The sequence below is a fragment of the Oncorhynchus gorbuscha genome, linkage group LG11 (genome assembly GCF_021184085.1).
Source record: "Oncorhynchus gorbuscha isolate QuinsamMale2020 ecotype Even-year linkage group LG11, OgorEven_v1.0, whole genome shotgun sequence".
Taxonomy (NCBI): Eukaryota; Metazoa; Chordata; class Actinopteri; order Salmoniformes; family Salmonidae; genus Oncorhynchus; species Oncorhynchus gorbuscha.
Genome location: NC_060183.1, coordinates 14,125,406 through 14,269,584, shown reverse-complemented (window position 1 = coordinate 14,269,584; position 144,179 = coordinate 14,125,406). Strand labels below are relative to the sequence as shown.

The following is a 144,179-nucleotide window of genomic DNA, read 5'->3' as shown; positions in this document are numbered from 1 at the left end:
CCTGTATGGTTCTACAAAGAACCTATGAGATTGAGAATGGTTATTTATAGAACCATTCTCCGTAAAGGTTATATAAAGAACCATGAAAAAGTGTTCCATATAGCACCAAAAAGGGTTTTAAAAAAGGGTTCTTTCCTATTTGACACGCTGTGGATACAAGTCCAACAACCCTTATTTGGTACTATATAGAACCGTTAGATTTGAGTGTGTATGACTGTGAAACATACAGAAGGTTGTAATGGTTATTCCATCAAAGTTAGCCCTATATAATGAAAGACAAGATCCTATCGTCAATGCACCTGTCTGTTACAGATGGCTCTCTCGTTCGCTGTCAAATCACGTAGTGAGAACATCTGTTATAACAGATCCGATGTATAACTGATGGTTGCCCAGCACTCTTAAGAAAGGCATAACAGACAAGGTACATGGAAGGGAAGATCCCTGCCTTGCATCAAAAAGACAAATTGCACATCATTCAGTATAAGCTGATGTCTTCATCAGTCGCTGGTGTATAAAGTAGAAGCGTGACAGGAAGTGTCTGCTCAGAGAGACAGATGTGCACCCAGCTGAGACTGGCTGAGGTAGAGAATGAGCTGAGCCAGTGGTTCTGACATGCAGAGACAGATGTGTCCCCAGCGGAGACTGGCTGAGGTAGAGAATGAGCTGAGCCAGTGGTTCTGACATGCAGAGACAGATGTGTCCCCAGCGGAGACTGGCTGAGGTAGAGAATGAGCTGAGCCAGTGGTTCTGACATGCAGAGACAGATGTGTCCCCAGCGGAGACTGGCTGAGGTAATGAATGAGCTGAGCCAGTGGTTCTGACATGCAGATATGGATCTGCACTTTGTCTCTCTCTCCTCTTTCCCTTCCCACTTTGATCAGCTCAGGTAGAGGGAGAGAGAGATCAAAGAGTGTGTATATCCTTTTATTGTAGTTATTGTTGAATGATTATATTATTTATGGCTGTCCTCAATTGCTGTGTTTTTTTCAGTAGGACTAATTTACTGCCTGGTCTGAGCCAATCATAAACCAGAGATAAGACAGCGTCCAATCAGGATGTGGCCCTCTGACCAACCTGTTTTTCCTTTGCTGGGTCCAGGGTGCACTCTCTTCTGTACCACCACGAGTAGAAGAGATCTACCAGAGTGACAAGACAGTATGAAGGGTAGTTGTCTAACACCTAGCGCTCCCCTCCTCCCGTCCCTGGCAGAGGTCCATTTTGAGACGTGTCCCCTATCTTGTCCACTGATGACCTGCTTTAACAAGACACACACACCGGCAGAAGCTTCTATCTGGTGCTCTGTCCCTGGCAGCTCAACTCTCACTGCTCTGCCCCTGGCAGCTCAACTCTCACTGCTCTGTCCCTGGCAGCTCAACTCTCACTGCTCTGTCCCTGGCAGCTCAACTCTCACTGCTCTCTCCCTGGCAGCTCAACTCTCACTGCTCTCTCTCTGACAGCTCAACTCTCACTGTTCTCTCTCTGGCAGCTCAACTGTCACTGCTCTCTCTCTGGCAGATCAACTCTCACTGCTCTCTCTCTGGCAGCTCAACTCTCACTGCTCTCTCTCTGACAGCTCAACTCTCACTGCCCTCTATCTGGCAGCTCAACTCTCACTGCTCTCTCTCTGGCAGCTCAACTCTCACTGCTCTCTCTCTGGCAGCTCAACTCTCACTGCTCTCACCGTTCCTCACCACTGACCACTCCTGTTCTCTCTTTAAGACAGAGCCTTGTGTCTACACAGTTCCTGACATTCCTGAATAAGCCCTGAAACTGACGAGTCCAGTCCTGCCCATGTTGTTTGAAATTATTTTGTGATTTGATTTGATTATATTGTGTAGGGAAGCTACCATTGAGTGGAAAGTCAATAACTATACTAGAGAGTAGGCCCTTTACTGCAGTCGAATGACCAAACTGCCCTCTAGTGGCCTCACGGGTGGAATGTTATTTATATATTTCATAATTTCATAATTATGACACTTTTTTTTGCCAAAAATCCGGTGTTTCTATGTCAAACGGTTTTGTTAGACTTTAGTCTTCTGTGATGTATATGAAGTGTAATATTTGGATGCAAACTCCAAAATGTAATACATGCCAACTGTATATCTGACATGGTCCAGGTGTCTTCTTTCTTTAAACCCATACCCATGTGTGTGAGGTGTATACTTTTGTTTCAAAGTAGATTTGCTTAAGACTACCAAGAAACACTCTGTGTGAACTATGAAAAGTAGCTTTGAAAAGACAGAAAAACGTAGAGACGCTCCATGTTAAATAGTCCACAAAACTAGATGGACAGTCAGGGAGTAGATTGATCAGATCAAGTTCATACTGGAGTTCAGTTCATTACCTGTGGATAGCATACACACAACTACACACAACTACACACAACTACACACAACCCCACCCGTGGAAATATGAACACCTAGACAGGCTTTTAGGAATTCTGACAATACACACGCATGTGTGCGCACTCATGTATGTATGCGTGTGTGTGTGTGTGTGTGTGTGCGCGTGTGTGCGCGCGTGCGTGTGTGCGTGCGTGTGTGTGTGTGTGTGTATGTGTGTGTGTGTGCGTGCGTGTGTGTGTAGTACATTTGACAAATTCCTAAAAACCTGTCCGAGTGTCGCATATTTCCACTGGGTGTGTAGCTAGCTGTATGTAGTCGTGTGAGGTTGTACGTTGCTCTGTGTAGGAGATCTACAGATATTCAACCAAATTGTGTTGAGTCTGTCTGAATAGAGACCCTGACCCCAGCCTGCACCTATTGGACTCTGAACACCAGATAACATCTGATCATCTGGGTCCTGGTACTGACATTCACGCTTACACAAACACAGCGGGAACATCACATTATTATTTGATTTAAGGTGAGGCCATCGGGGATCACACACACACACACACACACACACACACACACACACACACACACACACACACACACACACACACACACACACACACACACACACACACACACACACACACACACACACACACACACACACACGTCTCAATCAAAGGTTACTCAACACATGAGCGTGGTTCACCTCAACACAGAGACAACACAGGTTCAAACCCAGTCAGTCACACATCACTTCACTATGATGCATCCGTCCTAGAGCTGTGTGTCTCCTGACTACAATCCCTGTCCCATTATAACAGGTGTTCTATTAATACTAATAATGGTTAGCGAGGGATGGACCCTGACCCTTCTCTCTCTCTCTCAACTCTCTCTCAACTCTCTCTCTTAACTCTCTCAACTCTCTCTCTCTCTTAACTCTCACTCTCTCTTTACTCTCTCTCTTAATTAACTCTCTCTCTTTACTCTCTCTCTCAACTCGCTCTCTTAACTCTCTCTCTTTATTCTCTCTCTTAATTAACTCTCTCTCTTTACTCTCTCTCTCAACTCGCTCTCTTAACTCTCTCTCTTTATTCTCTCTCTTAATTAACTCTCTCTCTTTATTCTCTCTCTTAACTCTCTCTCACTCTTAACTCTCTCTTAACTCTCACTCTCTCTTTACTCTCTCTCTTAATTAACTCTCTCTCTTTACTCTCTCTCTCAACTCTCTCTCTTAACTCTCTCTCTTTATTCTCTCTCTTAATTAACTCTCTCTCTTTACTCTCTCTCTCAACTCGCTCTCTTAACTCTCTCTCTTTATTCTCTCTCTCTCTCTCTCTCTCTCTCTCGCTCTCTTAACTCTCTCTTAACTCTCTCTCTCTCTCTCGCTCTCTTAACTCTCTCTTAACTCTCTCTCACTCTTAACTCTCTCTTAACTCTCACTCTCTTTACTCTCTCTCTTAATTAACTCTCTCTCTTTACTCTCCCGGGAAGAGATCAATACTACAATCATGACGGACGGTGAAGGAAAACGACCTGAATGAACTCCACTTAAACCGTGTTCTCTCTCTTAATTAACTCTCTCTCTTTACTCTCTCTCTCAACTCGCTCTCTTAACTCTCTCTCTTTATTCTCTCTCTTAACGCTCTCTCTCTCTCTCTCGCTCTCTTAACTCTCTCTCACTCTTAACTCTCTCACTCTTAACTCTCTCTCACTCTTAACTCTCTCTCACTCTTAACTCTCTCTTAACTCTCTCTCACTCTTAACTCTCTCACTCTTAACTCTCTCTCGCTTTACTCTCTCTCTTAACTGTCTCTTAACTCGCTCTCTTAACTCTCTCTCTTTATTCTCTCTCTTAATTCTCTCTCTCTCTCTCTCGCTCTCTTGACTCTCTCTTAACTCGCTCTCTTAACTCTCTCTCTTTATTCTCTCTCTTAATTCTCTCTCTCGCTCTCTTAACTCTCTCTTAACTCTCTCAACTCTCTCTTACTCTTAACTCTCTCACTCTTTACTCTCTCTCTTAACTCTCTCTTAACTCTCTCGCTTTACTCTCTCTCTCTTAACTCACTCTCTTAACTCTCTCTCTCTTTACTCTCTCTTAACTCACTCTCTTAACTCTCTCTTTACTCTCTCTCTTAAGTCTCTCTTTACTCTCTCTCTTAACTCTCTCTTAACTCACTCTCTTAACTCTCTCGCTTTACTCTCTCTCTCTTAACTCACTCTCTTAACTCTCTCTACTCTCTCTCTTAAGTCTCTCTTAACTCGCTCTCTTAACTCTCTCTCTCTTTACTCTCTCTCTTAACTCTCTCTTAACTCGCTCTCTCAACTCTCTCTGTCTTTACTCTCTCTCTCTTAACTCTCTCTCATAACTCTCTCTCTCTTAACTCGCTCTCTTAACTCTCTCTCTCTTAACTCTCTCTCTTAACTCTCTCTCTTTATTCTCGCTCTCTTAACTCTCTCTCTCTTAACTCTCTCTCTTTTTCTCTCTCTTAACTCTCTCTCTCAACTCTCTCTTATAACTCTCTCTCTCTCTCTTAACTCTTTCTCTATACCCTTTCCTCTCTCTCCTTTTCTTTCTACCCCTTTTCTCTTTCTCTCTCCACATTACATTTTTCGCACTCACCCCCTCCCTCTCTCCTCCTCCCCCTTCTCCTCCCTCTTGTTGTCCGCTCTACGCTGCCAGTCAGTGATTTATCATGGTCATGTGTCAAAGGGTGAATGCTGGCCCGTCATTGGCTGACGACCGGACAACACCCACCGACCACTGGCTGAGGAGGGGGGAGGGGGATGAGGAGGTTGTAAACAGGGGTCTGTTCAGGAGGGCGACAACGTTACCAAATGTTCAGATATAAATACACTGTAGAGCAAACATGTAATTCATGTCACGTAGAATATGATAAAGAAAGCGTTTGTTCTTTTTACGTTTCCAAAGAAAAGAGCTGAGCTTGGAACTGAGAAGAGTCAGAGGAGTGAGATGGAAACTGTTCCAGTCCAAACTCAATTACCAGGAGAATTCTCCCTCTCTCTCTCTCCCTCCTCTCTTTTTCTATCTTGCTCCACTCTCTCATGAGAATGTCTCAATATAGACCTATGTAAAGTCAAAGTGTCCCTCTCCATCTCCCTCTTGTCTCTTCACAGTGAGCGAATTGAAGAGAGAAGAGGGAGGGAACAGAAGCGTTAACTATACAATTATCTTAATCTTTGATTAAATCTCTTACTTTAGTTAAGTCACTCATTTGTCAAAAAGGGCTGTTCACGTCACACAGGGTAACCCCTCACTGACTGACTGTTACACGGTGACACTTCCTGGTTTGGACCCTGCTTATAGTCAAGGTGACCCGGTGGAGTGTGAGAGACCTGGGGCCTGGTGGAGCTCCAGGAGCCTGGCTCTTGCCTGACCAGCATAGCCCAGCCACAGCTGCCTTCCCAGGGTTGAGAGAAATGTGATATGCAGAAGGTTAATGTGCATGTTGACAGAGAGGGGGTGGGGGGGGGGTGTTAGGTTGCCCCCAGCAGATCATTCAGACTACTATGCTGCCTCCATCTGGCCACCATAGTGTATTACACTGCCCTGTAAAAACACAATAGTAACATCTGATAAGAGGAGCATTGACACCTATTAGCCACTAGATGGCTCCAGCAACCCTCCAGCACCTGCTGATGCTCTCAGCGCAGTTTACATTTAGATTTCAGTCATTAAGCAGACACTCTTATCCAGAGCGATTTACAGGAGAAATTACAGTTGAGTGCCTTGCTCAAGGGCACATTCGACACATTTTTAATCTAGGGGATTCAAACCAGCAACCTTTCAGTTACCCGCTGGGATACCTGTCGCCCCGACCCAACAGTCTACAGTGTCTTCCTCTAATCAAATCATATCAAAGCTAACTTTATTTTTCACAGGTGTAAATCTTACTGTGAAATGCTTACTTACAATCCCTTAACCAACAGTGCAGTTCAAGAAGAGTTAAGAAAATATTTACCAAATAAACTAAATAATAAAAAGTAACACAATAAAATAAGAATAGTGAGGCTATATACAGGGGGTACCGGTACCGAGACAGTGTGCGGGGGTGCAGGTTAGAGGTCCATCCCCTCTTCTCCTCATATAACCCATATATCCCATTCATCTGATCTGACAACACATCAGAACTGAGGAAAGTAGCATGACTACAATGTTTCATTTGTCTAGTCCAGTTTTTACACATCAGTGCAGGTTGAGGGAAGTAGATGGAGAAAATAAAATACAGTAGATTATTGAGACTAGGGCTGTCTACCGTAGATTATTGATACCAGGGCTGTCTACAGTAGATTATTGAGACTAGGGCTGCCTACCGTAGATTATTGAGACTAGTGCTGTCTACTGTAGATTATTGATACCAGGGCTGTCTACAGTAGATTATTGAGACTAGGGCTGTCTACAGTAGATTATTGATACCAGGGCTGTCTACAGTAGATTATTGAGACTAGGGCTGTCTACAGTAGATTATTGAGACTAGGGCTGTCTACAGTAGATTATTGATACCAGGGCTGTCTACAGTAGATTATTGAGACCATGGGTGTCTATCGTAGATTATTGATACCAGGGCTGTCTACAGTAGATTATTGATACCAGGGCTGTCTACAGTAGATTATTGAGACCATGGGTGTCTATCGTAGATTATTGATTCCAGGGCTGTCTACAGTAGATTATTGATACCATGGGTGTCTACAGTAGATTATTGATACCAGGGCTGTCTACAGTAGATTATTGAGACTAGGGCTGTCTACAGTAGATTATTGATACCAGGGCTGTCTACAGTAGATTATTGAGACCATGGGTGTCTACAGTAGATTATTGATACCAGGGCTGTCTACCGTAGATTATTGATACCGTGGGTGTCTACAGTAGATTATTGATACCATGGGTGTCTACAGTAGATTATTGATACCAGGGCTGTCTACTGTAGATTATTGATACCAGGGCTGTCTACAGTAGATTATTGATACCAGGGCTGTCTACAGTAGATTATTGAGACTAGGACTGTCTACAGTAGATTATTGATACCAGGGCTGTCTACAGTAGATTATTGATACCATGGGTGTCTAGAGTAGATTATTGATACCAGGGCTGTCTACAGTAGATTATTGAGACTAGGGCTGTCTACAGTAGATTATTGAGACTAGGGCTGTCTACAGTAGATTATTGATACCAGGGCTGTCTACAGTAGATTATTGAGACCAGGGGTGTCTATATAGATTGAGACTAGGGGTGTCTACAGTAGATTTTTGAGACCAGGGTTGTCTAAGGTAGATTATTGAGACCAGAGGTGTCTTTGTAGAGGGAAAATACAATAGATTATTGAGACTAGGGGTGTCTATAGTAGATTATTGAGACTAGGGGTGTCTATGGTAGATTATTGAGACTCGGTGTGTCTATAGTAGATTGAGACGAGGGGTGTCTCTGTAGAGAGACGCCACAATAGATAATTGAGACAAGGGGTCGCTACAGTAGATTATTGAGACTTGGGGTGTCTATGGTAGATTATTGAGACTTGGTGTGTCTATAGTAGATTGAGACTAGGGGTGTCTCTGTAGAGGGATGGGTCTGAAATATAGGAGGTAGAGGGAGTGTTTAATGCATCAGTGTGTGTGTGTGTGTGTGTGTGTGTGTGTGTGTGTGTGTGTGTGTGTGTGTGTGTGTGTGTGTGTGTGTGTGTGTGTGTGTGTGTGTGTGTGTGTGTGTGTGTGTGTGTGTGTGTGTGTGTGTGTGTGTGTGTGTGTGTGTGTGTGTGTGTGTGTGTGTGTGTGGGTGTAGGACGGTTGAGAGGTGAAGAGTTGAAAAGGTTCCCACGAGAACGCCCCAGTTGAATGTCTCTTTGCAGGAAGTTGTGGTTTCGTTTCGTGTCTGTCTGTCTGTTTGTTCACATCTCAGATGGACCTTCACTTGGCCTCAGGTGTGTGTGTGTGTGTGTGTGTGTGTGTGTGTGTGTGTGTGTGTGTGTGTGTGTGTGTGTGTGTGTGTGTGTGTGTGTGTGTGTGTGTGTGTGTGTGTGTGTGTGTGTGTGTGTGTGTGTGTGTGTGTGTGTGTGTGTGTCATGTGACTCAGACGACAACCTCACAGGATGTATAGCCTAGTTGTATGCTTCGTTCACATGATATCCGAGTTATCAGAAGTTCCGACTGGGAAGTTTCTTTTGAACGACCCTCTAAATCGAAAACGTTGTTTCCAGAGTTGCAAAGTTTCACCACTGACCTTTGACCTTTTCAACCAAAAGATGATGACAAATACGTTTTTGACAACTATAATATGGATAATGTAGCTTATCAATATGTTTAATGTAGCTTATCAAGCTAGCAAAAATCGCATTGGTTGAAAAATTGTTTCGACCAAAAAACACATGAATGAAACAAAGTCGCATTTCCCGACAACACAACTAGGAAACAGGAAGCTCTAACGAGCACCTGAACACAGCATAAATTCAGAAAAGCCAGGGAGAGGGAGTGATGATATGAGAAGGGGAAAACTGTTGTATAACAACGTTAGTCTAAACCCAAGACTTCCTGCGTCTTTGATTATAACCTTCGCTCAACAGTTTATCAATCACAAACCACAGGCCAAAGGCAACAAAAGCATTGTACACTGCCTTTGCAGAACTGGATATGATTATTTATTAGCAAACAGTCTTAATCACATTCATATCTTCACAGTGTCTGTTTCACAATATGTAGCTACAGCTATGCTAAATAAAGCTAAGATTTTATGTAGAAAATGCAGAATTGTTATATAGAATGAAAAATGTCCTTCCTGAAAGAGGTCCAGGTAGGGGCTAGAGGTTACTCCCCTCGGTTCATCTGGCCCAGAGACAGAAGCTGAGTTGGCTCTTCAACACCACTGAAACACACACGCACACACACATACACGCTGTCCTTAGACACACACACGCTTTCAGCAACATCACACGTTGTGACATAGTGGCAACAATGCTACAGCTACAATGCTATCTCTTTAAACATTATCTCTACAATGCTATCTCTTTAAACATTATCTCTACAATGCTGTCTCTTTAATATTATCCCTACAATACTATCACTTTAATATTATCTCTACAATGCTATATCTAATATTATCTCTACAATGTTATATCTAATATTATCTCTACAATGTTATCTCTTTAATATTATCTCTACAATACTATCTCTTAAATATTATCTCTACAATGCTATCTCTTTAAATATTATCTCTACAATGCTATCTCTAAAATACTCTTTACAATACTATGGCTACAGCATACATAACGTGAACACTCTGTGGCCCCTCCTACCTGAGGATGTATGTGACACAAGCGACGAAGAGTGGCGGTGAGGGTCTAGATGGGTGTGGCTGCGTTGGGCGAGGTTTGGAGATGACAGCACTGTGAGTCTCTGCCCACATGTACCCTCCCCCTCTAACCAACACCCTGTACACCCCACTCACTGACTGACCCTTAGAACACACTGGATGGGGGGGGGGCATCTTGTTAGTGCCTCTAATACAGGACATACGAGTGTGTGTGTGTGTGTGTGTGTGTGTGTGTGCGTGCGTGCGTGTGTGCGTGCGTGCGTGCGTGCGTGCGTGCGTGCGTGCGTGTGTGCGTGTGTGCATGTGTGTGTGTGTGTGTGTGTGTGTGTGTACTCACGGTTCAGGTGGCTTTTGGTCAGAGTGTGTAAGTCCAGAGTGTGACACAGATCATACATAGAGACACCCAGCAACTCCTCTGGACGATAACTTAACAACCCAGTCACCCTACAACACACACACACACACACACACACATACAGATTATGGTTTTGTGTATATGTTATGTGTGTTTGTGGGAGTGCGTATGTATCTGTATGTTTGTGCATGCGTGTGTTTGTGTGCGAATCTGAGTGTGTGTGTTACCTTTGGTCACAGTAAGTGAACCTCATGTCCATGCTGTGATGGCTGGTGAAGGTGTGTGTGTGTAGGAGTGTGTGTGTGAGGGACAGGGGCTGGCAGGTGAAGAGCACACAAGTAAGAGAGGGTCCTGACACACACACCTTCAAACACCCTCGACACTGCAGCACCTAAACACAACAACAGTAACACACACACACATAAACACACATACACACACACACATAAACACACATACACACACACACATAAACACACACACATACACACACATAAACACACATAAACACACACACACACACACACACATAAACACACACACACACACACATAAACACACACACACACACACATAAACACACACACACACACATAAACACACACACACACACATAAACACACACACACACACACACATAAACACACACACACATAAACACACACACACACACACATAAACACACATACACACACACACATAAACACACACACATACACACACACACACACATAAACACACACACATACACACACACACATAAACACACATACACACACACACACATAAACACACACACATACACACACACACATAAAACACACACACACACACATAAACACACACACACACACACACACACACATAAACACACACACATAAACACACATTTAACTGGAATTTACAAATGGTAAATACACCTTTTTCTAGTCACCAAAAAGATGTTGTTTGTCAACTCTATCCTGATGACAGGGACAATTTGGCACGAAAAGTGTAACTAAAGGTTTATTTGAAGTTAATCTTCACCCTCCAGCTGGCTGATCTGAGGTTGACAGTTCTCCCTCTGTGAGTCACTGTACACTTCATCCTCATCAGAAAGTCTCTCAGTCCTCCACACCTGCTCCGCCCTGGAAGTACAAACACAATACAACCATCACACAACCATTTCATAACTATGACAAAACCCTTTCACAACTATCTCAAAAACATCACACAACCATTTCACAACTCTCAGACAACCATTTCACAACTACCACACAACCATTTCAGAATCAATTATTTTGTAAGGAAATACCATACCTAGTCAGTAAAAGCAGAACACACCACTAACACACATACAGTACCAGTCAAAAGTTTGGACAGACCTACTCATTCAAGGGTTTTATTTTATTTTTACAATTTTCTACATTGTAGAATAATAGTGAAGAAACCAAAACTATGAAATAACACATATAGAATCATGTAGTAACCCAAAATATATTTGATATGTTAGATTCTTCAAAGTAGCCTCCCGTTGCCTTCATGACTGCTTTGCACACTCTTGGCATTCTCCCAACCAGCTTCACCTAGAATGCTTTTCCAACAGTCTTGAAGGAGTTCCCATATATGCTGAGCACTTTTTTATTATTTATTTAACCTTTATTTAATTAAGAAGGAAATAAATTCCACAAATGAACTTGTAACAACGCACACCTGTTAATTAAAATGCATTCCAGGTGACTACCTCAAAAAGCTGGTTGAGAGAATGCCAAGAGTGTGCAAAGTTGTCATCAAGGGAAAGAGTGGCTGCTTTGAAGAATCTAAAATCTAAAATATATTTAGATTTGTTTAACACTTTTTTGGTTACTACATGACTCCATATGTGTTATTTCATAGTTTTGACGTCTTCACTATTATTCTATGATGTAGAAAATTGTAAAAATGTAAGAAAAGCCCTTGAATGAGTAGGTGTGTCCAAACTTCTGACTGGTACTGTATATGTACAGATGTATGATCTTAATTTGAGCCAGTTTGCTACAGAAGGATAAAAATTGTTCATCAACAGGAAGTGTGTATTATTATGTGGATTCTAATTAATGGCCATTATTTGTAGGGGTTGATACATTTTTCGTTAGGTCAAATTAAGTCTGACATTTTAAAATGGAAATGACAAACTTTATAAATGTTTTTACATCTCCAGTACACTGCAGGACAATTATCAGCAACAAAAGATTAATCAAATAATGATTCTACATCTGTTTACACACCTGCAGTGAGGTCAAGGTTGTCTCTGATTTCCTTATGGTCAGAGGGGTGTGTGAAATCATATATGCTATGCCCCATCAACTCCACCTGGAGAAAAACATTCATATATAAATCACGCAGTTTGTGTGTGTGTGTGTGTGTGTGTGTGTGTGTGTGTGTGTGTGTGTGTGTGTGTGTGTGTGTGTGTGTGTGTGTGTGTGTGTGTGTGTGTGTGTGTGTGTGTGTGTGTGTGTGTGTGTGTGTGTGTGTGTGTGTGTGTGTGTGTGTGTGTGTGTGTGTGTGTGTGTGTGTAAGTACCTGAGTTAAACCCATGTATTCTCTGATGTTATCTGACAGGTAGATCATGTCTCCTTCTGTCGTTACCACGACGACAAAGCCACCCAGAATCCTCAGGTATAGATCTGTCTCCCCCATCTCCTTCTTTCGCTCCTCCCTCCTCTCCCCGAGCTCCCTGTTTCCCGCCTCCTTATTTCCCTCCGCCCACCTCTCTCTCGCTCCCTCCTCCCTCGTTTCCCTCTCTCCCTCCTCCCTCGTTTCCCTCTCTCCCTCCTCCCTCGTTTCCCTCTCTCCCTCCTCCCTCGTTTCCCTCTCTCCCTCCTCGTCCCTCCTCTCCCACGTCTGTCGGTCAGCAAAGCCTAGGATAAAGAGACATAAACAACATGACTGTGTGTGTGTGTGTGTGTGTGTGTGTGTGTGTGTGTGTGTGTGTGTGTGTGTGTGTGTGTGTGTGTGTGTGTGTGTGTGTGTGTGTGTGTGTGTGTGTGTGTGTGTGTGTGTGTGTGTGTGTGTGTGTGTGTGTGTGTGTACCAGAGAGCAGTGTGTGTATGCGTAGGTAGCTGATGGTTAGTCGTATGATGGAGGGTTTGTCTAGCTGTGGGCGGAGGGAGGAAGGGAGGGGGAGGAGTTGAGACATGTCAATCAACACCTGAGACTCTGCTCTCCGCCTAGCCCTCGCTGCTTCACAACTCATTATCCTAAGGAAGAGAGACAGAGAGAGAGAAAGATAGAGAGAAATAGTACAATGATAATGACAGTGTGTGTGGTGGGGTGCATGGTGGGTAAACTCTTCATACCCTACATCTAAGGCACACCACAACACCCGCTTTCTATGGAGTCCCATTAATGCCTAAAAAGTGTTGACTAGGCACATGTCGACTGACTGGTTGTCTTGTGGCGTGAAAGACTGAGTCAAAGGTTTCCTTGAAGATTGAATAATAAGGAAACACAGTGGGATTTATTTTCTACAGTATTTTCTGCTCGTCTTTATCAAGGGTGCCAGTAATTTTGGACCTGAGTGTATTCTCAAATGCAGTTACTCGAGCAAATATATGCAGGTGAAATGCACTATGAATAAGATAATGTATCATTTAAAAACATTTACATTTGTGAACTGATTCTCTATTTTTAGTTATGATATTAAACGTGTTTTCTGCACTACGATCTGATGTGAAGCTGGAAATCCTACCTCCTCCTCTCTCTATCCGGGGTCATGCTGTGTAGAGATGGTGCTCTCTGCTCTTCTGCTCCAGATTTCGTAACACAGTTTTCACTCACACCAATCAATGAATGAAAATAAAAGTTTAATCAAATCTACTAAATATATTAGTCCGCTCCGTTCGGCTGGTCTGATGGTAGACAGCAGTCGTTTCCTCCACTATCCACTTGTGACTGGCCCCTACAACCCCAACGCGTGATAGGTCCATTTTCTAGGATCCTGCCCCAAAACACACCTTAACATGGTTCATCCACACACGTGTGGAAACACCCTGTGTGTGTGTGAGAGATAGAAAGAGAAACAGAGCTAGAGACAGAGATCAAAATAACGCTAGAGTTATGCAGTTATGCTGCCCTCTACTGTCAGTACTGATGTGAACCTGCAGCATAACAGGGTGGTTATCAGGAATCTGGACTTCAATCTGGAACATAGAGGTAGACAGAGGGTTCTAGATGGATAGAACCAGTTTCAGCGTGGACATTGCCATCGAGGCCTTCCACCATTTTAAAGTGGTCATCTAGGTGGGGATTCCTATGGGTTGGGAGTGATCAGCCAAAGAGCAGAGCATCGTCTTGGGGATTCCTATGGGTTGGGAGTGATCAGCCAAAGAGCAGAGCATCGTCTTCTTCATCAAATTGGGCTCTCTGGTTTGTAAATGTCTTTAAACTATATCACCGCCACCTACTGGCTACAATAAAATGAATTACACAGAATATTTGTTTCAGGACTCCACCATTGTAGGTGGTGGTGAATCACCAATAGTAACTTAATGCTTTTTTCAAACACAAAATAAAACAACTTTAAAATGGAGATAGCCATAATGGCACAGATATAAAAATGAGTCCTCTTTTTAAACTTTCCCTCGGTTTACAGAAGAAGAAACTCAAGCCCAATTCAGATTCTCCCCCTCTCCTCCTGTATCCCCCTCTCCTCCTGTATCCCCCTCTCCTCCTGTATCACCCTCTCCTCCTGTATTCCCCTCTCCTCCTGTATCCCCATCACCTCCTCCATTCCCTTCTCCTCCTGTATCATCCTCCCCTCCTCTATCCCCCTCTCCTCCTCTATTCCCCTCTCCTCCTCTATTCCCTCTCCTCCTCTATTCCCCTCTTCTCCTCTATCCCCCTCTCCTCCTCTATCCCCTCTCCTCCTCTATCCCCTCTCCTCCTCTATCCCCCTCTCTCCTCTATCACCCTCCCCTCCTCTATCCCCCTCTCCTCCTCTATCCCCCTCTCCTTCTCATCCCTCCTCTATCACCCTTTCCTCCTATCCCCCTCTCCTCCTCTATCCCCCTCTCCTCCTCTATCCCCCTCTCCTCCTCTATTCCCCTCTCCTCCTCTATCCCCCTCTCCTCCTCTATTCCCCTCTCCTCCTCTATTCCCCTTTCCTCCTGTATTCCCCTCTCCTCCTCTATCCCCCTCTCCTCCTCTATCCCCCTCTCCTCCTGTATCACCCTCTACTCCTGTATTCCCCTCTCCTCCTGTATTCCCCTCACCTCCTGTATCCCCCTCACCTCCTCCATTCCATTCTCCTCCTGTATCATCCTCCCCTCCTCTATCCCCCTCTCCTCCTCTATTCCCCTCTCCTCCTCTATTCCCCCTCTCCTCCTCTATCCCCCTCTCCTCCTGTATCACCCTCTCCTCCTCTATTCCCCTCTCCTCCTCTATTCCCCTCTCCTCCTCTATTCCCCTCTCCTCCTCTATCCCCCCTCCCTCCTGTATCACCCTCTACTCCTGTATTCCCCTCTCCTCCTGTATTCCCCTCACCTCCTGTATCCCCCTCACCTCCTCCATTCCATTCTCCTCCTGTATCATCCTCCCCTCCTCTATCCCCCTCTCCTCCTCTATTCCCCTCTCCTCCTCTATTCCCCTCTCCTCCTCCTATCCCCCTCTCCTCCTGTATCACCCTCTCCTCCTCTATTCCCCTCTCCTCCTCTATTCCCCTCTCCTCCTCTATTCCCCTCTCCTCCTCTATTCACCCTCTCCTCCTCTATTCCCCTCTCCTCCTCTATTCCCCTCTCCTCCTCTATCCCCCTCTCCTCCTCTATTCCCCTCTCCTCCTCTATTCCCCTCTCCTCCTCTATCCCCCTTTCCTCCTGTATCCCCTCTCCTCCTCTATCCCCCTCTCCTCCTGTATCACCCTCTACTCCTCTATCCCCCTCTCCTCCTGTATTCCCCTCTCCTCCTGTATCCCCCTCTCCTCCTCCATTCCCTTCTCCTCCTGTATCATCCTCTCCTCCTATATCCCCCTCTCCTCCTCTATTCCCCTCTCCTCCTCTATTCCCCTCTCCTCCTCTATCCCCCTCTCCTCCTCTATTCCCCTCTCCTCCTCTATTCCCCTCTTCTCCTCTATCCCCCTCTCCTCCTCTATCCCCCTCTCCTCCTCTATCCCCCTCTCCTCCTGTATCCCCCTCTCCTCCTCTATCCCCCTCTCCTTCTGTATCACCCTCCCTCCTCTATCCCCCTCTCCTCCTGTATCCCCCTCCCCTCCTATATCCCCCTCTCCTCCTGTATTCCCCTCTCCTCCTCTATTCCCCTCTCCTCCTCTATCCCCCTCTCCTCCTCTATTCCCCTCTCCTCCTCTATTCCCCTCTCCTCCTCTATCCCCCTTTCCTCCTGTATTCCCCTCTCCTCCTCTATCCCCCTCTCCTCCTCTATCCCCCTCTCCTCCTCTATTCCCCTCTCCTCCTCTATTCCCCTCTCCTCCTCTATCCCCCTTTCCTCCTGTATCACCCTCTCCTCCTGTATCCCCTCTCCTCCTCTATTCCCCTCTCCTCCTCTATCCCCCTTTCCTCCTGTATTCCTCTCCTCCTCTATTCCCCTCTCCTCCTCTATCCCCCTCTCCTCCTCTATTCCCCTTCCTCCTGTATTCCCCTCTCCTCCTCTATCCCCCTTTCCTCCTGTATCACCCTCTCCTCCTGTATTCCCCTCTCCTCCTCTATTCCCCTCTCCTCCTCTATCCCCCTTTCCTCCTGTATTCCCCCTCCTCCTCTATCCCCCTCTCCTCCTGTATCCCCCTCCCCTCCTATATCCCCCCTCTCCTCCTGTATTCCCCTCTCCTCCTCTATCCCCTCTCCTCCTCTATCCCCCTCTCCTCCTCTATTCCCCTCTCCTCCTCTATTCCCCTCTCCTCCTGTATTCCCCTCTCCTCCTCTATTCCCCTCTCCTCCTCTATCCCCCTTTCCTCCTGTATTCCCCTCTCCTCCTCTATTCCCCCTCTCCTCCTCTATCCCCTCTCCTCCTCTATTCCCCTCTCCTCCTCTATTCCCCTCTTCTCCTCTATCCCCCTCTCATCCTGTATCACCCTCCCCTCCTCTATCCCCTCTCCTCCTCTATCCCCCTCTCCTTCTGTATCATCCTCCCCTCCTCTATCACCCTTTCCTCCTGTATCCCCCTCTCCTCCTCTATCCCCCTCTCCTCCCCTCCTCTATTCCCCTCTCCTCCTGTATCCCCCTCTCCTCCTCTATCCCCCTCTCCTCCTGTATTCCCCTCTCCTCCTCTATTCCCCTCTCCTCCTCTATTCCCCTCTCCTCCTCTATCCCCTCTCCTCCTCTATTCCCCTCTCCTCCTCTATCCCCCTCTCCTCCTCTATTCCCCTCTCCTCCTGTATTCCCCTCTCCTCCTCTATTCCCCTCTCCTCCTCTATTCCCCTCTCCTCCTCTATTCCCCTCTCCTCCTGTATTCCCCTCTCCTCCTCTATTCCCCTCTCCTCCTGTATTCCCCTCTCCTCCTCTATCCCCTCTCCTCCTCTATATCCCCCTCTCCTCCTGTATCCCCTCTCCTCCTGTATTCCCCTCTCCTCCTGTATTCCCCTCTCCTCCTCTATCCCCTCTCCTCCTCTATTCCCCTCTCCTCCTGTATTCCCCTCTCCTCCTCTATCCCCTCTCCTCCTCTATTCCCCCCTCCTCTATTCCCCTCTCCTCCTCTATTCCCCTCTCCTCCTCTATTCCCCTCTCCTCCTCTATCCCCCTCTCCTCCTGTATCACCCTCTACTCCTGTATTCCCCTCTCCTCCTGTATTCCCCTCACCTCCTGTATCCCCCTCACCTCCTCCATTCCCTTCTCCTCCTGTATCATCCTCCCCTCCTCTATCCCCCTCTCCTCCTCTATTCCCCTCTCCTCCTCTATTCCCCTCTCCTCCTCTATCCCCCTCTCCTCCTGTATCACCCTCTCCTCCTGTATTCCCCTCTCCTCCTGTATTCCCCTATTCTCCTGTATCCCCTCACCACCTCCATTCCCTTCTCCTCCTGTATCATCCTCCTCCTTATCCCCCTCTCCTCCTCTATTCCCCTCTCCTCCTCTATTCCCCTCTCCTCCTCTATCCCCCTCTCCTCCTCTATTCCCCTCTCCTCCTCTATCACCCTCTCCTCCTGTATCACCCTCTCCTCCTCTATTCCCCTCTCCTGCTCTATTCCCCTCTCCTCCTTTATTCCCCTCTCCTCCTCTATTCCCTCTCCTCCTGTATCACCCTCTCCTCCTGTATCCCCTTCTCCTCCTCTATCCCCTCCCTCCTCTATCCCCCTCTCCTCCTGTATCCCCCTCTCCTCCTCTATTCCCCTTTCCTCCTCTATTCCCCTCTCCTCCTGTATCCCCTCTCCTCCTGTATCACCCTCTCCTCCTCTATTCACCCTCTCCTCCTGTATCCCCTTCTCCTCCTCTATCTCCCCTCTCCTCCTCTATCCCCCTCTCCTTCTGTATCATCCTCCCCTCCTCTATCACCCTTTCCTCCTGTATCCCCCTCCCCTCCTATATCCCCCTCTCCTCCTGTATTCCCCTCTCCTCCTCTATTCCCCTCTCCTCCTCTATCCCCCTCTCCTCCTCTATCCCCCTCCTCCTCTATTCCCCTCTCCTCCTCTATCCCCCTCTCCTCCTGTATCACCCTCTCCTCCTGTATCACCCTCTCCTCCTCTATCCCCCTCTCTTTCCTGTATCACCCTCCCCTCCTCTATCCCCCTCTCCTCCTCTATCCCCCTCTCCTCCTCTGTATCATCCTCCCCTCCTCTATCACCCTTTCCTCCTGTATCCCCCTCTCCTCCTCTATCCCCCTCTCCTCCTGTATTCCCCTCTCCTCCTCTATCCCCCTCTCCTCCTGTATCCCCCCCTCCTCTATTCACCCTTTCCTCCTCTATTCCCCTCTCCTCCTCTATCCCCCTCTCCTCCTCTATTCCCCTCTCCTCCTGTATTCCCCTCTCCTCCTCTATCCCCCTCTCCTCCTCTATTCCCCTCTCCTCCTCTATTCCCCTCTCCTCCTCTATCCCCCCTCCTCCTCTATTCCCCTCTCCTCCTCCATTCCCCTCTCCTCCTCTATTCATCCTCCCCTCCTCTATTCCCCTCTCCTCCTCTATTCCCCTCTCCTCCTCTATTCCCCTCTCCTCCTCTATCCCCCTCTCCTCCTGTATCACCCTCTCCTCCTGTATTCCCCTCTCCTCCTGTATTCCCCTATTCTCCTGTATCCCCCTCACCACCTCCATTCCCTTCTCCTCCTGTATCATCCTCCCCTCCTCTATCCCCCTCTCCTCCTCTATTCCCCTCCTCCTCTATTCCCCTCCTCCTCTATTCCCCTCTCCTCCTCTATCCCCCTCTCCTCCTGTATCACCCTCTCCTCCTGTATTCCCCTCTCCTCCTGTATTCCCCTATTCTCCTGTATCCCCCTCACCACCTCCATTCCCTTCTCCTCCTGTATCATCCTCCCCTCCTATATCCCCCTCTCCTCCTCTATTCCCCTCTCCTCCTCTATTCCCCTCTCCTCCTCTATCCCCCTCTCCTCCTCTATTCCCCTCTCCTCCTGTATCACCCTCTCCTCCTGTATCACCCTCTCCTCCTCTATTCCCCTCTCCTGCTCTATTCCCCTCTCCTCCTTTATTCCCCTCTCCTCCTCTATTCCCCTCTCCTCCTGTATCACCCTCTCCTCCTGTATCCCCTTCTCCTCCTCTATCCCCCTCCCCTCCTCTATCACCCTCTCCTCCTGTATCCCCCTCTCCTCCTCTATTCCCCTCTCCTCCTCTATTCCCCTCTCCTCCTGTATCACCCTCTCCTCCTGTATCACCCTCTCCTCCTGTATCACCCTCTCCTCCTGTATCCCCTTCTCCTCCTCTATCTCCTCTCCTCCTCTATCCCCTGTATCACTCTCCTTCCTCTATCCCCTCTCCTCCTGTATCCCCTTCCCCTCCTCTATTCCCCTCTCCTCCTGTATCACCCTCCCCTCCTCTATTCCCCTCTCCTCCTCTATTCCCTTCTCCTCTATCCCCTCTCCTCCTGTATCACCCTCCCCTCCTCTATTCCCCTCTCCTCCTGTATCACCCTCCCCTCCTCTATTCCCCTCTCCTCCTCTATTCCCTTCTCCTCCTGTATCACCCTCCCCTCCTCTATTCCCCTGAACCTCCTGGCCTCAATACTCCTGAATCTCCCCTCTTTGGTCCTTTGACCAATCAGATCAGCTCTTTTAACAATAATTGGCAAAAGATCAAAATTGGGATGCCTGTGTACATTCAGCGAAATACTTTGTTTCACCTGTAAGGGCCTCAGGGCTGCCTCGAGTTCCTCTTGTAAGGGCCTCAGGGCTGCCTCGAGTTCCTCTTGTAAGGGCCTCAGGGCTGCCTCGAGTTCCTCTTGTAAGGGCCTCAGGGCTGCCTCGAGTTCCTCTTGTAAGGGCCTCAGGGCTGCCTCGAGTTCCTCCTGCAATGAGACAATGGTTGAAATCCTGTCCGACTACACCGCAGACACATGTCAGATCTTACAACGCCTGGATAGGTATTTAACATACAGTATCAACTAATACTATTATATGATATAACAATCTGATGCCCGCCTGCAGTCGATGACGTTGCATACAACCATTGGATGATGCAATGCAACGCCTGCACATCTAAAATCGGACAGGAAGTCGAACAATGTGCTTCTTCAACATTTCCAAAAGTATCAGGGAGCCCACTCTGGAAATGTTCTGTACTTGTAGAGCAGGGTGGAGGGCCTAGTGTCTGCACATTTGAGTTTTTTCCCTAGAAACCCTAGAAAACGAGGTATGGCGAGTTTCTTACTAATTACTGATCTTAATTCATTCATCAGGTACAAGGGAGGAGAGGAAACCCACAGGCACTCAGACACTGTAGAGTAGATTGTTAGATTGTATGTTGTCCAAGAACATATCAAATCATAGGGTACTTAAGATATTCACTTTTATATATTCAATTATCCATAAATGAATGTACAGATTTTGTATTCTTCATCTAAACACTAGGTTTCAAATGACAACACGACTGTTTGTAGCGGCATCGACAGACGACTTGTAGAGTCCTAAAGAAGGCCGAGGAAGGACAAAATGTCACATATTTCAGTTATTTCTCTAAACAGTGTTCAACAGTATGCCACACATCCTTTCTATGGATTTCAGTCCCAAAACATCTTAAATATCTTTGGGCCATTCTTGTATGGAATTGCCCCAATATCTGATAACACATTGTTAATTAACAGATAAGAGGATTAGAGCCACGTCACAAAGATATGTAGATATGTTGTATTTTTAATGAAGTGATGATGATTATGGGGGATAACTAATATACTTTTATTCAGATGGAGACAGCCACACTCAGACCCTTCTGTAGGAATGCCAAGGATACAAGCTGAGGCTCCACCAAACACAGCAATGTTAAGAGAACGAAACCAAAAAGAGAAGCATATTCAAATTATTTTAGAATATTATTGACTTATACCAGAAACCTGAACCTGCTTTGACTGAGTAAAGCACTCAAGGATTAGCCGTCTTGGTTTTTAGTTTTTTACTGTCAAACGTCAAACAAAGGTATTGGCTGTAAATATGTTTTGTAAGAAAACGGTACTCCTCACTGCCATGTTCTGCTAACAACACATAAGTAGCATATACACCACACACATATACACCACACACATATACACCTCACACATATACACCTCACACATATACACCTCACACATATACACCTCACACATATACACCACACACATATACACCACACACATATACACCACACACATATACACCTCACACATATACACCTCACACATATACACCTCACACATATACACCACACACATATACACCACACACATATACACCACACACATATACACCACACACATATACACCACACACATATACACCTCACACATATATACACATATACACCAGACACATATACACCTCACACATATACACCTCACACATATACACCTCACACATATACACCTCACACATATACACCTCACACATATACACCTCACACATATACACCTCACACATATACACCACACACATATACACCTCACATATATACACCTCACACATATACACCACACATATACACCTCACACATATACACCTCACACATATACACCTCACACATATACACCTCACACATATATACACATATACACCACACACATATACACACATATACACCTCACACATATACACCTCACACATATACACCTCACACATATACACCTCACACATATACACCTCACACATATATACACATATACACCACACACATATACACACATATACACCTCACACATATACACCTCACACATATACACCTCACACATATATACACATATACACCAGACACATATACACCTCACACATATACACCTCACACATATATACACATATACACCACACACATATACACACATATACACCACACACATATACACATATACACCAGACACATATACACCTCACACATATACACCTCACACATATATACACATATACACCACACACATATACACACATATACACCACACACATATACACATATACACCACACACATATACACCTAACACATATACACCACACACATATACACCACACACATATACACCTCACACATATACACCACACACATATACACACATATACACCACACATATATACACATATACACCACACACATATACACATATATACACCACACACATATACACATATACACCACACACATATACACATATACACCACGCACATATACACATATATATACAAATCAAATCAAATTGATTTATATAGCCCTTCGTACATCAGCTGATATCTCAAAGTGCTGTACAGAAACCCAGCCTAAAACCCCAAACAGCAAACAATGCAGGTGTAAAAGCACGGTGGCTAGGAAAAACTCCCTAGAAAGGCCAAAACCTAGGAAGAAACCTAGAGAGGAACCGGGCTATGTGGGGTGGCCAGTCCTCTTCTGGCTGTGCCGGGTAGAGATTATAACAGAACATGACCAAGATGTTCAAATGTTCATAAATGACCAGCATGGTCAAATAATAATAAGGCAGAACAGTTGAAACTGGAGCAGCAGCACAGTCAGGTGGACTGGGGACAGCAAGGAGCCATCATGTCAGGTACCACACACATATACACCTCACACATACTGTATACACCACACACATGTACACACATATACACATATATACACCACACACATATACACCACACACATATACACAAATACACCACACACATACTGTATACACCTCACACATATACACCTCACACATATACACCACACACATATAAACCTCACACATATACACCTCACACATATACATCTCATATACACATATACACCTCACACATATACACCTCACACATATACACCACACACATATACACCACACATATACACCACACACATATACATACACATATACACACACATATACACACAATATACACCACACACATACACACATATACACACACACATATACACACATATACACCTCACACATATACACACATATACACCACACACATATACACCACACACATATACACCTCACACATATACACCTCACACATATACATCTCACACATATACACCTCACACATATACACCTCACACATATACACATATACACCTCACACATATACACCTCACACATATATCACCACACACATACACATATCCACACACACATATACACCACACACATATACACATATACACCACACACATATACACACATATACACACACATATACACCACACACATATACACCACACATATACACCACACATATACACCTCACACATATACACCACACATATACACCACACACATATACACCACACATATACACCACACACATATACACCTCACACATATACACCACACACATATACACATATACACCTCACACATATACACATATACACCTCACACATATACACCTCACACATATACACCGCACACATATACACCACACACAAATATACACCTCACACATATACACCACACACATATACACCACACACATATACACCACACACATATACACATATACACCTCACACATATACACCTCACACATATACACCACACACATATACACCACAAATCAAATCAAATCAAATGTATTTATATAGCCCTTCGTACATCAGCTGATATCTCAAAGTGCTGTACAGAAACCCAGCCTAAAACCCCAAACAGCAAGCAATGCAGGTGTAGAAGCACGGTGGCTAGGAAAAACTCCCTAGAAAGGCCAAAACCTAGGAAGAAACCTAGAGAGGAACCGGGCTATGTGGGGTGGCCAGTCCTCTTCTGGCTGTGCCGGGTAGAGATTATAACAGAACATGACCAAGATGTTCAAATGTTCATAAATGACCAGCATGGTCAAATAATAATAAGGCAGAACAGTTGAAACTGGAGCAGCAGCACAGTCAGGTGGACTGGGGACAGCAAGGAGCCATCATGTCAGGTACCACACACATATACACCTCACACATACTGTATACACCACACACATGTACACACATATACACATATATACACCACACACATATACACCACACACATATACACAAATACACCACACACATACTGTATACACCTCACACATATACACCTCACACATATACACCACACACATATAAACCTCACACATATACACCTCACACATATACATCTCACACATATACACCTCACACATATACACCTCACACATATACACCACACACATATACACCACACATATACACCTCACACATATACACCTCACACATATACACCACACACATATACACATATACACCTCACACATATACACCACACACATATACACCACACACATATACACCTCACACATATACACCTCACACATATACACCTCACACATATACATATACACACATATACACCACACACATATACACAAATACACCTCACAAATACACACAATACACCACACACATATACACCACACACATATACACCTCACACATATACACCTCACACATATACTCTCACACATATACACCTCACACATATACACCCACAAACACCACACACATATACACCTCACACATATACACCTCACACGGTCACACATATACACCACACACATATACACACATATACACCACACACATATACACACATATACACCTCACACATATACACAATATACACCACACACATATACACCACACACATATACACCTCACACATATACACCTCACACATATACATCTCACACATATACACCTCACACATATACACCAGAACATGACCAACATATACACCACACACATATACACCTCACACATAATCACCACACACATATATACACATATCCACCACACACATATACACCACACACATATACACATATACACCACACACATAAACACATATACACCACACATATACACCACACACATATAGCCACATATACACCACACATATACACCTCACACATATACACCACACATATACACCACACACATATACACACACATATACACCACACACATATACACCTCACACATATACACCACACACATATACACCTATACACCACACACATATACACATATACACCTCACACATATACACATATACACCTCACACATATACACCTCACACATATACACCGCACACATATACACCTCACACATATACACCACACACATATACACACATATACACCACACACATATACACCACACACATATACACCTCACACATATACACCTCACACATATACATCTCACACATATACACCACACACATATACACCTCACACATATACACATATACACCTCACACATATACACCTCACACATAATCACCACACACATATATACACATATCCACCACACACATATACACCACACACATATACACATATACACCACACACATAAACACATATACACCACACATATACACCACACACATATACACCACACATATACACCACACATATACACCTCACACATATACACCACACATATACACCACACACATATACACCACACATATACACCACACACATATACACCTCACACATATACACCACACACATATACACATATACACCTCACACATATACACATATACACCTCACACATATACACCTCACACATATACACCACACACATATACACCACACACATATACACCACACACATATACACCACACACATATACACCACACACATATACACCACACACATATACACATATACACCTCACACATATACACCTCACACATATACACCACACACATATACACCACAAATCAAATCAAATCAAATGTATTTATATAGCCCTTCGTACACATGATATCTCAAAGTGCTGTACAGAAACCCAGCCTAAAACCCCAAACAGCAACAATGCAGGTGTAGAACACGGTGGCTAGGAAAAACTCCCTAGAAAGGCCAAAACCTAGGAAGAAACCTAGAGAGGAACCGGGCTATGTGGGGTGGCCAGTCCTCTTCTGGCTGTGCCGGGTAGAGATTATAACAGAACATGACCAAGATGTTCAAATGTTCATAAATGACCAGCATGGTCAAATAATAATAAGGCAGAACAGTTGAAACTGGAGCAGCAGCACAGTCAGGTGGACTGGGGACAGCAAGGAGCCATCATGTCAGGTACCACACACATATACACCTCACACATACTGTATACACCACACACATGTACACACATATACACATATATACACCACACACATATACACCACACACATATACACAAATACACCACACACATACTGTATACACCTCACACATATACACCTCACACATATACACCACACACATATAAACCTCACACATATACACCTCACACATATACATCTCACACATATACACCTCACACATATACACCTCACACATATACACCACACACATATACACCACACATATACACCTCACACATATACACCTCACACATATACACCACACACATATACACCACACATATACACCTCACACATATACACCACACACATATACACCACACACATATACACCTCACACATATACACCTCACACATATACACCTCACACATATACACCACACACATATACACACATATACACCACACACATATACACACATATACACCTCACACATATACACACATATACACCACACACATATACACCTCACAATATACAAACATAAATCTCAAATGTATTTCACACATATACCACACACATATACACCTCACACATATACACCTCACACATATATCTCACACATATACACCACACACATATACACACATAACCCACACACATATACACACATATACACCTCACACATATACACACATATACACCACACACATATACACCACACACATATACACCTCACACATATACACCTCACACATATACATCTCACACATATACACCTCACACATATACACCTCACACATATACAACACATATACACCACACACATATACACCTCACACATAATCACCACACACATATATACACATATCCACCACACACATATACACCACACACATATACACATATACATACACATAAACACATATGGCCACATATACACCACACACATATACACCACAATATACACCACAATATACACCTCACACATATACACCACACATATACACCACACAATATAGGCAGAACATATACAAACATATACAGCACATATACACCACACACATATACACCTATACACCACACACATATCACATATACATGTCACATATACACATATACACCTCACACATATACACCCTACACATATACACCGCACACATATACACCTCACACATATACACCACACACATATACACACATATACACCACACACATATACACCACACACATATGTGGGGTGGCACATATACACCTCACACATATACATCTCACACATATACACCACACACATATGTGCACGGGTGGAACATTATAACAGAACACACACAGATATTCAAATGTTCATAAATGACCAGCATAAACACATATACACCACACATATACAGGCACAACAGTATGAACACATATACACACACACATATACACCTCACACATATACACATATACACCACACACATATACACACACATATACACCACACACATATACACCTCACACATATACACATATACACATATACACCTCACACACACATATACACCTCACACATATACACCTCACACATATACACCACACACATATACACCACACACAAATATACACCTCACACATATACACCACACACATATACACCACACACATATACACCACACACATATACACATATACACCTCACACATATACACCTCACACATATACACCACACACATATACACCACAAATCAAATCAAATCAAATGTATTTATATAGCCCTTCGTACATCAGCTGATATCTCAAAGTGCTGTACAGAAACCCAGCCTAAAACCCCAAACAGCAAGCAATGCAGGTGTAGAAGCACGGTGGCTAGGAAAAACTCCCTAGAAAGGCCAAAACCTAGGAAGAAACCAGATAGGAACCGGGCACTCACTGTGCCGGGTAGAGATTATAACAGAACATGACCAAGATGTTCAAACATAAATGACCAGCATGGTCAAATAATAATAAGGCAGAACAGTTGAAACACAGCACACATCATGGACTGGGGACACAAGGAGCCATCAAGTCAGGTACCACACACATATACACCTCACACATACTGTATACACCACACACATGTACACACATATACACATATATACACCACACACATATACACCACACACATATACACAAATACACACACACATACACATATACACCTCACACATATACACCTCACACATATACACCACACACATATAAACCTCACACATATACACCTCACACATATACATCTCACACATATACACCTCACACATATACACCTCACACATATACACCACACACATATACACCACACATATACACACACATATACACCTCACACATATACACCTCACACATATACACCACACATATACACCTCACACATATACACATATACACCACACACATATACATCTCACACATATACACCTCACACATATACACCTCACACATATACACACACACACATATACACACACACATATACACACATATACACCTCACACATATACACCTCACACATATACACCACACACATATACACCACACACATATACACCTCACACATATACATCTCACACATATACACCTCACACATATACACCTCACACATATACATCTCACACATATACACCACACACATATACACCTCACACATATACACCACACACATATACACCACACATATACACCACACACATATACACCTCACACATATACACCTCACACATATACACCTCACACATATACACCACACACATATACACACATATACACCACACACATATACACACATATACACCTCACACATATACACACATATACACCACACACATATACACCACACACATATACACCTCACACATATACACCTCACACATATACATCTCACACATATACACCTCACACATATACACCTCACACATATACATCTCACACATATACACCACACACATATACACCTCACACATAATCACCACACACATATATACACATATCCACCACACACATATACACCACACACATATACACATATACACCACACACATAAACACATATACACCACACATATACACCACACACATATACACCACACATATACACCACACATATACACCTCACACATATACACCACACATATACACCACACACATATACACCACACATATACACCACACACATATACACCTCACACATATACACCACACACATATACACCTATACACCACACACATATACACATATACACCTCACACATATACACATATACACCTCACACATATACACCTCACACATATACACCGCACACATATACACCACACACAAATATACACCTCACACATATACACCACACACATATACACCACACACATATACACCACACACATATACACATATACACCTCACACATATACACCTCACACATATACACCACACACATATACACCACAAATCAAATCAAATCAAATGTATTTATATAGCCCTTCGTACATCAGCTGATATCTCAAAGTGCTGTACAGAAACCCAGCCTAAAACCGCAAACAGCAAGCAATGCAGGTGTAGAAGCACGGTGGCTAGGAAAAACTCCATAGAAAGGCCAAACCTAGGAAGAAACCTAGAGAGGAACCAGGCTATGTGGGGTGGCCAGTCCTCTTCTGGCTGTGCCGGGTGGAGATTATAACAGAACATGGCCAAGATGTTCAAATGTTCATAAATGACCAGCATGGTCGAATAATAATAAGGCAGAACAGTTGAAACTGGAGCAGCAGCACAGTCAGGTGGACTGGGGACAGCAAGGAGTCATCATGTCAGGTAGTCCTGATGCACGGTCCTAGGGCTCAGGTCCCCCGAGAGAGAGAAAGAAAGAGAGAATTAGAGAGAGCATATGTGGGGTGGCCAGTCCTTTTCTGGCTGTGCCGGGTGGAAATTATAACAGAACATGGCCAAGATATTCAAATGTTCATAAATGACCAGCATGGTCGAATAATAGTAAGGCAGAACAGTTGAAACTGGAGCACACACATATATACCTCACACATATACACCTCACACATATACACACATATACACCTCACACATATACACCTCACACATATACACCTCACACATATACACCACACACATATACACCTCACACATATACACCTCACACATATACACCACACACATATACACCTCACACATATACACACATATACACCACACACATATACACCTCACACATATACACCGCACACATATACACCACACACATATACACCACACACATATACACCTCACACATATACACATATATACACCTCACACATATATACACATATACACCGCACACATATACACCACAGACATATACACCTCACACATATATACACATATACACCGCACACATATACACCGCACACATATACACCACACACATATACACCACACACATATACACCTCACACATATACACATATATACACCTCACACATATACACCGCACACATATACACCACACACATATACACCTCACACATATACACCACACACATATACACCTCACACATATACACATATATACACCTCACACATATACACCGCACACATATACACCACACAAACATATACACCTCACACATATACACCACACACATATACACCACACACATATACACCTCACACATATACACCACACACATATACACCACACACATATACACTTCACACATATACACCTCACACATATACACATATACACCGCACACATATACACACATATACACCTCACACATATACACATATACACCTCACACATATACACCACACACATATACACTTCACACATATACACCTCACACATATACACATATATACACCTCACACATATACACCGCACACATATACACCACACACATATACACCTCACACATATACACCACACACATATACACTTCACACATATACACCTCACACATATACACATATACACCTCACACATATACACCTCACACATATACACCTCACACATATACACCTCACACATATACACCTCACACATATACACCACACACATATACACCACACACATATACACATATACACCACACACATATACACCACACACATATACACCACACACATATACACCACACACATATACACATATACACCACACACATATACACCTCACACATAATCACCACACACATATACACATATACACCACACACATATACACCACACACATATACACCACACACATATACACCACACACATATACACATATACACCACACAAATATACACCACACACATATACACATATACACCACACACATATACACCTCACACATATACACCTCACACATAATCACCACACACATATACACATATACACCTCACACATATACACCTCACACATAATCACCACACACATATCCACCACACACATAAACACATATACACCACACACATACTGTATACACCACACACATACTGTATACACCACACACATATACACATATACACCTCACACATACTGTATACACCACACACATATACACATTTATACACCTCACACATATACACACATGTACACCACACATATACACATTTATACACCACACACATATACACATATACACCACACACATACTGTATACACCACACACATATACACATATACACCTCACACATATAGACACATGTACACCACACATATACACATTTGTACACCACACACATATACACATATACACCTCACACATATACACCGCACACATATACACCTCACACATATACACCTCACACAAATACACCACACACATATACACCTCACACATATACACCTCACACATATACACCTCACACATATACACCTCACACAAATACACCTCACACATATACACCACACACATATACACCACACACATATACACCTCACACATATACACCACACACATATACACCACACACATATACACCTCACACATACTGTATACACCACACACATACTGTATACACCACACACATACTGTATACACCTCACACATATATACACATATACACCACACACATATACACCTATACACCGCACACATATACACCTATACACCACACACATATACACCACACACATACTGTATACACCACACACATACTGTATACACCACACACATACTGTATACACCTCACACATATATACACATATACACCACACACATATACACCTATACACCACACACATATACACATATACACCACACACATATACACCACACACATATACACCACACACATACTGTATACACCACACACATATACACCACACACATATACACCTATACACCACACACATATACACCTATACACCACACACATATACACCTCACACATATACACCACACACATATACACCACACACATACTGTATACACCACACACATATACACATATACACCTCACATATATACACCACACACATATACACCACACACATACTGTATACACCACACACATATACACACATATACACATTTATACACCACACACATATACACACATATACACATATATACACATATACACCTCACACATATACACCACACACATACTGTATACACCACACACATATGCACACATATACACATTTATACACCACACACATATAAACATTTATACACCGCACACATATACACCTCACACATATACACCACACACATATACACCTCACACATATACACCACACACATATACACCTCACACATATACACCACACACGCAGTCATGCAGCTTTCTTTCATCTATCCCACACAGAGTACAACCTCCCTCCTTAGCTCTCCATACTGTATGCCTTTACACAGCGTTCCTCACTAGAGGGTGGTAAAGACTCTTGAATGCTCTCTCACACAACCAGGATGTGGGCAGGTAGTAGGTCACAGTATTTAGAGCAGAGTGTGGACTATAGATAGTAGCCTAGACTTAGACACACAGTAATGAACTGTCACTTCACTTCACTTCACGCACACACACACACACACACACACACACACACACACACACACACACACACACACACACACACACACACACACACCCACACCCACACCACACACACACACACACACACACACACACACACACACACACACACACACACACACACACACACACCCAGTCCTATTCCCCTCTATGTTGTGTGTGCACGCCTGTGTTGGGGTACTGCACTCCCTGAGCCCCTAGGCTGATTGATCACCATGTCCTAGGAATAAAGAAGGAGGAGGGAGAGAGAATGAGGAGGAAAGTGGGGTAAACTAGGGGCAGAGAACGAGAGAAGGAAAGTGGGGTAAGCTAGTGAGAGTGAGAGAGAGGATGAAAGTGGGGTAAGCTAGGGGGAGGGAGAGAGAGAGGATGAAAGTGGGGTAAGCTAGTGAGAGAGAGAGAGAGAGAGAGAGAGAGAGAGAGAGAGAGAGAGAGAGAGAGAGAGAGAGAGAGAGAGAGAGAGAGAGAGAGAGAGAGAGAGGGGAGGAAAGTGGGGTAAGCTAGGGGAGGGACAGAGAGAGGATGAAAGTTGGGTAAGCTAGTGAGAGAGAGAGAGAGAGAGAGAGAGAGAGAGAGAGAGAGAGAGAGAGAGAGAGAGAGAGAGAGAGAGAGAGAGAGAGAGAGAGAGAGAGAGAGAGAGAGAGAGAGAGAGAGAGAGAGAGAGAGAATGAGAGAAGGAAAGTGGGGTAAGCTAGGGGGGAGGGAGAGAGAGAGAGGAGGAAAGTGGGGTAAACTAGGGGCAGAGAACGAGAGAAGGAAAGTGGGGTAAGCTAGTGAGAGTGAGAGAGAGGATGAAAGTGGGGTAAGCTAGGGGGAGGGACAGAGAGAGGATGAAAGTTGGGTAAGCTAGTGAGAGAGAGAGAGAGAGAGAGAGAGAGAGAGAGAGAGAGAGAGAGAGAGAGAGAGAGAGAGAGAGAGAGAGAGAGAGAGAGAGAGAGAGAGAGAGAGAGAGAGTGAGAGAAGGAAAGTGGGGTAAGCTAGGGGGAGGGAGAGAGAGAGAGGAGGAAAGTGGGGTAAGCTAGGGAGGAAGAGATAGAGAGGAGGAAAGTGGAGTAAGCTATGGAGAGAAAGAGAGGGGGGGAGAGAGGATGAGGAAAGTGGGGTAAGCTATGGAGAGAGAGGAGGAAAGTGGAGTAAGCTATGGAGAGAGAGGAGGAAAGTGGAGTAAGCTATGGAGAGAGAGGAGGAAAGTGGAGTAAGCTATGGAGAGAGAGGAGGAAAGTGGGGTAAGCTATGGAGAGAGAGGAGGAAAGTGGAGTAAGCTATGGAGAGAGAGGAGGAATTGGGGTAAGCTATGGAGAGAGAGGAGGAAAGTGGGGTAAGCTATGGAGAGAGAGGAGGAAAGTGGGGTAAGCTATGGAGAGAGAGGAGGAAAGTGGAGTAAGCTATGGAGAGAGAGGAGGAAAGTGGGGTAAGCTAAGGAGAAAGAGGAGGAAAGTATAGAGGGAGAGAGAGAGAGAGAGAGAGAGAGAGAGAGAGAGAGAGAGAGAGAGAGAGAGAGAGAGAGAGAGAGAGAGAGAGAGAGAGGGAGAGGGGTGGGGTAAGCTAGGAGGAGAAAGAGAGAGGAAAGAACCAGCCCAGCATCCTCCAGCCCCAGTCCAGCATCCTCCAGCCCCAGCCCAGCATCCTCCAGCCCCAGTCCAGCATCCTCCAGACCAGCATCCACCAGTCCAGCATCCTCCAGCCCCAGCCCAGCATCCTCCAGCCCCAGTCCAGCATCCTCCAGACCAGCATCCACCAGTCCAGCATCCTCCAGCCCCAGTCCAGCATCCTCCAGCCCCAGCCCAGCATCCTCCAGCCCCGCATCCTCCAGCCCTAGCCCAGCATCCTCCAGCCCCAGCCCAACATCCTCCAGCCCCAGTCCAGCATCCTCCAGCCCAACATCCTCCAGCCCCCGTCCAGCATCCTCCAGCCCAGCATCCTCCAGCCCCAGTCCAGCATCCTCCAGCCCAGCATCCTCCAGCCCCAGCCCAGCGTCCTCCAGCCCCAGTCCAGCATCCTCCAGCCCAGCATCCACCAGTCCAGCATCCTCCAGCCCCAGTCCAGCATCCTCCAGCCCCAGCCCAGCATCCTCCAGCCCCGCATCCTCCAGCCCTAGCCCAGCATCCTCCAGCCCCAGCCCAGCATCATCCAGCCCCAGTCCAGCATCCTCCAGCCCAACATCCTCCAGCCCAACATCCTCCAGCCCCAGTCCAGCATCCTCCAGCCCAACATCCTCCAGCCCCAGTCCAGCATCCTCCAGCCCAGCATCCTCCAGCCCCAGTCCAGCATCCTCCAGCCCAGCATCCTCCAGCCCCAGCCCAGTGTCCTCCAGCCCCAGTCCAGCATCCTCCAGCCCAGCATCCACCAGTCCAGCATCCTCCAGCCCCAGTCCAGCATCCTCCAGCCCCAGCCCAGCATCCTCCAGCCCCGCATCCTCCAGCCCCAGTCCAGCATCCTCCAGCCCAGCATTCTCCAGCCCCAGTCCAGCATCCTCCAGCCCAGCATTCTCCAGCCCCAGTCCAGCATCCTCCAGCCCCAGCCCTTTTATTTTGCTGTGATTGAGAACAAGATCCACAGTGACAAAAGCCTATCCTAAAGCAAGACAACTCAATATGACACATTGAGACACCACACACACACACACACACAGTCTAATAACCTCATCTGATGCATTATTGATGTGATGAAAACATGACAGTGGCATTAAAGGGGTAACCTGCAGTTTCTACATACATTTTTGTACATAAATTAACATTGATTGTTGAACAATGTAACTTATAAATGCCTTATGAGCTTAGTTCAACTGTCGTACCCCATCACTCCGAAATATATATATTTTTTACTCCTGTGTTTGTAAACAATGCAATTGTAAACAAACACTGTAGGGTTTAAACTATAATTTTGATCTCATGGATGGTCAGTCCTTGCAACCATAGCTCTGTCTATGAATTTGAGAGTGGTAACATTTCTCCATCCCCATAGCTGTGTACTAAAACAGTTGGCGATGTGGCCGCTTTGTTGTTGTTTCAACTACAGCTTGCCCTTTAAGTCAAACGGTAAAACAGTGTTAGAGTTAGTTTTGCATGGCCCGGTGCCCTGGGTGGGTGGAGTTTGCTCATTTTAGACCATTCCATTGGCCCTTAAGTGAAATCTCCACCCACCCGGGGCCATTCCAAACAAACTCCACCAGTATGGCATTCTCCCCCTCTCTGCTGAACCCAAGTGAAATCTCTTTCCTCGTCTCTTTTCTCTCTCTCTTCCTTTTGTCCTTCTCGCAGAGTGTGTAGGGAGGCTGAGGTAAAGGAGTTACTATTACATAAACATTGTAGGAGGAGGAAGAGGAGGCGAGGGCAGGGTCGGCAAGTAGTTGAAGGAGGGGGAGGAAACTGTCATATCGCAGTGCTACACACCTACCTCTGTGTTGGCCGCATCACTACATGATAAGTGTACAACTTGTTTGAGTTTCTGAGGTAAACTGGGTCTGGCAGCTTCTCTCTCTCTGACCCCTTTCCTTCTTTCTCTGTATTCCTCAATTGAAGCTCTCCATTAAACTGGACTGTGTCATCTCTACTCTGAATGACTCTTTGTCGTTTATGGTCTCTCCATTGAGACTGCTGAGAGAGCAATGCTACTCAGGCAGCACTCTGACACACACACACACACACACACACACACACACACACACACACACACACACACACACACACACACACACACACACACACACACACACACACACACACACACACACACACACACACACACACACACCTGATGGTCTGCGGCGAATGCTACATTAGACATTTAGCAAACCACTCTGGGTCTCTGTGACATCATCTCTTAGCACCACTCAGCTTCAGAATTGATAGCATGGATAATGTCTCTGATAACGATAACGTCTCTCACACTCTCGCTCTCATTCTGATTCACTGGGCTAGAGCGGTCTCCTGTCAGAGCAGACACATTGATTTCTATATATATTGATCGCAGGTTAAATGTGTGTGCGTGTGCTAGTGTGTGAATGAGGAGAGGAATTCCTGTTGCGTATTGAGTAGGTCTCAAGATCCTAAGACCGTGCTGCCATCGGGATCTCATCAGAACCATTGACCACAGCGAGGCCAATGTGTACACCTACAACTGTCCCGAATCCTGACACTGTCAATAATCGTTGCATGCAAAATGTGTTTGGAAACCTCAGAAACTACTTTCATATCACCCCAAAATGATTTTACAAATACAAAGATACAGAGCGCTGTTTTAACAGATTCCCACATGGGGTTCTTTGTGCGTTTCCCTGAAATATGACACTTCCTGAGCTAATGGAAACTCGCAAGGTGACACACCAAAAATGTTGTCACAAAGCCATAGCTGCGGGAAGTATACTGAACAAAAATATAAATGCAACATTGGTCCCATGTTTCATGAGCTGAAAAAAAAATCCCAGAAATGTCCCATAATGCACAAAAAGCTTATTTCTCTCAAATTTTGTCCACATATTTGTTTATATCCCTGTTAGTGAGCAATTATCCTTTGCCAAGATAATTCCTCCACCTGACAGGTGTGGCAAGACACTCATTCCACAGGCGCACCTTGTGCCAGGGACAATATAAGACCACACTAAAATGTGCAGTTTTGTCACACAACACAATGCCACAGATGTCTCAAGTTTTCATAGTCACTCAAACCATTTCCCACTTTTCCCCTTTATATTATCTTTATCATCATCTCCTTCACCAGATCATCCAGAAGTCTTGTGCAATCCCCAACTCCCTATTTATTCAGAATATGTCCCACTTTCTTCCTTTTTCCTTGTCTACCATCTTACCGCGTCTCAGCTCATCACCAACCACTCAGACACTTAGGTCCGGTTCTAGTGTTCCACCGTTCACGCCAGAAATGAACTTGCAAACAGCCAGAGCTTCAGTAGTGGCTGGCTGGCTGGCTGGCTTGCTGGCTCCTTCTTCTTAGTTGTAAGGACTCAGATTGGAAATCTGCCCGTTTAATAAATACCTGACCATAGAGTACTCCTGCCATGGGCGCCATCTATCATCACGTGACCATAGAGGTGGGTAGAGGGAGATAACCAATCAGGGAATTCTGTCCTGCTGGAATAGTTCTCATGGCCTAACGTTTTGTTGATGGTATGACCGTCTGTAGATCATCTATATGGGAATATCCAAATAAATTGTGACCGCACAGAAAAACGAGGTTGAAGTCTAGTTTTGTATTTTCTTTAAGTTTGTGTCATGTTAGCTTTATTTTTGTCCTGCACTGTAAAATGACTATGGCATGGAACTCCACGTTTTTGTCAAATAAACCTGGGCCCATTTCTTTTTACAAAACTTTGAATCTGGATCAGAATCATCTGGATTCTGTAATCCTCTTTTTTGCTATCCAGGATCCGATCGATCTGGTTGTTATTTAGCCGTTTGTCATTCTGATCCAGATGCTTTGAACTGGCCTACACAGCTATCTATTGGATAGGTTGTGTTCCTGCTTCTACACTGTCATATGGGAACAAAGATGAGGAAACTATACATTAATTAAAGCAAGAGAAAATAATAGAGCCTGCATATCACTTATAATTAAGTAGAAGCATTTAATTGAAACTTTGCAATGTAACAACTGACCACATATCTAGGATCAATGAAACATAATAAACCTTTGGTTGTCAGATTGACTTTAGTTGCATTGACATTTCTTGGTTTCACTTTTCTAAATCCACCCTGAATCCATCCTTCCAGTGGGATAAAGATAAGCCACATTTTCATCACAAAAAACATCTTAATAATCACTACCGTTGACTTTCGAAAAACACAAAAATGAAATTTGATCTTGATTAAAGGTCAGATTAGATGACCAAATCCTTATCCCGATCTGTAGGACTGGAATCAAATTTTACAAAATCACATAACTTGCTGCCTCCTCTGTTTTGCTTTCAAGCCAAGCCTACTGCTGGACCAACCCTACATGATGGTGAGTCAGTGTGCAACAAAGGCTTTGCTTCATCCCTTGCATGGATGATCAACAGAATAGATGAGAATAATGTCATCTTTTTTGGGGGGGGGGGGTGCTCCTGGATTGGACAGGTGAAGACCACAGGCCAGGAGTGTTCAGTTCTTACCTTATGAGGTCCGGAGCCTGCTGGTTTTCTGTTCTACCTCATACTTAATTGCACACACCTGGTATCCCAGGTCTAAATCAGTCCCTGATTAGATGGGAACAATGGAGAAACGCAGTGGAACTGGCTTCCAGGTCCAGAGTTGAGTTTGAGGGTTGTAGATAATGGCCACCCAGTGAACAAAATGATGTTGAAATTAGGTTCATTTTGGGTTTTGAATGAAAGTCGAAAATATGTATTTTCTGGATATTGAAAAGACGTCATTTACAGAAGTTGAAAATTCGTATTTCACGGACGTTATAAAGACAACATTATTTCTACAGCCAAATTTCAATCCGTATATGCATTCACTTATATCTTCATGTCAATGAAGAAAGCATGATCAAATAAAACATTGTTTATTGAAATAGGAAAATAAAGATTGCAGTATGGAATATGTATTATTCCTCCTGTCACATTCACTTACAGTGCCTTCGTAAAGTGTTCAAACCCATGAACCTTTTCCACATTTTGTTACAGCCTTATCCTAAAATAGATGTAATTGTTTTTTCCCCCTCTTCAATCTCAAATCACATGTATTTATATAGCCCTTCGTACATCAGCTGATATCTCAAAGTGCTGTACAGAAACCCAGCCTAAAACCCCAAACAGCAAGCAATGCAGGTGAAGAAGCACGGTGGCTAGGAAAAACTCCCTAGAAAGGCCAAAACCTAGGAAGAAACCTAGAGAGGAACCAGGCTATGTGGGGTGGCCAGTCCTCTTCTGGCTGTGCCGGGTGGAGATTATAACAGAACATGGCCAAGATGTTAAAATGTTCATAAATGACCAGCATGGTCCAATAATAATAATAAGGCAGAACAGTTGAAACTGGAGCAGCAGCACGGTCAGGTGGACTGGGGACAACAAGGAGTCATCATGTCAGGTAGTCCTGAGGCATGGTCCTAGGGCTCAGGTCCTCAGAGAGAGAGAAAGAGAGAATTAGAGAGAGCACACTTAAATTCACACAGGACACTGAATAGGACAGGAGAAGTACTCCAGATATAACAAACTGACCCTAGCCCCCCTACTGCAGCATAAATACTGGAGGCTGAGCCAGGAGGGGTCAGGAGACACTGTGGGCCCAACCGAGGACACCCCAGGACAGGGCCAAACAGGAAGGATATAACCCCACCCACTTTGCCAAAGCACACCCCCCTCACCACTAGAGGGATATCTTCAACCACCAACTTACCATCCTGAGACAAGGCTGAATATAGCCCACAAAGATCTCCGCCATGGCACAACCCAAGGGGGGGGGGAGGCGCCAAACCAACCCAGACAGGATGATCACATCAGTGACTCAACCCACTCAGGTGACGCACCCCTACCAGGGACAGTATGAGAGAGCCCCAGTAAGCCAGTTACTCAGCCCCTGTAATATGGTTAGAGGCAGAGAATCCCAGTGGAAAGAGGGGAACCGGGCAGGCAGAGACAGCAAGGGCGGTTCGTTGCTCCAGAGCCTTTCCGTTCACCTTCCCACTACTGGGCCAGACTACACTCAATCATATGACACAATATCCCATAACGACAAAGCAAAAACAGTGAACATTTTTTGCAAATGTATTAAAAATAATAAACTGATATCACATTTACATAAGTATTCAAGTTTATACTCAGTACTTTGTTGATCTACCTTGGTCAGAGATTACAGCCTTGAGTATGACACTACAAGCTTAGCACACCTGTATTTGGGGGAGTTTCTCCCATTCTTCTCTGCAGATCTCCTCAAACTCTGTCAGGTTGGATGGGGAGCATCACTGCACAGCTATTTTCAAGTCTCTCTAGAGCTGTTCGATCGGGTTGAAGTCCAGGCTCTGGCTGAGCCACTCAAGGACATTCAGTGACTTGACCCCGAAGCCACTCCTGCGTTGTCTTGGCTGTGTGCTTAGGGTCGTTGTCCTGTTGGAAGGTGAACCTTCGCCTCAGTCTGACGTCCTGAGTGCTCTGGAGCAGTTTTTCATCAAGGATCTCGCTGTACTTTGCACCCTTCATCTTTCCATCGATCCTGACTAGTCTCTCAGTCCCTGAACATCATCCCCACAGCATGATGCTGCCAACACCATGCTTCACCGTAGGAATGGTATTGGCCAGATGATGAGTGGTGACTGGTTTCCTCCAGACATGACTCATGCCATTCAGGCCAAAGACTTCAATCTTGGTTTCATCAGACCAGAGAACCTTGTTTCTCCTGGTCTGAGTGATTTAGAAAACTCCAAGCGGGCTGTCATATGCCTTTTACTGAGGAGTGGCTTGCATCTGGCCACTCTACCATTGGTGGAGTGCTGCAGAGATGGTTGTCCTTCTGGAAGGTTCTCTCATCTCCACAGAGGAACTTTGGATCTCTGTCAGAGCGACCATTGGGTTCTTGGTCACCTCCCTTACCAAGGCCCTTCTCCCCCGATTGCTCAGTTTATTCCGGGAGACCACCTCTAGGAAGAGTCTGTAGTTCTAAACTCCTTCCATTTAAGAATGATGAAGGCCATTGTTCTTGGGGACCTTCAATGCTGCAGACATTTTTGGTACCCTTCCCAGATCTGTGCCTCCACACAATCCTGTCTTGGAGCTCTACGGACAATTCCTTATTCCTCGTGGCTTGGTTTTTGCACTGTCAACTGTGGAACCGTATAGACAGGTGTGTGCCTTTCCAAATTGAATTTACCACAGGTGGACTCCAATTAAGTTGTAGAAACATTTCAAGGACGATCAATGGAAACAGAATGCACCTGAGCTCAATTTCAAGGCTCATAGCAAAGGGTCTAAATACTTATGTTATACATATTTTTATACATTTGCAAAAGCTTCTAAAAACCTGCTTTCACTTTGTCATTAAGGGGTATAATGTGTAGATTAATGAGGGGGAAAAAATAATTGTATGCATTTTAGAATGAGGCTGTAATGTAACAAAAGGTGAAAAGGTGAAAATATATGAATACCTTCGTAATACATTTTATATTAGCTTTTACAAACCCTTTGGAACAGACAGTGACCATAATTGAAGTTTCCAGACCTACAGAAAAAGCAACAGAGCACTTCCAACTACAATAGAATTCACAGTAACGGTTACAGGAAAGTTGTTATTGCTATGATTGTGATATATGGTTGTTTATCTGCCTTGGTTTCATATACTGACTGTAAGTTGCTCTGTAAAGGCGTGTCTACTATAAGCCCCAAATGTAAATGTAACAGGAACATTTGCAAAGCATGCTGGGTATTAGTATAATTAGCTCCACCCTCAAACAAGACCAAATTTGGTCTGTCTCGACGTCAATGTCTCATAAATTTGGACAGTACAGTACAGTTTTACAGTACAGTACAGTACAGTACAGTAATACTCTACATTACTGTGCTGAACTCTGCTATACTGTACTGTCTTAACTTGTGAAACATAGACATCTATGAATGGTTCAGATTTGGTCTGGACAAAACAAAGTACATATGTGGATGTTGAAATCAAGGCCAGAGTGGACGGACCAAATGTCAAAATCCCATGAACGTCGACGTTTTGACGGTGGTCAATGGGCAGTGTTTCTTTAGGCCACGTTGCTGTCACATATCAACTTATCTCGGTCAGACCAATGACGAATTCAAGACAAGTGAGCAAGGGTTTTTAAAAGTATTCAAACAGAATCAGTACAAGAGTTGTTTTCCGCTACAGCTCGCGGATCGCTGATTCACACCGAATAATACTGCTACCGCGCGCTGACGACATGACTGCTCAAGTCTCGCGTGGTTCTCTCTGCTCTTCCCCGGTCTCTCTCCGCCTCCGCCAACCCCTCCAGTCTCTCTGTCCCAGCCTGTCAGTGCCGTAGCTAGTATCGGAGGTTAACAATCCTCCTCCTAGACCCAGAGAGCGACCCAGCCTGCCGTGAACCTGACCGAGGCTTGGAGCCCACTCTCAGCCATGGCTACTACTATCGTTACCTCCACCCGCTTTACAGACGAATACCAACTCTACGAGGAGCTCGGGAAGTAAGCGACTGTCGTCATTAACTAGCCTTTTTGCTTACTGCTCTGCCTTTCCGTCCGTCTTTCCGTCTTCTCCCCCACCCCGTACGCGACTCGCTCCTTCTTTAGCCAGTCAGCTAACTGGGATAGCCTGATCATATTGCCTTTTATCTGGTTGTTGACTAAGTGCAGCTATATTGCGTGTCGTAGGTTCTGGGGACAGAGTTCACAGCGTATTTATTTCGTGCACGGTGTCTGTAAACTGCGATAGCACAGCTAGCAATGTCTACTAGTGTGTCAACGCCTTGTCTTTCCGTCTGCTGAATTAGTCAGGCAGGAAGCGTTTGAGCGAAAGCACTCTGACATTTGCTGGCATGGCACGTTGGCAGCCTGCTTGACAGCGCTGAATGTTAGCATGCATGCTAGCTAGTTTAACTGTCTGCTTGTACAATATTAGGCGATTTGTCTCTACTGCAGTTGTGTCGGACGTAGACGATCGTTATAGCCCACACCGCCTCCTTCCCAAAGCAGAATTATGTTTGCACATTATGTAAAACGCCACCCGCTTTCACGCAGCAGCCGTTCATAAATGCCATATGTAGCGTTATAAGCCTCTCAGCACAGACTATGCCGCTGTGGCTTAAAAGTGCAGGGTGATGCTGTTTCTCGGAATTTTGATGGTTTGTTTTTTTTTCCCCCCTGAGAGAAACGTGTATTATTATGGGCATCTGTCGGAGGCACATTACATTTACATTTTAGATCCTCTCTGGACTCTGTAGATGGATGTCTTGTGTTATTATTCCGTTAGACCCAGACCCTGGGTATAGTCGATGTGTCTAGGGCTTCTCTTATCTCAATGGCATTTTATTGATCCACTGATTGGTTGATCAAAGTGCACACACCTGGGGTGCGTTCTTTAGGGCGCAACGTTGTGGACATTTCAGGTAGTAATTTGTGTACAACAGAGATGTTTCTCTGACATGTAGTCTACTCTTGTCATTATCAACAACAAGGGTGTAGTTATATAGGGGGAACAATCAGTGGTTCTTGAACCAGTAACTCTGCAGTTACAGGGAAAGGAAAATACTATTTTATTAATATACACTGAGTTCATAAAACATTAGGAACACCTGCTCTCATGACAGGCTGACCAAGTGAAAGCTATGATCCCTTATTGATGTCGCCTGTTAAATCCACTTAAATTGGTGTAGATGAAGCGGAGGAGACATGTTAAAGAAGGATTTTTAAGCCTTGAGACAATTGAGACATGGATTGTGTATGTGTGCCATTGAGGGTGAATTGGCAAGACAAAATATTGAAGTGCCTTTGAACAGGGTATGGTGGTAGTTGCCAGGCACATTGGTTTGAGTGTCAAGAACTGCAACGCTGCTGGGTTTTTCACGCTCAACAGTTTCCTGTGTGTATCAAGAATGGCCCACTACCCAAAGGAAATCCAGCCAACTTGACACAACTGTGGGAAGCATTGGAGTCAACATGGGCCAACATCCCTGTGGAATGCTTTTGACACTTTGTAGAGTCCATGGCCCGAACAATTGAGGCTGTTTTGGGTGCAAGTCAATATTATGAAAGGTGTTCCTAATGTTTTGTAGGCTGTTTATATAACATGCCATTTAGGAGACGCTTACAGTGCTGCGTTTAAACATTTTCTTTTGGGTGGCCCCAGCAGGAATCAAACCCACATTCCTAGTGTTGCAATCATCATGCCATACCAACAGATCTACGCAGTTACTGTAGCAGTGGGCTAGTGCCAGTGAGCTAGGAGAGGAGTTTAACTCTCTGTCCTCTAGTTTAGGTGTGGCCACCCCTCCTGGAGGGCTACTGGCTCACGCCTGCAGGGTTTAGCCTAGTTTCAGCTCTGCTCTAACACACCTGTTAAATCTAAGTCTTTGATTCGCTGTGTGATCGAGCAGGGCTGGTCCAAAAGCATGCTCCGCCAATAGCCGTAGGAGAGGGTTGGTCATCCCAGCTGTATTGTACATACAGTGGTAGCTAGCCTAAAGGCTATACTACAGCAGATCTAATCCTGGTCTCCGGTACGACTGGTTTTCTCTACAAGGTCTGCATAGTGGTTCATTGCTTTACGAGGGGAAGGAAGAAAACCAGCGGTGCTGTGGACTTGTATTTGAGAAGAGCTCTGTAATCTGGGTGTCCTTAATTACGGCAGACTGTCATCGTTTCAGGTGTATGACTCCACTGACTCCATCAGTGTTGACTGTGTGGCCAACGCGTGTGTGTGCGCCAGTGTGTGTTGCCCTGCATGTTTGTTGCAACAACAAAAAATCCCACAACCCAGAACTGACCGTTGTTTTCCTTGTTTCCAGGGGAGCGTTTTCAGTGGTGCGAAGATGTGTGAAGAAGTCATCAGGTCAGGAGTTCGCTGCCAAAATCATCAACACCAAGAAACTCTCCGCCAGGGGTACAGTAACACACACACACACACAGAGGAAAAGCAGTGCGCCACTGCTAAATGCATATAGCGGAAGCACTGCTATGATCTGTTGTATAGACCTGTGTGTCACATGTCAAATTAGGGCTTTGGTGATACGGCCAAAATATCTAATCATTATTTGACTGTATTTTGTGTTTCTGAATAACGAAAGTTGTCAATCTGTTTTGTGCATAATCCTTGAATGACAAGGATTGTGTTGCATTGTGATGGCGTTATACTCACCTAAACTAGGACAAAACTGACACTAAAATAGTCCATTTTGAAGCACTTCATTTGATTCAGCATTGTTGGGAAGAGCCTGTAAGTATTTCACTGTTGGCCTACATCTGTTGTTTAAGAAGCATGTGACAAATAACATTTGATTTGTATCAAAATATTGTTATAGATGGTAAAAATTCTATACCAGTATTAGCGATACGTCACCCAGCCCCTACGTCAGATGTGTAGAGCTCTGCTTTCCAAGCACGCCGGTCCTCTACATTATACATCGGGTAGGGCCTTTTCTTTCATTAATAACGAGGGTATGGGCTGGGCTCAAAAATGACAACAACAAAAAATAAAATTGTGTGTGGTGGTGGTTGATGATGCTTGCTAGCTAGTTGCACTCACAATGGATACGGAGGAAGTGAAACACAAAACTCCAAAGTAGAGCTTGTAAAAATCCCAAATGAAGTGGAAAAGGCTGGCATGTGGAAATCTAGTTGTGACCGTTGAAAATAAGATGCCCACTGGACATGTGAAGTGTCGAGCCTGCCTTGCGATTTTGAAGTACGGCAGCAAGCGAACCGGCACCTCTTTCCAGCGCCGCATTGACACGAGGATGCAGCGGCCGCTTCACAACAGGAGCAGGTACCAGTCAGCAACCGAGCATGACATCGTTTCTCTCTCGCCCCAAAACATTTACCGCCCAAAGTCAAATCAGAAATCACAAGTGTGTGTTGCTTTCTGTTGCAAAGATATTATGTCCTTTCACACAGTTCAAGGCACGGTGTTTGTTGATATATCTAAAGAGCTAATAAATGTGTGGCTAGTCATGGCCGCATCTCTGACACTGTGCTCCCAGACCCCACAACCACATCACGGAGATGCCACAAAACGGCACTCATAAAGAGCATTGAAGTGGTCAGCGATATCAACAATGCAATAGCTGATATAAATGACTTGGGGATGATCACAGATATGTGGACTGACGTTTACCGCAAGGTAAACAACATGGCAATAACCTGCCCGACATTACCCTAGAGTTTTAGCTGAAAAGCAGAGTGCTAGCTACAGCAACGTTCTGCCCAGAAGATACCAAGACAGCTGTGCTTTGTTTCGATCCAGCTGTGCTGAAAAGTTGTCTGGGTAAAGGACCAGGGATCGAATATGATCTCTGCACCCTACCGACGGCTTGACTTCCAGGTTCACTTGTGCAACACTGTGCTAAAATACGCACTTGACACTGCTGAGCTGGACGATGCGGTTCCAGGGGTGGCAGAAGCTTTGCTTGCAGCCAAGTCATTGGTAAGATTTGTAAAGCAATCGACCTTGCAGCCCAGTTGTCAAAGGTTGTGTCTACACTTGACACAGAAATGTGACTTCTGCTGTCAGAATACAAAGATCGCATTATAAAGACAGGTCTAGACACATTAAAGTGTCTCTTCGGTGTGATTGTGTTTATATCTGTCTGACCACTTCAGAAGGTGGTCAGGGATGCATTGTGTGCGGATTGCATCCAGACTGAGGAGAAATTAGGATACCGAAAGCGCATACAGTGGGCGACGTCATCAGCACTCCTCTCACAAGTCTCTGGAAAATGTGTGTTTTGGGACCGAGAGGCACCTTTTGGTGGAGGAAATACGTTCCTAGCGTGTGAGGAACGTGTTTGCTGGCCTTATAAATGCTAGCTAATATTTAGAAAACTGGTTTTGTTTGTTTGGCTAGAGTTATGCTAACATGTTTGCAATCTCTTCATCATTGTTTGTTAGCTAGCTAGCTACAGAGGTTAGCTGGATAGTTAGCTACAGTAGGTAGCTACTACCATCAATTGTGTTATCATATTTAGCCTATTCCACCAGGAATCCAGACACACTGTGGACACGGTAAAGACATTTTAAATGTACTTAGGTGTATACGCATGTTCGGAATTCCATGATCTGACCTCTATGATCAGAATAATATATCTGCATGAACTGTCAAGTCTAGACATGGCCAAAGACTGAGACATGGGTGAAAACCAGATTCAACCCTGTGTACCTCACCCTGTACTCCAAGGGAGTATACACTGAACTCTGTGAAAAGATTGAGAGCCCCAATGTACTGGTTTCTCATTGGACTTTCTCAGCCCCCCCTTACGAGGCGCTGGGGGGGGGGCTGGTCTTCCTGTGATGAGACAGGCTACCACCCTGTAGGCACGGACCCCCCCCCCCCCCCCCACCAGGTTATCTCCCGTGGGCAGATTCTGCGTGAAGACTGAAGAATCTGCCGGGACTGAATGGGATGCGTGAGATAACAAGCTGCAGTAGTTGCAGTCTTTTATTTATTTTTCGACACTGATTATATGGACAAACCAGGATTGGGCGAAGGCGGTGGTTAAACTGCTTTGCTTCCGAGTGCTTCTCAACTCCTATTAATTTGGAGTGTTATGTTATGACCGTATAGTTAAACTTGTCTTAACTTGAGGAGTCCTGTTATTGTTGCCTAAGTTCTGTGGGTGAAATGTGGACTGGGGTGGCAGGCAGAGGAGTTACTTCAAAAGGTAACTGGATTTTTGAGCCTACTGCTTAGGTTGAGCCTACTGCTTAGGTTGAGCCTACTGCTTAGGTTGAGCCTACTGCTTAGGTTGAGCCTACTGCTTAGGTTGAGCCTACTGCTTAGGTTGAGCCTACTGCTTAGGTTGAGCCTACTGCTTAGGTTGAGCCTACTGCTTAGGTTGAGCCTACTGCTTAGGTTGAGGCCTCTCAATAGTCAATAGCCTACATTTAATCTAATTGTGCTTGTTCTGAATAGCCTACTGAACATGTGTTTGGGGCCGTGAGTCCCAACTAGTTAGTAACATGTTTGGATATTTAACCTGTGCTCAGTGTGCTGGTTCTGAACAGTGCTGATAATAAAATAAACATTGTCGCTGTAGACATTAGCCTAACATTACTGGCCACATGTTTGAATACCAGTTGCACATGCGCACTTCGTGTCTATTTTATTTGTTACGTTTTAACCATATCAGCAATGGTTCTTTTAAAAAGGGTTTAAACATGTTCTTTTGTCGATATAACTTAAATGCAGAAGACACATTTAAGTTGAATGCGTTCAGCTGTATTACGGACTAGGTATCTATTTCATCAGGTCCTCTATCAGCTTTCTGAATTTCACAAGAGGCAACAACATCACATTTTTAAGAACATTTTGAAGATCGTTCTACAAACATGGTGCAAGAACGAAAAGCTGATTTCCCTAACTGAGACCAAATGAATTTCCAGAGTTAACCATCCCTGAGACCGGGTGTGGTAACTCGTATGTCTAAAGTTTAGTAATGATGTTTGGTACAGTGGGACGTTTTGTAAAAGGGCTTTATAAATTAAACAGCAATTTATCAACCTACGTGACATCAGAGGGCCAACCAACTTTCCAGTAGAGAATGCAGTGATGACATCACAGAGGGCCAAAAACTTTCCGGTAGAGAATGCAGTGATGACATCACAGAGGGCCAACCAACTTTCCGGTAGAGAATGCAGTGATGACATCACAGAGGGCCAACCAACTTTCCAGGTGAGAATGCAGTGATGACATCAGAGGGCCAACCAACTTCCTGGTAGAGAATGCAGTGATGACATCACAGAGGGCCAACCAACTTTCCGGTAGAGAATGCAGTGATGACATCACAGAGGGCCAACCAACTTTCCGGTAGAGAATGCAGTGATGAGTACTAGAATTGTCACCCGTAATAAAGAGCAGTGATTTAAAGTAAAATTGTCTCAATTAATTCTAAGGAATTAACAATTAATATTAAATCAGTAAATTCCTACATTATAATAATAACAAAAGATGTACATGTAATATTGTCAGAGGTTGTAACAAATTGTTCATATTAACTAACAAATTGAAAAAATATATATGGGAATAAGCCAATCAGCACAACAGAATTCTATTTTGATGAGTCTAATGCATGAAAGGAATATTGTTCACAAATCATACACTGATTGACAAAAAAAATAAAATAATATACATACATACAGTTGAAGTCGGAAGTTTAAATACACTTAGGTTGGAGTCATTAAAACTTGTTTTTCAACCACTCCACAAATGATTTGTTAACCCAGTGGGTCAGAAGTGGATATATAACATGCATTTGAAGTCGGAAGTTTACATACACCTTGGCCAAATGCATTTAAACATTTAATCATAGTAAAAATTCCGTTTAGGTCAGTTAGGATCACCAATTTATTTTAAGAATGTGAAATTTCAGAATAATAGTAGAGAGAATGATTAATTTCAGCTTTTATTCCTTTCATCATATTCCCAGTGGGTCAGAAGTTTACATACACTTAATTAGTATTTGGTAGCTTTGCCTTTAAATTGTTGAACTTGGGTCAAACGTTTTGGGTAGCCTTCCACAAGCTTCCCACAATAAGTTGGGTGAAGTTTGGCCCATTCCTCCTGACAGAGCTGGTGTAACGGAGTCAGGTTTGTAGGCCTTCTTGCTCGCACACGCCTTTTCAGCTCTGCACACACATTTTCTATAGTATTGAGGTCAGGGCTTTATGATGACCACTCCAATACCTTGACTTTGTTGTCCTTAAGCCATTTTACCACAACTTTGGAAGTATGCTTGGGGTCATTGTCCATTTGGAAGATCCATTTGCCACCAAGCTTTAACTTCCTGACTGATGTCTTGAGATGTTGCTTCAATATAGCCACATCATTTTCTATCCTCATGATGCCATCTATTTTGTGAAATGCACGAGTCCCTCCTGCAGCAAAGCACCCCAACAACATGATGCTGCTACCCCCGTGCTTCACGGTTGGGATGGTGTTCTTCGGCTTGCAAACGTACCTCTTTTTCCTCCAAGCATAATGATGGTCATTATAGCCAAACAGTTCTATTTTTGTTTCATCACACCAGAGGGCATTTCGCAACAAGGTACGTTCATCTCAAGGAGACAGAATGCTTCTCCTTCCTGAGCGGTATGACGGCTGCGTGGTCCCATGGTGTTTATACTTGCGTACTATTGTTTGTACAGATGAACGCGGTACCTTCAGGCGTTTGGAAATTGCTCCCAAGGATGAACCAGACGTGTGGAGGTCTACAATTGTTTTTCTGAGGTCTTGGCTGATTTCTTTTGATTTTCCCATGATGTCAAGCAAAGAGGCACTAAGTTTGAAGGTAGGCCTTGAAATACATCCACAGGTACACCTCCAATTGACTCAAATGATGTCAATCAGCATATCAGAAGCTTCTAAAGCCATCATACAATTTTCTGGAAATTTCCAAGCTGTTTAAAGGCACGGTAAATTTAATGCATGTAAACTTCTGACCCACTGGAATTGTGATACAGTGAGATAATCTGTCTGTAAACAATTTGTTGAAATAATTACTTGTCTTGCACAAAGTAGATGTCCTAAACGACTTGCCAAAAGTTTGTTAACAAGAAATTTGTGGATTGGTTAAAAAACGAGTTTTAATGATTCCATCTTAAGTGTATGTAATCTTCTCTACTTCAACCGTATACATGATCTTAAATTGAGCCAGTTTGCTACATCAGGAAAATAAATGTGGATTATGTAATGGGCAGTTTTGTAGGGGTTGAAATGTCGAAGTGGAAATGACTAACTTCAGAAGCCTTTTTGAAACCTGGAATACTGTACAAGTAAAACATGTCCTGCATCGCTGTGCAGTCATAACAAGGCCAACTTTAAACTGAAGCAGCCAGCTGGAGGTCTCGGGGAATGAACAGTGCCTCTGCTCATCCAATGTAGCCTAACGATAAGACCAAGCTCCCACTGTGCAGTGGTACTGAATAGACAGCGCCTTGTGTCTGTATTCAGAAACCGCGCGTAAACAGTAGATTTGACATGTTATTCGTTGCAATATGGAATCTATGTTGGTAGTATTTAATAGGGCAGGGCCTGAACGTCCCTGGCCTGGCCTGGGTAGGGCAGGGCCTGAACGTCCCTGGCCTGGCCTGGGTAGGGCAGGGCCTGAACGTCACTGGCCTGGCCTGGGTAGGGCAGGGCCTGAACGTCACTGGCCTGGGTAGGGCAGGGCAGGGCCTGAACGTCACTGGCCTGGGTAGGGCAGGGCAGGGCCTGAACGTCACTGGCCTGGGTAGGGCAGGGCCTCAACGTCACTGGCCTGGGTAGGGCAGGGCCTCAACGTCACTGGCCTGGCCTGGGTAGGGCAGGGCCTGAACGTCACTGGCCTGGGTAGGGCAGGGCCTGAACGTCACTGGCCTGGGTAGGGCAGGGCCTCAACGTCACTGGCCTGGCCTGGGTAGGGCAGGGCTTGAACGTCACTGGCCTGGGTAGGGCAGGGCTTGAACGTCACTGGCCTGGGTAGGGCAGGGCCTGAACGTCCCTGGCCTGGGTAGGGCAGGGCTTGAACGTCCCTGGCCTGGGTAGGGCAGGGCTTGAACGTCACTGGCCTGGGTAGGGCAGGGCTTGAACGTCACTGGCCTGGGTAGGGCAGGGCCTGAACGTCCCTGGCCTGGGTAGGGCAGGGCCTGAACGTCACTGGCCTGGCCTGGGTAGGGCTATCCAGGGGTGCAGCTGATGGGATGTCTTGAGTTGACCATAAGTAGTGTGACGACAAATGTTTCTTGTATTTGAACATTTTGTTAAATATTCTGGTGCTAGAGATCAGGACCACCTTGTCTTTTTTTCTTCTGGAAGTTATTTAGAATAATAATGATTTTATGCAGATTTACTTCTCTGTGTGTGTGTGTGTGGAAGGGGTGGTAGTTGGTGATGTGGTAACTGTTTACGCAGAAAGCCAAGCTCCACTGTGGGCTGTTGTAGGTCTACAGGGCCGTGACTGTTCTCAGCATGCAGGCCTCTGCCACACGGTGTGTCTGGGGACTGTGTGCTGCATCTCAGCTCAGAGCTGCCCTCCTCTGCAGTCAACACGCATTCGCTCGCTCTCCCTCCCTCTTTTTTTAAATTTCTCTTCTGTTCTTCTTCGAGCAGTCTTGGCTCTATGCTCTATGCCTGTTCCCTCTCTCCCTCCCACCGTCAGTAGCTAGGAGATTGGTCAGTATTGAGGCTAATCCAGTTAGACTAAATGTATCTCAGCAGGGGCCAAGACCCCACAGGATCTCACACACCCCCCTGTTAGCCCTTTTGTGGTATGTGTGTTGTGGTAATAGGTATCACTGGGCTGGTATTTGGTATTCTCAAGAAGAAGAAGAAGGAAGTTTCAGCAATATCTGGAAGCTTTTTATGGTAACAGTCAATTATTAAGAGTTGCACAGTACAGCATTAAAGTGTGTGTGTGTGTGTGTGTGTGTGTGTGTGTGTGTGTGTGTGTGTGGGCCAAGATGGGAGGGGCTCCGACAGCCTTGCAGTGATCTGTGTCGAGAGAGGGAGAGGAGAGTGTTCAGGGAGGAGGAGGAGGATGAAGAGCAAGGCGATTTAGAGAGAGGAGGAGCATTAGAGGAGTACTCATACAGTACATACACTGTGTGTGTGTGTGTGTGTGTGTGTGGTGGCAGTGTGCCTAGTAGGATTTGAGTGTTGTTATTAGCCCCATTGGGCCTGTGTGAGCTAGTGCACTGCCCCATGGGTAATAAGTATCTGAAAGCGGCGCTAAACACCGTCATAATCTGAGGGGGGCGAGAGTTGTGTGTGTCGCGTACCTCTCCTCCCCCTGGTGCAACATGGCTGTGGAGCAGATGGCCAATTACAGGACAGTAGGAAGTGCCAGTAATTAATTACCCAGCAGCAATCTCTGCACCATCTACTACCCTTATGAGAAAAAACACATGATTTCATCTGTGACATTTCCAAAAGTCTGTGGCCATTTCTCTTTCCTGCTCATAGATCTGGTGGTGTAGCTGCAGTCTAACGAGCAAAGGGTTATTAGTTCAAATCCCTTTTTAAGGCCGAGTCCCAATTGTGGTCACAGTACAAGATTTTACAGTAATTTAAATCTGAACTTTAGGCAAAGTGCAAGAATTTATTCTTGCCAATCTCTATTATGCCAACAGGCCTGGTGGAGCAGCTGGACCGTCAGGTAGCTATAGCAACCAAGAGGTTGTGAGTTCAAATGAGGTTGAGTCAGCATACTGTCCTTTAACATTAACGCCTTCATTTAGTTGTAAAAATACAGTAACTAGTTGTATATTTACTGTATTTTCATGGCAACTAGACAAAGACCTCCAGGGGACCATGAGACAATGTCCTTGGGGACGTCCCTGGAACAAACCAGAAACTAGACAACATGCAGAGGACCATGACTGTTGAAATTAAATTAATGTCAATTATACCTTTCAAAGTTAAATATTCGAAATGATATTTGACACCTGGGCTTTCGCGTGAGCTCGAATGTTGTCCCGTGTAGTGTCATGCTATCACATATATCCAAATAGTGCATTTTCATGAATTCACATTCATTTCACGAGGACGTGTTGTCACGTTAACTTCGCAGTAAATCACACAAAGTTCATGTTGTTTTCACACATACACCCGTGCACGCCCCCACACAGGCACACGTCAACAAATAATTAAATGAATCAGCAATAGTTGCAGTAAACCATGCTACCTTCACGCACGCGTGCGCACACACACACACGTGCGCAATGGGGAGTTGTGATCCTCTTTCTGCATATGGACATTTTCATGTAATCCTCTCGGTTTCTCTCTCTGCTGCGTCAGTAGTGAAATGAGACTACGGTTGCTGTAGTTTGTCCCTGCAGGAGAGAGAAGGAGCGAGAGAATCTAGAGCCTACATGGGGAGAAGAAAGGGGGGCGGGAGAGGGGTAGTAGGAAAGATGGAAGAGGGGTAGTAGGAAAGATGGAAGAGGGAGGCGGGAGAGGGGTAGTAGGAAAGATGGAAGAGGGAGGGCGGGAGAGGGGTATTAGGAAAGATGGAAGAGGGAGGGAGAGCGAGGTGGTAGGGAAGAGGAGAAATATGGGAGGCAGAGAAGTGATGGGGAGAGAAGGGGATCAAAGGGATGGATGAAGGGGAGAGGGATGGAAGGAGACCGAAGTAATGGGGGAGAAGGGGATCAGGGCGGGGGGAGTGGAGTGGAGAAGGAGATCAGAGGGATGAATGGCTGAAGGGGAGAGGGATGGAAGGAGACCGAAGTGATGGGGGGGAGAAGTGGATCAGAGGGAGAAGGGGATGGATTAAGGGGGGAGGAATGGAATGAGACAGAAGTGATGGGGGGAGAAGGGGATCAGAGGAGGGATGGATGAAGGGGGAGAGGGAGGGCTAGAAAGGATTATTTGTTGAGGAGATGTGTGTGTTAGGAGGTGAGGCTGTTTAGCAGCAGTGTAGGAGTAATGTATTTACTGGACTGAAATGATAAGGTGATGAGAAAGCCAGTTGTGTATGTTACAGTCTGTGTCTGCACGTGGGTCTAATACTTGTTTGTTAGCCAGGGTGTCTGATAATGAAATTGCCAGTTGTTGTTGTTGTTATTGAGTTTAAGATATTCAGTGTTGCGATATTAAATGGGATGTGCTGCAATGTGTTTTTAAATGAGTGTTTAGTGAAAAACATTCGGGTCTGTGAAATCAAACTGAAATACTCTGATGAAATGAATGTAAATAAATGTGTGTGGTGTTTTGGAGCCCTGCAGCAGTTGATATTTCATTAGAATAATACGTGTCAACGCAGTCACACAAACAGTCTGACTCCCAGCCAGGGTCACCCCGGATTACCTCTGACCTCTCACATCTGTTGTTAATGGTGATGACGGCAGGGAGAGGAGTGTAGGGGGGGTTGTGTGTCAGAATTATGTAAGATTGTTTGAGGTGGAAGTCAGGTGTGTGTGTTCCAATTTCATCATGTGTCCCCTGCTAGGCAAAAGTGCTGGCACAGCAATGTTCCACAGCTGGGGCTGCGAGCAACATCCACACACACAGTATACACACCTTACTTACTTATCCTGTGTGTGTGTGGAGCTGTCACACCCTGTGTGTGTGTGGAGCTGTCACACCCTGTGTGTGTGTGGAGCTGTCACACCCTGTGTGTGTGGAGCTGTCTCACCCTGTGTGTGTGGAGCTGTCTCACCCTGTGTGTGTGGAGCTGTCTCACCCTGTGTGTGTGGAGCTGTCTCACCCTGTGTGTGTGGAGCTGTCTCACCCTGTGTGTGTGGAGCTGTCTCACCCTGTGTGTGTGGAGCTGTCTCACCCTGTGTGTGTGGAGCTGTCTCACCCTGTGTGTGTGGAGCTGTCTCACCCTGTGTGTGTGGAGCTGTCTCACCCTGTGTGTGTGGAGCTGTCTCACCCTGTGTGTGTGGAGCTGTCTCACCCTGTGTGTGTGGAGCTGTCTCACCCTGTGTGTGTGTGTGTGTGTGTGTGTGTGTGTGTGTGTGTGTGTGTGTGTGTGTGTGTGTGTGTGTGTGTGTGTGTGTGTGTGTGTGTGTGTGTGTGTGTGTGGAGCTGTCTCACCCTGTGTGTGTTCACCTTGTTCTAAACCTTTCATTAGCCTGTTGTCTAACTGAATAAGCTCTCATTGGCCGGTTATAACGGTGTTTTTCTCTCCTCAGATCACCAGAAGCTGGAACGAGAGGCGCGTATCTGCCGCCTGCTCAAACACTCAAACATAGGTAGGTCTCTTTCTCTACTTGTTTTATTTTCAATTTCAGGTTTATGAAAAGTCAACTAATTGAGGACAATAAAACCTGAATGAATGGGACTTCAATAATGCTTATTTTCTGTTCAAATCAAAGTTGTTGTTTAAAAAAATAAATGACCAGGAGGACGGAGGGGGGAGGAAGAGATGAGGCGGTACTGATGAGTCAATGACGACTTTGTACTGTCTCTTTCAGTTGCATCCCTCTATCATCTATCCCTCCTTCCCTCTCCCTTCTTTCTGGCTCTCTCTTCAGTGTCCCAGATTGCTCTGCTCCTCCCTCCTTGTCTTTCTCTCCTTTTTATAGTTTCTCTATTCTGTCTATCTTTCGCTCCTTCTCATTCCGCCTCTCTCGCTCCTTCTCGTTCTGCCTCTCTCTCGCTCCTTCTCGTTCTGCCTCTCTCTCGCTCCTTCTCGTTCTGCCTCTCTCTCGCTCCTTCTCGTTCTGCCTCTCTCTCGCTCCTTCTCGTTCTGCCTCTCTCTCGCTCCTTCTCGTTCTGCCTCTCTCTCGCTCCTTCTCGTTCTGCCTCTCTCTCGCTCCTTCTCGTTCTGCCTCTCTCTCGCTCCTTCTCGTTCTGCCTCTCTCTCGCTCCTTCTCGTTCTGCCTCTCTCTCGCTCCTTCTCGTTCCGCCTCTCTCTCGCTCCTTCTCGTTCCGCCTCTCTCTCGCTCCTTCTCGTTCCGCCTCTCTCTCGCTCCTTCTCGTTCCGCCTCTCTCTCGCTCCTTCTCGTTCCGCCTCTCTCTCGCTCCTTCTCGTTCCGCCTCTCTCTCGCTCCTTCTCGTTCCGCCTCTCTCTCGCTCCTTCTCGTTCCGCCTCTCGCTCCTTCTCATTCCGCCTCTCTTTCTCTCCTTCTCATTTGTCTGAGCTTCATATAAACCTTGGACGGGGAGAGGGACGGGATGAACACTCATACTGTACTTGCTGCAGGGAGGACCTGCTACTTATTACACACATGTACCTTTTTACATAACCTTTAACCTCCAACCCTAAAGCCTTAAAAAAAACTATACATTAAGTCAGATCTAGAATGTCAAACTAAGTAGCCATTACGTATTCCACTGTTAAATCTCATAATTCCCTTTCTCTCCCTCTTCTCCACCCTCTCTTTCTCTCTAGTGAGGCTACATGACAGTATCTCAGAGGAAGGCTTTCACTACCTTGTCTTTGACCTGTGAGTATAACACAAACACACTGACCTTCCTGGCTTGTGCATGTGCCTCCATGAGAGGTTTCTTTATGTATGATAACAATCTGGTCCTCCTTCCTCTGTCTTTCTCCCTCTCGGTCTCTCCTCTGTCGCTCGGTCTCTGTCTCTCAGGGTGACAGGAGGAGAATTGTTTGAAGACATCGTTGCTAGGGAGTACTACAGCGAGGCCGATGCCAGGTGGGCCCTCCCTACTTACTGTTACCATGGTTAGGCAGCTGCGTAGCACAGCGCAGGTCAAAACCGTGGGAGAGTGGCATGATTTCTTATCTTTGCTAACTGGCTTATCCACATGGGGTACCTGGGAAGTCTCAAAGGAACATGGACCTATTGGTCAAATGCTCATTAGGGGGTACTTCAGGGGTAATCCAAGCATGTAACAGTGACAAAACTAAGGCTGAGAAACACTATTGTAGTAACCTGTTGAGCTTTCAGTACAAACATACACGTTTAGTGGTGACTGGATCATTGATTTTCTCCTCTTTTCTCCTCTCCAGTCAGTGTATTAACCTGATCCCCTCTCCTCTCCAGTCAGTGTATTAACCTGATCCCTCTCCTCTCCAGTCAGTGTATTAACCTGATCCCTCTCCTCTCCAGTCAGTGTATTAACCTGATCCCCTCTCCTCTCCAGTCAGTGTATTAACCTGATCTCCTCTCCAGTCAGCGTATTAACCTGATCTCCTCTCCAGTCAGCGTATTAACCTGATCTCCTCTCCAGTCAGCGTATTAACCTGATCTCCTCTCCTCTCCAGTCAGTGTATTAACCTGATCTCCTCTCCAGTCAGTGTATTAACCTGATCCCCTCTCCTCTCCAGTCAGTGTATTAACCTGATCCCCTCTCCTCTCCAGTCAGTGTATTAACCTGATCCCCTCTCCCTCCAGTCAGTGTATTAACCTGATCCCTCTCCAGTCAGTGTATTAACCTGATCTCCTCTCCAGTCAGTGTATTAACCTGATCTCCTCTCCAGTCAGTGTATTAACCTGATCTCCTCTCCAGTCAGTGTATTAACCTGATCTCCTCTCCAGTCAGTGTATTAACCTGATCTCCTCTCCAGTCAGTGTATTAACCTGATCCCCTCTCCTCTCCAGTCAGTGTATTAACCTGATCTCCTCTCCTCTCCAGTCAGTGTATTAACCTGATCTCCTCTCCTCTCCAGTCAGTGTATTAACCTGATCTCCTCTCCTCTCCAGTCAGTGTATTAACCTGATCTCCTCTCCAGTCAGCGTATTAACCTGATCTCCTCTCCAGTCAGCGTATTAACCTGATCTCCTCTCCAGTCAGCGTATTAACCTGATCTCCTCTCCAGTCAGCGTATTAACCTGATCTCCTCTCCAGTCAGCGTATTAACCTGATCTCCTCTCCAGTCAGCGTATTAACCTGATCTCCTCTCCAGTCAGCGTATTAACCTGATCTCCTCTCCAGTCAGCGTATTAACCTGATCTCCTCTCCAGTCAGCGTATTAACCTGATCTCCTCTCCAGTCAGCGTATTAACCTGATCTCCTCTCCAGTCAGCGTATTAACCTGATCTCTTCTCCAGTCAGCGTATTAACCTGATCTCCTCTCCAGTCAGCGTATTAACCTGATCTCCTCTCCAGTCAGCGTATTAACCTGATCCCCTCTCCAGTCAGCGTATTAACCTGATCCCCTCTCCAGTCAGCGTATTAACCTGATCCCCTCTCCAGTCAGCGTATTAACCTGATCCCCTCTCCAGTCAGCGTATTAACCTGATCCCCTCTCCTCTCCAGTCAGCGTATTAACCTGATCCCCTCTCCTCTCCAGTCAGCGTATTAACCTGATTTCCTCTCCAGTCAGTGTATTAACCTGATTTCCTCTCCTCTCCAGTCAGCGTATTAACCTGATTTCCTCTCCTCTCCAGTCAGTGTATTAACCTGATTTCCTCTCCTCTCCAGTCAGTGTATTAACCTGATTTCCTCTCCTCTCCAGTCAGTGTATTAACCTGATTTCCTCTCCTCTCCAGTCAGTGTATTAACCTGATTTCCTCTCCTCTCCAGTCAGTGTATTAACCTGATTTCCTCTCCTCTCCAGTCAGTGTATTAACCTGATTTCCTCTCCTCTCCAGTCAGTGTATTAACCTGATTTCCTCTCCTCTCCAGTCAGTGTATTAACCTGATTTCCTCTCCAGTCAGCGTATTAACCTGATTTCCTCTCCAGTCAGCGTATTAACCTGATCTCCTCTCCAGTCAGCGTATTAACCTGATCTCCTCTCCAGTCAGCGTATTAACCTGATCTCCTCTCCAGTCAGCGTATTAACCTGATCTCTTCTCCAGTCAGCGTATTAACCTGATCTCCTCTCCAGTCAGCGTATTAACCTGATCTCCTCTCCAGTCAGCGTATTAACCTGATCCCCTCTCCAGTCAGCGTATTAACCTGATCCCCTCTCCAGTCAGCGTATTAACCTGATCCCCTCTCCAGTCAGCGTATTAACCTGATCCCCTCTCCTCTCCAGTCAGCGTATTAACCTGATTTCCTCTCCTCTCCAGTCAGTGTATTAACCTGATTTCCTCTCCTCTCCAGTCAGTGTATTAACCTGATTTCCTCTCCTCTCCAGTCAGTGTATTAACCTGATTTCCTCTCCTCTCCAGTCAGTGTATTAACCTGATTTCCTCTCCTCTCCAGTCAGTGTATTAACCTGATTTCCTCTCCTCTCCAGTCAGTGTATTAACCTGATTTCCTCTCCTCTCCAGTCAGTGTATTAACCTGATTTTCAGTCTCTCTCTCTCCAGTCAGTGTATTAACCTGATTTCCTCTCCTCTCCAGTCAGTGTATTAACCTGATTTCCTCTCCTCTCCAGTCAGTGTATTAACCTGATTTCCTCTCCTCTCCAGTCAGTGTATTAACCTGATTTCCTCTCCAGTCAGTGTATTAACCTGATTTCCTCTCCAGTCAGTGTATTAACCTGATTTCCTCTCCAGTCAGTGTATTAACCTGAATTCCTCTCCAGTCAGTGTATTAACCTGATTTCCTCTCCTCTCCAGTCAGTGTATTAACCTGATTTCCTCTCCTCTCCAGTCAGTGTATTAACCTGATTTCCTCTCCTCTCCAGTCAGTGTATTAACCTGATTTCCTCTCCTCTCCAGTCAGTGTATTAACCTGATTTCCTCTCCTCTCCAGTCAGTGTATTAACCTGATTTCCTCTCCTCTCCAGTCAGTGTATTAACCTGATTTCCTCTCCTCTCCAGTCAGTGTATTAACCTGATCTCCTCTCCTCTCCAGTCAGTGTATTAACCTGATCCCCTCTCCTCTCCAGTCAGTGTATTAACCTGATCCCCTCTCCTCTCCAGTCAGTGTATTAACCTGATCCCCTCTCCTCTCCAGTCAGTGTATTAACCTGATCCCCTCTCCTCTCCAGTCAGTGTATTAACCTGATCCCCTCTCCTCTCCAGTCAGTGTATTAACCTGATCTCCTCTCCTCTCCAGTCAGTGTATTAACCTGATCCCCTCTCCTCTCCAGTCAGTGTATTAACCTGATCCCCTCTCCTCTCCAGTCAGTGTATTAACCTGATCCCCTCTCCTCTCCAGTCAGTGTATTAACCTGATCCCCTCTCCTCTCCAGTCAGCGTATTAACCTGATCCCCTCTCCTCTCCAGTCAGCGTATTAACCTGATCCCCTCTCCTCTCCAGTCAGCGTATTAACCTGATCCCCTCTCCTCTCCAGTCAGCGTATTAACCTGATCCCCTCTCCTCTCCAGTCAGCGTATTAACCTGATCCCCTCTCCTCTCCAGTCAGCGTATTAACCTGATCCCCTCTCCTCTCCAGTCAGCGTATTAACCTGATCCCCTCTCCTCTCCAGTCAGCGTATTAACCTGATTTCCTCTCCAGTCAGTGTATTAACCTGATTTCCTCTCCTCTCCAGTCAGCGTATTAACCTGATTTCCTCTCCTCTCCAGTCAGTGTATTAACCTGATTTCCTCTCCTCTCCAGTCAGTGTATTAACCTGATTTCCTCTCCTCTCCAGTCAGTGTATTAACCTGATTTCCTCTCCTCTCCAGTCAGTGTATTAACCTGATTTCCTCTCCTCTCCAGTCAGTGTATTAACCTGATTTCCTCTCCTCTCCAGTCAGTGTATTAACCTGATTTCCTCTCCTCTCCAGTCAGTGTATTAACCTGATTTCCTCTCCTCTCCAGTCAGTGTATTAACCTGATTTCCTCTCCAGTCAGCGTATTAACCTGATTTCCTCTCCAGTCAGCGTATTAACCTGATCTCCTCTCCAGTCAGCGTATTAACCTGATCTCCTCTCCAGTCAGCGTATTAACCTGATCTCCTCTCCAGTCAGCGTATTAACCTGATCTCTTCTCCAGTCAGCGTATTAACCTGATCTCCTCTCCAGTCAGCGTATTAACCTGATCTCCTCTCCAGTCAGCGTATTAACCTGATCCCCTCTCCAGTCAGCGTATTAACCTGATCCCCTCTCCAGTCAGCGTATTAACCTGATCCCCTCTCCAGTCAGCGTATTAACCTGATCCCCTCTCCTCTCCAGTCAGCGTATTAACCTGATTTCCTCTCCTCTCCAGTCAGTGTATTAACCTGATTTCCTCTCCTCTCCAGTCAGTGTATTAACCTGATTTCCTCTCCTCTCCAGTCAGTGTATTAACCTGATTTCCTCTCCTCTCCAGTCAGTGTATTAACCTGATTTCCTCTCCTCTCCAGTCAGTGTATTAACCTGATTTCCTCTCCTCTCCAGTCAGTGTATTAACCTGATTTCCTCTCCTCTCCAGTCAGTGTATTAACCTGATTTCCTCTCCTCTCCAGTCAGTGTATTAACCTGATTTCCTCTCCTCTCCAGTCAGTGTATTAACCTGATTTCCTCTCCTCTCCAGTCAGTGTATTAACCTGATTTCCTCTCCTCTCCAGTCAGTGTATTAACCTGATTTCCTCTCCTCTCCAGTCAGTGTATTAACCTGATTTCCTCTCCAGTCAGTGTATTAACCTGATTTCCTCTCCAGTCAGTGTATTAACCTGATTTCCTCTCCAGTCAGTGTATTAACCTGATTCCTCTCCAGTCAGTGTATTAACCTGATTTCCTCTCCTCTCCAGTCAGTGTATTAACCTGATTTCCTCTCCTCTCCAGTCAGTGTATTAACCTGATTTCCTCTCCTCTCCAGTCAGTGTATTAACCTGATTTCCTCTCCTCTCCAGTCAGTGTATTAACCTGATTTCCTCTCCTCTCCAGTCAGTGTATTAACCTGATTTCCTCTCCTCTCCAGTCAGTGTATTAACCTGATTTCCTCTCCTCTCCAGTCAGTGTATTAACCTGATCTCCTCTCCTCTCCAGTCAGTGTATTAACCTGATCCCTCTCCTCTCCAGTCAGTGTATTAACCTGATCCCCTCTCCTCTCCAGTCAGTGTATTAACCTGATCCCCTCTCCTCTCCAGTCAGTGTATTAACCTGATCCCCTCTCCTCTCCAGTCAGTGTATTAACCTGATCCCCTCTCCTCTCCAGTCAGTGTATTAACCTGATCTCCTCTCCTCTCCAGTCAGTGTATTAACCTGATCCCTCTCCTCTCCAGTCAGTGTATTAACCTGATCCCCTCTCCTCTCCAGTCAGTGTATTAACCTGATCCCTCTCCTCTCCAGTCAGTGTATTAACCTGATCCCCTCTCCTCTCCAGTCAGCGTATTAACCTGATCCCCTCTCCTCTCCAGTCAGCGTATTAACCTGATCCCCTCTCCTCTCCAGTCAGCGTATTAACCTGATCCCTCTCCTCTCCAGTCAGCGTATTAACCTGATCCCCTCTCCTCTCCAGTCAGCGTATTAACCTGATCTCCTCTCCAGTCAGCGTATTAACCTGATCCCCTCTCCTCTCCAGTCAGCGTATTAACCTGATCCCCTCTCCTCTCCAGTCAGCGTATTAACCTGATCCCCTCTCCTCTCCAGTCAGTGTATTAACCTGATCCCCTCTCCTCTCCAGTCAGTGTATTAACCTGATCCCCTCTCCTCTCCAGTCAGCGTATTAACCTGATCCCCTCTCCTCTCCAGTCAGCGTATTAACCTGATCCCCTCTCCTCTCCAGTCAGCGTATTAACCTGATCCCCTCTCCTCTCCAGTCAGCGTATTAACCTGATCCCCTCTCCTCTCCAGTCAGCGTATTAACCTGATCCCCTCTCCAGTCAGCGTATTAACCTGATCTCCTCTCCAGTCAGCGTATTAACCTGATCTCCTCTCCAGTCAGCGTATTAACCTGATCCCCTCTCCAGTCAGCGTATTAACCTGATCCCCTCTCCAGTCAGCGTATTAACCTGATCCCCTCTCCAGTCAGCGTATTAACCTGATCCCCTCTCCAGTCAGCGTATTAACCTGATCCCCTCTCCAGTCAGCGTATTAACCTGATCCCCTCTCCAGTCAGCGTATTAACCTGATCCCCTCTCCTCTCCAGTCAGCGTATTAACCTGATCCCCTCTCCTCTCCAGTCAGTGTATTAACCTGATCCCCTCTCCAGTCAGTGTATTAACCTGATCCCCTCTCCTCTCCAGTCAGGGTATTAACCTGATCCCCTCTCCTCTCCAGTCAGGGTATTAACCTGATCCCCTCTCCTCTCCAGTCAGTGTATTAACCTGATCCCCTCTCCTCTCCAGTCAGTGTATTAACCTGATCCCCTCTCCTCTCCAGTCAGTGTATTAACCTGATCCCCTCTCCTCTCCAGTCAGGGTATTAACCTGATCCCCTCTCCTCTCCAGTCAGGGTATTAACCTGATCCCCTCTCCTCTCCAGTCAGTGTATTAACCTGATCCCCTCTCCTCTCCAGTCAGGGTATTAACCTGATCCCCTCTCCTCTCCAGTCAGGGTATTAACCTGATCCCCTCTCCAGTCAGGGTATTAACCTGATCTCCTCTCCAGTCAGGGTATTAACCTGATTTCCTCTCCAGTCAGGGTATTAACCTGATTTCCTCTCCAGTCAGTGTATTAACCTGATTTCCTCTCCAGTCAGTGTATTAACCTGATTTCCTCTCCTCTCCAGTCAGTGTATTAACCTGATTTCCTCTCCAGTCAGTGTATTAACCTGATTTCCTCTCCAGTCAGTGTATTAACCTGATTTCCTCTCCAGTCAGTGTATTAACCTGATTTCCTCTCCAGTCAGTGTATTAACCTGATTTCCTCTCCAGTCAGTGTATTAACCTGATTTCCTCTCCAGTCAGTGTATTAACCTGATTTCCTCTCCAGTCAGTGTATTAACCTGATTTCCTCTCCAGTCAGTGTATTAACCTGATTTCCTCTCCAGTCAGTGTATTAACCTGATTTCCTCTCCAGTCAGTGTATTAACCTGATTTCCTCTCCAGTCAGTGTATTAACCTGATTTCCTCTCCAGTCAGCGTATTAACCTGATCCCCTCTCCTCTCCAGTCAGCGTATTAACCTGATCCCCTCTCCTCTCCAGTCAGTGTATTAACCTGATCCCCTCTCCTCTCCAGTCAGTGTATTAACCTGATCCCCTCTCCTCTCCAGTCAGTGTATTAACCTGATCCCCTCTCCTCTCCAGTCAGCGTATTAACCTGATCCCCTCTCCTCTCCAGTCAGCGTATTAACCTGATCCCCTCTCCTCTCCAGTCAGCGTATTAACCTGATCCCTCTCCTCTCCAGTCAGCGTATTAACCTGATCCCCTCTCCTCTCCAGTCAGCGTATTAACCTGATCCCCTCTCCTCTCCAGTCAGCGTATTAACCTGATCTCCTCTCCAGTCAGCGTATTAACCTGATCTCCTCTCCAGTCAGCGTATTAACCTGATCCCCTCTCCAGTCAGCGTATTAACCTGATCCCTCTCCAGTCAGCGTATTAACCTGATTCCTCTCCAGTCAGCGTATTAACCTGATCCCCTCTCCAGTCAGCGTATTAACCTGATCCCCTCTCCAGTCAGCGTATTAACCTGATCCCCTCTCCAGTCAGCGTATTAACCTGATCCCCTCTCCAGTCAGCGTATTAACCTGATCCCCTCTCCTCTCCAGTCAGTGTATTAACCTGATCCCCTCTCCTCTCCAGTCAGTGTATTAACCTGATCCCCTCTCCAGTCAGTGTATTAACCTGATCCCCTCTCCTCTCCAGTCAGGGTATTAACCTGATCCCCTCTCCTCTCCAGTCAGGGTATTAACCTGATCCCCTCTCCTCTCCAGTCAGGGTATTAACCTGATCCCCCTCCTCCAGTCAGTGTATTAACCTGATCCCCTCTCCTCTCCAGTCAGTGTATTAACCTGATCCCCTCTCCTCTCCAGTCAGGGTATTAACCTGATCCCCTCTCCTCTCCAGTCAGGGTATTAACCTGATCCCCTCTCCTCTCCAGTCAGGGTATTAACCTGATCCCCTCTCCTCTCCAGTCAGGGTATTAACCTGATCCCCTCTCCTCTCCAGTCAGGGTATTAACCTGATCCCCTCTCCTCTCCAGTCAGGGTATTAACCTGATCCCCTCTCCTCTCCAGTCAGGGTATTAACCTGATCCCCTCTCCAGTCAGGGTATTAACCTGATTTCCTCTCCAGTCAGGGTATTAACCTGATTTCCTCTCCAGTCAGGGTATTAACCTGATTTCCTCTCCAGTCAGGGTATTAACCTGATTTCCTCTCCTCTCCAGTCAGGGTATTAACCTGATTTCCTCTCCTCTCCAGTCAGTGTATTAACCTGATTTCCTCTCCTCTCCAGTCAGTGTATTAACCTGATTTCCTCTCCAGTCAGTGTATTAACCTGATTTCCTCTCCAGTCAGTGTATTAACCTGATTTCCTCTCCAGTCAGTGTATTAACCTGATTTCCTCTCCAGTCAGTGTATTAACCTGATTTCCTCTCCAGTCAGTGTATTAACCTGATTTCCTCTCCAGTCAGTGTATTAACCTGATTTCCTCTCCAGTCAGTGTATTAACCTGATTTCCTCTCCAGTCAGTGTATTAACCTGATTTCCTCTCCAGTCAGTGTATTAACCTGATTTCCTCTCCAGTCAGTGTATTAACCTGATTTCCTCTCCAGTCAGTGTATTAACCTGATTTCCTCTCCAGTCAGTGTATTAACCTGATTTCCTCTCCAGTCAGTGTATTAACCTGATTTCCTCTCCAGTCAGTGTATTAACCTGATTTCCTCTCCAGTCAGTGTATTAACCTGATCTCCTCTCCAGTCAGTGTATTAACCTGATCTCCTCTCCAGTCAGTGTATTAACCTGATTTCCTCTCCTTTCCAGTCAGTGTATTAACCTGATTTCCTCTCCTCTCCAGTCAGTGTATTAACCTGATTTCCTCTCCTCTCCAGTCAGTGTATTAACCTGATTTCCTCTCCAGTCAGTGTATTAACCTGATTTCCTCTCCAGTCAGTGTATTAACCTGATCTCCTCTCCAGTCAGTGTATTAACCTGATCTCCTCTCCAGTCAGCGTATTAACCTGATCCCTTCTCCTCTCCAGTCAGTGTATTAACCTGATTTCCTCTCCAGTCAGTGTATTAACCTGATTTCCTCTCCAGTCAGTGTATTAACCTGATTTCCTCTCCAGTCAGTGTATTAACCTGATTTCCTCTCCAGTCAGTGTATTAACCTGATTTCCTCTCCAGTCAGTGTATTAACCTGATTTCCTCTCCAGTCAGTGTATTAACCTGATTTCCTCTCCAGTCAGTGTATTAACCTGATTTCCTCTCCAGTCAGTGTATTAGCCTGATCTCCTCTCCAGTCAGTGTATTAACCTGATCCCCTCTCCTCTCCAGTCAGTGTATTAACCTGACCTCCTCTCCAGTCAGTGTATTAACCTGATCCCCTCTCCTCTCCAGTCAGTGTATTAACCTGATTTCCTCTCCAGTCAGTGTATTAACCTGATTTCCTCTCCAGTCAGTGTATTAGCCTGATCTCCTCTCCAGTCAGTGTATTAACCTGATCCCCTCTCCTCTCCAGTCAGTGTATTAACCTGACCTCCTCTCCAGTCAGTGTATTAACCTGATCCCCTCTCCTCTCCAGTCAGTGTATTAACCTGATTTCCTCTCCAGTCAGTGTATTAACCTGATTTCCTCTCCAGTCAGTGTATTAACCTGATTTCCTCTCCAGTCAGTGTATTAACCTGATTTCCTCTCCAGTCAGTGTATTAACCTGATTTCCTCTCCAGTCAGTGTATTAACCTGATTTCCTCTCCAGTCAGTGTATTAACCTGATTTCCTCTCCAGTCAGTGTATTAACCTGATTTCCTCTCCAGTCAGTGTATTAACCTGATTTCCTCTCCAGTCAGTGTATTAACCTGATTTCCTCTCCAGTCAGTGTATTAACCTGATTTCCTCTCCAGTCAGTGTATTAACCTGATTTCCTCTCCAGTCAGTGTATTAACCTGATTTCCTCTCCAGTCAGTGTATTAACCTGATTTCCTCTCCAGTCAGTGTATTAACCTGATCTCCTCTCCAGTCAGTGTATTAACCTGATCTCCTCTCCTCTCCAGTCAGTGTATTAACCTGATCCCCTCTCCTCTCCAGTCAGTGTATTAACCTGATCTCCTCTCCAGTCAGTGTATTAACCTGATCCCCTCTCCTCTCCAGTCAGTGTATTAACCTGATCCCCTCTCCTCTCCAGTCAGTGTATTAACCTGATCTCCTCTCCAGTCAGCGTATTAACCTGATTTCCTCTCCTCTCCAGTCAGTGTATTAACCTGATTTCCTCTCCTCTCCAGTCAGTGTATTAACCTGATTTCCTCTCCAGTCAGTGTATTAACCTGATCTCCTCTCCTCTCCAGTCAGTGTATTAACCTGATCCCCTCTCCTCTCCAGTCAGTGTATTAACCTGATCCCCTCTCCTCTCCAGTCAGTGTATTAACCTGATCCCCTCTCCTCTCCAGTCAGTGTATTAACCTGATCCCCTCTCCTCTCCAGTCAGTGTATTAACCTGATCCCTCTCCTCTCCAGTCAGTGTATTAACCTGATCCCTCTCCTCTCCAGTCAGTGTATTAACCTGATCCCCTCTCCTCTCCAGTCAGTGTATTAACCTGATCCCCTCTCCTCTCCAGTCAGTGTATTAACCTGATCCCCTCTCCTCTCCAGTCAGTGTATTAACCTGATCCCCTCTCCTCTCCAGTCAGCGTATTAACCTGATCCCCTCTCCTCTCCAGTCAGCGTATTAACCTGATCCCTCTCCTCTCCAGTCAGCGTATTAACCTGATCCCCTCTCCTCTCCAGTCAGCGTATTAACCTGATCCCCTCTCCTCTCCAGTCAGCGTATTAACCTGATCCCCTCTCCTCTCCAGTCAGCGTATTAACCTGATCCCCTCTCCAGTCAGCGTATTAACCTGATCTCCTCTCCAGTCAGCGTATTAACCTGATCTCCTCTCCAGTCAGCGTATTAACCTGATCCCCTCTCCAGTCAGCGTATTAACCTGATCCCCTCTCCAGTCAGCGTATTAACCTGATCCCTCTCCAGTCAGCGTATTAACCTGATCCCCTCTCCAGTCAGCGTATTAACCTGATCCCCTCTCCAGTCAGCGTATTAACCTGATCCCCTCTCCAGTCAGCGTATTAACCTGATCCCCTCTCCAGTCAGCGTATTAACCTGATCCCCTCTCCAGTCAGCGTATTAACCTGATCCCCTCTCCTCTCCAGTCAGCGTATTAACCTGATCCCCTCTCCTCTCCAGTCAGCGTATTAACCTGATCCCCTCTCCAGTCAGTGTATTAACCTGATCCCCTCTCCTCTCCAGTCAGGGTATTAACCTGATCCCTCTCCTCTCCAGTCAGGGTATTAACCTGATCCCCTCTCCTCTCCAGTCAGTGTATTAACCTGATCCCCTCTCCTCTCCAGTCAGTGTATTAACCTGATCCCCTCTCCTCTCCAGTCAGTGTATTAACCTGATCCCCTCTCCTCTCCAGTCAGGGTATTAACCTGATCCCCTCTCCTCTCCAGTCAGGGTATTAACCTGATCCCTCTCCTCTCCAGTCAGGGTATTAACCTGATCCCCTCTCCTCTCCAGTCAGGGTATTACCTGATCCCCTCTCTCTCCAGTCAGGGTATTAACCCCTCTCCTCTCCAGTCAGGGTATTAACCTGATCCCCTCTCCTCTCCAGTCAGGGTATTAACCTGATCCCCTCTCCTCTCCAGTCAGTGTATTAACCTGATTTCCTCTCCAGTCAGTGTATTAACCTGATTTCCTCTCCAGTCAGTGTATTAACCTGATTTCCTCTCCAGTCAGTGTATTAACCTGATTTCCTCTCCAGTCAGTGTATTAACCTGATTTCCTCTCCAGTCAGTGTATTAACCTGATTTCCTCTCCAGTCAGTGTATTAACCTGATTTCCTCTCCAGTCAGTGTATTAACCTGATTTCCTCTCCAGTCAGTGTATTAACCTGATTTCCTCTCCAGTCAGTGTATTAACCTGATTTCCTCTCCAGTCAGTGTATTAACCTGATTTCCTCTCCAGTCAGTGTATTAACCTGATTTCCTCTCCAGTCAGTGTATTAACCTGATTTCCTCTCCAGTCAGTGTATTAACCTGATTTCCTCTCCAGTCAGTCTATTAACCTGATTTTCTCCTCTCCAGTCAGTGTATTAACCTGATTTCCTCTCCTCTCCAGTCAGTGTATTAACCTGATTTCCTCTCCTCTCCAGTCAGTGTATTAACCTGATTTCCTCTCCTCTCCAGTCAGTGTATTAACCTGATTTCCTCTCCAGTCAGTGTATTAACCTGATTTCCTCTCCAGTCAGTGTATTAACCTGATTTCCTCTCCAGTCAGTGTATTAACCTGATTTCCTCTCCAGTCAGTGTATTAACCTGATTTCCTCTCCAGTCAGTGTATTAACCTGATTTCCTCTCCAGTCAGTGTATTAACCTTATTTCCTCTCCAGTCAGTGTATTAACCTGATTTCCTCTCCAGTCAGTGTATTAACCTGATTTCCTCTCCAGTCAGTGTATTAACCTGATTTCCTCTCCAGTCAGTGTATTAACCTGATTTCCTCTCCAGTCAGTGTATTAACCTGATCTCCTCTCCTCTCCAGTCAGTGTATTAACCTGATCCCCTCTCCTCTCCAGTCAGTGTATTAACCTGACCTCCTCTCCAGTCAGTGTATTAACCTGATTTCCTCTCCAGTCAGTGTATTAACCTGATTTCCTCTCCAGTCAGTGTATTAACCTGATTTCCTCTCCAGTCAGTGTATTAACCTGATTTCCTCTCCAGTCAGTGTATTAACCTGATCTCCTCTCCTCTCCAGTCAGTGTATTAACCTGATCCCCTCTCCTCTCCAGTCAGTGTATTAACCTGATCTCCTCTCCAGTCAGTGTATTAACCTGATCCCCTCTCCTCTCCAGTCAGTGTATTAACCTGATCCCCTCTCCTCTCCAGTCAGTGTATTAACCTGATCCCCTCTCCTCTCCAGTCAGTGTATTAACCTGATCTCCTCTCCAGTCAGTGTATTAACCTGATCTCCTCTCCAGTCAGCGTATTAACCTGATCCCTTCTCCTCTCCAGTCAGTGTATTAACCTGATTTCCTCTCCTCTCCAGTCAGTGTATTAACCTGATTTCCTCTCCAGTCAGTGTATTAACCTGATTTCCTCTCCAGTCAGTGTATTAACCTGATTTCCTCTCCAGTCAGTGTATTAACCTGATTTCCTCTCCAGTCAGTGTATTAACCTGATTTCCTCTCCAGTCAGTGTATTAACCTGATTTCCTCTCCAGTCAGTGTATTAACCTGATTTCCTCTCCAGTCAGTGTATTAACCTGATCTCCTCTCCTCTCCAGTCAGTGTATTAACCTGATCCCCTCTCCTCTCCAGTCAGTGTATTAACCTGATCTCCTCTCCAGTCAGTGTATTAACCTGATCTCCTCTCCAGTCAGTGTATTAACCTGATCCCCTCTCCTCTCCAGTCAGTGTATTAACCTGATCCCCTCTCCTCTCCAGTCAGTGTATTAACCTGATCTCCTCTCCAGTCAGTGTATTAACCTGATCTCCTCTCCAGTCAGCGTATTAACCTGATCCCTTCTCCTCTCCAGTCAGTGTATTAACCTGATTTCCTCTCCTCTCCAGTCAGTGTATTAACCTGATTTCCTCTCCTCTCCAGTCAGTGTATTAACCTGATTTCCTCTCCAGTCAGTGTATTAACCTGATTTCCTCTCCAGTCAGTGTATTAACCTGATTTCCTCTCCAGTCAGTGTATTAACCTGATTTCCTCTCCAGTCAGTGTATTAACCTGATTTCCTCTCCAGTCAGTGTATTAACCTGATTTCCTCTCCAGTCAGTGTATTAACCTGATTTCCTCTCCAGTCAGTGTATTAACCTGATTTCCTCTCCAGTCAGTGTATTAACCTGATTTCCTCTCCAGTCAGTGTATTAACCTGATTTCCTCTCCAGTCAGTGTATTAACCTGATCTCCTCTCCTCTCCAGTCAGTGTATTAACCTGATCCCCTCTCCTCTCCAGTCAGTGTATTAACCTGATCCCCTCTCCTCTCCAGTCAGTGTATTAACCTGATCCCCTCTCCAGTCAGTGTATTAACCTGACCTCCTCTCCAGTCAGTGTATTAACCTGATCCCCTCTCCTCTCCAGTCAGTGTATTAACCTGATCCCCTCTCCTCTCCAGTCAGTGTATTAACCTGATCCCCTCTCCTCTCCAGTCAGTGTATTAACCTGATTTCCTCTCCAGTCAGTGTATTAACCTGATTTCCTCTCCAGTCAGTGTATTAACCTGATTTCCTCTCCAGTCAGTGTATTAACCTGATTTCCTCTCCAGTCAGTGTATTAACCTGATCTCCTCTCCTCTCCAGTCAGTGTATTAACCTGATCTCCTCTCCTCTCCAGTCAGTGTATTAACCTGATCCCCTCTCCTCTCCAGTCAGTGTATTAACCTGATCTCCTCTCCAGTCAGTGTATTAACCTGATCCCCTCTCCTCTCCAGTCAGTGTATTAACCTGATCCCCTCTCCTATCCAGTCAGTGTATTAACCTGATCCCCTCTCCTCTCCAGTCAGTGTATTAACCTGATCTCCTCTCCAGTCAGTGTATTAACCTGATCTCCTCTCCAGTCAGCGTATTAACCTGATCCCTTCTCCTCTCCAGTCAGTGTATTAACCTGATCCCCTCTCCTCTCCAGTCAGTGTATTAACCTGATCCCCTCTCCTCTCCAGTCAGTGTATTAACCTGATCCCCTCTCCTCTCCAGTCAGCGTATTAACCTGATCCCCTCTCCTCTCCAGTCAGCGTATTAACCTGATCCCCTCTCCTCTCCAGTCAGCGTATTAACCTGATCTCCTCTCCAGTCAGCGTATTAACCTGATCTCCTCTCCAGTCAGCGTATTAACCTGATCTCCTCTCCAGTCAGCGTATTAACCTGATCTCCTCTCCAGTCAGCGTATTAACCTGATCTCCTCTCCAGTCAGCGTATTAACCTGATCTCCTCTCCAGTCAGCGTATTAACCTGATCTCCTCTCCAGTCAGCTCTCCAGTCAGCGTATTAACCTGATCTCCTCTCCAGTCAGCGTATTAACCTGATCTCCTCTCCAGTCAGCGTATTAACCTGATCTCCTCTCCAGTCAGCGTATTAACCTGATCTCTCTCTCCAGTCAGCGTATTAACCTGATCTCCTCTCCAGTCAGCGTATTAACCTGATCTCCTCTCCAGTCAGCGTATTAACCTGATCTCCTCTCCAGTCAGCGTATTAACCTGATCTCCTCTCCAGTCAGCGTATTAACCTGATCTCCTCTCCAGTCAGCGTAGCGTATTAACCTGATCTCCTCTCCAGTCAGCGTATTAACCTGATCTCCTCTCCAGTCAGCGTATTAACCTGATCCCCTCCTCTCCAGTCAGCGTATTAACCTGATCCCCTCTCCTCTCCAGTCAGCGTATTAACCTGATCCCTCTCCTCTCCAGTCAGCGTATTAACCTGATCCCCTCTCCTCTCCAGTCAGCGTATTAACCTGATCCCCTCTCCTCTCCAGTCAGGGTATTAACCTGATCCCCTCTCCTCTCCAGTCAGGGTATTAACCTGATCCCCTCTCCTCTCCAGTCAGGGTATTAACCTGATCCCCTCTCCTCTCCAGTCAGGGTATTAACCTGATCCCCTCTCCTCTCCAGTCAGGGTATTAACCTGATCCCCTCTCCTCTCCAGTCAGGGTATTAACCTGATCCCTCTCCTCTCCAGTCAGTCAGGGTATTAACCTGATCCCCTCTCCTCTCCAGTCAGCGTATTAACCTGATCTCCTCTCCAGTCAGCGTATTAACCTGATCCTCTCCAGTCAGCGTATTAACCTGATCCCCTCTCCTCCAGTCAGCGTATTAACCTGATCCCCTCTCCTCTCCAGTCAGCGTATTAACCTGATCCCCTCTCCTCTCCAGTCAGCGTATTAACCTGATCCCCTCTCCTCTCCAGTCAGCGTATTAACCTGATCCCCTCTCCTCTCCAGTCAGGGTATTAACCTGATCCCCTCTCCTCTCCAGTCAGCGTATTAACCTGATCCCCTCTCCTCTCCAGTCAGGGTATTAACCTGATCCCCTCTCCTCTCCAGTCAGCGTATTAACCTGATCCCTCTCCTCTCCAGTCAGCGTATTAACCTGATCCCTCTCCTCTCCAGTCAGGGTATTAACCTGATCTCCTCTCCAGTCAGCGTATTAACCTGATCTCCTCTCCAGTCAGCGTATTAACCTGATCTCCTCTCCTCTCCAGTCAGCGTATTAACCTGATCCCCTCTCCTCTCCAGTCAGGGTATTAACCTGATCCCCTCTCCTCTCCAGTCAGGGTATTAACCTGATCCCCTCTCCTCTCCAGTCAGCGTATTAACCTGATCCCCTCTCCTCTCCAGTCAGCGTATTAACCTGATCCCCTCTCCTCTCCAGTCAGCGTATTAACCTGATCCCCTCTCCTCTCCAGTCAGGGTATTAACCTGATCCCCTCTCCTCTCCAGTCAGGGTATTAACCTGATCTCCTCTCCAGTCAGGGTATTAACCTGATCCCCTCTCTCCAGTCAGGGTATTAACCTGATCCCTCTCCTCTCCAGTCAGCGTATTAACCTGATCCCCTCTCCTCTCCAGTCAGGGTATTAACCTGATCCCCTCTCCTCTCCAGTCAGGGTATTAACCTGATCCCCTCTCCTCTCCAGTCAGGGTATTAACCTGATCCCCTCTCCTCTCCAGTCAGGGTATTAACCTGATCCCCTCTCCTCTCCAGTCAGGGTATTAACCTGATCTCCTCTCCAGTCAGGGTATTAACCTGATCTCCTCTCCAGTCAGCGTATTAACCTGATCTCCTCTCCAGTCAGCGTATTAACCTGATCCCCTCTCCTCTCCAGTCAGCGTATTAACCTGATCCCCTCTCCTCTCCAGTCAGCGTATTAACCTGATCCCCTCTCCTCTCCAGTCAGTGTATTAACCTGATCCCCTCTCCTCTCCAGTCAGGGTATTAACCTGATCCCCTCTCCTCTCCAGTCAGGGTATTAACCTGATCCCCTCCTCTCCAGTCAGCGTATTAACCTGATCCCCTCTCCTCTCCAGTCAGGGTATTAACCTGATCCCCTCTCCTCTCCAGTCAGCGTATTAACCTGATCCCTCTCCTCTCCAGTCAGCGTATTAACCTGATCCCTCTCCTCTCCAGTCAGGGTATTAACCTGATCTCCTCTCCAGTCAGCGTATTAACCTGATCTCCTCTCCAGTCAGCGTATTAACCTGATCTCCTCTCCTCTCCAGTCAGCGTATTAACCTGATCCCCTCTCCTCTCCAGTCAGGGTATTAACCTGATCCCCTCTCCTCTCCAGTCAGGGTATTAACCTGATCCCCTCTCCTCTCCAGTCAGCGTATTAACCTGATCCCCTCTCCTCTCCAGTCAGCGTATTAACCTGATCCCCTCTCCTCTCCAGTCAGTGTATTAACCTGATCCCTCTCCTCTCCAGTCAGGGTATTAACCTGATCCCCTCTCCTCTCCAGTCAGGGTATTAACCTGATCTCCTCTCCAGTCAGGGTATTAACCTGATCCCTCTCCTCTCCAGTCAGGGTATTAACCTGATCCCCTCTCCTCTCCAGTCAGGGTATTAACCTGATCCCCTCTCCTCTCCAGTCAGGGTATTAACCTGATCTCCTCTCCAGTCAGGGTATTAACCTGATCCCCTCTCCTCTCCAGTCAGGGTATTAACCTGATCCCCTCTCCTCTCCAGTCAGGGTATTAACCTGATCCCCTCTCCTCTCCAGTCAGGGTATTAACCTGATCCCCTCTCCTCTCCAGTCAGGGTATTAACCTGATCTCCTCTCCAGTCAGGGTATTAACCTGATCCCCTCTCCAGTCAGCGTATTAACCTGATCCCCTCTCCAGTCAGCGTATTAACCTGATCCCCTCTCCTCTCCAGTCAGCGTATTAACCTGATCCCCTCTCCAGTCAGCGTATTAACCTGATCCCCTCTCCAGTCAGCGTATTAACCTGATCCTCTCCTCTCCAGTCAGCGTATTAACCTGATCCCCTCTCCTCTCCAGTCAGCGTATTAACCTGATCCCCTCTCCTTCCAGTCAGGGTATTAACCTGATCCCCTCTCCTCTCCAGTCAGGGTATTAACCTGATCCCCTCTCCTCTCCAGTCAGGGTATTAACCTGATCCCCTCTCCTCTCCAGTCAGGGTATTAACCTGATCCCCTCTCCTCTCCAGTCAGGTATTAACCTGATCCCCTCTCCTCTCCAGTCAGGGTATTAACCTGATCCCCTCTCCTCTCCAGTCAGGGTATTAACCTGAACCTCCAGTCAGGGTATTAACCTGATCCCCTCTCCAGTCAGGGTATTAACCTGATCCCTCTCCAGTCAGCGTATTAACCTGATCCCCTCTCCAGTCAGCGTATTAACCTGATCCCCTCTCCTCTCCAGTCAGGGTATTAACCTGATCCCCTCTCCTCTCCAGTCAGGGTATTAACCTGATCCCCTCTCCTCTCCAGTCAGGGTATTAACCTGATCCCTCTCCTCTCCAGTCAGGGTATTAACCTGATCCCCTCCTCTCCAGTCAGGGTATTAACCTGATCCTCTCCTCTCCAGTCAGGGTATTAACCTGATCCCCTCTCCTCTCCAGTCAGGGTATTAACCTGATCCCCCTCCTCTCCAGTCAGGGTATTAACCTGATCCCCTCTCCTCTCCAGTCAGGGTATTAACCTGATCCCTCTCCTCTCCAGTCAGGTATTAACCTGATCCCCTCTCCAGTCAGGTATTAACCTGATCTCCTCTCCAGTCAGTGTATTAACCTGTCAGCGTATTAACCTCTCCTCTCCAGTCAGCGTATTAACCTGATCCCTCCTCTCCAGTCAGCGTATTAACCTGATCCCCTCTCCTCTCCAGTCAGTGTATTAACCTGATTCTCCTCTCCAGTCAGTGTATTAACCTGATCCCCTCTCCTCTCCAGTCAGGGTATTAACCTGATCCCCTCTCCTCTCCAGTCAGCGTATTAACCTGATCCCCTCTCCTCTCCAGTCAGGGTATTAACCTGATCCCCTCTCCTCTCCAGTCAGCGTATTAACCTGATCCCCTCTCCTCTCCAGTCAGCGTATTAACCTGATCCCCTCTCCTCTCCAGTCAGGGTATTAACCTGATCTCCTCTCCAGTCAGCGTATTAACCTGATCTCCTCTCCAGTCAGCGTATTAACCTGATCTCCTCTCCTCTCCAGTCAGCGTATTAACCTGATCCCCTCTCCTCTCCAGTCAGGGTATTAACCTGATCCCCTCTCCTCTCCAGTCAGGGTATTAACCTGATCCCCTCTCCTCTCCAGTCAGCGTATTAACCTGATCCCCTCTCCTCTCCAGTCAGCGTATTAACCTGATCCTCTCCTCTCCAGTCAGTGTATTAACCTGATCCCCTCTCCTCTCCAGTCAGGGTATTAACCTGATCCCCTCTCCTCTCCAGTCAGGTATTAACCTGATCTCCTCTCCAGTCAGGGTATTAACCTGATCCCCTCTCCTCTCCAGTCAGGGTATTAACCTGATCTCCCTCTCCTCTCCAGTCAGGGTATTAACCTGATCCCCTCTCCTCTCCAGTCAGGGTATTAACCTGATCCCCTCTCCTCTCCAGTCAGGGTATTAACCTGATCCCTCTCCTCTCCAGTCAGGGTATTAACCTGATCCCCTCTCCTCTCCAGTCAGGGTATTAACCTGATCCCCTCTCCTCTCCAGTCAGGGTATTAACCTGATCCCCTCTCCTCTCCAGTCAGGGTATTAACCTGATCTCCTCTCCAGTCAGGGTATTAACCTGATCCCCTCTCCAGTCAGCGTGTAACCTGATCCCCTCTCCTCTCCAGTCAGCGATTCTGATCCCCTCTCCAGTCAGCGTATTAACCTGATCCCCTCTCCAGTCAGCTAACCTGATCCTCTCCAGTCAGCGTATTAACCTGATCCCCTCTCCTCTCCAGTCAGCGTATTAACCTGATCCCCTCTCCTCTCCAGTCAGGGTATTAACCTGATCCCCTCTCCTCTCCAGTCAGGGTATTAACCTGATCCCTCTCCTCTCCAGTCAGGGTATTAACCTGATCCCCTCTCCTCTCCAGTCAGGGTATTAACCTGATCCCTCTCCTCTCCAGTCAGGGTATTAACCTGATCCCCTCTCCTCTCCAGTCAGGGTATTAACCTGATCCCCTCTCCTCTCCAGTCAGGGTATTAACCTGATCCCCTCTCCTCTCCAGTCAGGGTATTAACCTGATCCCCTCTCCTCTCCAGTCAGGGTATTAACCTGATCCCCTCTCCAGTCAGGGTATTAACCTGATCCCCTCTCCAGTCAGCGTATTAACCTGATCCCCTCTCCAGTCAGCGTATTAACCTGATCCCCTCTCCTCTCCAGTCAGGGTATTAACCTGATCCCCTCTCCTCTCCAGTCAGGGTATTAACCTGATCCCCTCTCCTCTCCAGTCAGGGTATTAACCTGATCCCCTCTCCTCTCCAGTCAGGGTATTAACCTGATCCCCTCTCCTCTCCAGTCAGGGTATTAACCTGATCCCCTCTCCTCTCCAGTCAGGGTATTAACCTGATCCCCTCTCCTCTCCAGTCAGGGTATTAACCTGATCCCCTCTCCTCTCCAGTCAGGGTATTAACCTGATCCCCTCTCCTCTCCAGTCAGGGTATTAACCTGATCCCCTCTCCTCTCCAGTCAGGGTATTAACCTGATCTCCTCTCCAGTCAGGGTATTAACCTGATCTCCTCTCCAGTCAGTGTACTAACCTGATCTCCTCTCCAGTCAGTGTATTAACCTGATCCCCTCTCCAGTCAGTGTATTAACCTGATCCCCTCTCCTCTCCAGTCAGGGTATTAACCTGATCCCCTCTCCTCTCCAGTCAGGGTATTAACCTGATCCCCTCTCCTCTCCAGTCAGTGTATTAACCTGATCCCCTCTCCTCTCCAGTCAGGGTATTAACCTGATCCCCTCTCCTCTCCAGTCAGTGTATTAACCTGATCCCCTCTCCTCTATTAACCTGATCCCCTCTCCAGTCAGTGTATTAACCTGATTTCCTCTCCAGTCAGTGTATTAACCTGATTTCCTCTCCTCTCCAGTCAGTGTATTAACCTGATTTCCTCTCCTCTCCAGTCAGTGTATTAACCTGATCTCCTCTCCAGTCAGTGTATTAACCTGATCTCCTCTCCAGTCAGTGTATTAACCTGATCTCCTCTCCAGTCAGTGTATTAACCTGATCCCCTCTCCTCTCCAGTCAGTGTATTAACCTGATCCCCTCTCCTCTCCAGTCAGTGTATTAACCTGATCCCCTCTCCTCTCCAGTCAGTGTATTAACCTGATCCCCTCTCCTCTCCAGTCAGTGTATTAACCTGATCTCCTCTCCTCTCCAGTCAGTGTATTAACCTGATCCCCTCTCCTCTATTAACCTGATCCCCTCTCCAGTCAGTGTATTAACCTGATTTCCTCTCCAGTCAGTGTATTAACCTGATTTCCTCTCCTCTCCAGTCAGTGTATTAACCTGATTTCCTCTCCTCTCCAGTCAGTGTATTAACCTGATCTCCTCTCCAGTCAGTGTATTAACCTGATCCCCTCTCCTCTCCAGTCAGTGTATTAACCTGATCTCCTCTCCTCTCCAGTCAGTGTATTAACCTGATCTCCTCTCCTCTCCAGTCAGTGTATTAACCAGATCTTGGAGAGTGTTCAACATATCCACCAGCATGACATCGTCCACAGGGACCTCAAGGTGAGTGGTGAGCGTGTGTGTTTGGCCGCCTGTTGCTATGACTACCACACACACCTTTGCTCGTGGCCATGGCAACGCACTGCTCTTGTAGTTCCATCCCTCCCACTATCCCTTGTTTCACTTGTCCCCTCCCTCTCTGTTTCCCCCTCTTTAGCCCTCATCTTTTTTTCTCACACACACACACCACATGTCTGTCCTTGACCGGCGGGGGGGGGTTGTGTGTGTGTTAGTGTCATCTGCACGTAAGCAGGGAGAGGGCAAACTTATGGTCTACTCTCCCCAATGGCAAGGAAACAAGGACTCCTAGTCACGGACCACACACAGTCCTGACTCAAAGTAAAGGTGTCCAAGACAAGGGATTGAGAGATTAACCCTGTGGTTACCATGACAACCCCCATGACATCACTGCAGCCTGGCTCCTCGCGGCTGGTTGGTTGGGATAAACATAATGGATTCTTATCAGATGGATCTTCCAACGAAACAGCATGAAGACACATCACTGGATGGCTCTTTGTTCATGTGACCCGGAATAGATGGAACACAGAAGTGAATCGCTTTGACATAGTCTGAGCATGTATCTGGTAGGGTTTGAAATAATTTCACTATGAAATGGTTTTCTTTCTTTCTTGCCGGAGATCAAGATATTTGAAATGCATGGGAACATTTACCTGAGCACTACTGTGCAAGTGAGTGAGGCTGGGGCTTTATTGCTGCAGCTGCGGCGCGAGAAGACGGACGGAGGGAGAGAGCTCGCTGACTCCCCTACAGCTCGCCGACTCCCCTACAGCTCGCCGACTCCCCTACAGCTCGCTGACTCCACTACGACTCCCCTACAGCTCGCCGACTCCACTATGACTCCCCTACAGCTCGCCGACTCCACTACGACTCCCCTACAGCTCGCCGACTCCACTACGACTCCCCTACAGCTCGCCGACTCCCCTACAGCTCGCTGACTCCACTACGACTCCCCTACAGCTCGCCGACTCCCCTACAGCTCGCTGACTCCACTACGACTCCCCTACAGCTCGCCGATTCCCCTACAGCTCGCCGACTCCCCTACAGCTCGCCGACTCCCCTACAGCTCGCCGACTCCCCTACAGCTCGCCGACTCCCCTACAGCTCGCCGACTCCCCTACAGCTCGCCGACTCCCCTACAGCTCGCCGACTCCACTACAGCTCGCCGACTCCCCTACAGCTCGCCGACTCCCCTACAGCTCGCCGACTCCCCTACAGCTCGCCGACTCCCCTACAGCTCGCCGACTCCACTACGACTCCCCTACAGCTCGCCGACTCCCCTACAGCTCGCCGACTATTCTCCTTCCCATATAATAGTGCCTATCTTGACTGCAGTAGTCTAGAGAAGCTAGCCAGCTATAGCTAGCCAGGTTTATTGAGGCCACATGCTGCACTTTGTCCTCAACCCTTTCAGATAAAACAGCCTACCTGTTTGTCGCTCACTGTAGAATACTCCATTTCATTTCGCTAACTTTTTAATTCCATCTTGCATTGCATTGGTGAACTCTCAGTCCACTTGCTCCACATTGAGCCTCTTTGCCACTTTGATTGGCCAACATAAACAACAAGCGACACACTGTGAAGGCTACCTGATGGCTACCAGGCTTTTTGTGGGGCATATGTCATTAAAAAAAAAAAACATTTGAAAAGTTTGTTTTATTAAATGAATCATTAGAAATGTCATGGTGTGTCCTTGTATGTAACAATGTTACATGGATAATTGAATTTAGAAAAAAGCCTTTTCAGTGTTTTAAAATAGGCTTATTTTGAATATTCTAATAACCATGCACATCCCTGGTGTCTGAGGATAGCTGTATTACCTCTTGTTTGCTGTCTGGCTGATTTGTTGGCCTTTTATCCTGAGTAGGCTTTTACTGCAGTCCTTTACACACACACACACACACACACACACACACACACACACACACACACACACACACACACACACACACACACACACGCGCAGTACACTTAGCATGCAGTCTGCAGGGCTGTTTAAATGACTCCCAAGTGGTTTCCATGACGACAACCCTATGTCCATATATGGCCGCAGAGAGAGAGTCTTAGGAGAGATGGAGACCCGCACACTGTCGAATGTGGACAAATCCAAAACACATCATACAAATGATTTACTGGGCCATCATGATGCCCAAAAAGTGCATTGTGCATAAAATGAAAGGGGGAAAATTAAATTGCAAACGTTTTGGTATCAAACTATCATCAGTGTTAAGGCCAGTACATACGCCAGGCTTGTATTTGAAGGTGAATTACATGCGTCACATGATCCAGTGAGTAAATACATCCAATCATATATGTACTTAAGCAATAAGGCCAGAGGAGGTGTGATAGCCGTGGTATATTAGCCATATAAGGGCTGTTCTTCTGCACGACACCACGAGGACTGCCTGGATACAGCCCGTAGCTGTGGTCTGTTGGCCTTATTTCACAAACTCCCTGAGGTGCCTTATTGCTATTATAAACTGGTTACCAACCTAATTGGATAAACGTTTTGTCAAAGCCGTGGTATACGGTCTGATATATCGTAGCGGTCAATCATCATTAAGGGCTCGAACCACCCAGTTTAGAAATGCAAATTGAGTACCTAGTACAGTAGAATGCATGATTTTAATTATGAGAGATCTTTACTCATCTTTCTCTTACGCGCCTTCTCTTCCTCCTTCATGTCTCCTTACCCCCCCTCTTTTTTTTCTTCTCCCAACTGAATGTAATAATAATCTTTGATTTGCATGTGTAAATGTTGCCTTGTCAGAACGGAACAGAAGAACAAAAGGAATTACACATTTGACAAATGCATCTCTGTCTCACTCTCTCTGTTTCTACTTCCCCTGTACACTCTCTCTGTTTCTACTTCCCCTGTACACTCTCTGTTTCTACTTCCCCTGTACACTCTCTCTCTCTCTGTTTCTACTTCCCCTGTACACTCTCTCTCTGTTTCTACCTCACCTGTACACTCTCTCTCTCTCTGTTTCTACTTCCCCTGTACACTCTCTCTCTCTGTTTCTACTTCCCCTGTACACTCTCTCTCTCTGTTTCTACCTCACCTGTACACTCTCTCTCTCTCTGTTTCTACCTCACCTGTACACTCTCTCTCTCTCTGTTTCTACTTCCCTGTACACTCTCTCTGTGTTTCTACCCCCCCAGCCTGAGAACCTGCTCCTGGCCAGTAAGATGAAGGGAGCTGCGGTGAAGCTGGCAGACTTTGGCCTGGCCATCGAGGTGCAGGGGGACCAACAGGCATGGTTCGGTAAGACCACACACGCCCTTCATCCAACGTGTTTAGGTTTTGTTTATTTGCACCAAAGAAAACGGTGTGCAGGTTAGGTTGAAAGTCCCAAAAAATCCACAAAAATGTATATAAGTACAAAAAAAAGTTGGTTAAATCTGCTAAACAAGCATACTTTTATTTTGATATGATATACACAGTAAACATGAACCATGTTTGATTATGTGTGAGAGCCAGGCTACATGGAGGGGACGAATGGGTAGTTTGGGTCATCAGACTGACCCCTAGTCATTGAGGGATGATTGTGTTTTGTCAATGTGAAGATAGGAGTTCCAGAGTATGGAACCTCCGTCTCGAACAGAGAATTGACTGAAATGCGCCAGCAGGGAGGGTGAAGGCTATTGCAGTGTCTGGTTGAATGTGTGGATTTGGGAGTTAACCAGGAAGAACCCATCAAAGTGTTTAGGTAGGCTGTCTGAGAACCTGCTTTGGCCAGTAAAGGAAGAACCCAGCTGCGTTTAGGTAGGCTGTCTGGGCAGACTTTGGCCCAGGGAACCCATCAAAGGGTTTAGGTAGGCTGTCTGGGACGGATTTGGGAGTTAACCAGGAAGAACCCATCAAAGCGTTTAGGTAGGCTGCCTGGGACGGATTTGGGAGTTAACCAGGAAGAACCCATCAAAGCGTTTAGGTAGGCTGTCTGGGACGGATTTGGGAGTTAACCAGGAAGAACCCATCAAAGGGTTTAGGTAGGCTGTCTGGGACGGATTTGGAGATGCGTTGGAATATATTGAGTTTCTTAAACAGACTGGTGGCTTGGCTTGTCTTGCAAATGTATTTTGTGTGATTGAGTAATTTGTGTATTTGTGTAGGTAGGAAGCATATGTACTGGCTCATTGCAGTAAATGAGATATGGGTTACTTAAGCTTGTAGTGTAGTGTTAGGAAACAAGCCTGATGGACCAAAACACAAACCATCTGTCTGGTGATACCAGACCACTCTTCTGTCTGGTGATGCCAGACCACTCTTCTGTCTGGTGATACCAGGGCTCTTAGTCTGGTGGTACCAGATCTGTCTGGTGACAGACCCTCTTCTGTCTGGTGGATATTGTGTTTTGTCTGGTGAAGATAGGAGTTCTGTCTGGTATGGAGACCTCCTGTCTGGTGGTACCAGACCAATCTGGTGGTACCAGAACTCTTCTGTCTGGTGGTACCAGACCACTCTTCTGTCTGGTGGTACCAGACCACTCTGGAGTGTCTGGTGGTACCCAGACCACAAAGTCTGTTTGGTGGTACCAGACCACTCTTCTGTCTGGTGGAACCCATCAGAACTCTTCTGTTGGTAGGCTGTCCAGACCACTCTTCTGTCCAGGACCAGACCACTCTTCTGTCTGGTGGTACCAGACCACTCTTCTGTCTGGTACCAGACAGATTTGGGAGTTGCTGCAGACAAAGGAATGAACTTTCCAGGACAAAGTGTGAAGCCATTTAGTTTTAGGCTGTCTGCAGGTTTCGCAGGTACCCCTGGCTACCTGTCCCCTGAGGTCCTGAGGAAGAACCCATCAAAGCCTGTGGACATATGGGCCTGTGGGCCTTAAACCTCATTTACTGTAGACGGAGAACAAAGAAATAATCATCTAGTGACTACTGGGTAATGTCTGTCACCATCCCATTGCTGGAGAGGCCATGGTGCAGAGGTCATCCATCTTACACCAGGGTTTACAGAAAACTTAACCAATCTCTCTGCTGTCTGGGTCGGATTTGGGTCTCTCTCTCTCGGTTCTCTCTCTCGGAAGAACCTCGGTTCTCTCTCTCGGTTTAGGTAGGCTCTCTCTCTTCGGTCTCTCTCTCTCGGTCTTTTGGTCTCTCTCTCGGTCTCTCTCTCTCGGTCTCTCTCTTGTGTATTTGTGTCTCTCTCTCGGTCTCTCTCTCTCGGTCTCTCATCTCTCGGTCTCTCTGGCTTGTCTTCGGTGTAAATCTGTGGTGAGTCTTCTGTGTCTCTCTGTGTAGTCTCTAGGTGTCTCTCTCTGGTCTCTCTCAAAATTGGTGTCTCTCTCTCGGTGATCTCGGTGTCAGACTCTCGGTGTCTCTCTGTCGGTGTAGTGTCTCTCTCTCAGGTCTCTCTCTGTGTCTCTCTCTGGTGTCTCAAAGACGGTGTCTCTCTCTCTCTCTGGTGTCTCTTCTCTGGTGATACCAGACCTCTCTTCTGTCTGGTGATACCAGTCTCTTCTGTCTGGTGTACCAGACCGCTCTTCTGTCTGGTGTCTCTCTACCTCTCTCGGTGTCTCTCTCTCTCTCTCTCGCTCTTCTGTCTGGTGGTACTCTCGGTCTCTGTCTCCTCTCTTCTGTCTGGTGTACGGTCAGACCTCTCTGTCTCTGTCTCTCTCTCTTCTGTCTGGTGGTACCAGACCACTCTTCTGTCTGGTGGTACCAGACCACTCTTCTGTCTGGTGGTACCAGACCACTCTTCTGTCTGGTGGTACCAGACCACTCTTCTGTCTGGTGGTACCAGACCACTCTTCTGTCTGGTGGTACTCAGTGTCTCTCTCTCGGTGTCTCTCTCTGGGTCTTTCTCTCTTCTGTCTGGTGGTACCAGACAGATTTCTCTCTCGTTGCTGCAGACAAAGTGAATGTTCTTCTCCAGGTCTCTCTAAGTGTCCATCTCTAGTCTTTATCTCTCTCTCTCTCGGCTCTCTCTCTCTCGGTCTCTCTCTCTATGGGTCTCTCTACCTCTGTCCCCTGAGGTCCTGAGGAAGGACGCCTTCGGCAAGCCTGTGGACATATGGGCCTGTGGTAAAAGCCTTAAACCTCATTTACTGTAGACGGAGAACAAATGTAAATAATCATCTAGTGACTACTGGGTAATGTGTGTCACCATCCCATTGCTGAAGAGAGGCCATGGTGCAGAGGTCATCCATCTTACACCAGGGTTTACAGAAAACTTAACCAATCTCTCTGCCTTTCTCTCGGTCTCTCTCTCTCGGTCTCTCTCTCTCGGTCTCTCTCTCTCGGTCTCTCTCTCTCGGTCTCTCTCTCTCGGTCTCTCTCTCTCGGTCTCTCGGTCTCTCTCTCTCTCTCGGTCTCTCTCTCTCTCTCTCTCTCTCTCTCTCGGTCTCTCTCTCGGTCTCTCTCTCTCTCTCTCTCTCTCTCGGTCTCTCTCTCTCGGTCTCTCTCTCTCTCTCTCTCGGTCTCTCTCTCTCTCTCTCTCGGTCTCTCTCTCTCTCTCTCGGTCTCTCTCTCTCTCGGTCTCTCTGTCTCTCTCTCTCGGTGTCTCTCTCTCGGTGTCTCTCTCTCTCGGTGTCTCTCTCGGTGTCTCTCTCTCGGTGTCTCTCTCTCGGTGTCTCTCTCTCGGTGTCTCTCTCTCGGTGTCTCTCTCTCGGTGTCTGTCTCTCGGTGTCTCTCTCTCGGTGTCTCTCTCTCGGTGTCTCTCTCTCGGTGTCTCTCTCGGTGTCTCTCTCTCGGTCTCTCTCTCTCGGTGTCTCTCTCTCGGTCTCTCTCTCTCTCGGTGTCTCTCTCTCGGTGTCTCTCTCTCGGTGTCTCTCTCTCGGTGTCTCTCTCTCGGTGTCTCTCTCTCGGTGTCTCTCTCTCGGTGTCTCTCTCTCGGTGTCTCTCTCTCGGTGTCTCTCTCTCGGTGTCTCTCTCTCGGTGTCTCTCTCTCTCGGTGTCTCTCTCTCGGTGTCTCTCTCTCTCTCTCTCTCTCTCGGTCTCTCTCGGTCTGTCTCTCGGTCTCTCTCGGTCTGTCTCTCTCTCTCTCGGTCTGTCTCTCTCTCTCGGTCTGTCTCTCTCTCTCGGTCTGTCTCTCTCTCTCTCTCGGTCTGTCTCTCTCTCTCTCGGTCTCTCTCTCTCTCTCTCGGTCTCTCTCTCGGTCTGTCTCTCTCTCGGTCTCTCTCTCTCTCGGTCTGTCTCTGTCTCTGTCTGTCTGTCTGTCTGTCTGTGTCTGTCTGTCTCTGTCTCTCTCTTTCTCTCTAGGTGTTATTTTGTATATCTTGTTGGTGGGCTATCCTCCATTCTGGGATGAAGACCAACACAAACTCTACCAGCAGATCAAGGCTGGGGCCTATGATGTGAGTTTGTGTGTGTATCTGTGTTTGGGTACTGTGCAGGGGTATGCTGGACAGCTGGGTAATTTTTAGTAGTGTCAGATTGAGAGCTGCACCCCAGCTATTGATCCTATCAGCCTCATGACGCATTGCAGAGGTGTCTAGTATTCAGGTTATATAGTTAATGAAGACTGGTACTGAGACATTCAAACACATGTTAACATTCTGAATTGTAGGAAGACTGATTGTGAAGAAATCTGCTTGTCATGGACATAATGCAGATCATGGTATTTTTTTCTGTTTCTCTTCCTGTCTCTCTTCTCCCCCCAGTTTCCCTCTCCAGAGTGGGACACTGTTACTCCAGAGGCTAAGAACCTTATTAATCAGATGTTAACTATTAATCCTTCCAAGAGAATCACTGCTGATCAGGCTCTCAAACATCCATGGATCTGCGTAAGCACGCACACGCGCACACACGCACACACACACACGCACACGCACATGCGACCGCGTCCAAAACCAGTCTTGCCTACTACTTACTAAAACGACATACTGTGTACAACATTATTTATATATATTTGTTTATTTATTTATTTTACATTTTTTACCCCCTTTCCTCCCCAATTTCGTGGTATCCAATTGTTGGTAGCTACTATCTTGTCTCATCGCTACAACTCCCGTACGGGATCGGGAGAGACAAAGGTCGAAAGCAATGCGTCCTCCGATACACAACCCAACCAAGCCGCACTGCTTCTTAACACAGCGCGCATCCAACCTGGAAGCCAGCCGCACCAATGTGTCGGAGGAAACACCGTACACCTAGCGACCTGGTCAGCGTGCACTGCGCGCGGCGGCCCGGCTGCAACAGAGCCTGAGCTGAACCCAGAGTCTCTGGTGGCACAGCTAGCGCTGCGACGCAGGGCCTTAGACCACTGCACCACCCAGGAGGCCCTGGTGTACAACATTCTAGACTCCCCCGTGCCGAGAATGTATAATCTATTGAGGAGTATTCCTGTATGTAATAAAAAACTAATTCTGATTGGCTCTGCCTGGCTGTGAGTGGACCCAGGCCCAACCATATCTGCACTCCTGCCCAGTCATGTGAAATCCATATATATTAGGGCCTAATGAATTTATTTCAATTGACAGATTTCCTTATATGAACTGCAACTCAGTAAAGTCTTTGAAGTTGTTGCGTTTATATTTTCTTAATGTATAGACGTAAAGCTGAAATAAGTATATAAAACCTATTTTTGCATACTGAAAATCCACCTACTATTTAAAAATGAAGTTCAGATATTCGGACATGGACATGCATACATACATACAGTTTTGTATAGTGTTTGATACTCGTCTCTGTCCCCTCCTATAGCAACGTTCCACCGTGGCGTCTATGATCCACAGACAGGAGACAGTGGAATGTCTGCGCAAGTTCAACGCTCGGAGGAAACTCAAGGTACACTATTGCTGCTACCTCCTAGACCACCTCCTCCCACATACCTCCCTCCTAGACCACCACCTCCTCCCACATACCTCCCTCCTAGACCACCTCCTCCACCCACATACCTCCATCCTAGACTACCTCCTCCACCCACATACCTCCATCCTAGACTACCTCCTCCTCCCACATACCTCCCTCCTAGACCACCTCCTCCTCCCAATATACCTCCCTCCTAGACCTCCTCCTCCCACATACCTCCCTCCTAGACCTCCTCCTCCTCCCACATACCTCCCTCCTAGACCTCCTCCCACATACCTCCCTCCTCCCACATACCTCCCTCCTAGACCTCCTCCCACATACCTCCCTCCTAGACCTCCTCCTCCTCCCACATACCTCCCTCCTAGACCACCTCCTCCTCCCTATATAACTCCCTCCTAGACCTCCTCCTCCCACATAACTCCCTCCTAGACCTCCTCCTCCCACATTTCTCCCTCCTAGACCACTTCCTCCTCCCTATATAACTCTCTCCTAGACCACCACCTCCCTCCCTATATACCTCCCTCCTTGACCACCACCTCCCTCCCTATATACCTCCCTCCTTGACCACCACCTCCCTCCCTATATACCTCCCTCCTAGACCAACACCTCCCTCCCTACATACCTCCCTCCTAGACCACCTCCTCCTCCCTATATATACCTCCCCCCTAGACCACCACCTCCTCCCTATATATACCTCCCCCATAGACCACCACCACCTCCCTATATATACCTCCTCCCACATACCTCCCTCCTAGACCTCCTCCCACATACCTCCCTCCTAGACCTCCTCCTCCCACATACCTCCCTCCTAGACCCACTCCTCCTCCCTATATAACTCCCTCCTAGACCTCCTCCTCCTCCCACATTTCTCCCTCCTAGACCACTTCCTCCTCCCTATATAACTCCTAGACCACCACCTCCCTCCCTATATACCTCCCTCCTTGACCACCACCTCCCTCCCTATATACCTCCCTCCTTGACCACCACCTCCCTCCCTATATACCTCCCTCCTAGACCAACACCTCCCTCCCTACATACCTCCCTCCTAGACCACCTCCTCCCTATATATACCTCCCCCTAGACCACCACCTCCTCCCTATATATACCTCCCCCATAGACCACCACCACCTCCCTATATATACCTCCCCCTAGACCACCACCACCTCCCTATATATACCTCCCCCAGACCACCACCTCCTCCCTCTATACCTCCCCCTAGACCACCTTCTCCCTCTATACCTCCCCCTAGACCACCTCCTCCTCCCTCCTAGACCACCTCCTCCTCCCTATATAACTCCCTTCTAGACCACCTCCTCCTCCCTATATACCTCCCTCCTAGACCAACACCTCCCTCCCTATATACCTCCCTCCTAGACCAACACCTCCTCCCTATATACCCCCCCTCTAGACCACCACTACCTCCTCCCTATATACCTCCCTCCTAGACCACCACCTCCCTCCCTATATACCTCCCTCCTTGACCACCACCTCCCTCCCTATATACCTCCCTCCTTGACCACCACCTCCCTCCCTATATACCTCCCTCCTAGACCAACACCTCCCTCCCTACATACCTCCCTCCTAGACCACCTCCTCCCTATATATACCTCCCCCTAGACCACCACCTCCTCCCTATATATACCTCCCCCATAGACCACCACCACCTCCCTATATATACCTCCCCCTAGACCACCACCACCTCCCTATATATACCTCCCCCAGACCACCACCTCCTCCCTCTATACCTCCCCCTAGACCACCTTCTCCCTCTATACCTCCCCCTAGACCACCTCCTCCTCCCTCCTAGACCACCTCCTCCTCCCTATATAACTCCCTTCTAGACCACCTCCTCCTCCCTATATACCTCCCTCCTAGACCAACACCGCCCTCCCTATATACCTCCCTCCTAGACCAACACCTCCTCCCTATATACCCCCCTCTAAACCACCACTACCTCCTCCCTATATACCACCCCCTAGACCACCACTACCTCCTCCCTATATACCACCCCCTAGACCACCACCTCCTCCTCCCTATATACCTCCCCCTAGACCACCACCTCCTCCTCCCTATATACCACCCCCTAGACCACCACCTCCTCCTCCCTATATACCACCCCCCTAGACCACCACCACCTCCTCCCTATATACCTCCCCCTAGACCACCACCACCACCTCCTCCCATACCACCTCCCCCTAGACCACCTCCTCCCCCTAGACCACCACCACCTCCTCCCTATACCTCCATCCTAGACCACCACCACCTCCCCCCTAGACCACCACCTCCTCCTCCCTATATACCTCCCCCTAGACCACCACCACCTCCCCCTAGACCACCACCCCCACCTCCCTATATACCTCCCCCTAGACCACCATATCCTCCCTTCTAGACCACCTCCTCCTCCCTCTATACCTCCCTCCTAGACCACCACCTCCCTCCCTATATACCTCCCTCCTAGACCAACACCTCCCTCCCTATATACCTCCCTCCTAGACCACCACCTCCTCCCTATATATACCTCCCTCCTAGACCACCACCTCCTCCCTATATATACCTCCCCCCTAGACCACCACCACCTCCTCCTCCCTATATACCCCCCCTAGACCACCACCACCTCCTCCCCCTAGACCACCTCCTCCCCCTAGACCACCTCCTCCCCCTAGACCACCTCCTCCTCCTCCCTATATACCTCCCCTGAGACCACCACCTCCTCCTCCCTATATACCTCCCCCTAGACCACCTCCTCCCCCTAGACCACCTCCTCCCCCTAGACCACCACCTCCCCCTAGACCACCACCTCCCCCTAGACCACCACCACCTCCTCCCTATATACCTCCATCCTAGACCACCACCTCCTCCTCCCTATATACCTCCACCCTAGACCACCACCTCCTCCCTGTATACCTCCCCCTAGACCACCTCCTCCTCCCTGTATACCTCCCCCTAGACCACCTCCTCCTCCCTATATACCTCCCCCTAGACCACCTCCTCCTCCTCCCTATATACCTCCCTCCTAGACCACCTCCTCCTCCTCCCTATATACCTCCCCCTAGACCACCACCTCCTCCTCCCTATATACCTCCCCCTAGACCACCACCACCTCCCCCTAGACCACCACCCCCACCTCCCTATATACCTCCCCCTAGACCACCATCTCCTCCCTCCTAGACCACGTCCTCCTCCCTATATACCTCCCTTCTAGACCACCTCCACCCTCTATACCTCCCTTCTAGACCACCTCCACCCTCTATACCTCCCCTCTAGACCACCACCTCCTCCTCCGTATTCCTCCCCTCTAGACCACCACCACCTCCTCCCTGTATACATCTCCTCTAGACCACCACCTCCCTCTATACCTCCCTCCTAGACCACCTCCTCCTCCCTGTATACCTCCCCTCTAGACCTCCTCTTCCCTGTATACCTCCCCTCTAGACCACCTCCTCCTCCCTGTATACCTCCCCTCTAGACCACCTCCTCCCCCTAGACCACCACCTCCCCCTAGACCACCACCACCCCCTAGACCACCACCTCCCCTAGACCACCACCACCTCCTCCCTATATACCTCCATCCTAGACCACCACCTCCTCCCTATATACCTCCCCCTAGACCATCTCCTCCTCCCTTTATACCTCCCCCTAGACCACCTCCTCCTCCCTGTATACCTCCCCCTAGACCACCTCCTCCTCCTCCCTATATACCTCCCCCTAGACCACCTCCTCCTCCTCCCTATATACCTCCCTCCTAGACCACCTCCTCCTCCTCCCTATATACCTCCCTCCTAGACCACCTCCTCCTCCTCCCTATATACCTCCCTCCTAGACCACCTCCTCCTCCTCCCTATATACCTCCCCCTAGACCACCACCTCCTCCTCCCTATATACCTCCCCCTAGACCACCACCACCTCCCCCTAGACCACCACCCCCACCTCCCTATATACCTCCCCTAGACCACCATCTCCTCCCTCCTAGACCACGTCCTCCTCCCTATATACCTCCCTTCTAGACCACCTCCACCCTCTATACCTCCCTTCTAGACCACCTCCACCCTCTATACCTCCCCTCTAGACCACCACCTCCTCCTCCGTATTCCTCCCCTCTAGACCACCACCACCTCCTCCCTGTATACATCTCCTCTAGACCACCACCTCCCTCTATACCTCCCTCCTAGACCACCTCCTCCTCCCTGTATACCTCCCCTCTAGACCTCCTCTTCCCTGTATACCTCCCCTCTAGACCACCTCCTCCTCCCTGTATACCTCCCTCTAGACCTCCTCCTCCTCCCTGTATACCTCCCCTCTAGACCTCCTCCTCCCTGTATACCTCCCCTCTAGACCTCCTCCTCCCTGTATACCTCCCCTCTAGACCTCCTCTTCCCTGTATACCTCCCTCTAGACCTCCTCCTCCCTGTATATACCTCCCCTCTAGATCTCCTCCTCCCTGTATACCTCCCCTCTAGACCTCCTCCTCCCTGTATACCTCCCCTCTAGACCTCCTCTTCCCTGTATACCTCCCCTCTAGACCACCTCCTCCTCCCTGTATACCTCCCCTCTAGACCTCCTCCTCCTCCCTGTATACCTCCCCTCTAGACCTCCTCCTCCCTGTATACCTCCCCTCTAGACCTCCTCCTCCCTGTATACCTCCCCTCTAGACCTCCTCTTCCCTGTATACCTCCCCTCTAGACCTCCTCCTCCCTGTATATACCTCCCCTCTAGATCTCCTCCTCCCTGTATACCTCCCCTCTAGACCTCCTCCTCCCTGTATACCTCCCCTCTAGACCTCCTCCTCCCTGTATATATCTCCCCTCTAGACCTCCTCCTCCCTGTATACCTCCCCTCTAGACCTCCTCCTCCCTGTATACCTCCCCTCTAGACCTCCTCCCTGTATACCTCCCCTCTAGACCACCACCTCCTCCTCCCTGTATACCTCCCCTCTAGACCACCACCTCCTCCTCCGTATTCCTCCCCTCTAGACCACCACCACCTCCTCCCTGTATACATCTCCTCTAGACCACCACCTCCTCCCTTTATACCTCCCTCCTAGACCACCTCCTCCTCCCTGTATACCTCCCTCCTAGACCACCTCCTCCTCCCTGTATACCTCCCCTCTAGACCACCACCTCCTCCTCCCTATATACCTCCCCTCTAGACCACCACCTCCTCCTCCCTATATACCTCCCCTTTAGACCACCTCCTCCTCCCTGTATACCTCCCCTCTAGACCACCTCCTCCTCCCTGTATACCTCCCCTCTAGACCACCTCCTCCTCCCTGTATACCTCCCTTCTAAACCACCTCCACCCTCTATACCTCCCCTCTAGACCTCCTCCTCCCTATATACCTCCCCTCTAGACCACCACCTCCTCCTCCCTATATACCTCCCCTCTAGACCACCTCCTCCTCCCTGTATACCTCCCCTCTAGACCACCTCCTCCTCCCTGTATACCTCCCCTCTAGACCTCCTCTTCCCTGTATACCTCCCCTCTAGACCTCTTCCTCCCTGTATATATCTCCCCTCTAGACCTCCTCCTCCCTGTATACCTCCCCTCTAGACCTCCTCCTCCCTGTATACCTCCCCTCTAGACCTCCTCCTCCCTGTATACCTCCCCTCTAGACCTCCTCCTCCCTGTATATACCTCCCCTCTAGACCTCCTCCTCCCTGTATACCTCCCCTCTAGACCTCCTCCTCCCTGTATATATCTCCCCTCTAGACCTCCTCCTCCCTGTATACCTCCCCTCTAGACCTCCTCCTCCCTGTATACCTCCCCTCTAGACCTCCTCCTCCCTGTATATACCTCCCCTCTAGACCTCCTCCTCCCTGTATACCTCCCCTCTAGACCTCCTCCTCCCTGTATACCTCCCCTCTAGACCTCCTCCTCCCTGTATATATCTCCCCTCTAGACCTCCTCCTCCCTGTATATATCTCCCCTCTAGACCTCCTCCTCCCTGTATACCTCCCCTCTAGACCTCCTCCTCCCTGTATACCTCCCCTCTAGACCTCCTCCTCCCTGTATACCTCCCTCTAGACCACCACCTCCTCCCTCCCTGTATACCTCCCCTCTAGACCACCACCCCCACCTCCCTATATACCTCCCCCTAGACCACCATCTCCTCCCTCCTAGACCACCTCCTCCTCCCTCTATACCTCCCTCCTAGACCACCTCCTCCTCCCTGTATACCTCCCTCCTAGACCACCTCCTCCTCCCTGTATACCTCCCCTCTAGACCACCTCCTCCTCCCTGTATACCTCCCCTCTAGACTACCTCCTCCTCCCTGTATACCTCCCCTCTAGACCACCTCCTCCTCCCTGTATACCTCCCCTCTAGACCACCTCCTCCTCCCTGTATACCTCCCCTCTAGACCACCTCCTCCTCCCTGTATACCTCTCCTCTAGACCTCCTCCTCCCTGTATACCTCCCCTCTAGACCTCCTCCTCCCTGTATACCTCCCCTCTAGACCTCCTCCTCCCTGTATACCTCCCCTCTAGACCTCCTCCTCCCTGTATACCTCCCCTCTAGACCACATTATTACCAATATGTTATTGGACACATTGGATGTGGAAATCCAGAAATGATGTCGGCATCATTTAGAATGGAGTAGAATGTCCTTTTAAGAAGTCACCACAACTGAGCTTCTCAGTCCTTCTACATAAAACCAACGGGTCTGGAATTACATGTACAAAGGGATCCTCTTTCCCCTACCCTACCACACCCCTCATGTGATCATATCTCTTCATTAATTATCCCTTCTCTCTCTCTCCTAGGGAGCGATCCTCACCACCATGCTGGTGTCCAGAAACTTCTCAGGTGGGTGTGTCTCCTCCTCCCTCGCTCCAGTTACTGACTGAGGGAGGAGGACAGAGGGCTCTACTCTCCCTCCTCCCTGGAGTCTACCTAATGTAGGTTTTTAGGCCGAGAGGAGGAGTGTGTGAGTGCACGGAGACGTGTGTGTGTGTTTTCAGAACACAAGTTCTGAAAGAGAAGAGGAGATGAAAGAAGGTGCCTTAGGGTGTCAGTCCTAGGTGCTAGGAGGAGGTGCCATAAGGTATCAGTACTAGGTGCTAGGAGGAGGTGCCATAAGGTGTCAGTACTAGGTGCTAGGAGGAGGTGCCATAAGGTGTCAGTACTAGGTGCTAGGAGGAGGTGCCATAAGGTGTCAGTACTAGGTGCTAGGAGGAGGTGCCATAAGGTGTCAGTACTAGGTGCTAGGAGGAGGTGCCATAAGGTGTCAGTACTAGGTGCTAGGAGGAGGTGCCATAAGGTGTCAGTACTAGGTGCTAGGAGGAGGTGCCATAAGGTGTCAGTACTAGGAGGTGCTAGGAGGAGGTGCCATAAGGTGCCAGTGCTAGGAGGTGCTAGGAGGAGGTGCCATAAGGTGCCAGTGCTAGGAGGAGGTGCCATTAGGTGTCAGTACAAGGAGGTGTTAGGAGGTGCCATTCTAGAATGTAATATTTCCAGCAGTACGATGTGTTTACATCTGTGTCTAACATAATTCTCCCTCTCCTTGTCGGCTCTGGAGTGTGTCAGTACTAGGAGGTGTGGTTTGACAGAGGACAGGCCATATTTAAGGCTCTACTTTCTCTCCTTTACTAGCTAAGATGATTAGAGGTTAAGACCTGGCCCTAAAGGAAGGGGGGTATTACGTCCTAGATGGCATCCTACTCCTCGTATAGTGCACTACTTTTGGCTACTATATGGAGAATAGGGTGTCATTTGTGATTGGTCACTGTATTGGGTTAGGCCAGCCCAGATTTGCATAGCTCCTCCCAATTTGAGTATTTCTGTCCAATAGTGGGCCGGCAGCATACCAACCCTGCTGCTGTGTCCTCCACCGCCTCGCTGGCGCAGGAAGGTACGTCACAGAGACACGCCCTCTTACTTCCTCTACACACACTTCCGGATTCCTGTTTAAGCCCCTCCCACATCATACTAAAAGGAAGCACCATGGTTTCTTTAACTTCTGAAGGGGTCAGCAGGTTATCTAGCCCCTTTTTCTACTGCATGCAGCTCATGCTAGCCACACACACACACACACACACACACACACACACACACACACACACACACACACACACACACACCACACGAACGAGAGTACGATATGGATGTTTTTAAGGATGATGCTAATACTATGCACACAGGCTAAATGCATGTTAAACTACACATAGTCTGTCAACAATACCACTCAGCCTCGTATCATCAGAAAGCATCAAATTCATCAGTATATCAACCCCCCTCCCCACCTTCGTCCTGTGGTCACGGCCATGAGGGGGTTGAGGGGGGAGGGATTGGTGGGGGGGGCGTGTATCTGTGGCGACTGACTGACTGGAGGATGGACAGGAGCGGGAGAGGCACGCTGCCATCGTCTGACCTGGGGGGAGGGAACTAAGGTCGGCGATCCCATGTGGACTAGGAAACGGTATACGGTTTCTAAAAGGGTTGGATGGATAGGTGTAAGCAATATGGAAAAAATGATATCCAGCCAATCATAGTGGAGCTACTACCATAATATTTACACCTATCAAATCCTTTCATATCTATAGGTGTTTCTAGAAGGTAGGGTTATAGTAGAGTGTTGAAGCGATAACAAGGGGCAGGAGTTAGTGTCTCCCCTGAGCGTGCGATTGGTGCTCTAGGGTTCCGCATGAGGGTGATTGACAGAAGCGAACGGTAGAGCCCTTCAATCACAGGGCTCTCCTCTGAGAGTGGACCAATCGCCTGCCAGTAAGCCTCCCCGCCACCACGTCACTGCTTGCCCCCTCTGCTGCGTATGTCTGAGGCGGACTTTGCTCTTTGCTTATGATGCGCTCTCTTCCCCAATCACATCGTCACACTGCAGGAAAGTGGCGAGCTGCAGTCGATACAAGACGTCACGTGTGAACAATGTGGCTGTGTTACCTTGCTGCATGTGAACTTGTATGCCCTATACACTCCATTTACCCTTCTCCCTGAAGTGTGCCCTCACTCACTTCCCCTCCTAGATGTGAAAGGATTGGACTGGTTTGAGGGCACACTTGAGGAAGGACAGGGAGAAACTGGATTGGACAATTTGAAAGTTACTCTTCCCTTCGTGTCTTCCTGAAAATTGCCACTGTTGTAAGGTGAACGTTCTTAGTGGTGGCCGCGTTCCAGGACAACTACACTGTAGAGGCCTGCCTGCTCCCAGGTGTTTTAACAGGTCAGTTCATCCGACGCCCACTGCCATGTTGTGGCTAGCAGCCATTGGTTGCTGCAATGAAACGTAGTCTGTAATGTAGTTGACCTGGAACTCGACCGATAACGTCCGACCGCGATCATTTGGAAGAAGCTGGTGCATGTTGAGGGTGTTTGAACGGGTTCCGTGCTAGCCCGCCCCGCTGGGCAGCTGGGTTGAAGACGTGGCAGGGCTGAATGGTTAGCCAGTCAGGGCTCAGCTCTGCTGTGTGTTGAATGGTAGGTATGCACCTTGGGAACTGTAGATGACGTGGATGCTGCATGGTTGGTCCGTTTGTTTATTCCAGCCGTTCCTCTGCATGACGTAAAGCGCATGGCGTGGAACGGCTCTGATCAAGGCTCCAACCCCGAGTCGGAGCACGCTCAGTCTGCTCCGCCCGCCGCTCCACTAGGGAGCCACACTGTCCATGTAACAGCCAGTACCACAGCACAGTAAGAACACACGCACAGCAGTGCACAAACCACCACCAACAACTAAAGGATGCCCACTGCCTAAAACATGTCTGTCTCTCTCTTTTCTTCCTCCTCTCTCCCACTTGTTAACGGAAGGTAAGCATCACCAAGACGATGCATGCAGCCCAGAATTGTGTGTGTTTCAGTAACACATTAAAAACAGTGACAACAGCAGCAGGATGGATGTCTGACTGACTGGAGCCTCCTAAAGGAAATCAGTGGTTTACATTAACATCCTCTTGGCTCTGCTATAGCTCTCCCTGAAGTGTACACTTGTTCACTCCCCTTTGTGGATGAAGAATGAATAGACTGCCTTGGGTGTCATGAATAGTGTTGAAAATACCCTTTAGTCAATGTTCACAACAATCCAATGCTTTTCAATCCATGAAGGGGAGGGTGCCGACTGATGTGACATCCTGTGGGGACCAGGTTGAGTGTGACATCCTGTGGGGACCAGGTTGAGTAGGACATCCTGTGGGGACCAGGTTGAGTAGGACATCCTGTGGGGACCAGGTTGAGTAGGACATCCTGTGGGGACCAGGTTGAGTAGGACATCTTGTGGGGACCAGGTTGAGTGTGACATCCTGTGGGGACCAGGTTGGGGACAAGTGTGGGACATCCTGTGGGGACCAGGTTGAGTGGGACATCCTGTGGGGACCAGGTTGAGTGGGACATCCTGTGGGGACCAGGTTGAGTGGGACATCCTGTGGGGACCAGGTTGAGTGGGACATCCTGTGGGGACCAGGTTGAGTGGGACATCCTGTGGGGACCAGGTTGAGTGGGACATCCTGTGGGGACCAGGTTGAGTGGGACATCCTGTGGGGACCAGGTTGAGTGGGACATCCTGTGGGGACCAGGTTGAGTGGGACATCCTGTGGGGACCAGGTTGAGTGGGACATCCTGTGGGGACCAGGTTGAGTGGGACATCCTGTGGGGACCAGGTTGAGTGGGACATCCTGTGGGGACCAGGTTGAGTGGGACATCCTGTGGGGACCAGGTTGAGTGGGACATCCTGTGGGGACCAGGTTGAGTGGGACATCCTGTGGGGACCAGGTTGAGTGGGACATCCTGTGGGGACCAGGTTGAGTGGGACATCCTGTGGGGACCAGGTTGAGTGGGACATCCTGTGGGGACCAGGTTGAGTGGGACATCCTGTGGGGACCAGGTTGAGTGGGACATCCTGTGGGGACCAGGTTGAGTAGGAGAGGGTGACTGGAAAGATGTTTCAGCTCTTCTGTTGCTTTATCTCTCTCTCTCTTTTTACAGCATGCAAAAGTTTACTTAACAAGAAGGCGGATGCTGCTAAGGTAAGGAGTTCAATCTGATGTCATATAGCTAGCTGTCTCTCTCTCTCTCTCCACACACACACACACACACACACACACCCCTTCTGGCTCACAGGGGTGGTGAGGAGATTACTTGATTTAGTGGAGAATTACAGGCTGTATATGTAAAGAGGGAAATTAAGATTTGACTCTTCAGTTGAGTTTTCTTATTTGTGTGTCTCAGCCTACGACCAACAACAACAGTAAGAACAGCATAGTGAGTGCCATCAATGCCATGAAGGACAACAGCATGGCCGCCGCACAAATGGTACGGATCCTTAACCACTACCTCCTCTCGTAGCACCCTAACCACCTCCATTCCCCTCAGCCTCGTCTCCTCTCCTAGCACCCTAACCTCCTCTCCTCCCCGTTCCCTTCTTCACGGTCTCCTCTCCTTGCACCCTAACCACCTCCATTCCCCTCAGCCTCGTCTCCTCTCCTAGCACCCTAACCTCCTCTCTTCCCCCGTTCCCTTCATCACGGTCTCCTCTCCTGGCACCCCAACCTCCTAGCAACTTAAAAGTCCATGATCCCTCCCTAGCAACCTACCCTCCATACTGTTCTCCCATCTCCTCCTAGTGGTCTTGTGTGTGTTGGAGTGTTTAAGTTTGGACCCTTCATGGACCTCTAAATCCTTCCTCCTCCATCTTAATATCATCTCCAACCCTAACCTGTGTGTGTGTGTGTGTGTGTGTGTGTGTGTGTGTGTGTGTGTGTGTGTGTGTGTGTGTGTGTGTGTGTGTGTGTGTGTGTGTGTGTGTGTGTGTGTGTGTGTGTGTGTGTGTGTGTGTGTGTGTGTGTGTGTGTGTGTGTGTGTGTGTGTGTGTGTGAGAGAGACCAGACTTAACTCCATGCTCCCCTTCTCCCAGGAATCTCAAAATACAGTGGTTGCTGCTGATGGGGTCAAGGTGAGGGTGTTGGGTGTGCAGTTAGTGTGAGTCTGACTCGTATGTTGTTAACCTATGTGTCGTTAATCTCTCGCATCACTATCTCTCTCACTATCTCTCTCTCTCCAGGGTTCTACAGAGAGTAGCAACACAAATGAGGATGAGGATATGAAAGGTAGTAAAATGACTCTGTCTCTTTGTGGTCTAACATATAGTTTCTGATAGGATGACCTGCCTGTGCTATATAGCTAGCTGTGTGTGTGACTCACCCGTGTGTGTGTACATGCGCATTATTTTGTGTGTCTGTCCGTGTGTGTTCTAATCTAGCAGACAGCGTTGTGATGATGAGTCAGGGAAGTGCTACAGACGAGATGCCCTCTCTTCTGACCTCGTCTGACAACTCGCCTGCCAGTAAGTGTTTTCACAGCAACCACAGCCTTTTGTGGTCGTCCCAATGACCCCCACACTTCCTGACATCTGACCTTTGTTTGTTCTGCTTTTCCACTACGCAAACTTCGACCTGTATGTCTAAACCTCTTCCCCCCCCCCAAGCCTCCAGCATATCCTCTTTGTTCATGCTGAGTCCCCAACCAGTGCCTCCACCGAATGCAGCAGTGCCTTGTACTCCCTCCCTGTACTGAGGGAGTACAGATTGTCTATGACGTAGGGGCTAAGTGGATCCTTTGATAGTCACGTCGGCCTAATTATATTCACCTGTTTTTGTTTGTCCTATTTCCAGACTTGACACATGTAACTGATGAAATGGCTCCCAAATTAAAAGTTTAACTGTTGAGGTTTAGATATTGTAAAACAATGAATAAAAAAAGGTAGAAATTGTATTATTTAAATGTGTGTGTCCCAAAGTTGATGGGTTAGATTTCTCTCCTCTGAAAGTCACCCTCTGAGTTTAGTCAGCAACGCGTGACAACCGAGAGCCCTCAGAGAGTTGGTTGGGGTGAGGGGCTGGTTAAGGATTCAGCCTCCCTCTCTTTCTCCGTCTTCACTGTGTCCATCTCTGGAACAGGATGGTGAAGGACAGGCGCTCTTCTACTTCTACTCCTCCTCTCTCTTCCTCTTCTACTCCTCCTCTCTCTTCCTCCCCCACGGTGCTCCCCTCCTCCTCCTCTCTCTTCCTCCCCCACGGTGCTCCCCGCCTCCTCTCTCTTCCTCCCCCACGGTGCTCCCCTCCTCCTCTCTCTTCCTCCCCCACGGTGCTCCTCTCTCTTCCTCCCCCACGGTGCTCCTCTCTCTTCCTCCCCCACGGTGATCCTCTCTCTTCCTCCCCCACGGTGCTCCCCTTCTCTCTCAAAACGCTGCTCTCCTGTTGGCCAGTGCTCTGCTTCTCAAATTGCTGATTGGAGAGCCATCCTTAATGTGTATCGTTTTCATAGAGCGAAGTGTGTTTCCCTTCATGTGGAATGCAGGGACACGTAGTGTAAAATCATGATACAGGAAGTAGATTCCTTCCCCGTCAGCTGAGTTGCTCAGGGCCCCTCAACCCCCCCCCCCCCCCCCCCCACGGTCTGTTTCAATGCCTTTTTCATGAACCAACATCCATCATTACTGTTCCTTCATGTTGTTTGTACGAGTGGTATGCATGTGTCTAACTGCATGTGTGTGTGTGTGTATGCGAGTGACCATGCGTTGTGTGTTCCAGCCATTCCTCTGCATGATGTAAAGCGCATGGCGTGGAACGGCTCTGATCAAGGCTCCAACCCCGAGTCGGAGCACGCTCAGTCTGCTCCGCCCGCTGCTCCACTAGGGAGCCACACTGTCCCTGTAACAGCCAGTACCACAGCACAGCACAGTAAGCACACACACACACACACAGAGAGAGAGATATACACACTAGTATTGAGCTGTCAGAGAAAAAGAGAAGAGGTAGAGAGAGAGAGTAGAGCTATGCTGACAGGTAAGATGTAAAGTAGTTCCTATTTAGCTAGATTGCTGAACTTCCATCTCTCTCTCTCTCCGCTCTCAAGCCCGTAAGCAGGAGATCATCAAGATAACTGAACAGCTGATTGAAGCTGTGAACAATGGAGACTTTGAGGCCTACACGTGAGTACAGCTACGTTGTTTCACACGGCTGACGAGTTACTAACAGGAACCTAATGTTGTCGCTCCCTCATCAGGAGGATCTGTGATCCAGGTCTGACATCCTTTGAGCCTGAAGCTCTGGGAAACCTGGTGGAGGGAATGGACTTCCACAAGTTCTACTTTGAAAACTGTGAGTCTTTCTCTATTTCATACACTTCTGGACATACAACGGAGTTCAGCAGAGATCCAAACATGTTTTCTGTGTTGCTACAGTGCTGAGTAAGAACAGTAAGCCTGTCCACACCACCCTGCTGAACCCCCACGTTCATCTGATTGGAGAGGAGGCTGCCTGCATCGCCTACATCCGCCTTACACAATTCGTCGATAGCCAGGGCCGCCCCCGCTCCAGCCAATCGGAGGAGACCAGGGTGTGGCATCGCCGCGACAGCAAGTGGCTCAACGTCCATTTCCACTGCTCTGGTGCTCCGGCTGCACCCCTGCAGTGATCTGGTATGTACACACCCAAATAAACTGTGTGTGTGTGTATAACTAACCTTGTGGAGATACACAATTGATTCCCATTGTATATATTACTGAACCTTAACCCCAAAACCTAAGCCTCACCTTTAACCCCTAACCCTAATTCTATCCCTAACACTAATTTGAACCTTAATCCTAAACCCCTAGAAATACCCTTTTTCCTTGTGGGGACTAACAATGTCTCCTGTTGGTAACATTTTTGTTGGTTTCTTATTCTTCTGGGGACTTCTGGTCCCCACAAGTATAGTGAAACACGTCCACGTATATATACACACACACACACACACACACACACACACACACACACACACACACACACACACACACTTTTTAGAACGTTGAAGGGATTAAAGGTTTGCTCCCTTCTCTTTCTCCCTCTCTCTTTTTGTCTTTCTTTGTCTCTGTTTCGATCTCCCTCAGGTGTACAAACACTCCAGTCGGAGTGTGAGTTTTTTGGGGCGTGTTTTCGGCTAGTGTGTTTTGGCGGCGTGTCCTCTTTGTGGATTGGCCCATGCCAGGTGCCCGGCCGGGCAAGACTGCACCCTCTCTGCAACACCAACCAATCCCGTCTATCCTTTGATCCGCTGGGGGCCGGCCGAGTGTGGACTCCGCCCCTGTGGGAATGATGCATGCATCTGACGCCCAATAGGAGGGCTTGTCCTTTGACCTCTGACCCCTCCCACCCGGCAGCCATTTTGTCTCCCGTCCACGGCAGCCATTTTGAGATGATGAGAGGAGCGGGGGGAGGAATGAAGGGTTAATGAACTTGTAATGCCAGATATGACAATGAGTTGTAAGTATACAGGATAATATATGACTAGTATCAGACGACACCCAACCCTACCAAGCATTTATATATACGTCGAATGAGAGGAGAGGAGAATGTGTGTGATTTGTGAGAGGTGACATGTTGGGTTTTGTAAATGGAGAATTCCCTATCAGAATTCTGAACGGAAGGACAGTCTGTTCGATCAGAAAGGATGTAATAACTTGATGTGAGGAAACACCAAAGTGTACAACTGTAGGCTTTTTACACGTTTCTGTGTCTTTTGCTGGTGAAGTTTTTGTTGAGAGAAGGGAAGGTAGGGGGGTGCATTCGAGAGCGATTTTTGTTTCTGTTGTGTTTTTAGCCTTGTGTTTACGTTGCGTTTCTGTGGACTGTGTCTGAGTCTGTTTGAGACGAATTGTAAGTGACTGAGTTTTAAAAGGGGTTTTATTGTAAAAGTGAAGCTGCAGTGTGTATGGCCTGTTTTATCTGTCTGCAGTGGGAGAGAGGGACTTTTGGGGAAAAGGCGTCTGCATTTTGCATGTTTTCTCTCGCTCTCTCCCTTTCCTCTCCCCTCTCCATTTCACACTCCCACCCTCTGTGTGTTTTAGATGGTGTGTGTGTGTGTGTGTGTGTGTAAGTCTGAGACTCATTCAGAGGCACGACAAAGGGGTCAACATCATCTGGTCACACACACCAGCCGTAGTCCCATGGCCATGTTCCCGACCCCATTTTGACATGACCTCTGACGTCTACATGTGGTTGACACCGTGTGACGATCAACAAGGGTGCTCACACGTCAACACGTGCACGCCTCCCGCCCAAATTCTTACTCTATCCTCACGTCCTGAGTCTCACACGTTCTGTGTAAGTGCATATCGTGAACACACTTGCTCACACCTACACAGTCTGGTGTGTCAGGCGTTGTAACATATCTTCACCGCTGTACTGTCTCCATGGTGACACCCTGGTAGTGTGTTTTTATCCGTTCTTCGCGCGGAGTCCCTCCATCAGTAACAGTGTCCTTCATTCTCCCCATCTGTAGAGCGGTGTCTGTTTCTCTGTGTGTCTGTCTGTCTCCTGGTTTGGGTTTTGTTGACAATGTTTTTGTTTACTGTTTGCTGTTTGCAAAGTTCTGCACTCTATACTATATATATATATATATATCACACACACACACACACACACACACACACACACACACACACACACACACTAAAGTTACACCAACTTTTTAACTGATCAGACTAGCTGGTTATAATATCACAGGGAAGGAAGGGACTTAATCAAGATCAGTTGTTGAGGATAGAAATCTGTTACACACACACACACACACACACACACACACACACACACACACACACACACACACACACACACACACACACACACACACAGGGAAAAGGGAATAGAGGGTGAATGTGGAGACAACGTAATCAATTAAAATGAACAGTAAATGTATTCCTTTAATTTCACCCCCTCAGTGGTATTTCAGTCCTTATATTGGCCATTCAGGTGACAGAAGAGCGGTAGAGAGTTCAGAGATCACATAATTATCTGTGGAATTAAACCAGAGAGATGTATGCATGTTTTCAGTTTAAGCATCTCCACCATGCACCTACCTGAACTAGGGTAGAGGATAGGGTATATGCTAACAATATCATATTTGCATCTTTTGAAATAAAAATGAAAAACCTGCCTCCATCCAGAATATTGAATAGGTGACATGAGATTAAAAAAATAAAATAAAAAACGATTTAATTACAAAAAGGATTGTGGAGCCTTAGCTTGTTATGAAGCTCATTGTCAGTACTCTCCCTGCGTTGTGATGTTAACCTGTCGGCCTGCGCTTTCTTTCCCCAGCAGTCGTTGGACGCTGGAGGTTTTTTTCCTTTTTTGCATGATCATTATGTACGGTAAAATAAAACCATGAATTGAGGACGATCACGTGTTTGTCTCAATGTTAGTAGGTCCTTTATCATAGCTTTGTTATTCAACTTGGATCTTGAAAGTATTTAATAAAAATATTTCAGCACCTTTTTGTCTCTGTCTCTTTTCATGTCCGAAACAAACAGTTTAACTAGTGTTCCAATGTCCTGCTAGCGCTTACAATGCTTGTCCCGTACATTACTTCCAGTGGAGGCCTGGTGGGAGGAGCTATAGGAGGATGGGCTCATCATGTCTGGAATGGAATTAATGGAACGGAGTCAAAAATGAGCCTGTCCTCCTATAGTACCTCCCACCAGCCTACTAATGATACTGTAGTGCGTGGCCTGATTAACATTGTCCTGCTCTGCTACTGTGACTGTTCACCTGAATCTATTGATAGTGTGTCTACCTTAGAGAAGTCTCTTAAGATTTCCAGTCATGTTCTCATTTAAGGTGACACGACGGTGTTATATAGTCTGCACCTAATTTAGGGCAGTATTGTTACCTTATTTAAGGCGGACTGCGTACTCCCGTGAGTAACCTTATTTAAGGTGGACTGCGTACTCCCGTGTGTAACCTTATTTAAGGAGGACTGCGTACTCCCGTGTGTTTCCTTATTTAAGGCGGACTGCGTACTCCCGTGAGTAACTTTATTTAAGGCGGACTGCGTACTGCCGTGAGTAACCTTATTTAAGGCGGACTGCGTACTCCCGTGAATTACCTTATTTAAGGCGGACTGCGTACTCCCGTGAGTAACCTTATTTAAGGCGGACTGCGTACTCCCGTGAGTAACCTTATTTAAGGCGGACTGCGTACTCCCATGAATTACCTTATTTAAGGCGGACTGCGTACTCCCGTGAGTAACCTTATTTAAGGCGGACTGCGTAGTCCCGTGTGTTTCCTTATTTAAGGCGGACTGCGTACTCCCGTGTGTTTCCTTATTTAAGGCGGACTGCGTACTCCCGTGTGTTTCCTTATTTAAGGTGGACTGCGTACTCCCGTGAGTAACCTTATTTAAGGCGGACTGCGTACTCCCGTGAGTAACCTTATTTAAGGCGGACTGCGTACTCCCGTGTGTTTCTTTATTTAAGGCGGACTGCGTACTCCCGTGAGTAACCTTATTTAAGGCGGACTGCGTACTCCCGTGAGTGTGTGTCAGATGTAGGACAAGTCTCTTGGTCCCGGTCTTCTCTGTGATTAATGAGGACACTGCTGCAGGTCAGCTTCTACACACACAATATCCACCACAGCCACACACGGTGACGCACACACACCCACACTAATACTGACTCACACACACACATTCACTGACCTACCGTCACATTTCCAGCATGCTGTCCATCTCTCTGGCCATCTGTCGCTCTCTCTTGTTCTCTAGCCGTTTTGTCTTCTCAAAGGTTACAGACGTCATGTTGATATGAACCGGGAATAAAAACCCTCATTCTCACGTCTTTCCTCAATTCCTTGTTTCTCTCCCGTCTTCTGCCTCTTTAAAATGCCAGAGGGACGCCATCCTTCTCCAAACGTGATACTTAAGGGCTTGATTCAATCAGTGTTGTGTGACTTCAGCACTAGAGCACGATTGAATTTTAAAGGCAATGTTTGCGTGTTCGTGGAGACCACATTCACGTTAAACGCTGCAATCGGAAATGACCTTTTACATTTCAAGCTCGGAAATTCCGCAAAACGGATTGAATTGAGCCCTAAGCCTACCTCTGACGTTTTGAGACAGAGGTGAGGGGAAACGAGGAAAACCCGCTTGTAATGTCTTCGAATACTCTCCTCGCTTCCCTTTTGATAGGTTGAGACAGAGACGGCCAGGGAGAGGATGAGGAATTTAACAGACTATTGAGAATTACCCCTGGTCTCCACCGGTATCTTAAGTCCATTTATGTTGTCATTGCATCACATGGTCTGGTGCCCTGGGTTAAGATGTTGCACAGAAGGAGTCGCTAGAGAATAGCTTTATTTGAGGCCACACGGTGGCATTACAGCTTCCTGCTGTAGATCAGCTTCCTGCTGTAGATCAGCTTCCTGCTGTAGATCAGCTTCCTGCTGTAGATCAGCTTCCTGCTGTAGATCAGCTTCAGTAGACAACCTGTTCTTTCTGTCAGATTAGTGATCTTTGAAGTATTTCTATGCTTCCCGTTGTTAAGTTTTGTTTTCTCTTTTACTTTCAGTTTGGTGTTTGGTACACCAGTTTCAAACAGCTGAAAGAAATGTCAGTGGTTTAGATGGTACAGTGATTCTCTACACTCAGTGCTTTAAAAATATATACAACTGCGACTTAGCTGTTTTGTCACGTCAACTAAAATTAAGCGAATTATTTACATTTTAGAAATGGAGGAGCGATTTCTACATATTGCACCTTTTAATCAACATGTAGGTCAAAACACCATACAACATTTTAGTCATTTTAGCAAACTTAAAGGTTCTTATCCAAACAGATTTACAATGAATGCATTTAACTAAAGTAGCACATTCAGGTCTCTGTATCCACCTCAGTTTTGTGGGGTTTTGACTGTAAGTGATGTGGGACTCCATCCACCTGTGCAGCCCCCCCCCCCCCCACCCACCCACCCAGTGGTTGTGATGATGTAGATACAGCCATTAGAAACTATGCTCACTGTCGTCACCAAGCAGCTGTTCTACAGTGATACTCCTCCGTAAAGAACAGACAAAAAAAAGACATTTATTTTGATGTTATAAAGACCAGCCAATAGAGACCAGCACAATACTCTTCAATAGTTCACCGTGTTTCAGGACAGACCAGTCTGAGGAACACACAGATGTCTGTAAGATGGTTTTACTTTTCTACTGAGTCAAGACCCTTCACAGCTTCAAACAGAGACATGGTGAACTCTGTCTCGAATTCAATCAAACCCACAGAAGCTTTGTTTATGCGGTGTCTGTGTTTGCAAACCACTGCTTCCTAAGAGCAAACACACACTGGGTACAGTACGCAATGTGGGTTTGGTGGAATGTGTACAGATATGGAAATATTTACATTGATTTAGGACTCTAGTCTGTATCGCTGAAGACTTACGGTAGAAATGTGAAGGTCATTTCCCATTGAGACGACATCTGCGGCGTTTACCGTGAACGCCGTCTCCGCTAACGTGGGAACATTGCCTTTAAATGTCAATCACTCTGTTACGCTGAACTTCCGCGATACGGACTGAATAGAGGCCTTAGTATGACTGAACCGTTTTACTCAAACATGAAGTCACAAGGAGGTTAATGTAATGATTATACATGACAAACCACATGTTACTGGATAGACGGGAGTCTCGAGGATAAACAACAACAAAGAAGGGAATAGGAGCATTTCCTGTTTGAGAGGAACAGTTATGGAATACAAGATGCTTCCACGCCTGATTGAGCCAGTTGGAAACAAATAAACGATCATCAGGGCCATACTGTATGAGCTGGTAGAAGTTTCACCTAACCACTGGTCCTGGGTCAGATCTTTTTGCATCCTCCCCACAGGAAGTTGGTGGCACCTTAATTGGGGAGGAAGGGCTCTTGGTAATGGCTGGAGCAGAATTGGTGGAATGGTATCAAACACATCAAACACATGGTTTCCATATGTTTGATGCCATATCATCTGGAGTTGGCTAATCTGATCCTAGATCTCGGGTTAGGGGCAACTTCTCCCTCAAGCATATGATAAATGATGCCTCTGAATATGACGACACCCTCTGCTACCGAGGTCATAGAAAAACGAGAGGAATATCCGACGTTAATTAATGCAACACATAAACAATCAGAAGTATTTACACACGACGTTAACGACTAGAGCCATTCGGGGAGATCAGTAGAAAAATGATGAATACGATCCACCCCCTGGCTTTCCATGGCTTTGACAGGAGAGAGAAAAATAGAGTAGCATAGAATATCCTTTTGTTTTTTGTGCCGTCGCAATGCCGTTGAGAGGCACAGTGTGTGTGACACAGCGCCAAATCCCCGGAGCAGTAGAGTCTTACTGTAGGGCACAACGGCAGATGGTAGCCGGGAACTGGCACCAACAACCCTCAGGTTACTGGCCTAAACCTCAAGGCTAACTGCAGCCAAATAAAGAGTCCAGTTTTGAGCCCCCCCCCCACAAGAAAGTCCAGTTTATTTGAAACGAGAGAGAAGAGCTTCTCCAGTTGGCATTTGAAAGAAGCGACAGTCCCATCCAAGGTAGATAGCATCTTCAGGAATACAAACGTGATATTAGATATTCGAGAACAGCTTTTGAACAACCGCTTATATATATATATTTTTTTTTACCACTAAGGAATAACAGATCATTCTGGATGGACTTCACATTCAAATAGGGCATCACAAGAAACTCAACCCCACTGTCAGAGAAATGACTACCTAAAGCATGTCGTCTAGCTACACATTATCACTACAGCACCTCCCCTCCCAGACACACATATGATACACACACAGATGACACACATACATGAATGCACACACCCCATAGCTAGTGTAATACACATGCACACACACACACAAGTCTACATGGTCAGGGGGGCAGAGGTGGATCTCTTCTCGTTCTTCTTATCTTGTATCTTTTCTCTTGCTCTCCCTCCTTTTCCAACATGTCCTCCTCTTCCTCCATCATCATCTATCCTTCCTCCTCTTCCTCTGACACTCACATGACACAGCCGGTGAGCCAATGGCGTGTCCTGGATCAGACAAGAGTGTGTGTGTGTTTATTGTGAGTGTCTGTATGCTGATTGTGTTGTGTGTGTGTGTGTGTGTGTGTGTGTGTGTGTGTGTGTGTGTGTGTGTGTGTGTGTGTGTGTGTGTGTGTGTGTGTGTGTGTGTGTGTGTGTGTGTGTGTGTGTGTGTGTATTGCTGTGCTGGTTGTGTGTGTGTGGATTGATCGTCAGTGTGTTTGTTTCAACTGGTCATGATTGTGTGTGTGTATGTGTGACTTCCTCGATCCAGCCCCGGAACCGGCTGACCCGTGTGTAGAGCGCCGGGGTTGAGGGGTCGCTGCAACCGTAACCCCCGGAGACGATCCCGGTCAACACCCATCGCCCTCCCTCCCCCTGGCATACCAGCCCACCGCCCCAGTTGCCCTGGCAACCGTTGTTCCCGTGGAGACGGCGTGTGTCTGGGGGGCTGCCGGCGCACAGCGTGCCGTGGGAGGAGAAACCATCTCCATAACGCTTCTTACACTGCCATGATGTCAGGAGGGGTACCCAGGACTGGAGCACAGCGTCTGAGGGGGAAGAGGGGATGTACAGTAGGGAGGAATAAGTTACTAACGTCTCAGCACTAAACCATATATCCTAAGAGGTTGTAGTTAAGAGGTAGTGGAAAGTGAGGCATACCTGGGCCATCCCACCCAGCGGTAACCACGGCAATGCAGGACGAGGGGGTCTTCCCCCCCACAGCATCTGGGGTGGGGAGGCAGGCGGCGTTGGTGTGGGGGTCAAAGGTCAAACAGTGATCCTTGGGGCTGGGCAGCCTCAGCAGGGCCAGGTCATGACCCCCAGGGCCCTGATCTGCTCTGAACTTTCTATGGACCACCACTCGCTCCGGGGTGAGAATTCTGTCAGAACCCCCCACGCGCACCACATACTGAGACGGGCCAATACCAAACCTGGGAGGGGGAGAGGGAGAGATAGCAGGTGTAAGTGTTTGGAAAACGGGGACATAAAATTGGATAAAAGAAATGAAGGCAGAAAAAGAGGATGTGAGCGCTGAAAATAGAAACAAGGAATGACTAAAAAAAGGAGAGGAGAAAGGAAAAGGAGAGGAGAAAGGAAAAGGAGAGGAGAAAGGAAAAGGAGAGGAGAAAGGAAAAGGAGAGGAGAAAGGAGGAAAAGGAGAGGGAAAGGAGAGGAGAAAGGAAAAGGAGAGGAGAAAGGAAAAGGAGAGGAGAAAGGAAAAGGAGAGGAGAAAGGAAAAGGAAAGGAAAAGGAGAGGAGAAAGGAAAAGGAGAGGAGAAAGGAAAAGGAGAGGGAAAAGGAGAGGAGAAAGGAAAAGGAGAGAAAGGAGAGGAAAAAGGAGGAAAGGAGGAGAAAGGAAAAGGAGAGGAGAAAGGAAAAGGAGAGGAGAAAGGAAAAGGAGAGGAGAAAGGAAAAGGAGAGGAGAAAGGAAAAGGAGAGGAGAAAGGAAAAGGAGAGGAGAAAGGAAAAGGAGAGGAGAAAGGAAAAGGAGAGGAGAAAGGAAAAGGAGAGGAGAAAGGAAAAGGAGAGGAGAAAGGAAAAGGAGAGGAGAAAGGAAAAGGAGAGGAGAAAGGAAAAGGAGAGGTCTCACCTGGTGAAGCAGTGAGCGGAGGCCAGGGCCCAGCAGGGAGAGATCAGAGTACCACTACAGATAGGATGGCCATCTTTCCCCTCAGAACCCAACCACACTGACACCTGCCATGGCCACAATGTCCTAGAGGAGAGGGGGAGGGAGAGGAGGGTAGAGTGTCTGTGTGTGGTGTTTGTGCGCGTTAACTTGTGTCTTCTCATGAGTCGTGTGATATTCTGTGTATCTACGCTGTACGTTAAGCTTCTCTTACCTGAGTACATTCTCTCCTTCTCCTCCACTCTTCCTCTCGTTCCCTTCCTCCACAATCTTCCTCACTCCACAGGTGAACTCACTTGGCCTGGCATGGCCCTCTGTTGCTCGGGGGGCGTGGTTACAACTCACCCCTGCATCCTGTCTCCATCTGCAGCCGTCACGGGCCCGGCCCAGAGACGGACACTCCCCCAGGAAGTCCTCCTTCCCGGTACACCTCACCTGGTCCAGGTGGACAGGACCCTTCCCCCGACCGAACCCACCTGCTGCTACCGCATGACCACTGAGGGAGGAGGAGGAGGAGGAGAGGGAGAAAAGGAGAACAGGAAAAGGGGGAAGAGTGGGAGAGTGAAAGACGGAGATAAAGAGAGATATTACAAATGCTGTATTGAATGAAGCTACTCTTCAACACAAAGGTCTGTGAACAAACACAGACACACTCACCTGTGGCCCAGCTGTCTGCAGACCACGGCAGCGTTCAGATCGTTCCAGCCTGAGTCACAGATACTCCCCCAGTCTCCATGGAGATAGACTTCCACACGACCTTTGTTATGGCTACCACCCCCAAACAGACGCAACAGAGGACCTGCAACACAAACATACTTGTACAAGCTAATGAAAAGGCCTGATGGTCGCTTGGCCGTATTGCTGTCGGAGTAGGCCTCACCTGTGGCAGGTGCAACAGCCGGCACCTCATTGGTCTCTTCCTCTTTAGGTCCGGCCCTGCATCGCACGCCCACGTCCTCTCCATGGGAACAGTCGCTACGGCCCCAGGTGCCATGGCGACAGTCCAGCAGGGACGACTCCGTCCCCTCACAACGCACATGGTCCAACAGGATGATACCAGAACCCCCGCCGAACGTTCTGTCAGTCACCACCTCAGCATGCCCTCTAGAGGTAGAAGATGAAATGACATCAACTTAAAAAGGCACATTGTGGTGGTAGATGTCTAAACTGTTTACGGTGATGTCATATTACTGAGTCTACATTTAAACAGTGGGGCGGGTTTTCTGGTTACAGGAATCATCAACAAGACTCTTCCCAGTGTAATTCTGTGGCTGTGGCGGTCATTAAATTTAGTCAACCGGTTATTGTCATGCCCAAGACTGCCGGTCTCCCGGTAAATGACCTTTAATTAACATAGACAGTTAAGCGCCTCAGCGCATGATGCAGACCTTTGGAACATTTACATTTTTAAAAGTTGAATAAACCTATTTAATATATAATAAATCCTTTATTTTATTCAGGTCTAAAGAAACATGACGTGAAGAAAATGTATTTCAGAGGAACAGAATAGGAGTTGACCTACTGTGTGTTATCAGGCTATGCACCATGCCATAGGCACTGGGACACTGGGCTTGGTCATTAAGCTGACAGGATATGCTTAGAAGTCCCGTGGCGTTTATATTATATGATTTTATAGTAAGAAGAATTGAACTGAACTTAAGAGTGAGCATATGAAGTGTTTACGTTGTGTGTAAAAGTGAACATTTGAAACCGGTCCTATATGCCAGATTTACAGTTATTTGGTCACTTTAGTTGTGAACGATACAAACCTTAGAACGTGTTAGAAATCAAAAACATATATGGGCTGCATGATGTGACTATAGTCTATTCTTGCCCTTTGTGCTGTTGTCTGTTCCCAGTAATGTTTGTACCATGTTTTGTGTTGCTACCATGCTGTGTTGTTGTCTTAGGTCTCTCTTTATGTAGTGTTGTCTCTCTTGTTGTGATGTGTTTTTTGTCCTATATTTATTTATTGATATATATTATTATTTTTATCCCAGTCCCCGTCCCCACAGGAGGCCTTTTGGTAGGCCGTCATTGTAAATAACAATTTGTTCTTAACTGACTTTCCTAGTTAAATAAAGATAAAATAAATAAAAAATAAAATATTGGGCTCTGTTCCTTGTCCCAGGCTACACACGCTCTACTGTCATCAAATTATAATAGTTTCACTATTCTCAATTTAATCTTGTCTTTACTAATATGTCAGATTTGATTTAGAATGGCCCCTTATCAAATGGGCAGGAACAGGGGCAAGGGAAAAATAACGTCATCCGTATGCACTGGAATAGCAAATGGAGGCCGCTTTCCACACACACACGATCGTAGCGTGTTTTCACAACGAAACACACCCCTCTCTCCGCGCGCTGTAGAAAGGGGTGAAGGAGCACATGAAAACGGACAGTGGTGAGATATTCTGTAGCTAAAAAGGTGTCGGCCTATTCAATATGAAAATATACAAAATGCCTTATTACTAGGCTACTCAAAAATCAAATACAAATCAACTATAATTGTAGGCTCGGCCGTCATGCACAATCAATGAACCAACAGCATGGCCTAGGCCTATATGTTCTCTCCCAGACTCATAGATCGAACGTTTGGAGCACAGCATGACGTAACCTGTCCATCCAGTATGTATAATAATACAGTCATCACGGAAGGGCGATTACTAGAATTGGATTAATTTTGGAGATTAGGCCAACTTTGTACCAAAAGACATTTAGTAAAATGTGTTTTCTGTGTAATATGCTGAAGGATGTGTATTGTGTAACGGCACAATAATTATTTGAATTCAGATTTTGTTTTCGGGCTTGTGTTCCTATATAGGCCTATGGGTGTATAAACTCTCATATGTTATGGGTGTTTAGAATTCTTCGTATTTGGCATTTTATTAGGATCCCCATTAGCTGTTGCGAAAGCAGCAGCTATTCTTCCTGAAGTCCATTTATCATTAGTCTATTAATCCACGAATCATCGCCTTAGAAAGCGCAGTCCATTTCGTTGTGTTAGGTTTTGAAAACAATATCCACACAACCATGTTTTTCCACTCCGTTTCAACCTGTTGTTCTTCAAATTGATCAAATCAAGGTGAGTTTTAAAAGCTTGATACTGTTTTGAATAAGTGTTTTATTAGATTTTTTGAAAGCATCTATATTGATGTCAGAGTGGTTAGAGGGACAATAGAGCCCTGAGTACCAGGCCATTAGGACCTGATTGAGGGACAATAGAGCCCTGAGTACCAGGTCATTAGAACCTGATGGAGGGACAATAGAGCCCTGAGTACCAGGCCATTATGACCTGATGGAGGGACAATAGAGACCTGAGTACCAGGTCATTAGGACCTGATGGAGGGACAATAGAGACCTGAGTACCAGGCCATTAGGATCTGATGGAGGGACAATAGAGCCCTGAGTACCAGGCCATTATGACCTGATGGAGGGACAATAGAGCCCTGAGTACCAGGTCATAGGACCTGATGGAGGGACAATAGAGACCTGAGTACCAGGCCATTAGGATCTGATGGAGGGACAATAGAGCCCTGAGTACCAGGTCATTAGGACCTGATGGAGGGATAATAGAGCCCTGAGTACCAGATCATTAGGACCTGATGATCGTTAGCGAGATGGGTACTACCAACAGATGTCCAGAGTGCATAACTGTCACCTTAAATTTTACTGGGGTCATGACTTATGGTTGCCGGTGCGGCGGTAATATGGTCACCACAACAGCCCATATCATGCCTGCAGTATACACACACACACACACACACACACACCTGTATCCGAGCTGTCGACAGACCACCTGTGTGTGTTGTTGAGTCCAGTGGTCGTCACACACCGTACCCCAGTCCCCAGAGTGGAACACTTCAACACGACCCTCCCATGGACTGTCTCCTCCTACCAACCGCACCACACCGTCTGGAACACACACACACACGTTAAATCATATGTGTGCACGTTATATCCGTTTTTGGGATGTGTGTGTGTGTGCATGTGTGAGTGCGTGCGTGGATGAATTATGTGTGTGTACCTGTGTAGGGGCTGCAGGATACCCCAGCGTCTTCCATATGGTCACAGTTGTGTTGTTCCCAGTCTCCATGAAGACACTGGTCCAGGAAGACTTCATTTCCTGTACACCTCACGGCGTCCAATAGGATGGGACCTGAGCTCTGTCCGAAGTGAGCCCACGACCAGGCCTTCGCCACACCCCTAAACACACATGGGTCAAAACAACAATAATGACTCTTCCTCTAGCTTCAATATATTTACTCCTATAGTCTCTCTCTCTCTCACACACACACACACACACACACACACACACACACACACACACACACACACACACACACACACACACACACACACACACACACACACACACACACACACACACACACACACACACACTCACCCAAAGCCCAGCTGTCGACAGACCACCTCTGCATCTCTGTCGTCCCATTGGTCATCGCAGACAGAGCCCCACCTACCACTGTGGAACACCTCAACACGCCCCTCAAAGTATTCTTCTCCTCCAACCAATCGTAGAGGAAGACCACTGCCTGGGGGAGGATACAACAGCACAATATGGATGCTGAGTAGGGGCACGAGGTACGCACTGTGTTTCCTTCTCTCTAGCTTCCTACTGACCTTCTGGTGGAGCACACACAACTCCCGCCTCATTTCCATGGCTACAGTCCCCGGTAACAAATGTCCTGCTCTGGCATTGGCTGACGGAGCTCTCATCACCACGGCAACTCAGCCGCTCGTAATGGAAGAGGCCGGAGCCCGAGCCGAACCTGGACTGCTGCAAAGCAGTGCCGATCTCACTGAGGAGACACACACACACACACACACACACACACACACACACACACACACACACACAACACACACACAACACACACACACAGTCTTACAGTTGAAACGGAAATGCTGCGATGCTACAATGCCGATCTCAATGAGGAGGCACACACACACAAACATACAACTCTCTTACCCCAACCCCAGCTGTCTGCAGATCACACTGGCATCTCTGTCTGTCCAATGAGAGTCACACACCGCCCCCCACTGGCCATTCAGGTACACCTCCACACGTCCACTTCTTGACGATGTCCCGCCCACCAGCCGAGCTGCACCTAAGAGAGGGTGAGAAGGACAGGTACATCAGCCAATCAATAGTCTGGAAAAAATACAGAGTAGATACTCTGTACAGCAAAGGAGGCTGATGGGAGGAGCTATAGGAGGACGGGCTCAGTGGAATCACGACACGGCTACCCTGGCAGTCGCAGTAGGCCCGGCATATAATACTGGATTTGCTTAGTATATTATCTCTATAAAGTATGCTTGCTATAAACTTACCCTGGTGGCAATCGCAGTAGGCCCAGCCGATGGCCCCAGAGGTCTGTCTGAAGAAGCACCAGGGGTTGGACTCTCTGTCAGGGTTACGGCAGTAGCTGTGCTCCCCAAGGCCTCGGCCAGGGTACTGCAGCACGTAGTCTGGAAACTCTGCCCACCGCAGGCAGGGGGCGCCAGAGTCCGTCTGAGACACAGAGCCATTATAGAAACCCAGCTCTGTAAAACCCTCCGAACAGGAGAGAGGGGCTGACCAAAGAGAGAGAGAGAGAGACAGAGAGAGAGACAGAGACAGAGAGATGGGACAAGAGAGAGAGAGGATACTGTCATAATTATGACTCCCTCTGAACAAGAGAGACAGTTGGGATGGGAGGTTTATAGCAAGAGAGGATATGGAGAGGAGATAAGGAGAGGAGATAAGGAGAAAAGCATAGGAGGAGAGTCAGGAGAAGAGTGAAAATGTCCTTGTTCAAAATCCCATTGGTTCCTCTATATTCATGTACAGACCAGTTCCGTATTAATTCACACTATCAAATGACACAGCAGGGGACATCTATAATACACTACCTCCCACTCCCACCCTTACTCAAAATGGTGGAGGCCACCCTCTAAGGAGTGTACACTCTGTAGTCTGAGAAACCCTTAGGAGTGTACACTCTGTAGTCTGAGAATCCCTTAGGAGTGTACACTCTGTAGTCTGAGAAACCCTTTGGAGTGTACACTCTGTGGTCTGAGAATCCCCTAGGAGTGTACACTCTGTGGTCTGAGAATCCCCTAGGAGTGTACACTCTGTAGTCTGAGAAACCCTTAGGAGTGTACACTCTGTAGTCTGAGAAACCCTTAGGAGTGTACACTCTGTAGTCTGAGAAACCCTTAGGAGTGTACACTCTGTAGTCTGAGAAACCCTTAGGAGTGTACACTCTGTAGTCTGAGAATCCCTTAGGAGTGTACACTCTGTAGTCTGAGAAACCCTTTGGAGTGTACACTCTGTGGTCTGAGAATCCCCTAGGAGTGTACACTCTGTGGTCTGAGAATCCCCTAGGAGTGTACACTCTGTAGTCTGAGAAACCCTTAGGAGTGTACACTCTGTAGTCTGAGAAACCCTTAGGAGTGTACACTCTGTAGTCTGAGAAACCCTTAGGAGTGTACACTCTGTAGTCTGAGAAACCCTTAGGAGTGTACACTCTGTAGTCTGAGAAACCCTTAGGAGTGTACACTCTGTAGTCTGAGAAGCCCTTAGGAGTGTACACTCTGTAGTCTGAGAATCCCTTAGGAGTGTACACTCTGTAGTCTGAGAATCCCTTAGGAGTGTACACTCTGTTGTCTGAGAAACCCTTAGGAGTGTACACTCTGTGGTCTGAGAATCCCTTAGGAGTGTACACTCTGTGGTCTGAGAAACCCTTAGGAGTGTACACTCTGTGGTCTGAGAAACCCTTAGGAGTGTACACTCTGTAGTCTGAGAAACCCTTAGGAGTGTACACTCTGTGGTCTGAGAAACCCTTAGGAGTGTACACTCTGTGGTCTGAGAAACCCTTAGGAGTGTACACTCTGTGGTCTGAGAAACCCTTAGGAGTGTACACTCTGTTGTCTGAGAAACCCTTAGGAGTGTACACTCTGTGGTCTGAGAAACCCTTAGGAGTGTACACTCTGTGGTCTGAGAATCCCTTAGGAGTGTACACTGTACTTTAGAGGTGGAATTAGTGGAGGAGACATAAACAACAAACAAAGGCTAAATGAAACTGCTGCTGACGCAAACATAATGCTGAACCAAACACACACACACACACACACAGCAAGGCAGCAAGAGGGGAAGAGAGAGAGCGAGGCAGAGAGAGAGAGCAAGAGCGAGGCAGAGAGAGAGCGAGGACTAGAGAGAGGCAGAGAGAGGCCTGAGAGAGAACGAGGCAGAGAAAGAGAGAGAGAGGGGCAGAGAGAGAGAGAGCGAAGCAGAGAGAGGCCGAGAGAGAGGCAGAAAAAGTGAGGCAGAGAGAGAGAGAAGCAAAGAGAGAGAGAGAGGCAGAGAGAGAGTGCGAGAGCAAGGCCGAGAGAGAGAGAGAGAGAGAGAGAGAGAGAGAGAGAGAGAGAGAGAGAGAGAGAGAGAGAGAGAGAGGGAGGCCCGAGAGAGAGAGAGGCCGGAGAGGGAGAGAAAGAGGCCTGTGAGAGGGGCAGAGCGAGGGAGAGAGGCCAAGAGAGAAAGCGAGTGATTGAGAGCGAGGGATAGGCTGAGAGAGACCGAGAAAGAGAGAGGCAGATAAAGAGAGACAGGGGGACCACAAGAGAGCAGAGAGAGAAAGAGAGGCTGAGAAGAGAGGCTGAGATATAGAGAGACAGAGAGGCAGAGAAAGAGAGACAGAGATAAGAGGCCCAAGAGAGAGAGGCTGAGAAAGAGAAAGGGAGAGAGAGAGAGAGAGAGAGAGAGAGAGAGAGGCAGAGAGAAAGAGAGAGAGGTGCAGAGAGAGAGAGGCAAAGAGAGAGGGAGAGCAAGGCAGAGAGCGAGGGCGAGTCAGACAGAGACCGAGATAGAGGCATAGTCCGAGAGAGAGCGAGGCCGAGAGAGGTCCAAGAGGGAGGCCCGAGAGAGCGAGAGGCCCAAGACGGAGGCCCGAAATATAGAGAGGATAGGCCGAGAGCGAGAGAGAGGGGCGAGAGAGAGAAAGGCCGAGACAGAGAGTCAGAGAGAGGCAGGGAGAGAGAGAGAGTCAGAGAGAGAGAGAGAGAGGCAGAGAGAGAGAGTCAGAGAGAGAGAGAGAGAGTCAGAGAGTCAGAGAGAGAGAGGCAGGGAGAGAGAGTCAGAGAGAGAGAGAGAGAGTCAGAGAGAGAGAGACAGGGAGAGAGAGAGAGGGGCCGAGAGAGAGAGTCAGAGAGAGAGAGGCAGAGAGAGAGAGTCAGAGAGAGAGAAAGAGAGTCAGAGTGTCAGAGAGAGAGAGGCAGGGAGAGAGAGAGAGGGGCCGAGAGAGAGAGTCAGAGAGAGAGAGGCAGAGAGAGAGAGTCAGAGAGAGAGAGAGTCAGAGAGTCAGAGAGAGAGAGGCAGGGAGAGAGAGAGAGGGGCCGAGAGAGAGAGTCAGAGAGAGAGAGGCAGGGAGAGAGAGAGAGAGAGTCAGAGAGAGAGAGGCAGGGAGAGAGAGAGTCAGGGAGAGAGAGGCAGAGAGAGAGAGGCAGAGAGAGAGAGAGTCAGAGAGAGAGAGAGAGAGTCAGAGAGTCAGAGAGAGAGAGGCAGAGAGAGAGAGTCAGAGAGAGAGAGAGAGAGTCAGAGAGAGAGAGAGAGAGTCAGAGAGAGAGAGAGAGAGTCAGAGAGAGAGAGGCAGAGAGAGAGAGTCAGAGAGAGAGAGAGAGAGAGTCAGAGAGTCAGAGAGAGAGAGGCAGGGAGAGAGAGAGAGGGGCCGAGAGAGAGAGTCAGAGAGAAAGAGGCAGAGAGAGAGAGTCAGAGAGAGAGAGAGAGAGTCAGAGAGTCAGAGAGAGAGAGGCAGGGAGAGAGAGAGAGGGGCCGAGAGAGAGAGTCAGAGAGAGAGAGGCAGGGAGAGAGAGAGAGAGTCAGAGAGAGAGAGGCAGGGAGAGAGAGAGAGTCAGGGAGAGAGAGTCAGGGAGAGAGAGTCAGAGAGAGAGAGGCAGAGAGAGAGAGTCAGAGAGAGAGAGAGAGAGTCAGAGAGTCAGAGAGAGAGAGGCAGAGAGAGAGAGTCAGAGAGAGAGAGAGAGAGTCAGAGAGTCAGAGAGAGAGAGGCAGGGAGAGAGAGGGAGGGGCCGAGAGAGAGAGTCAGAGAGAGAGAGGCAGGGAGAGAGAGAGAGAGTCAGGGAGAGAGAGGCCTAGAAAGAGAGACCCCCCCCCAGATGTGACCCCAGTAACTACTGTGGGATATGCGTCAGCAACAGCAGCCTTGTGAAAATCCTCTGCATCATCATTAACAACAGACTGGTACATTTCCTCAGTGAAAACAAAGTACTGAGCAAATGTCATTTTGGCTTTTTACCAAATTATTGTACGACAGACCATGTATTCACCCTGCACACCCTAATTGACAAACAAAACAAACCAAAACAAAGGCAAAGTCTTCTCATGCTTTGTTGATTTCATAAAACGCCTTCGACTCAATTTGACATGAGGGTCTGCTAGGCAAAATGATGGAAAACGGTGTTGGGGGAAAACATACAACATTATAAAATCCATGTACACAAACAACAAGTCCCCTGATTAAAATTGGCAGAAATCACACACATTTCTTTCCACAGGGCTGTGGGGGAGACAGGGATACAGCTTGAGCCCGACCCTCTTCAACATATATATCAATGAATTGGTGAGGGAACTAGAACAGTCTGCAGCAGCCGGCCTCACCCTACTAGAATCTGAAGTCTGTTTGCTGTTTGCTGATGGTTTGGTGCTTCTGTCACCAACCAAGGAGGGCACAGCAGCACCTAGATCTTCTGCACAGATTCTGTCAGACCTGGGCCCTGACAGTAAATCTCAGTAAGACAAAAATAATGGTGTTCCAAAAATGTACAGTCACCAAGACCCCAAATACAAATTCCAGCTAGACACCGTTGCCCTACAGCACACAAACAACTATACACACCTCGGCCTAAACATCAGTGCCACAGGTAACTTCCACAAAGCTGTGAACGATCTGAGAGACGAGGCAAGAAGGGCCTTCACCGTCATCAAAAGGAACATTCGACATACCAATTAAGATCTGGCAAAAAGTACTTGAATCAGTCATAGAGCCCATTGCCTTTTATGGTTGTGAGGTCTGGGTTCCGCTCAGCAACCAAGAATTCATCAAATGGGACAAACACCAAATTGAGACTCTGTATGCAGAATTCACCATGTACAAAATCCAGAAAATAAGTGTTCAATTCTACCACCACCTCAATAAAGGAAGTGACTCCCAAACCTTCCATAACAAAGCCATCACCTACAGAGAGATTAACCTGGAGAAGAGTCCCCTAAGCAAGCTGGTCCTGGGGCTCTGTTCACAAACCCAAACAGACCCCACAGAGCCCCAGCACAGCAACATAATTAAACCCAACCAAATCATGACAAAACAAAACGATAATTACTTGACACATTGGAAAGAATTAACAAAAAAACAGAGCAAACTAGAATGCTATTTGGCCCTAAACAGAGAGTACACAGTGGCAGAATACCTGACCACTGTGACTGACCCAAAATTAAGGAAAGCTTTGACTATGTACAAACTCAGTGAGCATAGCCTTGCTATTGAGAAAGGCCGCCGTAGGCAGACCTGGCTCTCAAGAGAAGACAGCTATGTTCACACTGCCCACAAAATGAGGTGGAAACTGAGCTGCACTTCCTAACCTCCTGTCAAATGTATCACAGCAGCAAAATGCCATCACAGCAGCAAAATGTGTGACCTGTTGCCACAAGAAAAGGGCAACCAGTGAAGAACAAACACCATTGTAAATACAACCCATATTTATGTTTATTTATTTTCCCTTTTGTACTTTAACCATTTGTGCATTGTTACAACACTATTTATAGACATAATATGACATTTGAAATGTCTTTACTGTTTTGGAACTTGTGAGTGTAATGTTTACTGTTCATTTTTACTGTTTATTTCACTATTGTTTATGATCTATTTCACTTGCTTTGGCAATGTTAACATGTGTTTCCCATGTAAATAACGCCCTTGTATTGAGATAGAGAGAAAGAGGGGGTAGAGAGCGAGAGAGAGGCAGAGAGAGGCAGAGAGAGAGGGGGGTAGAGAGAGAGAGAGAGGCAGAGAGAGAGGAGGTAGAGAGCGAGAGAGAGGCAGAGAGAGATGGGGGTAGAGAGCGAGAGAGAGGCAGAGAGGCAGAGAGAGAGGGGGAGAGAGAGAGAGAGAGAGAGAGAGAGAGAGAGAGAGAGAGAGAGAGAGAGAGAGAGAGAGAGAGAGAGAGGCAGAGAGAGAGGGGGTAGAGAGCGAGAGAGAGGCAGAGAGAGGCAGAGAGAGATGGGGGTAGAGAGTGAAAGAGAGGCAGAGAGAGGCAGAGAGAGAGGGGGTAGAGAGCGAGAGGCAGAGAGAGGCAGAGAGAGATGGGGGTAGAGAGCGAGAGAGAGGCAGAGAGAGGCAGAGAGAGAGGGGGTAGAGAGCGAGAGAGAGAGAGAGAGAGAGGCAGAGAGGTAGAGAGAGAGAGGGGGAGCCGAGAGAGAGGCAGAGAGAGAGGGAGTAGAGAGCGAGGCAGAGAGAGGCAGAGAGAGGAAGAGAGAGGCAGAGAGGGGGGTAGAGAGTGAGAGAGAGGCAGAGAGAGATGGGGTAGAGAACGAGAGAGAGAGGCAGAGAGAGATGGGGTAGAGAGTGAGAGAGAGGCAGAGAGAGGCAGAGAGAGAGAGGGGGTAGAGAGCGAGAGAGAGGCAGAGAGAGGCAGAGAGAGATGGGGGTAGAGAGCGAGAGAGAGGCAGAGAGAGGCAGAGAGAGAGGGGGTAGAGAGCGAGAGAGAGACAGAGAGAGAGAGGGGTAGAGAGTGAGAGAGAGACAGAGAGGTAGAGAGAGGGGGGGTAGAGAGCGAGAGAGAGGCAGAGAGAGAGGGGAGTAGAGAGCGAGGCAGAGAGAGGCAGAGAGAGGAAGAGAGAGGCAGAGAGGGGGGGGGAGAGAGTGAGAGAGAGGCAGAGAGAGATGAGGGTAGAGAACGAGAGAGAGGCAGAGAGAGGCAGAGTGGGGGGAGAGCGAGAGAGAGGCAGAGAGAGGCAGAGAGAGAGGGGGATAGAGAGTGAGAGAGAGGCAGAGAGAGAGGGGGTAGAGAGCGAGAGAGAGAGAGAGAGGCAGAGAGAGAGGGGGTAGAGAGCGAGAGAGAGAGAGAGAGAGAGAGAGAGAGAGAGGGGGTAGAGAGCGAGAGAGAGGCAGAGAGAGGCAGAGAGAGATGGGGGTAGAGAGTGAGAGAGAGGCAGAGAGAGAGGGGTGTAGAGAGCGGGGGTAGAGAGCGAGAGAGAGGCAGAGAGAGAGGGGAGTAGAGAGCGAGAGAGAGGCAGAGAGAGAGGGGAGTAGAGAGCGAGAGAGAGGCAGAGAGAGAGGGGAGTAGAGAGCGAGGCAGAGAGAGGCAGAGAGAGGAAGAGAGAGGCAGAGAGTGGGGGTAGAGAGTGAGAGAGAGGCAGAGAGAGATGGGGGTAGAGAACGAGAGAGAGAGGCAGAGAGAGGTAGAGAGAGAGGGGGTAGAGAGAGAGAGAGAGAGGGGCAGAGGCAGAGAGAGAGGCAGAGAGAGAGGGGGTAGTAGAGAGAGAGAGAGAGAGAGAGAGAGAGAGAGAGAGAGAGAGAGAGAGAGAGAGAGAGAGAGAGAGAGGCAGAGAGAGGTAGAGAGAGAGGGGGGTAGAGAGAGAGAGAGAGAGAGAGAGAGAGAGAGAGAGAGAGAGAGAGAGAGAGAGAGAGGCAGAGGCAGAGAGAGAGAGGCAGAGAGAGAGGGGGGTAGAGAGCGAGAGAGAGAGAGAGAGAGAGAGAGAGAGAGATGTAGCACACGTTCCATAGAGTAGCAGAATCAGACTCTATTGTCACTGAGCTGAATCTGACTACAGAGTTTATGCAGCACACACTCTGCCAGACACACACATGTAGGCTGACACACTTACACGTGCACACGCACACACAAACCCTGTGATTAATGGCCAGGACAGAGAGAGGAGCTGCAATAGTTATCTCTAACAAAAACACAGCTTGGCTTTCCTTGAACATCATCTAACTATGCCAAACACACACACAGTCTTTCCCAGAGGCTGTACCCCTCATACCTCATTCCAATCTGGAAGAGGAAGATAGAGGAAGATGAAGAGAGCAAAAGAGGGAGAGGAAGTGAGAGAAAGAGGAAGAGAGTGAAAGAGGAAGAGAGAAAGAGAGAGGGGAGTCAAAGGAAAAGCAGCCTAGCCCCGGACTAAAGAGCCCTGGACTAAAGAGCCCCGGACTAAAGAGCCCCGGACTAAAGAGCTCCGGACTAAAGAGCCCCGGACTAAAGAGCCCCGGACTAAAGAGCTCTGGACTAAAGAGCCCCGGACTAAAGAGCCCCGGGCTAAAGAGCCCTGGACGGACTAAAGAGCACCGGACTAAAGAGCCCCGGACTAAAGAGTTCCGGACTAAAGAGCCCTGGACGGACTAAAGAGCCCTGGACTAAAGAGTTCCGGACTAAAGAGCCCCGGACTAAAGAGTTCCGGACTAAAGAGCCCCGGACTAAAGAGCTCCGGGCTAAAGAGTCCCGGAATAAAGAGCCCCGGACTAAAGAGCACTGGACTAAAGAGTTCCGGACTAAAGAGCCCTGGACTAAAGAGTTCCGGACTAAAGAGCCCCGGACAAAAGAGTTCCGGACTAAAGAGTCCCGGAATAAAGAGCCCCGAGTTCTGTAATAAATTTTTGAATATAAAGCCATTGAATCAACAGCCCTGGAATAAACAGCCCTGGAATAGACAGACGTGGAATAAACAGCCCTGGAATAGACAGACGTGGAATAAACAGCCCTGGAATAGACAGACGTGGAATAAACAGCCCTGGAATAGACAGACGTGGAATAAACAGCCCTGGAATAGACAGATGTGGAATAAACAGCCCTGGAATAAACAGCCCTGGAATAGACAGACGTGGAATCAACAGCCCTGGAATAAACAGCCCTGGAATAGACAGACGTGGAATAAACAGCCCTGGAATAGACAGACGTGGAATAAACAGCCCTGGAATAGACAGACGTGGAATAGACAGCCCTGGAATAGACAGATGTGGAATAAACAGCCCTGGAATAAACAGCCCTGGAATAGACAGACGTGGAATAAACAGCCCTGGAATAAACAGCCCTGGAATAGACAGACGTGGAATAGACAGCCCTGGAATAGACAGACGTGGAATAAACAGCCCTGGAATAGACAGACGTGGAATAAACAGCCCTGGAATAAACAGCCCTGGAATAAACAGCCCTGGAATAGACAGCCCTGGAATAGACAGACGTGGAATAAACAGCCCTGGAATAGACAGACGTGGAATAAACAGCCCTGGAATAGACAGACGTGGAATAAACAGCCCTGGAATAGACAGACGTGGACTCTCCATTGAAAGTGATTCTTAGTCCAAGACTAGGCTTAATCTGTATCCAGGAAAACGGCCTGTTATGTTAGAAGCTAAACCATAATCTTGTCAGTAACAGATTCTGTTTTATTTTTCGGACTGTAATTCCACAAAACGTCAATGGCTTATTAAAGCCATTGACACATTAACCTTGGTTACTGAGAATCTGACAGAAACGGTTGCAGGCATAAGTGACATAAGCGGTTGCTTAAGGGGTCTAGACAATCTATACAAACGGAGCCGGCGGAGATCCGTTTGCATCCCTCTCTACGTAGTTCTATGTACGTTTGCATCCCTCTCTACGTAGTTCTATGTACGTTTGCATCCCTCTCTACATAGTTCTATGTACGTTTGCATCCCTCTCTACGTAGTTCTATGTACGTTTGCATCCCTCTCTACGTAGTTCTATGTACGTTTGCATCCCTCTCTACGTAGTTCTATGTACGTTTGCATCCCTCTCTACGTAGTTCTATGTACGTTTGCATCCCTCTCTACGTAGTTCTATGTACGTTTGCATCCCTCTCTACGTAGTTCTATGTACGTTTGCATCCCTCTCTACGTAGTTCTATGTACGTTTGCATCCCTCTCTACGTAGTTCTATGTACGTTTGCATCCCTCTACGTAGTTCTATGTACGTTTGCATCCCTCTCTACGTAGTTCTATGTACGATTGCATCCCTCTCTACGTAGTTCTATGTACGTTTGCATCCCTCTCTACGTAGTTCTATGTACGTTTGCATCCCTCTACGTAGTTCTACGTACGTTTGCATCCCTCTCTACGTAGTTCTATGTACGTTTGCATCCCTCTCTACGTAGTTCTATGTACGTTTGCATCCCTCTCTACGTAGTTCTATGTACGTTTGCATCCCTCTCTACGTAGTTCTACGTACGTTTGCATCCCTCTACGTAGTTCTACGTACGTTTGCATCCCTCTCTACGTAGTTCTACGTACGTTTGCATCCCTCTACGTAGTTCTACGTACGTTTGCATCCCTCTCTACGTAGTTCTATGTACGTTTGCATCCCTCTCTACGTAGTTCTATGTACGTTTGCATCCCTCTCTACGTAGTTCTACGTACGTTTGCATCCCTCTCTACGTAGTTCTACGTACGTTTGCATCCCTCTCTACGTAGTTCTATGTACGTTTGCATCCCTCTCTACGTAGTTCTATGTACGTTTGCATCCCTCTCTACGTAGTTCTATGTACGTTTGCATCCCTCTCTACGTAGTTCTATGTACGTTTGCATCCCTCTACGTAGTTCTATGTACGTTTGTGCGGCTGAATTTTTGGGACGCGATGCCAACGGACCTCCGTCAGCTCCGTTTGAGTAGAACTGTCTTGAAAACTCAGTTGGGTTCTCAACTTACTATGGCAAAATGACTAGAATTTAATGAAATGTGTTATATTGTGTTGCAGTTTACTCTTCGCCCCATGGAAAAAGTGTAGAATTGCAGGAAATTAACATAAACTGGAAATGTTTCTTTCCACAGTAAAATTTGCCAGGAGTTTGCCCCGCCCCCAACCAAATGTCACGCAGGGCCCCCAGAATGCTAGACCCTGAACCCTCAGCAGAGACTTCAGACAGGCATATTAAATATCAACGCTGTCCCTTTAAGAGCAAAGTTATGCAAAAAGCAGATAAGGAGTGGAGTGATGTCACTTTGCAGAAGTGAAAGTGAAATATAGAGGAAGAGACTGCACACAGAAACAACCATTATCCTGTTCCTCAGAAAGATAACATTGCAGCTTAAGAATCTACGTTTGTCGAGAAATTAAAGGAAAACACAAGATTTTTAGGTGAGTAAGAGAAATAGAGACAGAGGGAGATGGAAAAACCTTGACAGCAGGATCGCAACTACCATTCAGGATACCGAGGTCACTGCGAGAGTGAGAAAAAACCCCGCCACCAGTTTACGGTCTAAATGCTGACTCATTCCAGGAAGTATTTTAATAATTGTTTTATTGTGTTCCAGAAATGGCGTCCTCTAGCCGTCTCCTGTCTGAAGAGCAGTTCCAGTGCTCCATCTGTCTGGATGTGTTCACTGAGCCTGTCTCAACTCCATGTGGACACAACTTCTGCAAGGTCTGTATCAGCGGATACTGGGATACAACTGACCTGTGCCAGTGTCCAATGTGTAAGACAACATTCTACACAAGACCAGAGCTAAAAACCAACACAGCATTCAGAGATGTTGTCGATAATTTTAAGATGATCAGAATCAGAGACACAGACGAAATCAGAGACACAGACGAGTCCCCTGCCGAAGCAGGAGAAGTGTCCTGTGACGTCTGCACTGGGACAAAGCTCAAGGCCCTGAAGTCCTGCCTGGAGTGTCAGACCTCTTTCTGTGAGACTCACCTGCAGCCTCATCAGAGTCACCGGCCTGAAAAGGCACAAGCTAATAGACCCCGTTGAGAACCTGGAAGACAGGATGTGTAAGAAGCATGACAGACTGCTGGAGCTGTTCTGTAGGACCGACCACACGTGTGTGTGTCAGTTATGCATTGAGACAGACCATAAGACTCACCACGCCGTCCCACTAGAGGAAGAGTGTGGAGAGAGGAAGGTTCAGCTGGGGAAGATGGAGCGACAGATAAGGCAGATGATCCAGGAGCGACTAGAGAAGGTCCAGGAGGTCAAACACTCAGTAGAGCTCAACAAGAGAGACGCAGAGAGAGAAATAGCGGACAGCCTGCAGATCTTCAGTGATCTGATGGATTCCGTTCAGAGAAGCCAGGCTGAGTTCATTGAGGTGGTTGAGGAGAAGCAGAAAGCAGCAGAGAATCGTGCTGATGGGCTCATTAAACAGCTGGAGCAGGAAATGACTGAGCTACAGAGGAGAAGCACTGAGCTGGAGCAGCACTCACACACTGAGGACCACCTCCTCCTCCTCCAGACCTTCCCATCCCTGTGTACCCCGAAACACACAAAGGACTGGTCTGAGGTCAGTGTTCACAGTGCTATGTGTTTGGGGGGACTGAGGAGAGCTGTGTCTGAGCTGGAGCAGACACTTCAGGAAGAACTAGAGAGAGCGGTGAAGAGGTTGTGTGATGTTGAGCTGAAGACAATTCAGCAGTGGTCAGCGCATGTGACCCTGGACCCTGATACAGCGCATCCATTCCTCATCTTGTCTAGGGACCAGAAACAAGTGAGATATGGAGGCACAAGGCAGAAACTCCCTGACAACGCAAATAAATTCTATAACCCAGAGAGGTTTTTGAATCACCTCTCTGTCCTGGGAAAAGAGAGTTTCTCCTCGGGGAGATTCTACTATGAGGTGCAGGTAAAGGGAAAAGATGAGTGGCTGTTAGGAGTGGCCAGGGAGTCCATCAACAGGAAAGATGACATAAATATGAGCCCTTTCAATGGCCTCTGGGCTGTGTATATGAGGGGTGAGGATATCTATGAGGCCTACACCTCTCCCCCTGTCCCTCTCTCCCTGAGAGAGAAGCCCCAGAAAGTAGGGGTGTTTGTGGACTATGAGGGGGGTTTGGTCTCCTTCTACAATGTGGAGGCCAGGGCTCATATCTACTCTTTAATTGGCTGCACCTTCACTGAGAAACTCTATCCATACTTCAACACCTGTGATAGTGAGCTTGGTCCAAACTTAGCCCCATTCGTCATCTGTCCTGTCAATCACACAGACTGAATGCAATGTTGTACTTTAGCACATGATATTATCTGAAATTAGTATGGACATGTAATCCTATGCCGCAATGACGAGAATACATGATAACTGAAGTAATATGGTGTTATGTACAGTTGTCGGAAGTTTACATACACCTTAGCCAAATACATTTAAACTCAGTTTTTCACAATTTCACAATTCCTGACATGTAATCCTACTAAAAATTCCCTGTCTTAGGTCAGGTAGGATCACCACTTTATTTTAAGAATGTGAAATGTCAGATTAATAGTAGAGAGAATGATTTATTTCAGCTTTTATTTCTTTCATTACATTCCCAGTGGGTCAGAAGTTTACATGCACTCAATTAGTATTTGGTAGCCTTTAAATTGTTTAACTTGGGTCAAACGTTTCGGGTAGCCTTCCACAATACGTTTGGTGAACTTTGGCCCATTCATCCGGACAGAGCTGGTGTAACTGAGTTGGGTTTGTTGGCCTCCTTGCTCGCACACGCTTTTTCAGTTCTGCCCACAAATTCTCTATTGGATTGAGGTCAGGGCTTTATGATGGCCACTCCAATACCTGGACTTTGTTGTCCTTAAGCCATTTTGCCACAACTTTGGAAGTATTCTTGGGGTCATTGTCCATTTGGAAGACCCATTTGTGACGAAGCTTTAACTTCCTGACTGATGTCTTGAGATGTAGCTTCAATATCTCCACATAATTGTCCTTCCTAATGAAGCCATCTATTGTGAAGTGCACCAGTCCCTCCAGCAGCAAAGCACCCCCACAACATGATACTGCCATCCCCATTTTTCACGGTTGGGATGGTGTTCTTCGGCTTACTAGCCTCCTCCTTTTTCCTCCAAAAATAACGATGGTCATTATGGCCAAACAGTTCTATTTTTGTTTCATCAGACCAAAGGACATTTCTCCAAAAAGTATGATCTTTGTCCCCACATGCAGTTGCAAACCGTAGTCTGGCTTTTTCATGGCGGTTTTGGAGCAGTGGCTTCTTCCTTGCTGAGCGGACTTTCAGGATATGTCGATATGACTCATTTTACTGTGGATATAGATACTTTTGTACCTGTTTCCTCCAGCATCTTCACAAGGTCTTTTGCTGTTGTTCTGGGAATGATTTGCACTTTTCGCACCAATGTACGTTAATCTCTAGGAGACAGAACGCGTCTCCTCCCTGAGCGGTATGACGGCTGCGTGGTCTCATGGTGTTTATACTTGCGTACTATTGTTTGTACAGATGAACATGGTACCTTCAGGCGTTTGGAAATTGCTCCCAAGGATGAACCAGACTTGTGGAGGTCTACAATTTTCTTCTGAGGTCTTGGCTGATTTCTTTTGATTTTTCCATGATGTCAAGCAAAGAGGCACTGAGTTTGAAGGTAGGCCTTGAAATACATCCACAGGTACACCTCCAATTGACTCAAATTATGTAAATTAGCCTATCAGAAGCTTCTAAAGCCATAACATCATTTTCTGGAATTTTCCAAGCTGTTTGAAGGCACAGTCAACTTGGTGTATGTAAACTTGAATTGTGATACAGTAAAATATAAGTGAAATAATCTGTCTGTAAACAATTGTTGGAAACATTACTTGTGTCATGTACACAGTAGATGTCCTAACCGACTTGCCAACACTATAGTTTGTTAACAAGAAATTTGTGGAGTGGTTGAAAAACAAGTTTTAATGACTCCAACCTAAGTGTATGTAAACTTCCGACTTCAACTGTATATAGTCTATAGGTAAATGTGTATGTACTGGGTTGAAATATTACTATATAACTATAAATGTGGAGGCCAGGTCTTATATCTACTATTTTACTGGCTACACCTTCACTGAGAAACTTTATCCGTACTTCAATCCCTGTGATAATTACGACAGTACAATGATAGCGCCATTGGAAGGATCTGTGGTTCAAAACGTTGATCCAGGTAGATGAAAAATCATCGACGTGCCCTTGAGCAAGGCACTTATTGACCTTAGTTGCTCTGGATGAGAGTGTCTGCTAAATGACTAAAAACTTTGACTCTCTCGCCTGCTATACACACCATCTCTTATCCCCCAGTCCTTCTGCTTGGAACTGACTCCTCTTCTTCCCTGTATCCCTCCATCTCCTTCTCTCCCTGCAGCACTGATAAGAGAATTGCATTATATTCTGTAGGCCTAATAAATGTTTCGATTTTGTCAAGATTCCATAATGCCTATTTTAATTTAATTGGAATAATAACTGATCATTGCATCATGAATCAGTTTGTAAACGCCAAGCGCCAATCACAGCATGCAGACACACATACCAACACCGATCACTAGGACGACAATACTGCGTTGCTACGACAACCACACTCTCCTCCATCGCTATGGGAACCATCATCATTCTCTCAGCTCCCATAATCCATTTCACATTCTCAATGAGCATTTGATACGGTTCACAAACACACACAGAGAGTTGAGACCATATGGGAGGGGGGGTCTGTGCTCTAACACACAGAGAGTTGAGACCATATGGGAGGGGGGGTGTCTGTGCTCTAACACACAGAGAGTTGAGACCATATGGGAGGGGGGGGGTGTCTGTGCTCTAACACACAGAGAGTTGAGACCATATGGGAGGGGGGTGTCTGTGCTCTAACACACAGAGAGTTGAGACCATATGGGGGTCTGTGCTCTAACACACAGAGAGTTGAGACCATATGGGAGGGGGGGTGTCTGTGCTCTAACACACAGAGAGTTGAGACCATATGGGAGGGGGGGTGTCTGTGCTCTAACACACAGAGAGTTGAGACCATATGGGAGGGGAGGGGGTGTCTGTGCTCTAACACACAGAGAGTTGAGACCATATGGGAGGGGGGGTGTCTGTGCTCTAACACACAGAGAGTTGAGACCATATGGGAGGGGGGGTGTCTGTGCTCTAACACACAGAGAGTTGAGACCATATGGGGGGGGGGTCTGTGCTCTAACACACAGAGAGTTGAGACCATATGGGGGGGGGGGTCTGTGCTCTAACACACAGAGAGTTGAGACCATATGGGGGGAGGTTGTCTCTGCTCTAACACACAGAGAGTTGAGACCATATGGGGGAGGTTGTCTGTGCTCTAACACACAGAGAGTTGAGACCATATGGGGGGGGGGGTCTGTGCTCTAACACACAGAGAGTTGAGACCATATGGGAGGGGGGTGTCTGTGCTCTAACACACAGAGAGTTGAGACCATATGGGAGGGGGGGTGTCTGTGCTCTAACACACAGAGAGTTGAGACCATATGGGAGGGGGGGTGTCTGTGCTCTAACACACAGAGAGTTGAGACCATATGGGGGGGTTGGTGTGTATCTCTGTGCTCTAACACACAGAGAGTTGAGACCATATGGGAGGGGGGGGTGTCTGTGCTCTAACACACATAGAGTTGAGACCATATGGGAGGGGGGTGTCTGTGCTCTAACACACAGAGAGTTGAGACCATATGGGAGGGGGGGGTGTCTGTGCTCTAACACACAGAGAGTTGAGACCATATGGGGCGGTTGGTGTGTATCTCTGTGCTCTAACACACAGAGAGTTGAGACCATATGGGAGGGGGAGGGGGGTGTCTGTGCTCTAACACACAGAGAGTTGAGACCATATGGGAGGGGGGGTGTCTGTGCTCTAACACACAGAGAGTTGAGACCATATGGGAGGAGGGGGTGTCTGTGCTCTAACACACAGAGAGTTGAGACCATATGGGAGGGGGGGTGTCTGTGCTCTAACACACAGAGAGTTGAGACCATATGGGAGGGGGGGTGTCTGTGCTCTAACACACAGAGAGGTGAGACCGTATGGGGGGGGGGGGGTTTGTGCTCTAACACACAGAGAGTTGAGAACATATGGGGGGGGGGGGTCTGTGCTCTAACACACAGAGAGTTGAGACCATATGGGGGAGGTTGTCTCTGCTCTAACACACAGAGAGTTGAGACCATATGGGGGGAGGTTGTCTGTGCTCTAACACACAGAGTTGAGACCATATGGGGGGGTTGTCTGTGCTCTAACACACAGAGAGTTGAGACCATATGGGGGGGGGTTGTCTGTGCTCTAACACACAGAGAGTTGAGACCATATGGGGGGAGGTTGTCTGTGCTCTAACACACAGAGAGTTGAGACCATATGGGGGTTGTCTGTGCTCTAACACACATAGAGTTGAGACCATATGGGGGGGTTGTCTGTGCTCTAACACACAGAGAGTTGAGACCATATGGGGGGGGGTCTGTGCTCTAACACACAGAGAGTTGAGACCATATGGGGGAGGTTGTCTGTGCTCTAACACACATAGAGTTGAGACCATATGGGGGAGGTTGTCTGTGCTCTAACACACAGAGAGTTGAGACCATATGGGGGGAGGGTTGTCTGTGCTCTAACACACATAGAGTTGAGACCATAGGGGGGGGGGGGGGTCTGTGCTCTAACACACAGAGAGTTGAGACCATATGGGGGGGGGTCTGTGCTCTAACACACAGAGAGTTGAGACCATATGGGGGGGGGAGGTTGTCTCTGCTCTAACACACAGAGAGTTGAGACCATATGGGGGAGGTTGTCTGTGCTCTAACACACAGAGAGTTGAGATGGGGGGGGTTGTCTGTGCTCCACAGAGAGTTGAGACCATATGGGGGGGTTGTCTGTGCTCTAACACACAGAGAGTTGAGACCATATGGGGGAGGTTGTCTGTGCTCTAACACACAGAGAGTTGAGACCATATGGGGGGGGGGTTGTCTGTGCTCTAACACACATAGAGTTGAGACCATATGGGGGGGGTTGTCTGTGCTCTAACACACAGAGAGTTGAGACCATATGGGGGGGGGGGGGTCTGTGCTCTAACACACAGAGAGTTGAGACCATATGGGGGAGGTTGTCTGTGCTCTAACACACATAGAGTTGAGACCATATGGGGGGGAGGTTGTCTCTGCTCTAACACACAGAGTTGAGACCATATGGGGGGAGTTGTCTGTGCTCTAACACACAGAGAGTTGAGACCATATGGGGGGGGGGGGTCTGTGCTCTAACACACAGAGAGTTGAGACCATATGGGGGGGGGTGTCTGTGCTCTAACACACAGAGAGTTGAGACCATATGGGAGGGGGGGGTGTCTGTGCTCTAACACACAGAGAGTTGAGACCATATGGGAGGGGGGTGTCTGTGCTCTAACACACAGAGAGTTGAGACCATATGGGGGGGGGTGTGTATCTCTGTGCTCTAACACACAGAGAGTTGAGACCATATGGGGGGGGTGTCTGTGCTCTAACACACATAGAGTTGAGACCATATGGGGGGGGGTGTCTGTGCTCTAACACACAGAGAGTTGAGACCATATGGGGGGGGGTGTCTGTGCTCTAACACACAGAGAGTTGAGACCATATGGGGGGTTGGTGGTATCTCTGTGCTCTAACACACAGAGAGTTGAGACCATATGGGGGGGGTGTCTGTGCTCTAACACACAGAGAGTTGAGACCATATGGGAGGGGGGGGTCTGTGCTCTAACACACAGAGAGTTGAGACCATATGGGAGGAGGGGGTGTCTGTGCTCTAACACACAGAGAGTTGAGACCATATGGGAGGGGGGGGTGTCTGTGCTCTAACACACAGAGAGTTGAGACCATATGGGAGGGGGGGTGTCTGTGCTCTAACACACAGAGAGGTGAGACCATATGGGGGGGGGTTTGTGCTCTAACACACAGAGGAGTTGAGAACATATGGGGGGGGGGTCTGTGCTCTAACACACAGAGAGTTGAGACCATATGGGGGGAGGTTGTCTCTGCTCTAACACACAGAGAGTTGAGACCATATGGGGGAGGTTGTCTGTGCTCTAACACACAGAGAGTTGAGACCATATGGGGGGGGGTTGTCTGTGCTCTAACACACAGAGAGTTGAGACCATATGGGGGGGTTGTCTGTGCTCTAACACACAGAGAGTTGAGACCATATGGGGGAGGTTGTCTGTGCTCTAACACACAGAGAGTTGAGACCATATGGGGGGGGTTGTCTGTGCTCTAACACACATAGAGTTGAGACCATATGGGGGGGGGGTTGTCTGTGCTCTAACACACAGAGAGTTGAGACCATATGGGGGGGGGTCTGTGCTCTAACACACAGAGAGTTGAGACCATATGGGGGGAGGTTGTCTGTGCTCTAACACACATAGAGTTGAGACCATATGGGGGAGGTTGTCTGTGCTCTAACACACAGAGAGTTGAGACCATATGGGGGGGGTTGTCTGTGCTCTAACACACATAGAGTTGAGACCATATGGGGGGGGGGTCTGTGCTCTAACACACAGAGAGTTGAGACCATATGGGGGGGGGTCTGTGCTCTAACACACAGAGAGTTGAGACCATATGGGGGAGGTTGTCTCTGCTCTAACACACAGAGAGTTGAGACCATATGGGGGAGGTTGTCTGTGCTCTAACACACAGAGAGTTGAGACCATATGGGGGGGGTTGTCTGTGCTCTAACACACAGAGAGTTGAGACCATATGGGGGGGTTGTCTGTGCTCTAACACACAGAGAGTTGAGACCATATGGGGGGAGGTTGTCTGTGCTCTAACACACAGAGAGTTGAGACCATATGGGGGGGGGGGTTGTCTGTGCTCTAACACACAGAGAGTTGAGACCATATGGGGGGGGGGGGTTGTCTGTGCTCTAACACAGAGAGTTGAGACCATGGGGGGGGGGTCTGTGCTCTAACACACAGAGAGTTGAGACCATATGGGGGAGGTTGTCTGTGCTCTAACACACATAGAGTTGAGACCATATGGGGGAGGTTGTCTGTGCTCTAACACACAGAGAGTTGAGACCATATGGGGGAGGGTTGTCTGTGCTCTAACACACATAGAGTTGAGACCATATGGGGGGGGGGGGTCTGTGCTCTAACACACAGAGAGTTGAGACCATATGGGGGGGGGGGGTCTGTGCTCTAACACACAGAGAGTTGAGACCATATGGGGGGATTGGTGTGTATCTGTGCTCTAACATACATGCATGCGGTGCACACACACACACACACACACACGAGATACTCATGTTTACACCATCAGCTACACACACCATAGTAAAGCACACTGATGTACTGTACGCTAATCAAACTAATAGGGCCTTTTGCATCATCATATCCCAGACAAATCCTCACACATATTTCACCCAATCAGAACCATCCCTTGCCCAGTTAGAGACTCTGCTGTCTTTATATATAGAGAGAGAAATATGCCTTTATGATTTAGACCAGGATGAGGGAGGAAAATGTTGTTGTGTGTTTACATGCAGTGTGTTTTGATGTTGGTTGAGTGTGATTTGATGTGTGTTGTAAAAATAAAATAAAAAAATTAAAGACTCTTCTGTTTGATTGGCCAGAGGACAATGGGAGGGGTTTATTTTCCTTGACGCGGTAACATCAAAAGGTCTCAATTAATCATTAGCACTGCAGGGATTTGGATGCTTGTGTGTTTGCATACAGTATGTGTGCTTTGTGGATTTTGACACTTGGAGTGAGACCAGAAATGATGAATCAGCTGGCCTTTGCAGTGAGCGAGAGAACCCCACCCCTATCACAACCACCAGCCACAGAGAGAAAGAAGGAATAGAAATGGATGGAGGAAATGAGAGGAGGGGAAAAAGAGTCTAGAAGGACATGAGTGAGTAGGAAGGGAGACTATATGAGTAGGGGAAGAAGGGGTGGGACATTTTATGGAGCACAAAGAAATGGGGAGATGGAAAGGGGGAGGGAATAGGAGAGGGAAAGGGGAGGGGAATAGGAGAGGGAAAGGGGAATAGGAGAGGAAAGGGGGAGGGGGAAGGGGGAGGGGATTTGGAGAGGGGAGAGTTGAATAGGAGAGGGAAATAGGAGAGGGAGGGGAGGGGAATAGGAGAGGGAAAGGGGGAGGGGAATAGGAGAGGGAAAGGGGAGGGGAATAGGAGAGGGAAAGGGGGAGGGGGATAGGAGAGGGAAAGGAGGAAGGGAAAGGGAAAGGGGGAAGGGAGAGGGAAAGGGGGAGGGGAATAGGATAGGGAAAGGGGAGGGGAATAGGAGAGGGAAGGGGGAGGGGAATAGGAGAGGGAAAGGGAGAAGGGAGAGGGAAAGGGGGAGGGGAATAGGAGAGGGAAAGGGAGAAGGGAGAGGGAAAGGGGGAGGGGAATAGGAGAGGGAAAGGGAGAAGGGAGAGGGAAAGGGGGAGGGGAATAGGAGAGGGAAAGACGGAAGGGAGAGGGAAAGGGGAGAATAGGAAGAAGAGAAAAGAAGGGATTGTTAGCCTACCTGCGTTTTGCACCTCGTTTAAATAACTGTCATCAGCTATCACCTGAGAGGAGAGGAACACAGACATAGTTTTAGAATCACACAACGTCAGATAACACAACCTACTGTCAACATTTCACATCATATCTGTTACAGAACAAATAAATACTATATTGACCCTCGAGGGAAAATTGGGTTTACAACCAATAAAAGACAAACGTCAAAAAAGTAACCAAAGTGGTTTGTTGAACCCCGCTGGCATGATGATGACCTTGTCTCAGAGGCTTTAGCTCAGTGGGCTTGTCTTGTGATGTGCAGACGATGCAGGTTCAATTCCTTCCTGTCTCACGTACAAACACTTCAGACACACTCGATGTCATAAGGTGAATGCACCAATTTGTACGTTGCTCTGGATAAGAGCGTCTGCTAAATGACTTAAATGTAATGTAAATGTAGAATACAGAAACCTGAGTCATGAAGAAGCAAGTATGAGACCGTTTCAGATAGTATCTGACAGAATGCTGTGTAGTACAGCCTCTCATAGTCACACAAACCAGGTCAGAGAGAGAGGAGAGACAAGAAGAGGAGAAGAAACTGGATAAAAGAGGACTCAGATAACATCTATGAACATTTCATCCTCTTCACCTTGACTTCGACAGTTAATTTCCACTCAAGGGAGTTAGAATGCAAGCACAGGCAGGCACACACACACACACACACGCACGCACGCACGCACACACACACACACACACACACACGACCGTCACCTCCCAGTGATATTGCCCTGGCTAATCATATTACACAGTGAACAACATGCTGATGATATCTCCACTCATATCAATCTCACGGTTATCATACTGTTACAGCAGCGTATCAGATGTTACCACAGCTGAGACCAAGCCAACACATCTGGACAGAGAGAGGCTTGATCTGTTCCAATATTAACACTAACATACCACTTAGAATGAATCAGTGTACTGGGCATGCATTCTAAATGGTACAATTGTGTTGGTATTGGAAACGATGGCCGTAAATCTGTACACCACAGGTGTCTGCATAGCCGAACACAGGGACAGGGTTACAGAACAGGTACAGACACACACAGATATCCACACCAAGACAGTCAGCAGAGCCCGCTAAGCTAAAGCCTAAGCAATAGCTCTGGGAGCTAACACAAGTCTTCAGGACTCAGGCAAGGTTTCTCTTCACATGAGCGTGTTCACATGATTCACCAAACCAGTTCTGTGTCATTAACACCACACTGGCTTCCCCCCTGACCCCTGACCCTCCCACAACCAGTCTTAGCCTACACACACCTCAACAGACAGAAGTTATTATTTGTAGCAGGTAAGGAGAACTTAAGCAGCAGGCTAGGAGAATTAGGTCAAGGTTAGGAAAATGATTAGGTTTAGCTAAAATAGTCTACTAACCTACTATGAAAAGTCACTTCAATCCATAGCTGTAAAGCATCTAGCCACAGCCCACCTCACCTCGCCCCTCCAATCTCCTTAACTAAAAGATGCTTGTTGAGGGATCCATGAGACAGTAATATAGTACCAACTCGGGGTTATCTGCTTGAAAGGATAACTTCGAATACGGAGCAACAGTTGTTGGCCTATTGAGAAATGATTCACTCGTAAGCCTATAGGCAATAGGGCTACATTGTGTCTCAATACAACATAATGCATATTACAGATACAGATGGTGCTGATGTTCTGCTGGAGGGCTGGGTGATTGAATTGCTGCGACAACGGGAAACAGCGCGTGGTGAAACTGTACATCTACGCGCCACCAGGGGAAAACAGGCACGGGCTGGTTCCTATGACACCCCGCCATGAGGGAACCGTGCCTGTGTGTGTGTGTGTGTGTGTGTGTGTGTGTGTGTGTGTGTGTGTGTGTGTGTGTGTGTGTGTGTGTGTGTGTGTGTGTGTGTGTGTGTGTGTGTGTGTGTGTGTGTGTGTGTGTGTGTGTGTGTGTGTGTGTGTGTGCGTGCGTGCGTGTGCGCAACCTCGCTTTATCCGCTCAATTAGACAAAGACATAAAACAGACTCTTGTGTGCAAACACTGACGCGGAACAATAATGTATATTATTAATGCCTGCTAATAAAGGCGATCTAATGCCTGCAGCTACATTCAAACGGCTTCGTCCAGCACAATTAGTCTCTCTCTACCTCATGGTGGTACCTATAGGCTAAAACGAAGTATTGTTGAATGAAATGATCATTTAAAAACGCAACAAAACGTAAATAATGTTCCATTATAATGAAGTATGTGATTCCAACCATTATAAAAACGTAGCCTATAGCACCTAGCCTAATGACCGTTATGTCGGTGGACAAAATGTGGGGCGCAAAAAGAAAAAGGACGCTGTTGTTTTATTTGACCGTATTTCTCAAGGTTAATTTAATTTAGATCAAATCTGTTTTGCAAGATAGACTTTTTTCCAAGATATTCGCAAGAGTAAACATAGTCTACGTACGGGATATGAAAGTGTGAGAAAAAAAGGTCTCACCTTGAAAAGGAACGCAATTATAGCACATAGGGGCCATTAAATTGGCTACTGGTCGTAGTAGCTTACCTCTGAAAGCACTTGGAGCCAGAGGCAGTTGAGGCCGATCAGAAGCATCATTTTCCGGGTGTTTGGATCCATCCTGGCCGCTGTGTCAGTGTCACAGCCTGGTAAAGAAATGGCACACCTCTCCCATCTCTGTCACAAACTGACGGCGAGGTGGATCGCTATTCACCACGCGAAGATGTAGGCCTGGTAAACTGGTTTTATGAATGATACGACAGAAACATCTCCCGTTTCAACCGAAAACCTCTCCTTTTGTCTTCTCTCTCTCTGATGATGTGAGGTGTCGGCATAAAACACACACCCCTTCGAGTGAACAGAAACACACACCCACACCACCTCCGCGCCTTGAGTGGAGGAGGCGACTAGCACCACTTTCGGTTGAGATCTAATTGTTCCGTTAGCTGATCCTGATCAAACTGCCACACCACATGTGTCAACTCTCAAACTGACACGTTAACCACACCATGGGGATACGGTACCTATTGCTGCTTCTCATATACCTGGACCCCCTCCCCTGCGCGTTCTCTGCCCCGCCACTGGAGGCAAGAAGGTGAAGGACAAGGCGATTGAAGCCAGCGTCGCCGCGGCGATTCCCACCGCTTCCCCGCAGGACAACACTCGACCGAGGACCACAAGACGTACCTGGGCTACCGACACCATACGTGCCTTGATTACTGCATGACGTCAGCGGACCATATGAAAAAGCGTTCGAGTGTCTCAACACATCTCACCCCTACTGCTGTGAGGTCCATTACTACTGGTACTGCTGTCAGTTCAAACGAAGACTAGACTACCATCAGGACAGCCTTTTGACCCGAGTATTAACCAGACGAACACTGCGGTGCACATCACTTTTGCAATTCTGGCGTAAAAAAAAAAAACGTTTTTTTTTTTTGTGGGAGTTTCGGATAAAGTTGCCTATGATGAAGCCACAGAGCCCCCTCCGGAAATGAATATCAATACATATGCCATAGAGCATATATATTCGTAGAATTAATCAATTAATTAATAGGATGTCCAATTACAAAAGCATATTTTGACCATTTGTTAATTGTGTAAATAATCCTCTAAGAAAACCAATGGTCCATCCTTTGTAGGATGGCCAAAATGAAGGTGACTAAATCAAAGGTATTTAATCAGGGGTCCGCGGGCACCTAGGGGTCTACAGAGGTTCTGCAGGGGATCTGCACATTATTTTATTTTTAAAGTGGATTTTTTTATTATTTCAATGTTTTTATGAATATCGCTAGTGTCCTCTCACAAATACCTTTGATATTCCTGTTTATTTAAATCACTGAACTAAAATAAATACATTTTATTTGGTCTTTCATGTTACATCAGAGGTCATACACATGTTTTTATTTATTTAACTAGGCAAGTCAGTTAAGAACAAATGATTCTTTACTATGACGGCCTACCCCGGACGACGGTGGGCCTATTGTGCACTGCCCTGTGGGACTCCCAATCACGGCCAGATGTGATGAAGCCTGGATTCGAACCAAGAACTGCAGTGATACCTCTTGCACTGAGATGCAGTGCCTTAGACCGCTGCGCCACTCGGGAGAAAGGTCAAAAGTATGTTGACACCCCTTCAAATGAGTGGATTCGGGCCTACCAGCTTGGACCTAGCTACAGGTCCACGAGAAGGCTTGATGCTGAAGAGTTCACAGAGCTGAACCAAACATACAGTATGTGATCAGTAGCCTTGATCAAATATGTTGAATTGAACACACACAAGAAAGGTGTATAGGTACCTTGTAGTAAAGACAAGCATACAATTCCTATATAAACATAAAAGAGCAGACAGACAGAAAGAGTTATAGTTTTTTTTAAATTCTAATACAAAATAAGATATACAGAACAGTGACAGGTAAACAGAAAGAGGAGTGGTGGCCACATACCTTTGTATATATAGTGTTGTATATAGAATTCTTTGGTTCTTTTGTGTGTGTGTGTGCGCGCCTGTGTGCCAGTAAGGGATGTTAAAAATGAGAGATTTGGAGCTTTACTGGTCCGTTTCCATACCAACGGTTTTAGCGTGGGGATTGGCTCGTTTCAATGAGACGGTTTGGGAATCGGGAGTGTGGGGGGTGGTACTGGGATTGGAGCCAGGGCCTCTGGGTTAAACCTAAACCTCTCTCACATCCATTCCACTGAACAGAAACACAAGGACTCTTGGAAGATTAGTCCGAAACAGGACGGAAAGGGATCCTAATCAAATAAAACATCCCCACTGCACCTTGAGGAGACAAGCACCACTTTCGGGTGAGAACTGTCCCTTAAACTGCTGCGGAGTTAGAATTGGAAACATTGTAATGGTCCCCAGTTCTGATCTCGGCACTGTACAGCCCTTAGGATTCTGATGATAAACTCCTATTATCGTCATCTTAGCTTCAGAACGCCCACACTTTCCATTGTTTTATAGGCGCCACGATCTCTGGTTTGTAGCTTGCTCTCTTATGACACTGCTGCATGTCTCTATCTCACCCCCTATGAGAGCCAGTAGCTGCCTGGGTGGCTGTTTATTGATAGCCTACACACGATAGTCTAATGTCATTGGCGAAATTAACATTTGCATGCTTGTTGTTCTAATGACGATTGACGCCTTTACACATCGAAGATGAACTGTTCTGATGATTTCCGATTTCAACTCTGTGACAACCTTCTACTGTCGGTTTTCTTTCTGACATTATGCCTCATCACTGGCTCTACAGAAAGCTGAGTCTTTGGATGGATTTCTTGGCATCGGCTCGAAGCTCCTGTTTATGTGCACATTAGTAGGGGAACATGTCAGCCTGGTTGGTTTTCTATACCATACTCGGCTCTGA

General features: G+C 47.3%; 3 protein-coding genes, 1 long non-coding RNA gene and 1 pseudogene across 15 annotated transcripts; 2 read left to right on the top strand and 3 right to left on the bottom strand.

Moving 5' to 3' along the window:
• Positions 1 to 8,659: 8,659 nt before the first annotated feature.
• LOC124047555 (endothelial PAS domain-containing protein 1-like) lies at positions 8,660 to 12,725 on the bottom strand. The gene is made up of 7 exons (XM_046367866.1): positions 12,554 to 12,725; positions 12,259 to 12,343; positions 11,039 to 11,139; positions 10,240 to 10,403; positions 9,995 to 10,101; positions 9,641 to 9,812; positions 8,660 to 9,210 (listed from the first exon to the last, which is right to left on the bottom strand). Exons 1-7 carry the CDS (start codon positions 12,668 to 12,670, stop codon positions 9,153 to 9,155), a joined length of 804 nt encoding a protein of 267 aa, XP_046223822.1. The 5' UTR covers positions 12,671 to 12,725; the 3' UTR covers positions 8,660 to 9,152.
• Positions 12,726 to 12,784: 59 nt separating this feature from the next.
• Positions 12,785 to 13,990, bottom strand: LOC124047556. The gene is made up of 3 exons (XR_006841107.1): positions 13,722 to 13,990; positions 13,064 to 13,230; positions 12,785 to 12,891 (listed from the first exon to the last, which is right to left on the bottom strand). It is a non-coding gene; the product is annotated as an uncharacterized LOC124047556 (long non-coding RNA).
• A 29,581-nt stretch (positions 13,991 to 43,571) lies between these two features.
• LOC124048133 (calcium/calmodulin-dependent protein kinase type II subunit gamma-like) lies at positions 43,572 to 106,323 on the top strand. Of its 12 annotated transcripts, none has more exons than XM_046368589.1 (24): positions 43,573 to 43,796; positions 46,115 to 46,209; positions 56,934 to 56,993; positions 58,136 to 58,190; positions 58,338 to 58,403; positions 80,224 to 80,296; positions 83,474 to 83,576; positions 85,061 to 85,095; positions 86,296 to 86,344; positions 87,521 to 87,615; positions 87,922 to 88,044; positions 88,964 to 89,047; positions 95,830 to 95,872; positions 96,858 to 96,917; positions 99,998 to 100,038; positions 100,241 to 100,324; positions 100,926 to 100,964; positions 101,073 to 101,118; positions 101,274 to 101,354; positions 102,601 to 102,750; positions 102,926 to 103,001; positions 103,076 to 103,170; positions 103,254 to 103,490; positions 103,941 to 106,323. In XM_046368589.1, the coding sequence occupies exons 1-23, from the start codon at positions 43,729 to 43,731 to the stop codon at positions 103,484 to 103,486; spliced, it is 1,854 nt and encodes a 617-aa protein (XP_046224545.1). In that variant the 5' UTR covers positions 43,573 to 43,728; the 3' UTR covers positions 103,487 to 103,490; positions 103,941 to 106,323. The 12 variants fall into 12 exon arrangements, with proteins under 12 accessions (XP_046224550.1, XP_046224554.1, XP_046224553.1 ...); XM_046368588.1 differs by having other exon boundaries at positions 85,061 to 85,103; positions 86,304 to 86,344; positions 101,271 to 101,354; XM_046368586.1 differs by having other exon boundaries at positions 43,575 to 43,796; positions 101,271 to 101,354.
• A 2,568-nt stretch (positions 106,324 to 108,891) lies between these two features.
• On the bottom strand, positions 108,892 to 142,130 carry LOC124048131 (neurotrypsin-like). Its single transcript, XM_046368585.1, has 14 exons — positions 141,355 to 142,130; positions 138,798 to 138,840; positions 117,873 to 118,115; positions 117,511 to 117,649; positions 117,162 to 117,340; positions 116,926 to 117,073; positions 116,545 to 116,723; positions 116,291 to 116,432; positions 113,396 to 113,619; positions 113,173 to 113,314; positions 112,730 to 113,011; positions 112,480 to 112,602; positions 111,549 to 111,820; positions 108,892 to 111,436 (listed from the first exon to the last, which is right to left on the bottom strand). Exons 1-14 carry the CDS (start codon positions 141,424 to 141,426, stop codon positions 111,120 to 111,122), a joined length of 2,505 nt encoding a protein of 834 aa, XP_046224541.1. The 5' UTR covers positions 141,427 to 142,130; the 3' UTR covers positions 108,892 to 111,119.
• Positions 128,626 to 130,778, top strand: LOC124048132 (annotated as a pseudogene).
• Positions 142,131 to 144,179: the final 2,049 nt, after the last annotated feature.

Excerpts from the sequence above, each read along its gene's own strand:
- LOC124047555 (XM_046367866.1), bottom strand. The coding sequence starts at position 12,670 with ATGGGGGAGACAGATCTATACCTGAGGATTCTGGGTGGCTTTGTCGTC. Across the intron at positions 11,140-12,258 it reads CAACCTTGACCTCACTGCAG|GGCGGAGCAGGTGTGGAGGA; the intron begins GTGTGTAAACAG and ends TTGTACTTCCAG. Across the intron at positions 10,404-11,038 it reads TCAGATCAGCCAGCTGGAGG|GTGCTGCAGTGTCGAGGGTG; the intron begins GTGAAGATTAAC and ends TGTTGTGTTTAG.
- LOC124048133 (XM_046368588.1), top strand. The coding sequence starts at position 43,729 with ATGGCTACTACTATCGTTACCTCCACCCGCTTTACAGACGAATACCAA. Across the intron at positions 43,797-46,114 it reads CTCTACGAGGAGCTCGGGAA|GGGAGCGTTTTCAGTGGTGC; the intron begins GTAAGCGACTGT and ends CCTTGTTTCCAG. Across the intron at positions 103,002-103,075 it reads GGAGACTTTGAGGCCTACAC|GAGGATCTGTGATCCAGGTC; the intron begins GTGAGTACAGCT and ends CTCCCTCATCAG.
- LOC124048131 (XM_046368585.1), bottom strand. The coding sequence starts at position 141,426 with ATGGATCCAAACACCCGGAAAATGATGCTTCTGATCGGCCTCAACTGC. Across the intron at positions 113,620-116,290 it reads TGTCGACAGCTCGGATACAG|AGGGCATGCTGAGGTGGTGA; the intron begins GTGTGTGTGTGT and ends TTCTACCTCTAG. Across the intron at positions 113,315-113,395 it reads GGCTGTTGCACCTGCCACAG|GTCCTCTGTTGCGTCTGTTT; the intron begins GTGAGGCCTACT and ends TTTGTGTTGCAG.